The sequence below is a fragment of the Setaria italica genome, chromosome II (assembly GCF_000263155.2).
Source record: "Setaria italica strain Yugu1 chromosome II, Setaria_italica_v2.0, whole genome shotgun sequence".
Taxonomy (NCBI): Eukaryota; Viridiplantae; Streptophyta; class Magnoliopsida; order Poales; family Poaceae; genus Setaria; species Setaria italica.
In genome coordinates, this window is record NC_028451.1 from 37,111,837 (window position 1) to 37,247,548 (window position 135,712).

Below are 135,712 nucleotides of genomic sequence, written 5' to 3' on the forward strand. Positions count from 1 at the left end.
TGACGGCGCCGCCAGGGTCGGACCTAGAACTCAGCCATGACCCGAGCTGAAGTAGTGTATGCTGTGTTGGGACTTTCTTTTGTTGAGTAAAGTTTGGTTGAATTTATGGTCTTTACATGGTTGTGCAGGGGGAACTATAAGGGCTGGACTCAAGTTGTAGCCCACCTAGATCTGAGCATTTTGCGGGTCAGTTGGGCTCGAGCCGGGCTAGCCCAGTTCATTTCGGGCCAAAAATTTGTGCCCACGAATAGCCCATGGACATTGTTGGCCAAGTTTTCGGGCCGGGCTCGAGCCGCCCGTTTTTTATTAAAAAGTAAATAAAATTAATTATTTGGGTGGGCTTGGACCAGCCCGATTTTTTTTCTTAGATTTCGCCGACCACGCCCGACCTGGCAGCTAGCGTGGGCGGGCCAAAACCCATCAGGCTCGGGTCGGGCCGAGCCGGGTTTAAAATGCTCAGGTCTAAGCCCACCCAGTCTCGGGTTCTGAATTGCTCCTAGACGGCGCCCTGGTGACCTGGAGGTCGCCATCAACGGGACTAACATAAAGGGCATGCCCGACAAGTATGCGGTCACCACACCCAAGTGCTACAACGTCGCCGTGCTCGGCAAGAACACGGTCGCCTACGGCAGACCCGGTGGAAGTGGCTGCGACAAGCAATCGTCCATGGAAGTGGCCATGAGTTAGGGATGTAGCTCATCTGATGCCCAACGATCGAGCATGTACTTTGCGAGCGAGCGAGTAGTGTGACCTCACGTTATTCGATGACTACATCTCTGACTTTACGTGAGAGAAATCGTTCCCATACATCACATTATCTACAAGCACAATCGCTTGAAGGGAAAGAAAAATGAAAAAAAAAATCGTTAGCCTGACTAGAGACGGTATCCTGCTCCCTCCGCTTGCAACTCTACTGCGATGGTAACTAGCTGATTGGAGTGGTCCGGTCCACTACTCAAAGTACTTAACTCATAGAGGTATCGAAAAAACGCCTTATTAGGTGGGTTTGGTTGCATGCACCACATGATGCATGCATGGATGATCCTGGATGGGATGATTCAACCAATTTACTTGTACCATATGGTTCACTCTAATTAGTAGAATAATGTATTAAGTGGGATGGCCTCATCCTGGATGAGTTGGTCCAATTCACCTAACCAAACAAAATGATCATTATTATTTTAAATCATTTCATACATGAATCAAATGATACAACCAACCAAACACACCTTTAATTACCGCTGCCTGTAGAAGTGATTTCTCTGCCGTACTGCAAAGGGACCAACCCTTGCTGATGCATGGGTGGAGTTCTACGCTCATTCTGGCTGCTGCCTGTTGCGCCGTAGGAAAGGCAGACAAGCAGATAACAGCAAATGAGGAACGGGCGAACAGCAGCTAGGAGATGGAAGGAACATCGCCGTTGCTCCTTCTCGATCTCATCCACGTTGAGATTGGCCTTGAATTGAAACTCGATCCAGATGGCCAAGCAACAAGAGAACGGCAAGTAACAACAAGGGGGGAAGAAAAGGAAAAAAAGCAACACGTCGGCACGTGGCCGAATTTAGCAGCTGGGACTGGGAGCTTCGACCATGAATGAGAGAACAAAAGCCAAGGCTGCCTTGTAGACGGAGGGGAGTGTCGTTGTCGCATGATCGCGTCACCGTGTAAATCGCTGCTACTAGCTAGTAGCGCTCGTACAAGGACCGCCGGCGCCGAGTCAGCAGCGGCCTGGAAGACGAAAGAGAGCTCACCGCAGGTGACAGGTCAATGGCCCCACCCACGGCAGCATCTGCATGTCTTCTCTTTTTTGGAAAGTGCCGGTGTTATTACAGGGAAACAGAATATTCCTCGCTGATCCGCACGCGCTCCTCGTGGTCTATCGTCTCATGGTCCAACGACACTGACGCTGGGCCCGGACAAGTTACCGGACCGTCAGCGGCTCAGCGCGCTCTCGGAACCGAGCCCTGGTCCAGGACTCCAGGCAGCTCGCTCGCTCGCTCGAGAAGCCTCCGCCCCTCAGCTCACCCGTCACCGCGACACCGCCCCCCATGCGCCGATTAATACTGCGCCCGCACTCCACCTCGCGCTCGCCCCGCATGCCCGCCTCGCCGCGCGCGCGCTGCCACTGCCACCATGCTCGGCGCGGAGCTCCGGCTCCGCCTCCGCGTGCTCCGCCGCCGACTCCGGGGCCAACGCCGGCGCCGCGGGCGGTCCCGTCGGGGGAGAGCGGCGGTGGAAGGCGGGGGCCGGGAGCCCGTGCTGCTGGTGTCCGGGATGGGCGGGTCGGTGCTGCACGCGCGCCGGCGGTCCGACCCCAAGTTCGACCTCAGGGTGTGGGTGCGCATCCTCTTCGCCAACCTCGACTTCAAGAAGTACCTCTGGTCGCTCTACAACGCCCGCACCGGTTGGTTGCCTGCTCGAGCTGTGCTACTACTTCGTTGCTACTACATGGGGTGCCCCTTCAGGTGTTCGATGAAACGCCTGAATTGAGTCGGGGAGTGGTTGTCTCAAGCGTGCTTCTGGTTGCCTGTTCCTGCGCAGGGTACGTGGAGGCGTTGGACAAGGACGTGGAGATTGTCGTGCCGGAGGACGACCACGGGCTGTATGCCATCGACATTCTTGATCCTTCCTGGGTGAGCTCCCGTTTGTTGCTTCAATGGAAGGCGGCAAGGCGCTCAAAACGTGATTAGTTTAGCCGGGATATTTTTTAAAAGCGGTCTTTTCTTGGTGTCTAAGCATGGTATATTCTTTTCCGAAACCAGTGGATTGGGATATTTGGAGTGAGTCGTTTCGCACTCAGTCATTGGTGATTGGTGTGAATAGGAAGTGGACAGGAGGAAATGGCCACATAGAGGAACTAGTGATCATTGTTATCGATGCCAAAACCCTTTTTCATCTTTTCTTCCTCTTGGAAAGACAGGGACAGACAATTGCTAGATGTCCACTGTAGACTGAATTTGGACTGTGGACAGATAAAGATAACAATATTGGATTTCGGGTAGTAATCTCTAAAACTTAGAATTATTTTCTCGTTTGGAATTTGTGGTGCATTCAATCATGCTTTTAGTGCCTACAGTGGTACCAAACTTCCGAGAAACACGCACCCTGGAAATTGGGAATGCCTAACCCATGCAGCAGCATAAGGGTGCTTATGTGGAGTACTGGTAGCAGCAACTTGAGTAGTGAGACAATGCTAGTCATGCCTTGCACCTGAAGTACAAATAAGCGCATTTAAGCAACTGATGAAATTGAGACAGCTGTTATAATTGATCTTTGTTGTGACTACTGACTAAAATGATTGATTGTATCTGTACTTCTCTGTTAGAATTGATGGTCAGAATCACAGAATCTTGGACTTTATTTCTGTATTGATGTACTGTGATCTGCCCCCTGAAGAGCTTAAATGCCTCTGATATGGGTTTTCCTTTTTTTTATGCTTCAGTTTGTAGAACTTGTCCATCTGACTATGGTGTATCACTTCCACGATATGATCGATATGCTCATTAACTGTGGGTACAAGAAAGGGACCACACTATTTGGATATGGTTATGATTTTCGTCAAAGCAACAGGTACTTTCCTACTTGTGGGCTTATCCCTATGGTGCTGGTTGTTGAGTCGGTCAATAAATGAATGGATCAACACTTCATCGCTGTGCAAGCACAAGATGCTGTAACAGTGGTTTTATCTGGCAGGATAGACAAAGTGATGGCTGGTCTGAGAACAAAACTTGAAACTGCTTATAAGACCTCTGGAGGGAAAAAGGTTAATATAATATCACATTCTATGGGTGGATTGCTAGTGTGCTGCTTCATGTCTATAAATCATGATGTGAGTTTTTATGTTTGCCATGTCATTTTGCTTATGGCATAAAAATCCGTTTCTCAATTTGCCCCATTTTGTAGGTATTCACAAAGTATGTAAACAAATGGATTTGCATTGCTTGTCCATTTCAAGGTAATTTATTTGAGCTTTCAGTCAACTGTATTAATTATTGATGTCCTTTTACAGAATATGCTTTTTATATTAGTAATTTTATCTCTGCAGGTGCCCCAGGATGCATCAATGATTCTCTACTTACTGGACTGCAGTTTGTTTATGGTTTTGAGAGCTTCTTTTTTGTTTCTAGATGGGCAATGCACCAACTGGTAATTTCTTGACCATACTGTTTCAAACAATCTTTTCCCCCTTCTAAGTCTGTTCCAATTATATGCAGCTTGTTGAATGCCCATCAATCTATGAAATGTTGCCAAATCTGGACTTCAATTGGAAGAAAAAACCAATTATTCAGGTTTGGCGTAAGAACCCTGAAAAGGATGGAACGGTGGAGCTAGTTCAATATGAAGCAACTGGTTGTGTATCCTTGTTTGAAGAAGCTTTAAGGAACAATGAGGTAGATTTTTAACTTTTTTGGGTAGTGTTGTTTCTGACACAATTGTTAATACATATATAAATCTAAAGTGACTTTGCTACCAAAGCTAAGAATCATGCACTTACAAGATAGGCTTTAAATTCATGTGCATGACCTATGCAGCTCTCCTAGTATGGGTAATTCTTTAATCCACTGGTACTTCATTCCCTTTTTTTTGTACCTGTAGCTCATGTATAATGGGAAGAAAGTAGCTCTACCATTTAATTTGTCGATCTTCAAATGGGCCACTGAGACGCGCCGAATTCTTGACAATGCTGAACTACCAGATACTGTGAGTTTTTACAACATATATGGGACATCTTATGACACTCCATATGATGTATGGTAAGTTTATGATGGCAGCTGATACTATTATCACATTGTTTTTTCTTACTGCTCTAGATTTTTTATTCTGAAATCCATCAATCTTATTTTGGACTACCTATAGGCTTGTAGGTTACAATGTATGAAGTTAAGATAGAGAAACTTTAGCAGCTGACATGAATTGGGATGGTACTCTATAAATATTGAATATAATAAAAAAATGAGGTAGTTTCTTATCAATCTTTTGTGCAAAGAGATATGGGCATTCTAGCTCCAAAGCTGGAGCTGTCAACTTATATCCATATTACCTTTTATTGGTGAGGATACTTCACAATTATTTTAGGAGAAAATACTCTAGTGTCGAGTCTGATAGCTGATACACACAATTTCATTCCTCTGGCACTAAATACATTATTTCTATTTTCGTGCAGCTATGGCTCCAAGAGTTCCCCGATTGGAGATCTGTCAGAAGTGTGTCACACAGTGGTACTGTACCCTCTTACTTGACCCTCATCAGTCTCTAGTTGTATATTTTCGGTGGCTTCTCACAGCAACATGACACCTGGATGTTCTCTTTTCAGCCAGCATACACGTATGTGGATGGAGATGGCACAGTTCCTGCTGAATCAGCAATGGTAAGTTGATAAGCATCCGACACCACGCGTTATGCTAAGCACTGCATCCTTGTTTTGCTAAGGATGCCTAGTACTACATGAACCTATACAAATGCCAGACCAAAATGTCAAAAGTGAAACAGTAGCAGTTTCAGGTTTACACCAAGGTTGCACATGAGCAGTATACACACCCCAGCAGTAGTAGTTTTGTATTCTTTTAAGTGCCTTTTAGTTCATTTGGAAGAGGACATTAGGATAGCATACCTCTTGCAGTCTTCCTCAACTTCATCAGTGATCAATCACAGAAGCAGCTTCTCACGCTTGCCATGTATGGTTGTCGACAGGCAGATGGATTCGCGGCAAAAGAAAGAGTCGGCATCAAGGCCGACCACCGTGGCCTGCTGTCCGATGAGAACGTATTTGAGCTTCTCAAGAAATGGCTCGGCGCGAGCGAGAAGGCACAGCGGCGTCGCGTGTCGAAACCCAAAGTGGTGGACCTGAGCTCCTAGCCAGGTCTCCTTGTCGATACCATCGCCAACCTCTTCAGGGGACTGTTATTTTGGCCATTTCCCTTGAAGAGACGATGGAACACGAATTCTGGGGATTGTATGTATATGTCTATATGTCTGCACAATTTAAATCTCTGCTGGGAACAAGGGGGGTGCCCCCTGTACACGATGTATCGTTGCCGGGCTTGTATCTTTTCAAGTCTGGCACGCGTATTCATTGCGGCCTCCAACGCTGGAGCGTAGTGAAGGTGAAGCAATAATGAAATCGAGCATGGTTTCGAAAGCATTCTGGAGTTGAGGAGTTGGGTTGAGCGTACTGGTTTATACATGACAGTCGGATACATCTTGTTACCACTGTCATCTGTAATTTTACGGCACCAGAACACTGCATTTCGTAACGGCTCGCATATTCAAAGATTATAGCAGCGCCTGATCTTTGGCGTCTGGGTCGTTGATTTGCCATTCCGCCACCGGAGCTGGGCTGCCTTCCGAGGACCATTGACCATGTCCAGGATCGTCCAGCCGAGCACAAAATGTGCCGCATCCCCGCCAAGAACCAAATAAAACGTGACCAAGCCTCAGCTTGCTGTCTCCACATCTTGTGGGAGGAAATTCCTCCTCGTGTCACGCCAAGTGATGTGGGAGAAGAACCTGGAGATGCGCGTCGTGTTCCGTCTGTCGGAGGCATCAGACGTATTGGCCGTTGCCATGGGTTGCTTGGAAGCTCTTGCCGCCCCGATTCGACGCTGCAGGCGTAGCCATCCGGAGGCTGTTTAACTGAAACCATAGGGCAAAGAGGCGACAGCTCCAAGCTTTCCCGTCGACACATTCAGATTAATTAACAGCCGTAATGATCCTATGAAGGATGGCCTTCCCCTTAAGCTGGTGCGCCATGTGTGTCCCGAGCTACTTCTTGCCTCAGAAGCATTCCAACCAATTTGAGCTCCTTGATCGTCCAGATTCCGGACACCATGCACGGTAGCTCCAGATAGAAACAATATTCAGCTCCTTCAGCATTAGCAAATACATTTCCATTTCGTGCTTATAGAAAAATTATAGAATCAACAAGGAAGCCTGCTATGCAATATTGCAATGTACTTGTCCTAGCTATCAACCCTTCCTTTTTTTCCCCCTCACATCGGATAGCAAAAGATATTACATTTCACAACCGTGTCCATGTTCCATTACAAGTAGTTTTGTAGGCAGTTGCCTACTACCTTGAGGCAGTAGCAGCTGATGAAAACTCCTTGTTGGAGGCTGGTCCATCATCTCCAACACCAGGAACTTGTGCTGTCCCATTCCCCGTTGCAGCCTCTTCGTCCCTGGCCCCTGTGACCTGTGCAGTTTCTTCAGCCGTCTGCTTTGAGCTCCTGCTTGCAGCAGTTTTAAGCGGTGAGTAGTCACACCAGTATAGTATCATAGCTATGTCCCTATCCATGGTCAGAGACAACAGAAAACTGAAAAGCAGAAAAGGCACAATACTTGTATGAGTAGATGACAAGGCCCGCAGCTGTGCCGGCAAAAGCAACGAAGTACATCCAGTCAACCTGCAGATGAGAAGAGTTTGCTCCCACCAGATCAATTTATGGATGGCCATTGTGATGAACTAATGGAGAAGGGAACCCATATATTCATACCTTCTCATGATAAGCAAAGATACGGATTAAAACAGCCCACATATCTGAGGTCAGTAGTGAGAGATTTAGCATGGTTGCACCACATATCTGTAAAAATCAAACACCCCAATATGTTCTGTAAATTTCTTCAGGACAATCATGAATTTGTCTGCAAGAGGACAGTGGTTTCTACCTTGAGTATAATTGGTACTGCTGAGTAGAACAAGAACATTGCCAGTGCAAATCCTATGAAGGGAAGAATCTGAAAAGATAAAAGTACAGAGTCAAAAAATGAATCATGGCCAACATCGTGAATTAATGGAACATGCTCGGCCATAAATAATTTCTTGGAGTGCAGGAGGGAAGGAGACTCACCGCACCAGCATTCCAGTGGGTTGATCTGAGCTCGTGTCTTTCAAGTATGCTTCTGTACCATTGTCAAGGAAATGAAATATGGGAGTATATTTCTTGCCTCTGACGTGTAAAGTTGAAATTAAATTAGTTTGGTCTATGATAAAAAGAATTCAGGTTTCCAAGTTCCTTATTTTGATCTACCACAACCGTGAAATCTTCCAAATTATGGGCTGCATTTAAAAGAGACTCTCACCGTTGGTCCAATTGATCATCATATACCACTGGTTGAGCCTTCATTTCATGCTGAACCAGTTATCAGTAAGTGGTTTGTATATCAAAAAAAAAGAACCACTAAAGATCTGGTAGGCAAGGGGTCATGCAATTAAATCTGCCAGTCGCTATCAGAATCTTATGTTTTCTTTTGCTTGTAATAGAAGTGCCACAGAAGAAACTACTGTGAAGAAATTACTGCATGAAGTCAAGGTTTTGTTTTTTTTGAGAAGCCAAAGGATACATCTGTATACCACTTATAATTGCTCCGAAAACACCAAGCATGGCCATCACCTCAACTCTGCTGCTTTTCTTGACAAAATACTCCTGGAATTTTGTAAACAGAAATCTTTGAAGTTTCCAGATATATATATTTCTACTTTATGTCCAAGACAATGAGATGTTTAACGAAAAAAATGCAGCAATAATTATCATAGGTCGATTAATAAACATATTAGTCTCGTAACCATGGAAAAATAATACTACTAGAAATGATCAAATCATGCATATCCTAACAATATCAAGTCCAAACGATTAATATGCTAGAGGAGAATGGTAGTGTTCATCGAGCAGAGGTAAGTGCAGTTGCCTCTTACCTCAGTAACATTACTGACGGCATAAAGCATGGACCCTCCAATGACAAGCAAATCACCTTTCAAGGGGTTGGGTCCTTCTGCAAGACACTCCATATGAATTACACATTACTCTTCTGTGTTGTGATAAATGCAGCAGCTTTTATCCATTTTCCATGTCCTAGAATTCTAGGATCAGGTATGAGCTCTAAGATCACAAAAACAGAGCACTGGAGAACCAAACTTAAATGCAGATATTGAGTAGAAAATCTCTAGCTGAGCTACGGATACATCGAAGTGTAACTTTGAGAGAACGTCTACATTTAGCAATAATAAAGCATGTCCTTACTCGCTCGATCGGAGGCATGCACATCAGAAAACACTACCAGTACAAGGCCAGCCACACAAACTCCAACGCCAACGAACTTCCTCAACCCGTACTTTGTCTTCAAGAAGATCCAAGTGAGCACAATGACACATGGAATTGACCAGCAATCCAGGAGCATCACACTCGTCAAGGATGTGTACTGATAAGCCTTCACAACTGTGGGGGGGAAGGAAAGCAATTCAATTTAGCATATACACAAGAAAAGAAAATGGAACTAAACTTCGAAAATGATTGCCTTCTTTACATTCACTAATGGTAAGTGCATACCGATGTAGTTGGCCTCCACATCTATGATGCCAAACAGCAAGTAGTAGTACCATTTAATCTGCAGAAACAGCACACAAAACATTTCAGGCTTTCCTTTGGTAGAAAATTCACATTACCGCATCACCACATAAACAACGTGGCGACAAACAGTCTCAGCAACTTGTAAAGAACAGAATCAGAAAACGGATAAATATCCTTGCTAACATACAGAGGCTGGTCATTAGTCCAGGTTAGCAGGGCAAGATGCCTTAAACATGCAACGTACATGCATCAATCATACAAGAAGAGAAACAGTAAAACACAAAGTACTGGTCCAAGGGAATAATTTAAAGGTTGGGCACCTCAAACCCCAGAATAGCATCTCAACATTTTATCCAAAAAATATTACTAAAAAGATTATTCTGCCGTCCTGAAACCTAAAAATAGCATCACAACTGGTGATCACAACTTTTGAGACTGTAAAATATTCATTACTTCAGTCTGTTATTTTCCACTGTGCCACATGAATTTCTCTAGAGCATAAGAGCTGAAGAACAATTCGTGAGTAGCCTTGTTAGAAGAACAATTCTTTTATGAGTTGCTATTTCCCTATATGAACACTTTAACCAAATTTGTGAAAAGCGGCATCCAGACATACCATCAAATGTTGCCTTCTGTATATCAGTGTCCCACCATAAACAAGTGCAAGGAGGATGTAATTCAGCAGTGACTGTGACGTAGGTGCATTGACACCTGAAAAAAAAAACCTCGTGATTCAGACATTCAATCTTGTCTTCATAATTTCCAATTGTCCCAATTCAACTTTCACCTGAACATGGTATCTCTCTGTAAGACTGCAACGTTTCATTTTCACAACACACAAAGAAATGAGACAAACTTGCATTGGCAGTTGAAGCTATAGGATCCAAATGCCGGCTTCTTAGCCAAGCAAAGCATGAAGAACTTGTCAAGTAAATCACGGCACAATTGAAGGCACAGTGCCACAGTTAACTAAAAAGATAGTCTTTTCTGTTCAGAGCGATAGCACAATCCAGTATTTTTGGAGTGCTGCGCTCCCGCCAAGAACTCCTACCCTAGGAAGGAGGCAAGTTAGACAGAGGCGTCATCGCCGCCGTACGGGAACAGCACAGACGGCGGCGGCGCGACGTACCTCGGCGGGCGAGCTCGGAGGAGGAAAAACCCGTGGAGGTGATGAGCAGGGAGACGAATTGGCCTAGCGCGAGCCCCACGAACACCTCCCGCCGCAGCCACCTCGGCGGCGGCGCCATTGCTTGCTTCTCTCCTCTCTGGTCTCTGCTGTTGGCCCCCTTGCTAGACGCCAACGTCGCCGTCCGAAGTGTGCGAGATTGCGAACGCGAACAAACCAGCGACGGCGTGTGCAATTATTTACATCTGTTTTATATGTACCAGCTGGTCAGCGTCGCTGCTTGTAGGCCCCGGCGCCGCTTGTGCCGCTATGCCGGCGGATGTGGTGTAGACCGGTATCTTTTTTGGGCGATGTACCTCAAGCGCTTTTTGCAGGGTTCTGACCCGATCTTTGGATTGCTAGGGGAATTAGTTTTTTTTAATGAATCAGTTTTAGAAATGAAATTTAAATTCATTCTGGAATTCAAATTTGTCCTAAAAACAAATCATAATTAGGCCAGTCTCAGTGAAAATTTCATGAGCATTAAATTTCATGCCACATCAGCAATTTTGCTAACTTTGCAAAGATCTTTATGAGAAGAGAGAATGGAGAATTTCATCATATGTGAGAGGAGCTTCATCCCCATAACACTCAACATGTACAATTACTTAGTTTCCAGCCTTGATATTAGTGCCAGTGAAACGGGCCTTAGCCACTTTCATTTTACGGTTGTACTGCATAATGTACATAATTACTCTATTTATTATATGTATACGCATGTGGCATTCAATTAGCATGTGGCATTCAATTAGCATTGTTGTAAATAAGGAAAATTAAGATCATTTTATCTCTTCATTAATCTATCCTTTATATAATAACTCTTTTTTTTTACCGAATGGGCAGCTATGTCCAAAATCTCAAATCGGAGACGTTGAGCCGACATCTTAGGACTCTTCTTCTTTTTTTTCGCACCTATTAAATTTCAAACCCTAATAGAGAGGGGGATGCACCAAGCTTGTGTGCAACAAGGTGGAAGGTGGCGGAGGAAGGTGGGGTGGTATTAGTGGTGGAAGTTATTTTAAAAATATTAGTGGTGTAAGAGATAGAGTAAGTCGGTAGTTCCAATATGATGAGAGAGTTAGGCATGGGATGCACGCGCTAGAGAAAGTAAGGCGAAAGGCGCACGTTAGAGCATCTTCAGTAGTTCACTAATACTTCCTCCATCCTAAATTACTATTCATTTTGAGTTTTCTTATATACGTAGCTTTTACTATGTACCTAGATATATATTATGTCTATATACGTAGCAAAAGATATGTATTTAAAAACTAAAATGAAGAGTAATTTGGGATGGAGGGAGTAAATTTTTCCTTAGTCTTAGGCACCATCGCCACTCGAGCTCGTATCTAAACACTAATACCATATCAGTAATGCATTAGCGAATAGCCGAATACGACCGTATACAGCTGTTTACGTTTGTCATCCATGGAGTCACGTATATATTGCTCTCTTCAGCTGATGCAGCTATATATCTTTGTTTTCATTATATTGTTATTGTTCATTCGAGGCGGTGGTTAGCTAAGGAAGTAAGGATCGGAGAGCGATATATCCTGCAACTGTAGTGTATTTATTTGATGGAATGCTATTTCTTTTGCGCAGGAAGAAATGAACATCTGACCTTCGAATTACATTTGCTCTTGTTTAAATGTTTAATTAATGCAGCATCATTGTACGGGGCTTTTGTTCTTGCTAGTCAACGAAATAGAAAAAAAACAAGTGATGGATGTTTTGTTACAGATTCATGTGTGGTAACGTTTGCACCTCTTGATAGAAATGCGTGACAGGCACCCTCCGCCGACGTCGCACAGTGTAAAAAGTTGACCAACTTTATTCTCGTTTCTCAAAATTTTTTAAGAGCTCTGGCATTGACTGTGAGATGTGGACATATACTCAAGTTAATCCTCATACGGAAACCAAATTGTACTTTTCATCAATTTGAAATTAGAGTATCTTCCATTTGACCAGAGATATGAATTGGCGGGTGGAGTTTTTTTCACATCGCGTCATCGTGTTGAAAACAAAACCGGGACACGGATAACGGATTTATAGGTTTGAGCAGTCCAAACAGGCCTCCTTGGTATGTGAACATCCAATAAGAGGGCCCGTGTTACTAGTGGGGCCAGCCGGCCCAAATGCATCCGGAGGCTAAGCCCAGCCCAAACTCCGTTATTCGCATTCTCATTCTCGCGTGTCGCGTCGTCCCACCTCCTCCCCCGCCCGTGCCGAGCCACCTGCCCACCTCCCACCTCGTCCGCGTGGACGCCGTGGGCGGGTAGGCCACCGTCCCCAACTGTCCCGTCCCTGAAACCCAGCGCCCCAGGCTCCGCGCAGGACAAGCGCGGTACTACAGAAACCAACGCAAGCGCCTTCTCCCTCCGCCTCTCCTAAGCCGCCCGCCTTCCCCAGGAGCAGCCGGAACGGCATCCGCTCGCCCCGGCCGGGGTCGAATCGTCGAGCCGTGATCCCCTTCCACTCAACGGTAAGTCGGTAATGTCCCTATTCCTGTGTGATTCCCTCGCTTTTTTCTCGGGATTCCCTGACGGGTTTGGTGCTAGCGATTCGGTATCGCTGCGGCGGTGTCGAACGTCGAGCTCGCTCGCCACCGGCGGTTGAGGCGGGGGGACGCACCGCTCAAAGCTTACTTGGTTGCGAAACTTGGCAGTATAGTTTCCTAGACGCGTTGCATGGCGTATCGTCGTTGGAATGGACGCTGGGTGGTGAGGCCGTCAGCAGGTACAGAGACCTGGGCCAATCTGCTAGGTGTCGTGCTATTTGAGCACGCATAGTTAGAACATCGAAGTGAACTATGCTGTGTGTGTGGCTTCTCGATGCTTTGGTTCGTTGGATCAGATTGGCTCTTGGTATGATACTATGATTGCCGTGAGTTCAGTACTTATTCTAAAGATTCTGTGAGCAATGTTACTGTTTGTCATTCTTGATGTATTGTGTTTACCTATGTGTGGATGTAGCTGCAATTTTTACAAGCTATCTATTACTGGTATATAATGTTTTTCAGTGTTTAGTTTCCTTGTTTGATCTTAGATTGATTTGCTTTTGTTCCGTAACTCTGTTTTTAAGTCAGGGTCATGTAGTTCTTTCCGTTTTCTACTCTTACTTTAAGGTCCCCATGGTCTTATCAGTATATCTCTATATGCCATCATGAGGGATATGAAATCCTTGTTCTCTTGTCTCTTGACAAAAAGAAAATCGTCCACAAGAATTTCAGTTTATAACGCCTTCAGAACTGCAGACCATGGGTCTGCAGGGGTAAAAGGAGGACCAAGCAGGTTGATACTTGAATTTTGGAACACTAATGGGTAGGATGGTCACGTCCATGGCCTCCTTCATTGTGCTTGGAGAACCCAGCAAGCAGATTTATACTTGAAATTTTTTTGTGATACTTGAACTTTGGAACACCAGTGATTTTTGCAACTGAACACCTTTTCTCATAAGTGCTAATATGAACATAGTATCTTTTATTGAAGCGGGTGACATCAGAAGATGACCTTCAAATGCTAGTTTGTTTCATATGATATAAGTCTAGTGCTTAATTGTAAACTGACATCTCAAATGTTTTGAACTGTTTTATGTGGATATTAGTTTCTGAATTGTGAATAGTGCTGCCTTGTTGATGTTTCTCTGTATCTGTACTTCAGCTTGATCCCAGGAACCTGTTAAACCACCCATAGAATATTGTTAAGAACTGGTAATTTCTAAAGGAACTATTCTCCTAGAATAGCATGCCTGATTTCTCATATCAGTAAACAGAGGGAGAGGTCGGGCCGTATCACTTGCCAAGCATAATTGTTCATCATTAAATGGGTTATTAGAGCCTTTTCTTTTTGTAAGCAATGAACCCTATTAATGCTAAAGACACAACTTAAGATACATAGCTTGATTATGGCCTGCAGAATATTAGGAAAGCACACTCCTCTCCTAAAAAGCATATGTTCTAACCAAGGAAATTAAGCTCTAAATCTGTTCAGTATGTTATGGGAAGTAAAATATTTTTTTTAGGTTTAGAGTATTCCTCATCTAAATTTTGATACTTCAACCTTTGTAGACTTTGTCTTGTGTTGGATTAGATGTTATCATGTTAATGACTTATAAGACAACTATTGTGCTGGTTTCTACCTAGAGAGAGAGAGAGAGCCCTTTCAGATTTTGTGTGCTTTAGTGTCTATTTAACATCTATAGTTGTTTTATTCTAAATAGAAAGTTTCTGTCCTACCTTCTGCCACCAACACCACTCTCCTTTTGGCAGTTGAAGTATAATGCAGCAACTGGTGCTCCGAGATTGTAAATTGCTGAGAAGTCTCTAATGTTGAAATTTTGCCGCCATCCTGGTGCATAAACTGTCTGTCGTGCTTGCTGTTTGAATAGCACAAAAACAATTCGGTGAATCCCAGCAGGTGGCCTTGGGCTTTCATAGGGAACTATTTCATTGCCTGAAAAAGCGTGTATTCCTTATTAGAAAGATTTGTTGTGATTACAATTTTTAAGGTGAAGGCTATGCGAGAACATATCAAGTGCTACTGCAGGTTACGGTGCTTCCAAACATGGTAGCGTCTAAACCGCTGCACAAAAGTTCATCAAAAATATGGATGGATAGAACACGTAAGCATCTATCTTCATGCAAAACTTGAGGCTGAACCAAAACTTGTGCAAGGAGAAACGAAAAAGAGAAATCAGCACTTGAATAGTTGCGGGTTGCTGATCAGCTATGAACAGTTACATCCACAACTATTGAGTTGCTGATTTCTCTTTTTTTCTTTCTCCTAGCACAAGTTTTTGTTTATCTTCAAATTTTGCATGATTATAGATGCTTACATGCTCTATCTATCCATGCTTTTTAATGTAGTTTTCATGAACCGGTTTAGGTGCTACCTGTTTGGTAGCAAGGGTTGGTTGCACTAGATATGTCCTAGTACTGAAATACCACCACCATACCTACACACACAAATAGCTTGTGGTGCTGGAGTTATTGCTACCTATAGCGTAGACCGTTGTATCATCCAAAGTAAATATCAAAGCTGCACATAAATTTATTATCTACAGGTGGTATGCTCCCATTATTAACCATACACAAAAAGAGAGATAAATCATTCTGAGTGCTTAGGTATCATCAAGTGTGGATCATAATTCGCAAAATGCATGAGGTCTATTATGAGTATGATATGCTAATTTTGTAATTCTTTTCAAATTTACTTAAATTCTGTTTACTACCTTAAATTTTCTTGCAGTCTTGAATGATTAGCAAAGATTTTTGTCTATCTGCTGGCCTAAGAAAAACAGAACTTGGTAAGCCTATCAGAGGATTAGGCTGCTAGGTTGTGCATACATTACCAAAGATATGTTTATGACTCCGGAACGCTGCTTGACTTTGAAGAAGTCCCAGATGCAATTCTCAAAAAAGTCATACCACTAGTGTTTTGCAATAACTGATAACCATTAGTATGTTTTTTATCCCCATGCTAATATATAATACTTGTGGGATTAATTGGCAGCTTCTTGAATGGGACCCTAAACCAGGAAGCAATTTGGCAATCTTATAGTCTCGTATTTAATCTAAACACTAAGCTCTTTCCAGAATTTTATTTTTGTCTGGAAATGGAAGTTCTAATATTTAAAGTTCTGTTGGATGTCTAAAAGAGTTAATATATAGCTGTATCCTGTATTTCTGTGGGCCCACACAGAAACCATCGGTCGAGCATTGTATGTTGCCAAGCAGTGAAGCAGGTAACAATATCCATCTAATTGATTTCCTGTAGAAGTCTCTCCACACTGACTAAAGTGATCAAGTGGGGCCCACAGAACTTAACATGATCTCAGATACCCAACTTCAGGCGCTGTTGGGCAGATAACCGTCCAACTGCTTAACCTGCATCAACATAGGTGCAGTCTCATATTAGAGTGGTGCCCCTCCCCCTCCTCTAAGGTTCTTTGCATTTGATTCATATGTATTATCGATTGCTGAATGACGCTAAATTTAAAAGGTAAGAGAGTTATGAAAATGCAATCAAAAGAGCTGAATGGCAGCCATTATGGCAATCAAGGAGATTGAACCAAATCAGGACGTCTGATGAAAAGATAAGTGTTTTATTTAACCTACTATAAATTCACCTAGCATGCATTTGGCACAGATAGTACTTGATCCAGATGTCAGATTCTGGTATGTTACATCACACCACTTGCAATTGGTGAGGGGACGATTTAGACAATTATTGAGTTGTTCTTAGTTCAGTACAAAATTCTTGAATTTACTACAATCCATGCACACATCTTTCTTCAAAATTTGACATTGGTACTACTAAGTACATATCGGTTATTTGGTGAAACCCAAGCATGTTACATTGCAACAATTCTTCTGTAGTTATTCCCTTTTCTATCATCAAATGTTTTGCAATTTGACATAGATTTAACTGACCACATGATTTTGTTACATTGCCAAGAGCAAGGTGCTGGTGAAACGTTTACATTAAGTGGAAGATGATGCGGGTTATGTATATTTGGTTATGATACAAAGTGAATCTTAATTTATTTGGTGTTTGTGTTACTGCAACTATAATGTTCAAGATCTAGTCCTCAAAAAGAAAGTTTGAACATTTGTGTCTTAAATGCTAATTCGGCAAGAAGAGGTTAGATAATGCGTTACCCACCAAAACGTACGTCTCTTGCCTCTGGTATATCTGTCACCAACCTGTAGAAAACAGACAATTATAAAATAAACAAGGGCCCACCTTTAGATCTTTAATCTGCATCAAAATAACTAATGTGCATTGCAGATAATTAATTAATTAACATTTTTACGACAAAATTAAGCACATAACTATGAAAATCATACATGAATGAAAAGATTAATGTTCATGTAAGAGGTAAACTCGAGTGTTTGTATCAATGACAGGTGTGGTGCAAATTCACAGGTCACACTAATAAATGTGATCTATTCTATGATTCTTTAATTTGTTCTGGTGGTTGATTCTTAGTAGCAAATAGCAAAATCGAATTTGATCAATTAACAAAATAACAAATGGCTATCCTTATGTTACATGGGACCATCATATTGAAGTCTATAAGTTGATATCTTCTGCTAGTTTGGTTAACCTCTAGATACTCCTACACACAAATCTCATAGTTCGTAATTTTTCTATATAATCCTAGCCACAATTCTCAAGCTTATAGTCTCCTGTAAATTAAACATTTATAATTGCCAGTTGAGCATGCTAAATATTGTGCTAGCAATATATGTGAGTCTCAGTGTATCACCGTAGTACAAGTGGTAGCAATACCACTTGGCTCTTTTGATGTGTTCTTTGAACTCTAGTTAAGCAAAATAAGTCTTTTCCCCCATAGTTCTGACTATCACTATAACTGTATACCTTTTGCATGCATGCATATGCAATATTCTCATGTCAATGTTGTATAACTAATGCCTTACTTTATAAAATACTATGACAATTTACCTTTCTATGTTTGATAATTGCTTGTAACAATTGAGAATGATGATCTTAAAGTAGTCAGGTTAGAATGTGAGGTCCATGACTGTTCTCTCTTTAATTTATCCATAAAGTAATTAATTGACAGTTTTTTCTGTAGTGCTTTTCTTTTCAGAGTACCTTGTCGATGCATAGTTTGCAAAATACCTTCTTGACGAATTTAGGAAGTATTATAATGATGAAATATAAGCCGTGATATTAATTATTTTATTTCCAAGGTACAGATATCAATTTAGCTGAAAACTACTAATTGTTGATAATAAGCTGACAGTCTGAACAAAGAGACTTAGGTTGAGCGAACTACAGTGATAGGAAAAAAACGCTATTGTACAAACTGTGCTTTCTTACCCAATAGCATACACAACAAGATTTCTTCAGATGTTGATGGATGGAAAAGAAACACCCCCCTCCTTTTTTTGAGAGGGCTGCATCCAATCCTGCAGGTTATCTAGGTAAGGGGTTCTTGAACTACAAACATAAAAAATGTGGCAAGTAGTATCCATTTGTTTTTTTTTTTGCGAAAGGTGGCGTTATCCAGAGCCTAGAAAAGATGCAATTGAACACTGTACATGAATAATAAATATAATAAGCTCACCATTGCAGATATTCCCTGTACTCTGGTTTGCTTGGACTTGGTGCATCAGGATCCACCATAACCTTAGAAGATGTAACTTTGACTTTAGCATTTGTATATTGATTGGTATAGGTACATCACAAATGAGAAAAAAGAGTACTATTGGTGACCTTACTGGATGGTGTGTTTATTTATTTATTTTTACCAAAAGGAGCCATAAGTTGTGATAAAACCTAAGTTCTTAAGCACCTCTAGCTATGTTGACGCTTGTGCATGTGCACAATGTATCGTGCATGTACAATGTGTCTCTGAGCAAGATAGTATGGTAGGGGTGTGGGAGTAATTTATCTTGTGTGTGACTTTTCTTAGTTTCTTTCTTTTTGTTTTACCACTAAGGCTAGGCTTAAATTTGTGGGACATTCCATGGACAGTACAGTTATTTAAATTGCGCTCATGTTTATTCAGTTGTTTAGAGTATGCTCATGTGCAGCAACTTGAGTGTCACACAACAGATGTACTTGTAAGGCCTTATCCTATCCAATATCCTTGTACCAGAGAGGACAAACAAGGTAGGGTGCAGAAGCATATTCTAAAGTAGCATATAGGATACATGAACTTGATCTTCAGCAAAATGATTCTATGTGTTCTTTGTATAACCAACAAAAACCATCCGATGTGATTCTCAACATTCAGTGCAACTTAATCAGTAATTCCTAGATATACATCGTTGAAAGTCATACGTACCTACATAAACCAATATTTCTGCAAGTTGTATAACTTATTTAAGTAGGACAGCATCTGTGTTTTATAGTTTTTTTGAAAGAGAAAAAAACATATAAATAACAAATTAGTGTTTGATGTGTGTGGATCACTCTAAGAACTCCTCTAGTTACATTCGGTATTACCTCTTCTCACATGAGAATAATCTTTTTTAGTTGAACCATTTCTTGGAACTGAAGTCATGTTCACCTTACCTAATGCAGTGCCGAAACACTAAATATCATGATCCTACAATCTATCATGGTCACTTACAAGTGTGTAGAGCTTTGTTTGGTCATGGCCTTCAATCTCAACATGTGGTGCATTGAGCACTGCTGATGCTCGTAGTCCAGTGCCATTTGTGATCTCCTTGTCACCATAATTAATCCTCATTGTTGCTGACTTTACAAAAGGATCCAACACATCACCAATTACCTGGCTCAATGCCAAAGGATCCCTGCCTCGCGACATAGTTTAGTATTATAAATGAGCTGACGGCTATAGAAGAGAGCTTTGTTGATCTACAACTAGGTGGAAACTACGGTGTGGTGGAGGCCGGAGGGGCTATCAAATGATGTTTTTCCTGTGGGAAGAACAGAGCAGTCCTTCGTAAATTTATATTAGTTGTGAAGCATCCGCTTTATGTTCACAACATTCCATTGAGCACTATAAGAAGAGGGAATCTTACTTTTCATATGTATTATTATTTTCACTTATAGTTGCTTCTTTGCTGCATGAACATCCAGATGGCCTAGTTGTAGTTGAAGCTGTACGCTCTTTGTGAATGATATCTATGATCAGTTTTTCATGCATATATTCTCCAAAGATCTGGAGGTATGTTTAAAGCTCCAAGAGTTAGCCTCCCCTGCATGGCGCCTAGCCAGGGCTTGGCCAAAGGCTCACGATGAGTCATTTCATGTTCGACGATACTTCTCCGAGTGGTGAGCACATAGCTGGAGAAAGATTCTTTGGATCAACATCACAATGCAGCAGTACGAAACCCGGGGAGGTAGAGGCAGGTCATTAGCAATCTTCTTTCTTCTTGTTGTTTGCTTTTCCTTTGACGGCTATTGGAGTATCTACTTCACTCTTCACCCTTGATTGAAAACTAATTCCCTGGACGTGCTCTACAGGACCCTAATTCATTTTCTTATCTACAATAGGCCATATACATGTGTGCATCTAAAACTTTCACCACTCACCTATTGAAGTTTCCCCTTAGAATGATCTGGGTATGGCAAATTGCAGTTGCAGATTTTACCACAGCATGCATGTTCAGAAGCTACAGATCATTGGTGGTTTATTTCTACATGGCATTCCTATTCTTTTTCAGTCTTAGGTTTCCATTAACATATTTTAATGTCTCTTTCCATTTTCGTACAATTGTCATATTCACTTGTTGCTGCTTCGCCCCGTGTCCACAGAATACAGCTGTATGCATATATGTACACGTGATTTCGGACCAAAGAGGAACCGGAGGCATCTCCTGGCCTGAGTCGGCGCATCAATGTTTTGATATCATCAAGTCCATAGCTTATTCCAGATTCATCACGGCATTTAAAATCTCCTTTCAAGAAGAAATTACACTTTTGATGGCACGAATGGGCATTTAGAATTTCCAAGAAGTATAGAGTCATGGCATAATATGGAACTTGCATCCAAGTTGTTACAGCCAGAACACCACATTCTGCGTTGGCTCTCCACATACGCTTCAACTTCTGCAACTGCCATAAACAATGCATGCAAATTTGCTGCTTCTTTTTTCAGCAGGGAATAATAGGTGAAGACCAATATTCGCTACATCCTGTACCTTATCCCCCACGTTTTCGTTAGACTCATAATAAGTACTCCGTACTGTCCCAGGCTTCTTTCACCTTTTTCTGAACAGCATATGAGACTATATACTGGACTGTATGCAACAAATGTAATGAATATCAGTTACATGCATTAGGGTACTCATTTCGTTCCAAAAGTCGTAGCTGCATACAGTGCAAATCAGTTGACTTTTGACTAGTAGATAACTACTCCCCGTTCCAAATTCTAAATTATAAGTCATTCAGAGTCAAAGCATATTAAATTTATCCAAATTTATACAATAAAGTACTAATATTTTTTTAACGAACCAGGCAAGAGAGCTGCTGATTATATTAAAAAGAATATGAAGCTCAGATTGGGCGAAACAATAGATGGAAAAGAAAATAACACAAACACTGATAGGTTGGATTGGATCATCAACACATGCCGCACCACGTCAACGCACTCAAATCAACTCAACAACACATCAGCCGGTTGGATTGGGACATCAACGCGGCCGCACCACTCCACTCGACAAATGGTGGCGGAGCCCGAAGCCTTACTGCAGCACCTACCAACATTCTCACGCTTAGGTAATAGCTGAAACCTCCAGGTTTGACCCCGCGTCGATAGGGAACCAAGAGAAACAGATCGCATCGCACCGAGAAGGCCACCACCATGCAGGACACCAACACACTCAAATTAACTCAACAACACATCAGCCAGTTGGATTGGGATATCAACGCGGCCGTACCACTCCACTCGACAAATGGTGGCGGAGCCCGAAGCCTTACTGCAGCACCTACCAACATTCTCACGCTTAGGTAATCGCCGAAACCTCCAGGTATGGTCCCGCGTCGATAGGGAACTGAGAGAAACAGATCGCACCGCACCGAGAAGGCCACCGCCATACAGGACCCAACACCGTGGTGTCGCTGCAACACCACACTCCACCCGACAGAGTGATACCACCAGAATCAGACCTCTCGCAGGCTGCCTCGCAGTCGCCACCACGACAAACACAAACGTGCGGGAGTCTCGCCACTCCCGCCATTGGACTCCACTTGTCGCCTCAAGAATCACCGCGTGCGGGGACCTCGCCACGTCTGCCACAGTACTCCAAGTCGTAGATATGTTTCTTATGTTGCCATCAGAATGATGAGCAATGTTGCCCGCTTCCCAAGGTCTCCATCAAATAGCCAAACCACCACCGCAGATTGACTTCGTCTTGTTGCTTCACCAGTGTATATAGCCTCCGCCACCGTACCAGCATGCCAAGGAAGTCGCTTGCACCGTCTTCCGATGATGTACCGCACCGAAGCATCCTAGCAAGGTTGAGCAACCCACCGCAGTCCGCTGCAAGTCTAGTCATCCCACGATGTCGTTGCTGCAAGTGTCATCCTCCAACGCAGTCCCACACCGCACTGACAGCCGCCAAGCAACGCCAGCTGCCGCGGTCCATTGCAAGCAGCCAAATCGACACCCATGCGACACCCCCTGGCCGCCACCATAACTGTGATCGCCTCCATGTGGGTTTGGCAACCCCTATCAAGCTTGCCATCCTGCACTAAGTTGCCTTGCGGCGCCGCCAGCCCGTCACGGCGGAACCGCCATCACCGGCTGCAGCCTCCCATGATCAACGGCGTCACCAGCAATACCACATGCTGAGGTGGTTCTCTAGAGATGATGCCTCTAAGGAGGTGACAACGCCAATGGCGCCGCCATCGCTCATCCAGAATCTGGACGGGGTTTTTACCCAGAGAACCCCATGCAACAGAGATGGGCTCCACGATGACGCCCCCAACGGGGAGAACGACGGCCTAGGACGTCGTCGCCATCGCCATCAGCAGGATCGCCGGCAGAGGCTTTCACCCGCAGAATCCCATCCCTATCTGCACGCTTACAATGCGGCAAACCGAGGAATGCAGCCACGGAAGGCCATCCAGGGATGGCGTCGCCACCGTGCCTCCTTGTGCCGCCGCTCTACCATCTTGCTCCCTCACACTGCCTCCTCCTAGCCGTACCTCCGCCGCACACCCTCGCGCCCAGCAGCCCGCACGTGCTGTTGCCGTGCTGCCGCCAGCGCGCCTTCACGGTCCGTGCCGGCAGCCTCCACGTGCCTCCTCGCACCGTGCACTAACTCCGCGAAGCGCTGGCCCGCCGCCGCTCTGCCTCATTGACACGCGATGGGCCCCCGCCATGTGGCCTCGTCGCCGGTCGTCGCCTCGTGCCGGCTGTCGCTGCGCCTGGCCGCGCTCGACCTCCTTGCCTTGCCTCGGGCCTCCGCCGCGCGTGGCCACACGCCTCATGCCAGCAGTCACCCTTCGCGTCTGGCCGCCGCCACACGAACGCTGGGAGAAGTCCTAGCTGCCGCCGTAGGCGACGGATCCGCCATCGAGGGCTCTGGATCCAGCAGCGGAGGCCTCGGATCCTCTCTGATCGCCGACGCCGCGCCTCGAACCGTCGTGGCCGCCAGGTCCCTCGCAGCACTAGAGCACCACCACCTTGGCCCGCCGCACTGCGGCCGCCATCACCTCTGCGCCCGCTCGCCCCAGCGGCCATCGGATCCGACCGAGGCAGCGCCGGATCCGTGGCCACCCGCCAACACCGCGGCAAAGACCGTATGCGCCGGCGAGCACCTTAGGTGGTCGGGATGTCCACCTCCGCCACGAATCACCCAAGGCGCGGGAAGAAGGCCGCACCGTCACCATCATGGCGAGCCGCACGGGAAGCGAGTGGGGAGGAGGGGGCGGTGGCTCGGGTTTGGCCACCCAAGCCGCCAGCGCGGGGGCGACGCAAGTGTGAAATTGCTAAATGTTACTAAAGTACTAACATTCAATACCAAATAAGTAATATTAGTTTCTTAATATTTTCATAGTATATCTATTCCGTGCCATAAATTTTTGTGATCTTTTCTATAATTTTGGTCAAACATAAAATGGTTTGACTCTCCAAAAAAGTTGGAATGACTTATAATTTGGAACGGAGGGAGTATTACATTTCACATGTACTTCAGCAAAATTGCTTGAAGATATGCGAGTGTACACACAAAACTGTATATATATAGGCCTTTGGCTATTCAGTACCTGCTTGTTCCGTACCCGAGGCACCCCTACCATCCGACATTCCGCCCGCAGCGCCCTGCGTGAGTCCGGTTTTCCCCCACCCGTGACATCCACCTCCCGCGTCTGGTTTTTCCACGTGCGCTGCGAGCCTCGGTCGTTCCATCTTCCCTATCCTCCAACCGCTACACACACTCAACTTCTAACAATCTTCTTGGAATAAAGGTAGTGTAAAAGGTAGAGGATCAGCTTTGGATTTTGAAAGTTCTAGGGGAAAAAGGCACAAGGGAATTTCCCCGCACTGCAAACAGCCTACACCCAGCTTCTGTGGATGAACTCTGGACATGGCTGTTGTTGGTGCTACCTCTGCTCTAGACTGTTCGTCAGCTAGCTGGAAACAGTAACAGTCTAGAGTCAGATGACTTTTAGGTGAGAGCTGAATTTATTCTAGTGATGGAGCAATCTTATCATTTTGAAAATCTGCATCTAAAAGATGATATGTAGAGCTTATAGCACACTCTTTTGGTTCTTGTTTCAGGTGCTGATAGCAAATGCTGGAGTCCTGGGGTCCTATGCTTGCTGTACCAATTACTTGCAACTATGAGTTTACAAGATTGACTTTCCGCATTGAGTTGGATGATTGGCATCTTCAATTCCTCATATCAATTCTTGCCATACATATGCGAGACCAGTCAAGTGGCTGATGAGCCAGATTGCTTATATGGCCTTCATGTCATGGGTTTGTTTGTATTGGTGGCTCGTGGCCTGGAACTTGTGACACAAACCTCAAATGGGATTCATCGATGACAAGCGAACGTTTTATGACTTCCTTGCAGCGAAGTGAATGAAGACGAGGTGTGTGATGAACGTCTACACTCCACAGCAAGATGAATTTGGACGTCGTGTCCGTGCAAAGACAAGAATAATGAATCCATACGTTGATGCGACGCCGAAGTGGAAAAAGGTGACAGACGCAACCTTGCACGATTTCCTTCCATGCGGAGCTGACCGGGTGGATTCGGCCCAACCCACACACGCACCTCACTCATTTGGTGCCATGAAATCCAGTTACATGTTGGGCCTGTTGGACTGAATTGTCACGACAGCGTTAAAGGCGATCAGGCGAAGTAGGGATTTCTAGGTTTTCTTTTCTTCATGTCCTGGTTGGGCATGGTCTAGTACTCTAGTCAAGTCGCTGGACACATGTTTCCACTACAAAAGAAATACAGTAGATTGTTGTTCTTGTTCGGAAGAACTTGCGAAACTGCACCCCAAATTATACATACAAGTTTCAGCGATAATTTGAAGCTCTTTTCATTTCTTGTTCCTCCACCCGATGGCTGGATCATATGCTAATCTTTGTTTGAGGACTATGTCTTGTTTATGTTTGACACTCCTGTTCGTTTAGAACAAGCTAATTAGTTTGTTCTATATATTTGAGAACAGATGTGAGTACATATTTGCCTAAGGGCCTGTTTGGCAACTAGGTGTTAAAGTTTAACACCCGTCACATCAGATGTTTGGATGCTAATTAGAAATATTAAACATAAGCTAATTACAAAACTAATTGCACAGATGGAGTGTAATTCGCGAGACGAATCTATTAAGAATTAGTCCACGATTTGACAATGTGGTGCTACAGTAACCATTTGCTAATGATGGATTAATTAGGCTTAATAGATTTATCTCGCGAATTAGCACAAGATTCTGCAATTAGTTTTATAATTAGCCCATGTTTAGTTCTCCTAATTAGCATCCGAACATCCGATGTGACACTGTTAAAGTTTAACATCTCGTATCCAAACACCCCCTAAGTCCTCGGCCAGCACCCATTACCATTACCACCCAAATCCTGTGCTTGTCTTCCGTATCTTCTTTCCGTCACGCCAGCTTATTTCTGCTGCCAGCCGAACGACACGCCAGGCAGGGACAGCAAAATGGAAAGGCAAAGGCCGAAGGCTCCGAAAAGAACCTTGTTTACTTCCTAAGTTGGGAGTTGCAAAATTGGCATTTTGCCATAAATGCGACATTGTAGCGTTTCGTTTGTATTTGTGAATTATTGTCCAGATATTGACTAATTAGGCTCAAAAGATTCGTCTCGCAAAGTACAACAAAACTGTGCAATTAGTTTTTGATCTCGTCTACATTTAGTACTCCATGCATGTACCGCAAGTTTGATGTGATGGAGAATCTTCTTTTTGCATAGTGTCAAAGTTGGGAGTTTGGAGGGAAGTAAACCAGGGTGAAGTCGCTGAAGCTGTAGGCCTGTAGCCCCCGCAGCAAGAAACGGCAGCGGGGGCGGGAGCTGAGCCTGCGCTGCGCAAGCCAAGCAGCAGCAGCAGCAGCAGCGAGGCACTCTTAAAAAAAACAGCCGAGGCGAAGGAGTGGCGGAATAAAAAAAGGCCAGAAAAGGCCAAAGGCGTGGTGCGCTCGCCACGCCACAACCTGTGGCGGGTGTGGCGGAGTCGGTAAACGCGGGCGGCTCACGGCACGGCACGGCACGCGTCCACGCTGTCCCGCGCGGCCCCGGCGGGTCGCGTGGCTTGGCGCCTCGGTCTTGGGCTTCTGCGGCTCTGCCTGGCCTCGCACGGAACGGAAGACCGGAGGGAGCCCCACCCACCTCCGTCCTCCGTCTCCTCCCCACGCCACCGAAGCAATCCAGGCCAGGCCAGGGCGCTTAGCGCCACAACCAAACCCCACCACCCCGCACGAGATCATTTCGCCAGCTCATCCGCCACCGCCCCCCACCTCTCCGCTCCGCTCCCGCGTCTCCACCTCCACCTCGTCTTCGTCGTCGCCGGGCCCCGCTTACCGCCGCCCCGCCCGCCGTCGACTCGTCTCAGGTGAGCCCCTCTACCCTCCCTCCCTCTCTCTCTCGCTCGCTTGCTACCATCGTCTCGCGGGGAGGGGTTGTTCCGCGGGGGCGGTGGCTGTGCCGGTGGCGCGACGGTCTACTCCGGCTGGCTGTGGCGCCCGGTAGGTTTCAGTGCGCCTTCGCGCCGTCCCCGTACTGGTCTCCGCGTGGGGTGGTGGCCGGCGGGCGCGGTGGAAGATGTCCGATGCGTTGCCTCGAGGGTCTGGATGGCTCAATTCCGACCTGATTCGGCTTGCGCGCGTTGCTAGGTTCGCGTGGCTTGAGTTAGGGGCGGGCGGCCGCGCGGGGCCGCGCTGTGGGATGGCGCGCGCGGGGGTTCGGTGGTAAAGTTTGGTGCGAGAGCTGTGTTGTGTGTGTGTGGCGATTTGTGTTTCCATGCTGCTTCTGTCATTTGCCAACGATGGAGATTGGGAATTATGATATTAGCATTCTGGCTTACGAATTTCGCCCTACAGTACATGTGGTTGTACCTGGGTATCTCTAGTTGTGCTTACTTGTACATGAATCTGCTTACTGATCGGGATATGGAAATATAATTTTGCAATTCATTATGGTTGTGTTGATCATCATGGATAAGGATACTAATGATTGAACACATCAATAGTCGTTCATTTAAATCAGGAATGTTCAGTTAAATCAGGAGTGTTCGGTAAACTGGATGCCAACTGACAGCTCTTTTGTCCAGTCAGAGGAAGTAAAAGTTGCCTTATAAGCCTTGGCACACTGTTTTTTCTTGTAAATGTTCCCATGTAATTTAAGTGAAGTGGTACTCCTAGTTGAAACAGTGTACTGTGGCTAACTTGTTCTCTGTTGTTTCCACTGAAGGCAAGAGGCAAGGAGAAAGGAGAGGTCGTTATGCGCCGGTGGTTTTGCTGCACGCAGTTTCACGCGTCATATCGCGAACATGAAAATGAACTTCCCATCAGTCCAGATGAGAAAGAAGGTACTGCCTTCTTACTAATGAAGACATTGATAAGAAGCTATATTTATTTTCTTCAATGCTAAAAGATGTTAAAAACAGGGACGTGTTATGTATCTCTTATTGCTTAATTGCTGTTCCTTTTGCCTGTTGTGCTTCGGTTGCTGGGGACTAAATTTATTTGTCATTATATGGCTATCAGGAAATGGTTTTGTTGCCAATAGTGATCCTAACAAAGCACCACCTCCCATTGAAGTCCCTGAATTATCATTTGAAGAACTGAAAGAAAAGACAGACAATTTTGGATCAAAGGCTTTGATCGGGGAGGGATCGTATGGAAGAGTGTATTATGCTATTCTGGACAGCGGAAAACATGTTGCTGTTAAAAAGCTTGATGCTTCAACAGACCCTGAACTTGATAATGAGTTTTTGACACAGGTACGATTCTATAGTTATGCGCATGTCTTACCGGTTATTATATTATGTACTGTTTGTTCTATCCATATTAAGCTTTTATTATTGACCATATACTGTCTCCTCTTCTTTTATGTAGGTATCCATTGCCTCAAAGCTAAAACATGCTAATTTTGTGGAAATGCTTGGATATTGTGTGGAAGGAAATCAGCGTTTAGTGGCCTATGAATTTGCTACAATGGGTTCTCTACATGATATTCTGCATGGTATGAATTTCACTATGTCACAGTAAATGCATATGGGCCCACAATATTACTCTTATAGTTATCTCAAGGTTTTAATTTCGTCTCTTTCTTTCATAGCACATCATGCTCCAAACAATTTATATGCAGCAATGCTCACTGTTTTGTTTTCTCCTTTTCTTTTTGTCATTCAAAAGGAAGAAAGGGTGTTCCAGGTGCACAGCCTGGCCCAGCACTTGACTGGATGCAGCGGGTTAAGATTGCTATAGATGCTGCTAAAGGGCTAGAGTATCTTCATGAAAAGGTTCGGCCTTCGATAGTCCACCGGGACATACGGTCCAGCAATGTTCTTCTGTTTGAGGACTACAAAGCGAAAATTGCAGATTTCAATCTTTCAAATCAGTCTCCAGATATGGCTGCTCGTTTGCATTCTACCCGTGTCCTTGGAACCTTCGGTTACCATGCTCCTGAGTAATTATTCAACTCAAATTCTTGACCATCGTTTGGGCTTCTCAATTAATATTTGTAATCTACTAAATTTATCTTTGTTAACAATGCAGGTATGCCATGACTGGTCAGCTAACTCAGAAAAGTGATGTATATAGCTTTGGAGTTGTTCTTTTAGAGCTTCTAACAGGAAGGAAACCGGTAGATCATACAATGCCTAGAGGTCAGCAGAGTCTGGTTACATGGGTAAGCATTTAGTTCCTAACAAGCCTACTATTCAACTTAAGAATTGGTTGCAAACTACAGCTTAGTGGTACAGGGTACAACTGTTCTTTTGATAAGTGCTCTAAACAAAACAAGGGAAATGTGGGTTAACAAATGAATTAAGAGGTTGGCTCTGATTGGCTAAATGTGTCAAAAGATACTTCAAAATCTCAGATGATACTTGCACATGTCTCTCAGAAACCAGTGTTGTTCTTCCTAACTGGAAACAACCATAACAATGTTTATTTTGATCTGTCTTGCCCTGTACTAAGGTCTATGATTGTAGTAGAACAATAAGCTAGTAGCTGCCTGTCTTATTTCTTGCTACATCAATATAACCACCAAATCTAGTATAGCTAGTTATTTCTTTGTTGATTGAAGTTTCCTTTTTGCTATAATCAAATCATTAACTTGGTAGATTCATAGGAACAGTTTGGTACAGTGCATAGCAATGTCTTTGCATGCTCATAGCATTTTGAAACTTCGAATACATAATTCACATTCTATTTCATTGTCAGCTAAGCATTGTCCAGATTAATGACTACTTTACTGTATATTTTGTCATTTTTTCAGGCAACACCTAGATTGACTGAGGATACAGTGAAACAATGTGTTGATCCGAGATTAAAGGGAGAGTATCCTCCAAAGGGAGTTGCCAAGGTCTGCCTCTTTCCTTTTATACCTTCTGTGTCCATGCTTCCATGTGGTGGTTACTGCAAGTACAAGCAGTAAGCAACATCTTGAACCAATCTTTTACTCTACAACGGTTCTCTTCTGTCTGTTGCAGCTTGCGGCGGTGGCAGCACTCTGTGTGCAATACGAATCTGAGTTTAGACCCAGCATGAGCATCGTAGTCAAGGCACTCTCTCCCCTTCTTCAACATAAGCCGCATCCACCACCGGCCGTAGCTCCTGATGCAACAGCACCTTCAGATGCCTGACTTTCTCAGTCCCGACAAGAATGTAAAGAGATAACCATTTCCCCTTCGGTGCGTGCGCTGTTTTTCAGTACTGTTCTGTGCAGGCGGAGTGATTAGTGTCACACAAGTAACGGCATCGTGGACTGATGCATAGCTTATCCTTTACATAGGCTGCTACAAACAAGAGGCTTTTCCTTGTCATTACCGTGTGCTGAGCCGAGTGATTTGGACTAATGCATAGCTTATCCTTTACATAGGCTGCTACAAACAAGAGGCTTTTCCTTGTCATTACCGTGTGCTGAGCTGAGTGATTTGCTGCCTTCGTTGGCCGGGCGAGGTTGTGCTTGGTTGGCCAGCGGTCGTGATCACCTAATTACCGTGTTCTGAGTCTATACTGTAAATTGGGAAGGTTCTAACTTTTCATGGCTTGATTCCTTTTTGTTTGCGTTTTGTCTGATTTTGAGCTGATCCCCTCCTTTTTACAATCAGTCTTGATTGCTGAGGCTTCTGGCGTGCATGCCTACGCTTGAGATTGAGATTATGCACATTGTTTTCTTTTCTCGAAAAATGCTCACGAGTGACAGGAGAGCTGGATTGTGCATTCTGTTGTCCACTGGAACTATGTTTGCCCGACCTAGTGAGGGAAGCGTTAAAGACGTACTACTCTGAAAGATGTGCTGGTCATAGTTTATCAATCAACGTAGATGTGCTCTTCATAGTTTGAAGACTAGGGTTTCAGTACCTGGTTAGCTATCGACTGGTTGACCGTAGTTTTTGTGTTTAGCTTACTCGATCGAGCCAGGATGGGTGGCTGCAGTTGCGTCATCGTGGCCTCAGTCTGTGACGTGGAGCCGTGCCATGTCGGATTTCACGATGTCGCCACGTCGACCGAAACAGCTGGTTTTGGGGTTCTTCAAGGAGGTAACCGTAATGCAAACTCAGGGCCTAGTTCATTCGATAAATAAACATGACTTTCTTTGAAATGACATAATAATACAAGAAAAATAGCGAAAAAAAAGGGAGTTTATGGTGGGCATACACATCCTGCTACATTAGCTGATAGCCACCACTCATTACACAGATAGACACTCAATAATACACCAGTTCTGTAGTGAACACATGATAATATATATAAATACGTAACAATATTAGTTGTTACCAAATTTCCTCTTCAAGATGGCACATCTAACTACCACAGCCGCATAGATCTTGCCATGCAGCTCGTCCACAAACATAAAATAGGCAATCCTCCAACTCCTCTTGAACAGCATCACACAGAAGACCATCCCAAGGTTAAGGACGAACCCAATAACCATGGCAAGGTAAAGGGATATATCCTCCAAATCACGATGATTTCCATGTGTGTCTTGGCCTGACGAATTTCCAGGACAGCTCCCAGTTATTGGAGGGCCGCATAGACCAATGGTTCCAATGTAGACTGATGTGTCAAAAGTGTTGAACTGGTTTCCTGTTGGAATCTTTCCAGATATATTGTTGTATGAGAGGTTCATGTGGCTTAAGGAGGTAAGAGATGACATACTGGACGGGATTTCACCTGACAGCTCGTTGTGTGAGAGATCAAGAGATTCAAGCTGTTTCAGATGACCAATATCCTTAGGGATTTCCCCACATAATCGGTTCAAGACAAGTTTAAAGATTTTAGAGCGATAAGAGTGCCAATGTCTTGAGGGATCGATCACTCCAGTTAAATTATTGTTAGATACAAATCGAGAATCACTGTATAGATGATGAGTAGATTAGAAAATTCAAGCTGTTGCCCTTGGGTAGAAACCAATGCTTGTTCTCTGGAACCAAATGGATCATATATTGAGTTATACAAATTAAATCCCATCTTTTCTTGACTGAAACCGTACAGAAAATCCATCACGCCACGTCATCTTTGCTTTGAGAGCCGTCAGATTGGAGCCAACGTTGGATCAAATTCCAGGACATTAACTGCCTCACGGCTGGAGCACGGGATCCAGGCTCATCTGGATTCTTCCTTAGCCAAACTCTAACCCAGTCCTGCGCGAGCTCCTCGCCTCTCCTCCGTCCAACATGCGACGCAGCTGCTCTCCCTCCGGCTCCAGTGCCGCAGCTCTCTCCCAGCACCAGCACCGCCGCCGCTACCACTCCTGCCACCGAATGTTACCTCTCCCGGGATGCCATCTGCCCTCGCCAGCTCCATCATCTGGCCCTGATGGACACCCCCCGCCGAGCTTCTTCGCCTGCATCCCCTTCGTGGGGCTCGTCGTGATTGCACCTACCTGGACGACGCAGTGAAGAACGCCGCACCATCGCCGAGTTTACATGGCCGAGTTGCCAATCGAGGAACGCTAGCTGCGGCAAGGAGTAATGCACTCACAGTCACTCACCGCCTCCCAGGGAACCAGGCCCAGCAGTTGTATAATGCCTCCTATTGCGTGCTGGTACCTCCTCCAATCCGCCCTCGCCATGATGGTGTTCGACAAAATGCCGACCCGTGATGTCATATCCTGGAACATCAGTTAGTGTAGCTTGATTGTTTCAATATTACCTCAGTTATTTTAATGATTTATCTCTAATGTGCCGGTCATATGAATCAAGCCATCTGCTCTGCTCGCGTAGTGATCAGTGTGATAGACTGATAGTGCCGTTCCTTGCTTCTTAAATGTCAAGCAGAATTTTGGCCTCGAAGCAATCAATTTTTTTCTTAGCAACTCATCTATTCTAATAAATAAGCAGTGTCTCCCTGATGCTGTAAACTCACACATAGTTGATCTGTGATGGACATGCTGCAAATTCACACATAGCCTCCCCTAATCTCAATACTGCAAATGAGGAGGCAGATTACCGCACAGTAATGTTCTCCTTCCAACCATGAGCAATCCATACATAGTTGATCCGTGTGGACATGCTAATGCTTAAAAGGTTCAGGGAAATTAAAACTAATGTTTGAAATGGATGATACATAGATATTCTCACAGTAACAAGTTAACATCACGTGTGCTGCTCATCAAGCTAAGACAAGACTTAATTTCATCATGTCAAATTTGTCTACGTTACTTCCTATATAAAAGAAATATATATAATTTTTCCACGTTCAATCAAGCAAGATACTAAATGATACATAGATTCCTTCCGTCCAAAATTAAATGTATCCGTCTTCTTTAGTAATTTGATTACAATCGTATTCACTTGATATAGTTTCACAAATAAGATGCCTTAACTATCCCCTGTTATTTTCCCATAAGAAAAGCTCAAACGGTTAAATCTAGAAGCATATCGCCCCCTCAAACAGTGCTATGATCTCATACCTGGCAATTGCCAAATCACATTCTGTCGTCATTCTATAGGAATATTGGAATCATTTCTACTGCAGATAGCTCGTGGTAAACCTTACATTTGTGAACTGAACGTATGGGCATCCAGTGACGAACTGTAGGGATAGAGCATAGAATGATTTACAATGAGATGAAATTTAGGCATCTAGCAGTAGTTTATTTGTAATTTGATGCTTGCCACCGTCTTGAATATATGGTACAAGAAGTTGTCTCGGGTTGATCGCTTGTGGAATGAGCATAACTAGACTTTTGAGAACTGCAAACTTGGGCTATGAATGTTCAATGTCCAAATCTATCATCGATATGCTTCACTCATCCGGTGCTTCTGTAAAGCTAAATTTATCTAGCCAGGGGCATATTTTGCGCGGCAACGCCGCGCACTGTTCTAGTACCACTTAAGCTGTTTCTCCAAAGTAGTTCACTGTATCCAGAAGTACGGGCCATTGCGCTCAAGTTTACTAATGAGTCAGGTATGCTTCCAGATAAGTTGTTGCAGGCAAGGTCTAAAGATTGTAACTCTTTACTCGTTGCAATCTCACTGGGAATGGGGCCGTTAAACATATTTGACCGCAGGCTCAACAATGCTAAGAATGCCATCTTCTCCCCTATCCAAACTGGTAAGTTCCCAGAGAATTGGTTGTGGGAAAGATCAACAAATATTAAGTACGGGCAACTTTTGAAAACTGAAGGGAACTCTCCTGACAGATTGTTGCTACTTAAGTCTACCTTAATAAAAATTTATGTCCTCTTGGCAGTTAGGGACTTCTCCAGTCAGCATGTTTATAGATAGGTCCAATACCTGCAAATATTTTAATGAGCAAAGTGAAGGTGGAATGCTGCCGAACATTGAATTGTTATAGAGAATAAGGTCCGTTAACCATGGTGCTCCAAAATCTGATGGTAGTTTTCCTGACAACGAGTTTTTTGAAATTTCCATGTAGGTTATATTCCTTGGAAATTTTGGAACCATACCGTTAAGTCTTATTATTCGACAATACCATGTTGTTTGCTGCCATAAATTCTAAAGTTGCTGGTAGAGTACCAGATATCTGATTATCTGCCAAATCCAAGAATTTTGCTCTTGAAAATACAACCCAAAACCAATCTGGGATTTCAGTTATGCTTGCATTTGACATATGGAGGAACTTAATGCCTTTTTGTGATTTGAGCCATGATGGGAGTGCTGGGCCAAGCGGCAAAGACTGTAAGAGAAGTGCCACCAGTTTGAATGGAGGAATCCAGTTCGGCCTGATTTTCATTTGAAGAAGTGTATAAGCAAACCCCAAGTACTTCAAATCTGTAAGGCTATTTAAGTGATCATCTTTGACTGTACCATTTATTTTGTTTTGACTAAGATCCAAAACAATCAATTTTCTGAGTTCCCATATCCACGATGGTATTTTCCCTGTGAGGTTATTGGCTGACAAAATGAAGTGGGTCAGGTTGGTCAGTGGTCCTGGCCGATTTGGAAGCTCCCCACTAATATTATTAATTAAAAGATAAATCTAACTGTTGCAGCTTGTTCCAGCTATATACAGTTTGGTAACCTTTCCATTAGTTCTCTGATATCCGCTGCAGTTTTGCTATTCTCTAGAACCAGTACCTTCAGGTTGCACAAGTTTTTAAAACTTGATGGTATCATGGTTGACATGAGATTATTTTGTTGGAAAGAAACTTGTTCAAGTGATGTCGTTTTCCCTATCTCGTCCGGAATTGCGCCATAGAACTGACAAAATGTGATATCAAGATAAATGAGGCTAGATGCGTTCCAAAACCAATTGGAGGCAATTGGACTGTTAAAAATGTTTCGTGAGATGTCGAGCACATTAAGTGTCGTGAGATGAAACTGACGAAGAGTAGGAACTGTATTTGTGAGTCCACTGTATCTTATGTGCAGTTCCTTTAAATTTGGAAGCCTATTAATTTCATGAACCCAATCCACTGCAGTTTTAAGGTTTACAAAGCTCATGTCGAGGTGCTTCAATGAGGATAGTTGTGACAGCCATGCAAGATCAACTGAGAAGGGATAGTTGTATCTAGGGTTGTAAAAGTACTAGCATTTGAGATCAAGGTTGTTGAGTTTGGTGAGATTCCCGACTTGTGGGGGTATCCTTCCATGAAGCCAGGTGTATGAAAGGTTGAGATACCTGAGACTCGACATGGAACCAAGAAACTCGATGCTGTCTCCTTCCAACGGAGATCCTTTCCAACGGAGGCACATGGACGCCGGCCGTCTTCCTCGGCGAGCGTCGGGGGGATTCGGTGCTATCTCCTTTCTTAATGTACGCACATTCACACGTGTAGTAAATGCTACTAGTTGATATGTTTGTGCAACGGAGATCTTAGCTACTGTCAATGCTCTCAACTTTGCTAATCCTAGTAGTTGATATGTTTGTGCAAATTTTTTATCATCAGTTGATATGTGTTTGCCTGTGCTCTAGAAAATTTCTTGGTCCGCCGCTAGCTGGTCGATCGATTGGCAGAGGGTGGCACTGAGCGTCACTCTCACCTGGGTTTGGACCATGATGCCCACCTACTTTTAAAGTGAATGCGAGGAATTCTGATTTTCAAGCAAAAACAGCAAGAAATCTTTTGACTCTAAAAATCGGCTGATAACTCTGGCGTCGGACACATGATCCGGAAGAATCTGTTTAGCTCCTGTTCGGGTTATCGTCCTGGTGCGGTTCGCGCGACGTGCCAGCCAATCTGACCTATTGATTGACAAGGAAAGAAAAGCGTTAAATTTTAGGATTTCGATCGGCTAAGGTTTCGATCTGTTTTGAAAAATGTATCAGCGAATCGGCCGAATTATTGTGGAGATGATCGGCTATAGAACAGTCGATGATCACGTAGCAATTGTGAAGAAACTACTAAAGAAAGCTAAACAATGCTACGAAAGCAACACTTGGAATAGATCTAATCGGCTATATGATAATAAACAAAGAATTTTGATAGAAAGCCGACAGTTTGTATCTCAAGCTGGATAACTGGTGAATAAATCCAAATGAAACAACAGAGATGCGCCCGAAGTTAAAGCTTAGATATTACTCGATAAGCGGAACTTACAATTTGGCCGGAGGTCGTGTTGATGCAGTCCTGTCAACTCGTACGAACTCGTGAAAAGAAAAGGATTTGGCAAAATCGCCGACTTGAAAGTAAGGTGTGAAGAAAAAGTAGATTTGTATTGTTGATTGATGTGTTGTTTTACAAGCCTTACGAGGTACCTATTTATACCCTATTACAACTGATTTCCTAACCGACTAGGATTTATCTCTAATTTAAAGATAACAAATATTTACACATGAACACAACCCGCATCGGAGTTGGTTATTATCATCCCACGGGCCAATCTTCATCTTTGCCTAACCACCACCCTGGCCCATTTTAGGCCCACATCGGCTAAGCCGTTCCAGTTCCCAATCGACCAGTCCTCATTGACTCCTTCAGCCAATCGGCCGAAATACTGTAGCTCTATCGGCCGATTTACCAACTGTAGCTTCTTGCCTGCCGCATCAACCGCTTTCCTCTTCTTTGATGCCGATGTTAACACGTGTCAAAATCCGACGTCAACAAAATCCTAACCCTTGAATTGTCTTCCCACCATCCTATTCTATTTTGCCATCACACATTATGTTAACCTATGATAGCTATTTCATGCATTATTGTTATCTAATATTTTTTTAAATTGTATGTTGTTTTGACTTTTTCTAGATACATCTAAATATATATTTATCTAGGTACATATTGAAATCTATATTCTAGAAAAACTAAAATGATCTACATTTTGGAATGGAGGAAGTATTATTAATTTAGTTGTGTCCAATGTGTATTTTGACTGTATAAAATATTGGAAATGCCACTTTAATTTATGTTAGCTTTTATTGGTTTCTATATACGGAGAAATTCAACAATGCTCTAGACTAGTAGACTTCACTAGAGTCGGTGCAGTAGAAGCTATTGTGGCTGATGCAGAGCCGCAGAGGCAATTCAAGCAGAAGCTCAGGACTGGGGAAAAGTTGATGTCGGAAAATTTTGAATAGCTGACAGTTTACTGTTTTTGTCTGGCTTTACGATGTTTCCTTGAAGTGCCTTATTGTAGCTTTTTAGCTCGTACAGGATTCAGAACTTTGTATAGATCCTTTTTCCCCTTTTTTGAGCAACAGAGCTTTGTACATCTGACACAGTACGCGACGAGAAGCAGCCCGAGTCTCAAAAACTGCACGATTTTGGGCCAGGCCCAACTCTATCTTCTACGACCCATGTCACACGCACGGGCCGAACCGAGCCAACCCTCCTTTCCTCCTCTCCGTCCCCGGTCCCAGCTCTCTCCGCCGGCGGCGACTGAAGCGGCGGGAGGGCGCCGGCGCTCGCCTGTGGCGAGATGAGCGGCGGGAACGCGAGGGACGTGTTCTACGCGGACAAGTACCACCCGATCCAGGCCGGCAGCATCGACGGCACGGACGTCGCGCCCCACGACAACGCCGTCCTCCGCGCCCTCATCTGCTCACAGGCCGGCCTCTGTGCGTGCGCGTCTCCCCTATCCTCCCCTCCGCCCGCCCCCACTTGCGTTTCCTCTCTCTTACCTGGGTTTCCCCACCCGTTTCGTTCCAGACGACCCGTTCGGCGACCCCAAGGCCACCGGCGACCCCTACTGCACGGTCTTCGTCGGCCGCCTCTCACGCCAGACCGACGACGACACGCTTCGGGAGGTGCGTTCCCCTCTGCCTCCCTCGCGTGTTGCAAATGGAATGGTCCTGTCTCTTGTGCTTGTGTGCTGGGTTGTCGTTATCTGATGTGATTCATATGGTTGGGGCGGTGGATTCTCCCCCTTGCTGTTTGTGCAGGCGATGAGCAGGTATGGGAAGGTGAAGAGCATGCGGCTGGTGCGTGACATTGGTGAGTGAAAGCTTGCTTCCTTGTTTTCTACAGCATGGTACTAGTGTTGTAGTGCGCATAGCTTGGTTGCTATTGTCCAATTGCGGCCGCGAATTGTGGCTCTAAGAGCATAATGAAGCATTCTACAACTTCTTCATAAGCTTCAGTGCAGGTATTAGTGGTTGCAAATAGCATAATTGGGGGCAACACATTACTCTCTGATTTTGGTACCTCACTTTGAGCAGACTACTTTGTTTGCAGTTACTGGTGCTTCTCGTGGTTATGCATTTGTTGAGTATGAAACTGACAGAGAGATGCGTCGTGCCTATCAGGTATCTGCTATTTATGCTTAGAGTTCTGTATTTTTGTGAGTATTCGTTATGTCTAAAAGAAAAGTATTCATCACTGCCTTTGTCCTTAAGGATGCACACCATTCCATTATTGACGGCAGTGAAGTGATTGTAGATTACTACAGGCAACAGCTCATGCCTGGGTGGATACCAAGGAGACTAGGTATGTATCCTGTTCAAGTACTAGGGGTGCAAATTGGTGGGTTTCCACTGATCCTCCTTAGTTCAATTATTAGCGCTATCACATTTTGAAAACCTAATAATAATTAAATTAAATAGGGTCGGCGGATACCCTAAGGCGCACCTATTTACACCCATATCAAATTCTGTTTAGATGTTGGTTGCTCAATTGTTTGCATTATCTTTATGTTACTTCAAATGTCATTTTTGCAGGAGGGGGGCTTGGAGGAAGGAAAGAATCTGGACAGCTTCGGTTTGGAGGCCGAGAGAGGCCATTTCGTGCTCCCTTGTATGATCACAAGATGCCCATGTCTTATATCCAGTATTTTTGCCTACACAGACACAGTTCATTATAGTTTATGACAATGTGCTGCAGAGTTAGAACTTTTTGACATATCGTTTTGTCTAAAATAGGCAACCTATTCCTTATGAGTCTTATGACAAACTGAAGAAGCTTGGGATCCCACCACCACCTGAAGGGCGGTATATGACACGTTATCAGGTAGCTCACCCTGTTCTTATTTCATCAGTTTTACACCGTAGTGTTGAAGGGAAAAGGACTCACTATTGCTATGAAGGACTATACTAAAACTTTCTCATATTTCACTACAACACCTGTCCTTGCTTTAAAGTGAAAACCAATTGTCAAATCGACACAAGTATTATTATAAATTTCAAACCATTTGCCATTGAGAATAGCGGACAGTTAGAAACTTAAAATATTTGGTCAGGAGGAACAAATTAACTATTGCCTGGAAAGATAGATCATGCAGGAAAAAGACTTATTTTTATTTCTATGTATTGGTCTGCAACTCTGCATTATGCGCTCACTGTTTCCATTACTGAACCACATAAGCAATGGCAGATTGGAGAAGTAGCGCCTAGCCATGGCACTTGTGTTGATCTGCTGTCCCATCATGCTTGTGGGGGAAGGGATTGGCTATTTCATCTTGCTTACTGGGATAAATGAAATAACGTTGCTCACCCCCTACAACCACAGGTTCCACCACCACCCAGGTGGAAGAGCAGCAATACTGACATGGAAGATTCACCTCCTAGGAGAAGATCCAAGGACAGGGCCAGTGATAGTGCCTACAGAAGGCAAAGAAGCTCTACCGACGATGATGAAACCCCTCGCAGGAGGAAAAGCGGCCACAACGTGCGAGAAGAATCACAAAGCCGAAGGAGTGCAAGGTCATCTGTTGCTAGGGAGGACAGCAGCTACAGCAGTCAGAGGAAGCCCACCGGACATGACGATGGTCATCGTAAGCGGAGACGAAGCCGAGAACCGGGTGAAGTATCTCCATCAGATGAGGATGGTAGCTGCAAAAGAGAGAGAACTTCAACCGAATCGGGTCGCAGCCCAGATCGGTATATGCATCACCACCGGCATCACACGGAGGATGCATACGAGAGCAGACACTCTGAGCACAGAGACCGCAGGCGCCATGGTGACCGGCATCACTCCAAGAGAAGCGACAGCCGAGATGGCAGCCACTAAATCTCCAGTTGCATTAGACTATATCAATGTTTCATGATGTAAAATTTGATCTCATAGTTGTCTATGTACTCCTTGATCTTGTAAGGTTGCTGTCTTTGCCTTAGAGAAGCGAGAAGATATGAGCACGAGTAGACGGGCCGAACGAGCAATGGCCCACGGCCCAGTGCAAGATTGGGTCATACGGCTATGTGTGCCCGGAGCAAACGCCTCGTAGGAGCGTCTGCTTGTAAACTGCGAGAGGCCGTTGACTCGTCAGTCACTACCTCCTCCGTCCACCCTACAGACGAGAAATTTGCAGATTCGCCGTCCACCAGCCCGCCTCCGCTTCCAATGGATGCCGCCATCGCGTTCACTTCCGCTCGGAACCCTAGCCCCACGCGCTTCTCCTCCTCCGCTTCGCCTTCCTCGCGCCACCCCCAGCGCCTCTGCGTCTTCGGCCCATGGCGCGGTCGCGAGCGCCGGCTCCGCGCGCTCCGGCCCAAATCCCAGGTCCAGCCCCCCGGTGCTACGGCCGCCGACGCCTCCCACCACGACGTAGTGGTCGTGGGCGCCGGGATTGTGGGGCTCGCGATCGCGCGCCACCTGCTCCTCCACACCCCGTTCTCCGTCGCTGTCGCCGACGCCGCCGTCCCCTGCTCAGGCGCCACTGGCGCAGGTACGCTTCCCTTCGCGCGCAAGTTGGCAAGTCAGTATTCGTGGACTTTGATGTGATACTCTTGGGTTTGGGGCTTTGGGTGTGGTTCGTCTTCGTCGTGCGCAGGGCAGGGATACATATGGATGTCGCACCGGAAGCCCGGCAGTGACATGTGGGAGCTGGCGATGCGGAGCAAGCAGCTGTGGGAGGAGCTCGCGGCCGAGGTTGACGGCCAGGGCGGCGGCGGTGCGCGGGAGAGGCTGGGTTGGATGAGGACAGGTAGAATCATGCTGCTGCTGTTTTGCTGTTTTCGTCTTCCTATGATGGTGATTGATTGGTCTCTGCATAAATTGCCAATGTATCTAAACACTAGCAAACAGATCTAAGGAGTAGAATCTCTATGATATCAGTATATTACTATGCTTTGTTATGAATGGTACTGCTAGTGAAAGATTATTACCATCTCTTACTGTCTAGTGGATTTGATACCACTCCTGCTACTCTGTACCATTCTAAACTTGATTTGCTGACGGTCTGGTTTCTAAGATCATCCATACAGTACTTGAATTGACTGATATCCTTTGATTAGATGTCCTATCGTGGATTCGTGGATGTTACATTCCCTGTGCTGTATTATTTTGTTCCATTTCTCAGTCTCAGTCACAATTTCGAACATAAAGTAAAATGCTTCTATCAATTTTGTTAAGGAAGCTTGCTAGTTGGCAGAACTTCGGAAGAGCTGGCCACATTGCAGGAAAGGACCAATGCTCTGTCTCAGGCTGGCATACATGCGGAATTCTTGTCTGCATCTACACTACATTCGTTAGAACCGGCACTTAGTGTTGGGAAAGATGGTGGTGCTCTGTTCTTGCCTCAAGACTGTCAGATTGATGCGTTCCAGGCTGTCTCTTTGATTGAAAAGGTTTTTTCTTCAGAATTCTGATTTTGTTCTGAAACATGTGCTATCAACAGTGTCTCACTGATATTTCTTGGTTAATTTTTACTTATGTAAGACCAATAACTCATATTCCTCAGAAGGAAGGTATATGGAGCTCTATAATGATCCTGCCATGTCATTAATAAGGTATTCGGGCTTCTTTTCAGACAACCTTCATTCATTAATAGAAGAATACTTCCAGCTATTAGACTAGCTATCTATCTGTTAGGAACTCAGATGCTTTTCTGTTTTCTATGCCAAAGTTCTGCATCACTGATAAATGACAACTGATTTTTATTCTATGCAGATCGGAGGTTACTGGAGCAGTTGAAGCTGTCCAAACTTCCAGCAACATATTGTATGGCAGAAAAGCTATTGTAATTGCTTCTGGTGCCTGGACTCGATCTTTATTGCATAGTTTCCTAGAACCAGCTTTGACATTGGATATTCCTGTGAAGCCACGAAAGGTATATCTGAACCTTTTTGGATTGATATTTGATCTGAAATTTTTCCAGCCATGTACTATCGGTCATCATAATATGGAAAGTAGTATGGAGGACTTGGACTTTATGTTTTCTCGTCAGACTTGTTTTAATGTTTACCTGAGATGCAGCACAGCCAGTAATACTGCATTGGATTTGGGTTCTTGATTATTTGTTTTGACCTCGAAATACTGCTAATTTCATTCAATTTGACTTTGAAACAATCATACCTGCGTTGTAAACAATAGTTACTTAACTTTTTTGCTTGAACTAAGGCAAGCGATTGACAGTCAAAAGGAGCCTGTGAAAATGCCATGCCCATGCTAGCTAACAATTGAACTATTTCAGATTCATCTGCTGGCCACAGTTTGACATTTGTGGTCTAATATATTTCTCAATTCGCATATGTTAGCCCTTGCTATGTGTAGCATTTCTGCAATTTTTGTGTTCACATGTTTCCATTTCAGGGTCATCTGCTTGTGGTGGAGAAATTCGACAAGGTTAAGCTAAATCATGCCCTAATGGAGGTAGGATATGTTGACCATCAGGTTGCTAAGTCAAGTAGCACACATATGGCTTCAGAATCCAGTGAAGATGAGCACGGTGCTTTATCTATATCAATGACTGCAACCTTAGATACAAAGGGCAATTTGGTTCTAGGTAATTTACGAAGCACATTCTCCCTTTGCTCCAACTTCCAGTTTGTTCTTAGGAGCAAACACTTCTATTTTTTTAATTCTCTTTTGTGTTCCAGAAACAAGAATTCCATTTTAAGGGACATACAGAAAATGGTTGAACATATTGCAGCTGTATGTTACAGGAAGCAGCCGGGAGTTCAAAGGTTTTTCGCGGGAGGTTGATAAGTCCGTTGTTAAGTGTATATGGGAACGTGCAGGAGAGTTCTTTCCTGCAATGAAGAATGTTCCTCTAGATATTGATCAGAATACGCAAATCAGAATCGGGCATCGCCCATACAGTAAGATTTGTTAATAAGAATAAGAAAACCTGTCTGAATTCTTCATTGCAATTGGTATTAGCTGCGTGCCCTTTATCTGCTACTAACAGAAACAAACGCCTTATCTATTTCAGTGCCTGATGGAAAGCCAGTTATTGGCTTTATCCCTGATCTGCCAAATGTTTTGATTGCGACAGGACATGAAGGAAACGGGCTTACTCTGGTGATTCACTGATCACTATATCAATTTTTTGCGGGAAAAAAGTTTTTGTTTTTGTGTTAGAATAGTTTTTCTATTTAGTTGAGTGGTTCAAATATGAAAGGTACCGTGCAGTGGTTCTATCATTTAGATAGCGATTGATCTTTCCTTCATATCGAAGAAAGATACGAACCCCCCATATACCAGCATGTCCATATCATTGTACAGAATAGTTTTATGTCGTGTTAGACCAATCGTGTACTGTTACCTTTTAGAGCTGATCCATGGTGGTTGAATACATGAGGGATGGCATATTCCTAATTTCCATCTGAGATAGATGAATCTGTTGCATGTCAACAGGGGTGTTGGCGTTCTGCTTTCTACCTTTTTATTGTTGTTTCCCTTGTAAGAAGATAGAAGAGTTAATTTCCTTCTGCTAATTTTCCTTTAGGCACTAGGCACTGCTGAAATGGTCAGTGATATGATTCTTGGGAATCCTGGAAAAGTGGACTACTCACCTTTCGCCATCAAGCACAGATTTTCAGGTAAATTTTGGTAAATATTTTGGGCGAATTATATTTTTATAAAATATAATCATGTTTTTGCGATGCACACTTCTGTTGTCTCCAATATGGTTCAAAACTAGGACTTTTTTTTATGCCTTGACAGCTAATTTTCGAGACGACTTTCTTTATCTTATGTAGTTGTTTAGTCACACAATGTATGTTTTTTCAATACAGAACTATTGAATTGCACATAAGAAAATTTATACTTAGCTTTCAAGTCGTGCCATTTACTCTAATTTGTTTCAGATTAATTCATCACAGTTCATGGTGCTGTGTTACTGTGTACTCCAATTTTTTTTGTACAAATATTGATTAAGCAAAACTACCGTTCTTCCTCTTGGCAACTTGAAGCTCTTTGATCTGTTTAAGTTGGGGTTTCTGTTTTTGATTCTAGACATTCAATTGGACAGTTTTTTTTTTAATTTTGATATGGTAGTAAAATGTCAAAATTTGGTTAGTGGATTGCATGGATGCTGGGGATTCCTTGCATCTGTCTATATCTAGGTCATGGATATGTATCTAGGAATTGTACAATCTGCTTCCAGAACAAAGGACAAATGCCAGAGGGTTTGCTGCTTGATGAAGTTTGTCAAGCATGCAACTGGGATATTGGGGTCTCCTTTAACCCAGTATTCCTGCTTTTGCATTGTCTTCTGATACTTGCTCTTTAGTTGAGGGCGTGGTACTGTCAGTCAATAAGTGCTGTTTGGAACCTACTGTCTTGTCATAAAATATCTTTGCACAGCTTATGACTGAGGCTATCAAAATTTGCTCTTGAATACCGCCTAGAGCCATTCCTCCAGTCTGATCCACCTTTCATCATCGATTCGAACTCTGGATAGCTGATACGACCATCCTGTTGAATATATTTATAAAATGTCAACTATCATAAATAAGCATGTGATGTGCAATATAGGATGAGAAATATGTAGATGGAAGTCAGTGACCATCCTGTTGAATATAGCTACTGAAATAAATAATTCCAGTACTCAAATAGCTACTGAAAGCTATTTTGTAACTGGTGAGCCACTTCTTTTCCCTATTTTTTGCAATTATGGTGCGGTCAATATTGAAGTGATTAAGCCCACAAAACAAATATTGAAGTAACTAAAGTTTTGATTAATTATTTTACTGACCTTATCTTTGTCAACTTCACGAATAATATCGTTAACCACTTGCCCATTAGGCTTTAGTTCACCATCACCTAGAGCCTCCATCAACTCCTCCATTTCAATGAAACCATTCCCATCTTTGTCGAAGAACTTGAAAGCTTTAGGTAGATACTCATCATTATTCATCTTTTTAATGTGAAGTAAAACTGTTACAAATTCTTCACATTCTAATGTTCCATTCCCATGTATATCACCCTGCAAAAGGAAGAAAGTTGTGTTAGATCATTGGAGCCCTAGTTGATTTGTGCGCCTTTATAGTACAAGTATTAATTTCATATGCAAATCACACTTTTAGGTTTGTGGCCAGGGGGGAATGATTGGTCGCAATAATGATACATGATAGAATTTATACCGTTTCCACTTGATTCATTATGATTCAGTTGCTAGTACTCCAGTCATCCTAATCCTACATTGTATAAGAATACAAATGGTGATGCTAGCACTCACCGCTTCTAACAGCATTTTTATCTCTTCCTCTGGAACAGGATGACCGTTTATCCGGAAGCCCTCCTTCAGCTCCTCAAGTGACAAATTACCATCATTGTCCTTGTCCATCGTATTGAACATCTGAGTGTATTTGTCAATCTCTTCCACCGGTAAATTCATGGCGACGACCTTCATTAATCATTGGCAAATGCTTCGCGTTGAAGTGTGCCGTACTTCTAGGAAATAAGGGTACGAACAGCAAGTTATATGCAACTTACTCCAAGTGCCTTCTTCTTGAACTTATTCATGGACGAGAACTGCTTCAGCTTGGCTCGAACAACCTCCCCGAGTGACACATTTGAAGCCTTATCGGCATTTTTTAGCCAAGGGTGCTCTGTTTTTTAGGAGGGAAACGTGATCATAGTTCAGTATGCAGCATTGTTAGGCCGCCTTTTGAATAATGCCAATAATGAACCAGAAGTTACCAAACTCTTAGTATGTCTTTCCATGAATGGAATGCCGTCTGCCCTTTCCATTCAAGTTTTAAACTTAAAACTGAGCTGAAGGTCACTTACCAAGGACTTGCTTTGCCGTCAACCGCGTGCGAGGATCCGGGTCAAGCATCTTCTTGACAAGGTCCTTTGCATTCTGGGAGACCTTGGGCCATGGATCCCTCTGTAAGTTAATTCCTCCCCTGAGTATTGACTGCGCAATTTTCTCGTCGGAATCTTCATTGTGAAAGAAACATCACATCAGCCATGATGAGTTGGTGACAGAGGAAGAACCGCAATGCGGCAATGTCCACGGATGCAGGCTGCAGCAATGCTGAATGAAGTGTGAAGATGGTGAAGCTGCAGTCACCTCCCCAGAACGGAGGGAATCCGCAGAGAAGGATGTGCAGGATGACGCCAGCGCTCCACACATCTATCTCTGGCCCATAGTTTCTCTTGAGAACCTCTGGAGCCATGTAACACCCGCTGCCAACCACTTCGGTGAACCGATCCCCTGCACGGTCATTGATCTCAGCTGAACATGATGCATGGCGTCATGAGCGAGCTTGCGATGTGGCAGGCGTTAGTACCAGGCTTGAAGTACACGGAGAGGCCGAAGTCGATGGCCTTGAGAGGCGAGTCCTCCGACTTGTTCACGAACAGGAAGTTCTCCGGCTTCAGGTCCCTGTGCATCACGCCGTTCTCGTGGCACAGCTATATCGTGATTGATGAGGCAGGAATGGCGTTAGGTGATGCTGGTTGCCGGGCATCTGCGGCGGATCATCGACGGGAGATTTACCGTACCTGCACGACCTCGACGATGGTGCGGGCGAGCTTTGCGGCGGCGCGCTCGGAGTAGTGCTCCCGCTCGAAGATGCGGTCGAAGAGCTCACCGCCCTCGCAGAGCTCCATGACGAGGTGCACGCCGTCGTCGTCCTCGCACGCCTCGCGGAGGCGCGCCACCCGCCCCGCGCCCAGCTCCGACATGCGGCGCGTGATCTCCACCTCGCGCCGCACGTCGTCCGCGTCGGGCCCGGCGCGGCGCAGCAGCAGGCGCTTCCGCCGGAGCGTCTTGCACGCCAGGGCCTCCCCCGTGGCGACGTCCTCGCACCGCCGCGTGACGCCGAACTCGCCGCGCCCCAGCTCCGCGCCCAGCCGGTACCGCCGCGCGAAGTCCGGGTCCACGGCGCCGGCGTCGCCCAGGATGGAGGCGCGCTTCTTGCCCTTCCTGCCCTTCTTCTTCCTCTTCTTGGCGGTGACGACGTTGCCGTCGTGGTCCGGGGAGCAGCACGGGCCGATGTCGCGGCTGGTGACAGGGATGACGGCGGCGGCGCCACGGCCTCCGCAGCGGAGCATCTTCAGCTTGGTGGCCGCGATGGCGGAGTAGCAACCACCCATGGCGCTCCGGACGCCGGGTGCTCGCTATCTCCGCTCGCGCCCTGGTGCCTCCAGACCTTCACTTACCCTCTCCTCCCCGGCCTAATTCCGGCGCGGCGCTTGCCCGCGCGCTCGGGGGATGCGCTCGCGGGTTGTCTGGCTGCCCGTCGGCCTCGGCGTCGCCACCCCACGTCCGCTCACGGCTGCAGTGGGCCGAGATGAGCCGGGCCGGATACCCGCGGCCTGTTGTCGCCCTCTAACCCGGCCGCCAAGCTCATCTCATTTTCAGGCCTTGTTCAAACAAGCGGTGGCACTCTAGTAGTTTTCTCTCAAATCGATGGCCCTTCTTTCAGCTCGCCCCAGTCCGGTGTCAAATCGGCATGGCATAGTTGCATTTGCATTCCGGTTCCGCACTCGGCAGCAGCTCACACTTCTCACTCTCGTCGTCGTTCGTCCCCAACGCTCCAACTTTTTTCTTGCCCCATCCTTCTTTTGATTAGTTGCTCGTCGCCTCTCTTCCTCTTCCCACTTGGTAATCTCAAAGAACAAGGCTTCAGGCTTCCGTGTTCAATTTTGTGATCCCTCGCTGTCTTCCTGCGGTCTCTGGAGGTCAGATCTTGCTCCAACAGTTCCAAGTGAGTAAAGGCTTCCTCGTCGGTCTATTTTTTGGTTTCTTCTGCGTTGAGAACTTTGCTGTCTTTTAGATTTCTTTTTTGTCACTCGATGATATGGATTTTGAATATTCTCTCTTGGTGCTGCGGGAAAAATAATACATTTCTAATTTCACCCCTCTATTGGGGACTGCTGTGCTGATGTTGGATGCAGCTGCTAAGATTTGTAGATTATTATCTTAATCTTAGATGGTGATGGGAAAACATGATACTATCATTTATAAATCCTGAGTGCAAATGTAGAATGGCACAGAAATGGGAAACTATTTCAACTTGATGCTGTTGCAATTTGTTCCACCCTGATTTCTGACCGCCTGTTTCAATCAGATCAGAAACAACACAATGCGGTCACCATCGCTGCTCTCGCAGTGCCTGGCTGGCTTACTATCTCACGACAGGACTGCAGCCCACTGCGTCAACATTGTGCCAGAGAGGGAGCCGCACCTACCTTCCCTAGCAGTTGAGATCGTCCCATCAAAGGTGCAACCTTTTCGCCTCTTGTTTGCTCATGGCAAACTACACTGCCTTTTGCTTTTCCTTCCTGCACGTTGAGAGCTATCCCAACAGAAATAAGGATCATTTGTTATCTATCGTGCGCTGACTAATCTGACTTTCATTACATTGGTCTGTAGAATGTGCATCCATACAAGTATGCAGGCGAAAATATTGAATTGCACGGCATGAATATATTCAAGGTGCTTGCTTTTCCCTGGTTGCTTGCATATTCCTACTAGTTTCTTAAATAAATTCCAGTTTATAGTTTATCGGGGGAAGGAGTGTGATTGAAGTTATCTATGTTCATTGCCTGTATGGGAGCTGCTCACAGGCTAATTACTGAAACGATATATTTTTTTCCACTCTGTATGCTAAAACTGCTCCATGTCTTATTCTTCCCTGCTTCACTAGTTTGGGTTGATCTTGTGTTTAACTGGTTTCAGGGAAAGATCAGTGTAGTTGATATTATTGGACTATCTAAATCTGATATTGTAACATCAAAAGGTGAAGGTAATGTAGTACCCTCACTAGTTCTATGACTTTACTTGCTACATGATACAGCTAACAGCTGCAAATAATTATTCTCTACTGTAGGACCTTTAAAATGCTGGGAGAGTTCAATTGATCTAGTAAATGTACTTAAAGATGAGATCCGTGATGGCCTATTGACATTCAGAAGCAAACAAGTTTTAGAGGTACAACTATGTAGCTGCTTCATATATTCATTCTTCACATCAGATTCTGTAGGCCTTAAAATAAATCTATGGTTTTCTTCAATAGCATTTCATGTTTATTTGTTTTTTTTATACAAAATTTTCCTTGCTTAAATAGATGTTCACATGCAACAACAGTTCATATTTGGTGAAGTTACCTATAAAAAAACTCATGCATTTGTTAAAATATCATACTTCTGGCTAAAATTGATTTATTTATGCAGCAGTTCAAATGCTGCAATCCAGTAAAGTAAAACAAAAAAATGGAGCTGATGTGAATTTGTCCAACAAAGGATGAATGGTGTCATCAGCATTTATTAGTATCCATTTGACTGATGGTTTTTTCCTTCTTTTATCTTCCATAGACACCATCATTGCTATCTAATCTCATGGGCATAGGACTATAGTTGTACATGTAAAATAAGCTTCTCGCTGACATGAAACGCGGTTTAGAATGAGTTGTGCCTCAGCAATGCACACATGTTTCTTCCAAGGATGTGGTATTGCCTTAAACATCTTCCAAGAGTTCTTTTTCCTTATGCAGCTTGGTTGTGGATACGGGCTTCCTGGCATATTTGCTTGCCTGAAGGTACACATTTATCCGTAGTTCTTTTTCTTACTTTCTATTAACATGATGTCAGTTTCTATTTCAGAGCTATCATTCCATCAACAATTGCCTGTAGTGTTCCACTTCCATCATTCCGTGTGAATGTACTATTAATATCTATTTATTTAGCAATCTATCATGGTATAGTAACTAATATCTTCCTTTTAAACATTCTTAGGGAGCTACAACAGTTCATTTTCAGGATCCTAGTGCAGAAGTAGTAAGGTGCAAAACAATACCGAATGTGCTTGCTAACCTTGAACAGGCTCAAGACAAGCAGAATCACCATCAAGGAAGCCCCCTTACTCCATCACGGCAACAACTACCTCAAGATATTCATTTCTATGCTGGGGAGTGGGAGGAGCTGCACACAGTTCTGTCAATAATTCAGGAAGATGATGTGGATGCATCCTCAGGTATAGGGCTAGGGTTCTGTGAAGATGACCTTTTGGATGGGTACAACAGTCAGGATGGAAACAATATTTGCCATGAAACTTCATCAAGAAGATCAAGAAAACTATCGAGCAGTCGTGCCTGGGAGAGGGGAAATGAGACCAGCACAGGAGATGGTGGATATGACATAGTGTTAGTCAATGAGATCCCTTACTCTGCAAGTTCTCTTCAAAACCTCTATTTGCTCATAAAAAAGGTTAGCTCAGGAATTCCTACTATTGTTGTCCATGCAATTTTTTTTGGGAAATTCTTACCATGTGACATCATATCAGCCAGGCAGGAAGTGGAATATAATATTGCCTGAAAAAAAGTGTGCGTCTAGTGACTTGGCCTTGATTTTTAGTATAGACTGTGGTTGCATGTTGCAATAAGAATTTTTATCAATTAGCATAAAAAATTCACAAATGATAGGCTTCAAGATCAGTAGCACATACAAATGAGATGTTCCTCTTGCTGCTCAGGTTTCTCTGTGTTTTCGTTCTAAACACTAGGAGGCTATGTTGTTAAGGTGTTATCATGCTAGATTTTAGACTTGAGTCAGCTGTGCTGGGATACCTTGCATCTTGTACTTCTCATGGATACTGGATGCATTATGCAGATTTGCCATCTGCCCTGAAAATATCACCTTTACTTACATGCCGCATCCTACTGTTGGTGTTCTTGCAGTGCCTGCGGCCACCATATGGAGTGCTTTATCTTGCTGCCAGGAAGAACTACATCGGTTCAAGCAGTGCGGTGCGGCAGCTGCGAGCATTGGTGGATGAAGAAGGCATATTCGGCGTGCACCTTGTCTCTGAGCCCCCTGAGAGGGAGATCTGGAAATTCTTCTTCAAATAGCTCAAATGGTCAATGCGGCTTGTCTCAGAAGAGAGAAAAGTTCAATGTGCCTGCTCAAATCGCAGAGGATCATGAAACTCCAGTTTTGTAAATATTAGCTGTTCCAGATCAGTTTCTGGCGATTTTTCTGGATCTCGTTCCCCTTCCTTTCCATTTTCCTTCTAGAGCGTGCTGTTAATTCTGCTGAGTGTACGGCGCTTGAACAGTCAGATGCGTGATAGCTGACTCAAATGGTATGGATGATATTCCATTGCGGTTTACTTAAAAAAAAAGATATTCCATTGCGATTTAAACTGTCAGATCTGATATATGGAGTACAGCAGAAGTATATGGAGTACAGCAGAAAAAGACTGTTTTCTTCACTCCCCGTTTGCTGTTAATTTCTCTAATAAGAAATTACTTGTTTTGAACAGTAACATAGTCTTCAATGTACTTTTTTTTAAAGAATTACAATTCTTCAGTATAATTGTGGTTACTGTTTTTATTGGAATATAAATTTATAAAATTCAACGAATATGATATTACCCAAAGCATTTTGAAGAAAGATCTGTGCACGATTTCTATGTTTCCCAATAAAACAAAATATTTTAAAGGTCGCAGGTGATCAAAGACTCGAAAGTCGAAAGTTTGAGGAGGACGTCGTGTTCTGTTTCACTGACCTATGGGTCCCGCTCCCACCTGAACCCAGCGCTTCCAGGAGCAGAGCATAGCGGGCGCCCCCTTCCATCCCGGCCGCCTCTCCTCTGAACTGAAGCTGGCCTGCTCGCCTTCCCCTGCATCGGGTAGCCTAGAGGCTGGTGGCAACCAGTCGGCTTCATCAGCGACCAACGGCGGCGGCGGCGTCCTCCTCGACCCCGCTACCGACCAGTCTCGGATTGGCGTGAAGCGGAGATCCATCCGGGAAATTGCCGAATTGGGATCGATCTCTTCTGTTGGTACGTAGCCCTAACCTTTTCCGATTCCTGGATTGATTCGCGTCCTTCGTGGTGCGTTTCTAATCCATCCTCCCTTGCTCGAGCAGGTTCGTCTTCTTCCCCAGTGCCGATGGAGCACGCTAAGTCCGGCCCCAGCAGTTGGCCGGAGCTGGCCGACGTGGTGCCAGTGCCGCAGGACGATGGGCCCAGCCCCGTGGTCCCCATCGCCTATCGCGACGACTTCCGCGAGGTCATGGACTACTTCCGCGCCCTGTACTTCGCTGGCGAGCGCAGTCCCCGCGCCCTCCGCCTCACTGCCGAGGCCATCGAGCTCAACCCCGGCAACTATACTGTGAGAATTGCGCTCTTCTCTCTTTTTCTCTACTTTATTTTCATGAGGTTATTGAAAATTAAAGTTTCTATGGTTAGGTGAGAATTTTTTAAGGGAAAGAATAATTTTCTAGTATAGAGGTTGAGCCATTTAGTTATAGTTTTGACTTGAAACCATGTAGTACTGTGGTCATGAGCTTCACTGGCTACAATGGATAAAATTTCTGAACCATTACTATTATGGTCCAGTTATGAGCATGCAACAATGCTACAGAAGGTAGAAACAAGCAGTGTGGTAGAGCCAGTTTTAGAGAGTTGGAATTTCCATGTAAACTGGACAAATAGGTACCTGTTTGCAGCTTTAGATAGTCTGTACTCTGATATTGACACCATCTATCATTCATGCAGCATGCTTTTTCATCGTCTATGGTATCTGTAGAAGGCCATAGCATGCTTCCTGGCCATACTTTTCTCCCTGTGTTATGTTTCTTAATGCAGTATGCCATGTTATTCTTGAACAGCAATGGTGTTGTTTACTATCACAGAATTGTTGTTTGTTCTATTGCTAGTACAAACCCTGCTTTTTAAGTATTGTCATGTATTCCATTTTGATATCAATCAACCCTTTTGGTAGTTACCTTTTTGACTTACAGACTTAATTGTTTACTTGATAGGTCTGGCATTTCAGGCGCCTTATTCTGGAAGCATTGGATTCTGATTTACTGGAAGAGATGAATTTTGTCGAAAAAATTGCCTTATGTAATCCAAAAAACTACCAAATCTGGTGAGTTCCATTATTAAAAAAAATCTTATAGCACATTTAGTATTTCATGGAAACTAATATCCTGTTTTGTGGGTGTGGATGTTGTGTAAACAATTGCCAATTTCTCGACTTCCGTAATTATAAATTTTATTCATCTTTCATTGCTATGGAAATCATGATTAACCCTGCAGGGTCCAATTATAATTTTCAGGCATCATAAGAGATGGCTTGCTGAGAAATTAGGGCCTGGTGTTGCAAATAAAGAGCATGAATTCACAATGAAAATACTTGCTATTGATGCCAAAAATTACCATGCTTGGTCTCATAGGCAGGTATGCACAATGCACATCCCATTTTACTATATAATAAGTATTCCACACTTGGGTACTGCACTAAGCTAAGCTATGAGTACCGGTACAAGATTACTAAAAAAAGAGTACCAGTACAAGCTTTGTTCTACTAACAATATTGCTTTATTACAACTGTTGCAGTGGGTTCTTCAAGCATTGGGTGGATGGGAGAGTGAACTGCAGTACTGCAACCAGCTACTTGAGGAAGATGTCTTCAATAATTCAGCTTGGAATCAGGTCATGCTCTGTGCTATTTGTCTCTTAAACTTTTGTCTAGTTTCGGGTGCAATTTCACCCTTAGGTTATCTTATCATTTGAGCTTCATAGATCATTTCATGTCGATTTCATCCTATGAGTCTGCAGAACTGTACACTTTTTTCTGATTTACTTCCTCTGTTTATAAATGTATGGCATTGTAAAATTTTGCATGCTGACCTATGTAAACCTTTTCATTGTAAAAAAACTATTATAAAACTAGAGTGTTGGGTACCATGTTCATATGGCCAGCAGAGGTAGCTTCATGTAATTAGTGGTCAAAGCTGGACAAAGTGGATAACAGCATACTGCTGTCGCATACAAATTTATTGTGTGACTATTCTTGACTTTCTATTGCCTGTTACATTGTGTCATGTCTGCTTGTCCTGCCTCCCAGTGCCTTTTTTTTCTTCTGATTAATTGGGATCACCTATTTAGCTTGCACTGAAGTATGTTGATTTTGTTTTGCAACAGAGATATCTTGTAATAACAAGATCACCACTTCTTGGTGGCCTTAAAGCGATGCGTGATTCAGAAGTAGATTACACAATTGAAGCTATTGTAGCAAACCCTCAGAATGAAAGCCCTTGGAGATACCTCAAGGGTCTATACAAGGGCGAGAATAACTTGCTAGTATGTGACGAGCGCATCTCTGATGTTTGTCTCAAGGTCTTGAAGAACGATTGGAGTTGTGTATTTGCTTTGAGCTTGCTGCTTGATCTTCTTCGCTCGGGTTTGCAGCCTTCAGATGAACTTAAAGCCACTCTTGAACCAATAAGGAACTCTGATCCTGAAGTGGCAGATGCTGATCTTGCAACCACTGTTTGCTGTATCCTGCAGAAATGTGATCCCCTCCGGGTAAATTATTGGTCTTGGTACAAGACCACCCTTTCTTCTCAGATCTCCTGACATTACATGGGCTCACCCCTTGATATCCTCATTGGGCCGGACTCTGTGAGGTAGACAGCTAGACATAATTTAGGTGCCTTGGGTTAAAATGGTTCACCGGATCTGCATGATGCAAAGCCAACCAAAGAGGACAGAGTGTGTGGCTACCTTCACTGTGGTCGGACAGCAACACTTGTAAACTGGATTTTGCTTGGCAGAATTTGTTAATGTTATTGTTCCAAATAACACTTTTTGCAACAAATTTTATTTCGTATATGTAAGCTTGAATACATTGGTTGGCATGAGAGCCTACGTGAGCATGTTTTACCTTTCGAGTCTTTTGCTTCGTTTTTGTTTGACTAGGAAGGAAATTGCTCTGGTAATATCGTCTGTTAACAGCTAATTTTCCACTGCTTTGATCCTGGCGGTCGGATGCTGTTTGGACTTACTGGATTTAATGTAGAAGTCAACGGGCATAGTGGCCAAAGGCACACAATCAGACCATCACCGTATATGTAACATCCAATTACTAAATTGTAGGAAAATACATAGACTGAAAGCAACACCTGATGAAGATCCACTAGAAACGCAACCAGCTGATTAAAGGAATTGAACGAGCAATTGGAGAAACAAAAATGAGTTTGCAAGATCCGCTAGAAATGCAACCAGCTTAGCAAAAGAATTGAACCAGCCATGAGATAGAAAAATGAGTGTCTGTTATTTGTCACAAGTTTTCTTATAAAGAATTGTGTATGTCCTAATCCATTGTAACATAAGCTAGAAGATACATATTGTCATATTAGGCTCTTGGGTAGCGTTTGGTTGGAGGACGAAGTAGGATGGAATTAATTCATTTTTAATTTTATGGATGAGATGGTTCCAGCTCTGTATTTGGTCGGGGAGATAGAACAGTTTTATTGGTTTATTTGGTTGGAGAGACAAGGATGCATGAGAGAACATCTCCGTTAGCTACTGTTACCATGGACCCGCTTGCCATTCATGGGATCCAACAGCATCTGACTAAGGAGGTGTTTGGCAGTACTCCACTCCACCAACTTTGCCAAACACGTCCGGCTTCACCAACTCTAACTAAAAAAAATATAGAGTTAGCATTAGATCTAATCCCATCCATCTCTCGTTTCCGCTCCAAATCCAACCAACAACAACAGGTTCTCCCTCTCCAATCTAGGCATCCAGCAAGTCACCGTAGAGTAGTCCCTAGGCATCAATCTCCTCCACGAGCAGCTCTTCCTCCTTTCTTCTCCAATTGGCGGCAGCAGCCAGCTACCTTTCTTCCTGTTTCTTTCTTCTCCAATTGGCCAATCCTAATATTATAATTTCTTATTTACTTGCATGTGGAATCATTTACTATTTAGTTTGAGGGGGTATATTTTAAAAATAATAATATATATTGTACTAGTTTGAAGAGATTTGGAGGAAAAAAACTCGAATAGTCTAAAAGAGCCGCAAATCAGATGAAACATAATTTATATAATTTATATTATGTCACTAGTGGTTGCAACTAGTTTTGCAAGAAAAGAAAAAATAAAGGAGAAAGGGAAGCAAGTCGCGGCCACCATCGGTGTCGCCGCCAATGACGATGGAGGCCACCATCATTTGAACCAGAGGGGTTCGAGGGTTTAGATTCCTCTCTCTAAGGTTGCTCTCTCCCTCGGACATTGAATTCCTGATATAAGAGAAGCCTGGTAGTGGTCGGATGTTGACGGGCGAGCGGTGAGGTGGCAAAGCACTGTTCAACATCGATGGTGGCCTCGAGCGAACGGGCTAGGTCTGGGCAGGGCTGTCATTGTGATTAGCGGAGGGTAGGGGTGTCGTCGCAACGAGTTGATGACTTAGACAGCACGGTGAGGCGGCATTAGCGTTATCGGCTGCTGGTGGAGAGGGGATAGCCGGCAAAGGCATGTCATCTGCATGAGTACAGTCATGCAGTGGAGACATAGATAGCGCGGTCGAGTGGGAGGAGGAAAAAGCACTGCGTAGAAATCATGTACCCTTCTTAGGCCTCGAAATAGTCATTTTGTAGAAATCCTAGGATGTCAATTTGGCACCCCCATCCCGATCATTCCCACGTTGTCCTCCACCACCCCGGTCGGTGGTGCCTACTCACCAACCGCCTCCACCGTTGGTCTATCCTTCTTCAATGGCCTTCCCACTAAACCTAGCAATGGAGAGAAGCAAACTAGAACCCAAACCCCACCCTCCAATTCAAATCTCCTAACTGAAATAGCTTGCAGGATGAGCCTATCATCGGAGAAGATGGTTGTTTCTCATCGAAACCCCTAAACAACTCAGATTTAGATAAAAGGAAGGAACCGATCATAGGGAGGTGAAGAAACACTTGAATTCAATATAACTTCTCCTTAGTGTTACGGGCACGGAGGGACAAAGGGATTGGATCATCAGGTTGGGAAGGATAATGCTAGTGTTACTGACACAAACGACAAAGGAATTGGGTCATCGGGAGGGTGAGGGATAGTGATTGTGTTAAGTCTATAAAAAGTAAATTTTGTCAATGGCCACCAACTAATTGATGGAGGAATTGGCATAGGAACACAATTGCCAAGTTAAGCCACCCATGTCTAAATAAACATCTTGTGGCAAAACTTCACATTCCTAAGAAAGAGAAAAACATTGCAAAAAAAATTCACACAAAATTGTAGATCGTTGCATAGATTGCTTCATAGATTGCTTCGCATCCCATCTATGTGACACCCTTGCCCTGCCCTCATGCTTCGTCCCTAGCGGCTCCCCGTCACCGAGTCTGCCTCTTCCTCCCACCACCATACTAAACCTAGTTTTAGTCGGGATGCCGATTTGATGCCCCGTCCCAACCCTTCCTACCAGTTGTCCTCCACCACCCCCACCCAGCAGTGCGCGCTCACCAACCACCTCCACCATCAATCCGGCCTTCTTCCTCACACCTCCCTCTAGCCCGACAATGGTGAGAAGCTAGCCAGTTCCTAACCCCAAACCTCCAACCCCGATCTCCTAACTGGAATAGCTCACCGGAGGAGCCTATCATTAGAGAAGGTGGTTCTTTCTCGTCGGAGCCCTCAAGCATCTTAGATTTAGAGAAAGAGGAGGGAAAGTGGGAAAACAGGAGTAGACAGGAGAAGAAACACTTAAATTCAATATAACTTCCTGTAGTGTTGTGGACACGAAGGACAATGTTATTGGATCATCGGGAGGGGAAGTATGTCAGTGTTACGGACACGAAGGACAAAAGGATCGGGCCGGTCATCGGGAGCAAAAGGATGATATTAGTGTTGTTACGGACACGAAGGACAAAAGGATCGGGCCGGTCATCGGGAGCAAAAGGATGATATTAGTGTTATTGACGTAGAGGACAAAAGGATCAAGTCATCGGGAGGGGGAAGGATGATGTTAGTGTTACTAACACGAGGACTAAGGAATTGGCATCACGTGAGGAGGGTGATGTTAGTGCTATGGATACGGAGGACAAAGGGATCGGATTATCGGAAGAAGGATGGATGATGTTAGTGCTAGGGGATGGAGGACAAGATGATTGGTCGGTTGTGGGGGAAGGACAATAAGAATAAAGGGATCGGATCATCGGGATGGGGAATGATGATATTAGCACAGAGAACAAATGGATCGGATTATCGGGAAGGAAAAATATGTTAGTGTCAAGTTTATAATACATAAATTTCATCCATGATCACCAACTAATTAACTACTAGCACTATCGTATCAGGATAACTCACCCATGTGGCCACGCCTAATTAGCATCTTGGTCGCGAGACCTCGAGGTCCAAAGTAAAAAAAAACGCACAAAAAAATCACGCGAAATTGGTGAAAAGACTGCTTGATCCCGTGCCGTTCCAACCTGTGAGAAGTCTGCTCCAGTCAAATCCAGTCAGCACCGCGACGCGAGTAGTAACCGATGCAAGCTCATGCTCATCAAAGCCCCCCCAAAAAAAAAACAGCCAGCCTTTCCCCGCGGCCAGCTCCTCGTGATGCCAGGTCGTACGGCCCCGATCCACCAGGCTCCGCATCGGACGGCGGATCTCGCCCCCGCCCGGCTCTCCGCCCACGGCCCACCCACCCTCTCTGCATTTCCTCCCCCGGCACCTGGGCGATCGCGCCTCGCCTTCCATTTTCCTGCCATTCCAGTCCCGTCTCGTCGGAACGGCGGCCACCCCCTCCCAACGAAATCCCAACCCGCGGCGCAAAACCCTAGAAGCGGCGGCGCGGCGCACGTCTCGGGTTCCGCGATGGAGGTAGAAGGCGGCGGTGCCGGCGGCGGGGAGGAGGTGGTGGAGCTGGAGGACGCGGTGAAGCTGCTGGTGGAGCACCTCGTGCTGCCAGCTCTGCTCCGGCGGGAGGAGGCCCTGAAGCCGGAGAATCAGGAGACCGTGGCGCGTCAGGTGAGGAGAATTTTGTTTGTAGCGGTTTGTGCCATTGTTGCCGTTTGTGGGTAGTGACGCGGTTGGCAGTGGGGTTTTGCGGGAGGGGAGGGGTTGGGGAACAGAGCATGGATTGCGGTTTCTCCCCGTGAGATTCGTTTCCGTTTCGGGGTGGGTTTGGGGTGCCGCGTGCTTGGGGCACTCGGAACTCGCGGGTAACACACTGATCCGTTGTTCCGCTTCGTTGTTGATCACATTCCTTTAATTTCAACTTACCTCACTAGGCAGCCATGGAGCTTGCGGCTCCTCTCCGTGCGATTCATTTTGGGTGGATGTGGCTGGCGCGGGTGCTGCGTGCTTGGGACTTTCGGAATTCACAGCTTCTACGTGCTGACCTGTTGTACCGCTTTGTGTTGATCACCCACTTTTTATTTTCGAAGCAACATCCACACACTTTTTTTTTTTGGCAGTCGCTTAGCTACAACTTACCTCACGACGATGTGTTTTTTTGTGGTTGCGCAGATGCACGCGACGGTTCTCTTGTACAACTATTACCACCGGAAGCAGTTCCCGCAGCTCGAATTCGCCGACCCCGAGCGGTTCTGCATGACCGCCTCCCTCACCGCCGGGGACGCTCTGCTCGTGTACCTGAACCAGGTCCACGACCAGCGCGGCAACGGCGCGGGGGCCGGGCTCTCGGTCACCGACAAGGCAGTCGTCGACGCCTGCGACATTGCCGAGGCACTCGACGCCACGAAGGACTCCCCCGAGATGACTATGTGGCCAATCTCCAAGGTCGCTGTTCTGCTTCTCGATCGGGCAAAGAAGATGTGCTTGCTCGAGCATGGATCTGAAACCAAGGGCGTCTTTTCGCTCTTGGAGAAAGATATCAAGTCTGCATTAGGTGGCTCGCGTAGCAGTGACTTGTCTGTGCAGGAGTCAACTAATAAATCCGTAGCACTTCCTTCAGAGCCATACGTGCTCCAGCAGATTGCATATTCAGAGGTGGAGCTCAAAACAGGTCTGTTACTATTCCCCTTTACAGTTTATTATACAAGAGTTACTTTCTTGAACTTACAATGTGTTGCATGTATGCTTGGATGCACCTTTAGTTCGTTATTTTCTCGTAGAGCAATTAGATGCAGCCTTGTGGCTACAGGTCCATGCCTTAATCCGTAGAATTGTGGTTCACCAACAAGCACAGCTTTACAAATATGGTCACTTTGCAGAATTATACTAGCTGGTGTGGCTTGGTCCTCTCATTTGGTTTGGTTTTATAGAAGCTGTTTGCTATTGAAACATTATTTAATATGATCATGCTTGTCTGGCACATTGGAGTAAGATAGATTGTGAGCTGATGGCAAGTTGGCAACGAACGTTCGTGTTGAAATTGTTCCTATCTGTGTGCTTGATACACATGTTCCTATTTGTGTGCTTGATACATACACAAGTGGCGTAGGAAGTGGAATCATGTGCTTGATTTTATGGACTCAGCAAATTTTATGTTTGTGCACCTATCACTCATGTCTTTAATAGGTATGTCTTACGCAATTATGTCTTAATAGGTATGTCTTACGCACTAATGTCTTAACAGGTATCAAGCGCACAAGCTTGCGTTTTCTCGAAGAACATCGTGTGTACTCACTGAGTAAAAAGGGGACAGCTACGATGTTGTTCGTTCTGCAGTATGAGCAAAATGTCAATAGCAAGCTTAAGGAAAGGCCTTTAGAAGTTCTGGTCGACAGGTTAATATATATCATATCTCGAGTTAGATTTGGTGCCCTCCATAACTCACGTTTTTTGTTCATTAACATTGTTAATATGCTATTTTTCAATGATAATAACTTCTTAATGTTTTTGTGTTGCTCTCTCTTCTTTCCTTCGACAGGATGAGTGGTCCTATATTTAGACGTGATCCGTATCTTGCAACGACATATGTTGTTGAGTGTTATCATTTACTGCCATATAAGGAGGTTCTGTTAAACGTCCGGAACAGGTATACATATTTCAGCTAATTATGTGTGGAAGCGGTAATATTATATTGTGTCGTGCTACAGCTGTTTCGATTAATGGCTAAAGATTACTCTTGACATGTTGCAGGGAATGGCCTTTGGATTGTTCACTGAGTGTGCCAAAGGAACGATTATTTCAAAATAGAAACCCTTCATCCCACTCTGAAATAGATGAAAGTTTGAAGGAACAAGAAGCCAATAGCAGGTCTAAAATGAAGAAAATAGCCACAAACATTTCAACTCCAAAGAAAAATAAACAGGTAGTAAAAGCAGTTGGTGATAGTGGCAACAGCAAAAATAAAAAAAACAGCAACACGAACAGCAAAAGAAAACCTGAAACCTTCAGGTCTACACTTGCTACCTACACGGAGCATGGGGATGGTGAGAGCCCCACAAAAGAAACTGATTCACTTGCTGCTCCAGATGTGGAAAATTTAAAATTCGTGAGTGCAAAACCCACAAAATCAACAAATGGAGGGTCTGTAGACTTACAAGCGAGTAAGTCTTTCAGTCTTACAGTACTTTGATTTTTACTGATCCGTTGTTGTTTCTCCTCATAGTGATAAAATCACTCAATTTCAGGAGTCCAGATGGACAAGGACAGAACAGAGAAGCACTCTAAGAGTAGAAACATGCCCCAAGATATCTTTCCGGTAAAGATGAGCTAAATTGCAGTTTGACTAAATGAGCTTAAGACTAATTATCATTTTCAGGCGCTAGATGTTGATCCTGTAACTAAGAATCATGCTTTGGAGAGCCAAAAGGAGAAAGTCTCAGAAAAGTCTGGTAAGGACAATCCTATCCGACGGAAACTAGTTTTTCCTATTATTGATTACTTCCATATTGGTGCTCCCAAATCTTAATCTGTATACTTCAAACTGCAACCAAGGTGGCATCACAGGTAGCATGAATGTTCAAAAGTATGCGACACTGCAGTTACTTCGGAAGATGCGGGATGATACTGTATGTTACATATTGTATTTCATTTCAGAAGTTACAACGGTGCTTGTTGATTATAATTCTTCTTTTCCTTGATAAGCTGATGTGTATTCGTCTTAATCTATCTATGTTTCAGCTCCGTGAGCTTTGCATGCTTGGAGATCGAAGTGCTCAGTATGAAATGGAAATTCAAACAATCTTGACAGGTATTCTACCTCTTCACAACTAAATCTGGCTAAAATGGACAGTAACAGTGTAAAATCACATGGTCCGTAAACAACTTGTCCTTCCACAAGGCAACTAAAATGTACCACTACTTTTAGGCTCTGATTGGTGGTATTTCAAACCTGTCTATGTGGGGCCTTTGGCCCAATGGATGGAGCTGGGCATCACCATCCCATCAAAACAAGGCTGCAGCATAGAAATGCATCAACACTGTTTAGCCTCCCAAGGACAACTAGCAGCTTAATTTACATTCATCTGGAATAATTGTAGACCTATGTATCTATCAATGTATGTTTCTAGGGTGTGATTATTGCTTATCAACTTCAATCTTTTTACCTCCAAATTCTATCAAGCACATACTTGTCATTTTCAAACCATGTGCAGAAGGGGAGATGACACCTAAAGTGGCATCAATCCTAAAGAAATATGAGAATAGCTGGAACATGATGGAAGCTGCCAATCCAACTTGCTCTGGAGAAGGATGCCAAACCATGAACATAAAGAGGAAGAAACTGAAAGAAGCCATCCTTCTACGCAGCAAATGCCAGGCAAGAAACTTCCATCTGATGGAATAAATTGTTATATGACCACTTCTCCGATCCTGTCTGAAAGGAGGCCTTGCAGGAACTGGATGATATATGCCGTGACAGCAACTGGATTCTTCCAAGATACAAAGTACTTCCTTCAGTTACAGGTGGTAAGTGAATGATAATCACTGTCTTTTTCAAGTTCCTTCATGGCTTAGTATGAAGTCCTTGGACCATATAGGCGTCAGAACTCAGAATGTAACAATCAGATTTAGGCTGTGGAGTCTGCTCTTATTGCATAGTAAAGCTGGCACACATACTGCATTATCATGTACGAACCGAGATTAGTTCTGTTTGTTACCTTTAGTTTAGAGTCAGTCTTTGATCAGTGCTTACCCAAGTTGTCTTTATGACTTTATACCATCCTAAATGCATGAGCTTAGAACCTAGACATCCTAATCATAGTTTGAATTAGTCGGATGTCCTCTTGTAACTATAACCGGAAATTATTTTGCTCCAACTGGGGCAATCTTTCTCACAGCTCTTAGTTCCTACATGCTGTTGGAGCATTGTTAACAGTTTATATTCCTATCTTCACAGATATGTACCAGGCCAGTGTCTACCTTACGGGCCCAGATTTCAATTTGAGTGCCGATGGTGACAACAAGGTCACCCCCCATGAGGCACGGGACTCTGCGGCGTCCAACATGCTGTACCAGCTTCAGCAGAAGGCAATGGAAAGCTAGAAGTCAGAAGACCAGCAGGTCTTCACAGGTCACAGCACCCCCTGATGCTGCAGCATTACCGGGTTTCAGGCTGGAAAGAACAGCCACCACAGCTCAGAACTGAAACATCCAATGAGAAATGTCGTCTTGTTATGTAGTTTTGCTGTTGTAACATCCAGAGGTTACTGGTGTCTGGCACTGTGTTTTAAATTTCTAGCTGCAGGATGGATTATTCGATTTAAGTAAATGAAAAATGTTTGTGAACTTAACTTTGTTCTGGTTGGTAGATGGTGTTTGCTCACAAACTAGTAGGCGTGGTTCGGTCTGCAATCATGTCAGCTGTGTTGTTTTGCTGGACGCTCCTGGTTTCACTTGTTACCTTGGCAGTTGGCCCGGTCATGGTTCTTTTTGGCTGCCTCCTGTTCATCCTCTGATGCGAATGGTAGCCTTGATAGGCATCAGTGCCAGGAAAGGTCCCTTGGTCTATAAGCTGTGTGTGGGCTGTGGTTGACTGGTTGTCACCAGCTATTCCCGGGAGTCTCAAATTGTGAGAGGAATGTCGTATTCGGGTGAACTGAGAACGTTAGAAATAGCCTCGAGCATCGAATGACTCGATGACCGTTGCAATTGTTTTAGGTGGTACACGTTCAATCAAATCTGCTACTCCATCCAAAATGATTTTAGACTGCCAACCCCTGTCCATGTGCGCAAAGAGATACCTCTCCATTTACCTAAGTGGCCACAGGTTAAAGAGATAGCCTGAACTGACTCAAAAAGCATGAAATTAACACAGCATAGAATGGCGCTGGTGCGTTGCTCTTTAGGAAACCATACACTCGTAACCTGTGATTTTATTTGCCATCTCCAACCTCCAGGTACTCAATGACCTTGTTTCGGATGGATACCGAGCTCTACGAAAAGCGATAGCTGGTTCTCCGACACCTGACTGATTCCAATTAAAATAGCAAGAAAAATACACTCAGCACTAACCGTTTCAAGTTCTGTAGTCCGAACAACATCAGGACATCACAAATTCCAGCCTCTGAAGCTTATCGTTTCTCGAAACTGAACGAGCATAGCTACCAGATTGATTTCAATTAAAATAGCAAGCAAAATACAGTCAGCATAAACCATTTCAAGTTTTGCAGTCCGAACAATATCAGGGCACCACAAATTCCAGCCTCTGAAGCTTATCGTTTTTTCGACACTGAAGGAACATGGCTACCTGACTGATTTCAATTAAAATAGCAAGCAAAATACACTCAGCGCCACCCATTTCAGGTTCTGCAGTCTGAGCAGCATCAGGGCACCACAAATTACAGCATCTGAAGCTCTGAACTCTAAGTACAAACGGAGGATTGATGTTTTAGTTATGCCTGCGACAATCACAAGAAGGCAGGCTGTCGAAACAAACAAAGGCAAAAAAAGATGTAAAAGTATGATCCTGTAAATCTGACCTCCCTAACAGAATATGCATGATAACATGCCATTGGAGTGAAGTAGATGAGACTAAAGTGTAATCCTGAATATAGCAGTAAACAACAGCCCAACCTTGAACATCTAAAAAACCATGGTCAATTGCCAGAAGCAAGTTCTTTCACCAACTGTTCACAGCTATCAAAAAGAGTTTTGGATCTATTATTTGCAATTCTTAATCGCTCACAAGCAAACAAACATTATAGTTTTTAGTTTGTGGTCTATTAATTTAAGCACATCCAATTAGCAAATTACACAATATGTTAAACATAATGCCTGTGCAATCCTGTTAAATCTGACCAATCTGCTGGGTACTGTAGATTAATCATTTTGAAATTTCAATTAACTTATGGTTATTGCATCACATTTCAGTTTCGGTTGACAAAAATTTCCAATGCATTTAATCAACTACCAATAGAGTTCAGATCACAGATGAACTAGCACCAAAGACATGACACCAAAAGATTTTACAGCTTTGGAACTATGAACTTGCTCTAGTTCATACAGTATTTTGCAGGTATATCAATAGCTCTGAGAGAATAATTCTGGAATTCTACTATTGTTCAACATTTCCTTGTGAAGATTGGCTATCTCCTCACCTTAAAATCAAGTGTAGTTGCACTGGTATAAACAGTGATTATCAAATGGAAATGCAAAGGCCAAGATGCAACATCAACCATATACATCACAATGTGCAAAACTTCAAACCATGAAACATTAAACTGAGGTAATTGCAAGGGGATCCCACATTACATCATCCTTATATTCCACATTCAAAGGAACAAAAGTTAACCAACAGCACCAAGTTTTGCTCATCAAATCATTATTCTTCATCAAATCCGTAACATAAAAGGGATGGCACAGCTGCACAGAGCCTGGGGAATGAAGGAAGGCTCACAGCGTCAAAAGCCGCACCTTTCTGCCTTGCCTATCGTCAAGGCACGTCATTACGGGATGTCCCACGGCTTGGGCTCGGGGACGGCGACGACCATCCCCTGCAGCTCGGGCGCGAGGACGACCTGGCAGCCCAGGCGCGCGTGCTTGTTGAGCTCTCGGTTCCTGGACGCGCGGGTGAGCACGTACCGCTCCTCGTAGGACGGCGGCGGCAGCTTCTCGAGCCACTCCTGCGCGATGTGGACCTCGCACTCGGCGGAGCACGCGTCGATATCCTCGAGGCGGTGGGAGGCCGGCTCGATGAGCCCCGAGTTTGCGAGCGCGCGGAGGAGGGTCTGCCCGGAGAGGCCGACGACCTCGCGGCGCGCGCCGTCGGGGTCGATGGCGAGGACGCGCACGATGCGGTCGGCGACCTTGGCGGATGCGGCGGCGGGGGCCGGGGTGGCCGATGCGGCGGCCGGGGAGACGGCACAGAAGGAGCGAGAGAGCGAAGGGGAGAGGTGGAGAGGGAGGCGGCGCAGGGCGCGCGCCGCGATCGCCATGGCCGCTGCTTGGGTAGGGTTCGGATGGGAGATCTGGGAAGAGGAAGGAGGTCGATGGGGACCTGGGACTCGGAAGAGGGGTGGAGGCAGAGCCGGAGGGGGACTGAGGCCTGAGGTCCGAGGGAGGGGTGCTGGGTCACTGACCAGTGGGCCGTAAGAGCTTTGAGGATAAAATTTATTTGGGCCCAGCTGTCGGCGTCCGTCGTCCTTCATTATTTGAATATTTGATAGTTGTGCGGCTTCTTTTTTCCGAAGCACAGTTAGGCACTGTTTGATTTCAGCTGCTTTTCGAAAGCTGGCTTCTAGCTTTCCATCCCGGAACGCTGGCTTTCTGAAAGCTGGGATCCGTTTGGCAACCCAACTTCTTCGACGATGATAGTGGCTAGAAGAGATGTACAATATCTCTATTACCCCTATGTGTACGTACTAATTCTATTTGTTTCATGCACAATTATTCATAGACTTTGTTGGCAATATAATTATAATAAATTTAATGGGTCATTATCCATGTATTTATAAGTCACAAACATGTTCAAGCGACATTACACTATTCTCTCATGGCCATCAAAGTATCGGCAATACTATTACGAAAAGCATTCATATCGCTCTTTTCATGTCCATGTGCTTGCGGTTGAGATGATGTTGCTTGACCAACACTTGGAATAAAGTCTTCATTTTGATCACACATGTCAAAAAGTTCATCAGTCAAAGCACTTTCTCTAATAAAGTTGCGTAGGGCCATACATGCAATTATAATCCTTGTTTGCTTTTTCATTGGATAGCTCGATATTTTTTTAATATGCTCCACTTTATTTTGAGAATACCAATCACATTCCGTAGCGATGAATGTAAGCGATTGAACACTTGCGATGAATGTAAGTGATCGAACAAGTCTTTTTTACCTCTTGGCTCTGGACCTTGTCGAAACTCTGGTAAATGATAATTCTCTCCTTTGTATGGTGAAAGAAAACCCTTCCGGTTAGGATAACCCGAGTCAACAAGGTAGTACTTTCCTACATATATTTCCAAGATGTTAGTAATAATATATGGTCCATTTAATAAAAAAAATTATAGGTGCCATATTTTTGTACCTTCTGGCGGAAAAGGAAATTTATCAGCATATTTCTGCAATGCTTCATTAAAAACCCTTGTATCAGCATATTTCGTTGCTCTTTCCCTTACCCTTTCCTTTGTTCTCCATCTAGACAGAGAGTTTTTGTTCATGATTGCATACAAAGATATCATTTAACGGATTGGCGATTCCAAATCCTAATCCATGATTCAAATCTCCTAAACCATGATTCTAGGCTACCATGATTCTAGGGGATGTGGTGCTCACCTTGCTGCAGATCGGGCGACGTCCACGAGCAGGAGCCGGGTGACGTCCATGAGCAGGAGCTGGGCGAGCAGGGTCCGGGCGTGAGGGGCGAACAGGGACCGACCGATGAGGGGCGGAGGAATGACGGCGCGAGCAGGGGCGAAGGGCGGCGCGAGCACGGGCGGAGGATGGGCGGCGCGTGCAGGGGCGGAGGAAGCGGGCGGCGCGTGCAGGGGCGAGGGCCAGAGGGAGGGTGGCGCGACAGACGCGTGGGGATGGGGATGGGGAGCGCGGTGTGATGGGATGGGGAGGGTGGCGCGGGATGCGGACAGCGCCGCGGGATGGGGAGGACAGCGCGGTCCGAGGATAGGGTTTGGGGAGGAGGAGGCGGACGGGGAAAGAAAAAAAGAAGCGTACCGTTTCGGGCCCTTTACCGATGGCAGGCGAGTAATTACGGCTGAAAGCTCGTGAGAAGCTCATTTTTTGCTCCTTTCCAGCTTTCCGTTGTAACGTGGCTTTCCACAGCTTCTGGCCCACAAAAAGCTAGGCTCGAAAGCTGGCTGTTTGTTTGGACTTTCAGCTTCTAGTGGCTGAAAGTCCAAACAAACAGGGCCTTAGCCTCATGGTCTCACCTATACGAAGTATGAACGTAGGTACACAGTCTAAATCCACTTTTAAAGTGATTAAACCGTAAGAATTTGAGATTAACAAAGTTTTCGCTATGGTTTGCGACGGTGGTCCGTCGAGATCCAGTCTAGAGGTTAGTTCGTACACAGGGTTTTGAGAGGTAGTGAGGGGAGTTAGTAGATGGTCATGATAAATTTTTAGACATGTTCAGGCCGCTCATAAGTGTAATACCCTACATCTGTGTGTTATCTTGCTTGTCTTTAATAGTTCAAGGCTCAACCTTTTATAGGCTAGGCCCATGGCTGGATTGATCGAGGAAAACCTTGCGCCCCAATCTTTCCCTCCACCTTTTGTGTGTGAATGCAGCGGCCCAATGACCGTCCTCCTTGCTACAGTGCTCCTAACACACCGACCGCTTGCCCTGACGCCCCTCGCCGTAATGCGCATGGCTTTACGACGCTTGACTCTGCATGTCAATCTCCTCCTTTTACCATTTTATCATTATCGGGAAACGACCATTTGTACTGGTACTTAACCCCCTTTAGTACCGGTTCAACCGGTACTAATGTGTTTTTTGCATAAAAAAGTAAAGAAAAAAAAATCTGACGAATAGCCGGGAGGTGCCCGCACACGCGCATCGCGCTCCGTGGATTTTCACGCATAATATGTGCGTGCGCGGTCCATGGGATTCAAACTCACGACCTCAAGCTTCGCGTGAGGCTTCCTTACCATCTCACCTAAACATCACATGTGATGGAGGTAGATATGCTTTCCTTTTGAAGTTGAAGTAACCCATGAAGAGACTTTTAGTACCGAGTCATAACACCACCCGGTACTAAGGGGTCACTTTTAGTACCAGGTAATGTTATGACCCGGTACTATACCAGGTCAAAATGCAACCGATACTAAGGTTGAGGATGAATGCTCATATTTCTAGTAGTGTAACCTGGCAGCGCTTGTCCTTCTCGGCCAGGAGCCAGGCGAGCGCTCCTGACACGAGGGCAGCGGCCGTTGCCTGTCGGACGGGACGGGTGAGGTCGCCAATCTCCAAGGTGCTCAAGCGTGTCTCATCAACTGTGACGATGGTGTTATACGGGGATGGGGCGACCGGTGGCCTACTTACCTCAACTATTGTGCCCATCCACGCCTGGACACGCCACCGTTCGCTTTACCTCAAAGCGAACTGTAATAGCTGTCATTTTAGTCATCCAAGTGACTTTGAAGAATTAAAAGCAATTTGAGAAGAAAAGAAAAAGAAATTGGCCGAAAATCAAATTCGGGTCAAATTTGGCCAAAATTTGAATTTTGAATTTGAAATTCAGAAAAATTCGGCAAAAATATGGAATACAAGTGTAAGAGTGACTAGAACTTAAGGATCAAGAAATTGGAGCAGAACTGGTCCAAAATATCTCAAAGGAATTGAAGAAAGAAAATGAAAATGCACTTACTGTTCACCGTTCGAAAATAGAAGTTCAGAAAAACAGCAGCAGAGTCTGTTTTTAAAAATGATTTCTGATGAATTTTTCAAATAAGTGAATCAGAACAACTACACCATATCAAAGTATGGACTTTGGACTCCTAGAATTGGGTGTTGTTGGCCAGGAACATGGAAGGGAACAATTTCGAAATTGAGCTCAAAGTCAGCACATTGTCACAGATGACTGTCACACTGAAAATGGCTAAGTCTGAAAATAGCAGCATCTGGTCGACTTTGGAGTTGATTTCAGAGCAATGTAGATCCAAAGGAGTAGTCGTTCTTGAGCAAAATGGAAACTTGGGATGTTGTAGAACACAAATGGAGAGAAGTTGGACTGGAAGAAAAGGAATTGGATCACTAAATTGATTCACCAAGTGAGATCGATGTCACTGTCAGTTAACTGACGAACTGAATATCGGATTCAGTAAAATTCAGACAAACACGAGAAACAATTCAAAATTCAGCTAGGTTTGATGCTTATCTCGGGTCAGAACCAAAATAAAAAGTGAAGGGTTCAAGTTTATCTCCAACTTCGGTTAAAACACTTGGGGACCGTTGGATTGGAAATCAACCGCAATTTGGATCTGAAGTCACGGGCGTCGGAGAGAAGAAAGGGGAGTTGTGACAGAGCGAACTCGACGTGTCGCCGCCGCCGCTCTCGGTCGCTCGCCAGCGCGACGGCTAGGCCACCTCCTCACCACGCAAGCCTACGAGTAGGCCACGGTGTCGCCCATGCGCTCGGTAAGTCGTTTGTATATTCACCGCTCCCGCGCCGCCGTTTCACCGCCGTCTTTTTCTTACCGCCGCTGCCTTCTCTGTCAAACACCGCCGCCGAGTAAAATTCCACCGCCACACCGCACCTCCCGTCGATTCCCTCCGTCCACACCTCCGCCCACATCCCACCAGCAACCCTAGCAGCTTGTTGCCTAGCTTCTTCGCCGGCACGCCTTGAACCGCCGCCGCTTCTGTCCGCCGTAGCCGCGCCTCCCGCTCACGGTGAGCACCACCTTGCGCCGGTTCTCTTCTTTCTTAAGTAGTCGTAGGCAAGTCCCTCGGATGCCAAGATGGTGTAAGAGTAGTTGTTCGAGTAGTTTGTGCCGTCGTCGTGAGTAGTCGCGACCGGCTGAAGGTGTCGCCGCCCGCCGCCGTGGAGGGAATGGCTCCGGCCATCTCCCGAGGAGCTATTGCCGCGCACGGGTGCGTGAAGGTGTAGAGGTGCTGTCCTGACCTAGCTTCGCCGCCGGTGGGGCACCGGCCGGCGAGTCGCGCCACCCCCTGTCGCGCGCACGTTTTGGCGGGAGGAAGAAGAAGGCGCTGGAGCCTTGGGCCCGCGCGTCAGTGAGGAAGAGAGGGAGAAAGGGGTCGGTCGGCGGGGCGCGGAGGCCAGTGGGCCGCGGCCTTGAAGCCAGGAACGCGCGCGCGGTTAATCGAAGAAAGGAAAAGGGCCGGAGGCCCAGTGGGGAGCAGGCCGCGCTCGCGAAAGAAAAGAGAAAAAGAAAGAGGGCCGTGGACCGGTGTCGGACCGGAGAAGGGAAAGGAAAAAGAAAGCGGCCCAAAGGGCCCGTTAGGAAGAGAAAGAGGCCGGCGGGTACGTGGAACAGGGAAGAGTGGGTCCGCGCCGTGGGGCCCAGCGCGCGCGAGAGAGGGTAGGTTGGAGCCGCGTAAGAAAAGTTTTTCCGGGTGTTTTTCGGGAAAAATTAGATTTCCTTTATAGAATAATTAGTTTAAATCCGTTTTTCACCATTTAAATCACAGAAATTTCTAGGAATGTCCAAAATTAGTGAAACCAATTGTGTTAGGTTTGTTTTATTTTCCTTTATGCATTAAAATTTTTAAACCCTAGAAAAATAATAAAAATTTGGGTATTTATTTAATGCCTTCCTTTTTAAGGTAATTAAATAAATACTTAATATTTATAAAATGTATAAAATATGGAATAACATTTTCTTAATCACAAATTATTCTTAACTCATAGGAAATTAGGTTTTCAAGTTAGAAATTAATTATAACTTTTTTCTAAAAATAAAAGAAAAAGCCTTAAGTAGGGTTAAGTATGAAAATAAAACTGAGGGCTAATCTTTTTGGGTTTTTGTGTGTTGACTTGCAATTTTATCATGATAAATTGTATAGTCCTTGTTGGCTTGCAACTTTATCATGAAAGAAAGTTGTATAGTCTTTTATTCAAATTTCTTTTTGCATTCCTAACCCCTGCATGTGTTGTGCTATAGATCCCGAAGCACGAGAAGCAGATTATTTGGAATTTTCAGAAGGATACTCGGAACTCGAAGAAGTCTTTGAATTGGTCCCCTACGAGGCCAACCCGTCGGACAATAATAACTTTTTAAGCGAACAAGGCAAGCCCCGGTGCATTTATACCTATCTATTTTGGAGTCATTATCGCATGTGTCCAATTATTGGTTATTTGCTATTTGTATGCACTAAGTTTAGGAGTTGCTTGAAACCTATTCTTGTGTATGATCATGCCTTGCTTTAAGGACATCTTTGCCACTTGTTCAACCATTTAGTAGATAACCCAAGTCTAGAATTGCTTACCCGCTTACATGCTTGGTTTACCAACCTTAAGGAAAACTATTGAGTCATACATGCTTTTTATGAGGAGATAACTTGGAAATTGGGAAGCGGACAGAAGCTAGAATTGTAGTTCTGTCTGCTAGATTAATTTGGTTAAGGCCCGATTCGTTATCTTAACCTTTGATCAAGTGATAAGCTTCTGATCACTTACTGGATATGGGACCAGTAAAGCCCAGTAGGTTAGCGAACTCTCTGATCAGGAATACTTCGTACCCGCGCTTGACGTGCTGGAGATTGGCAGGGGCGTAGCCTGAAACTCACATGGTGATCGGGCCAGACGTGGGGTCCCATGTGGGGGTGCGTCCCTGGGTCCGGGTAGTCGTATTCCCAATCATTGATTTTGCTAATCGAGAGGTTGTTATGTACGACCTGGACAGTCGTATGAAGCTGATGATCAGGGTACTCTCCAGCAGGATGTAAATGGATCCGAATCGCCGCAATTCTCGGTTATGAATGCACTTGATCACTGTTGAGCATCGTAGTATAAATTCATGAATAATATACCTTTCTGATAATGTTTGATGTATGACTTAATATCTATTGTTGCTTTTACTTTCTGCTCATCATTTAGAATGGTTAGGTAATAACTTAACCCAAATAAAAGATAAAACTAAGGTATCACTTGTAGTAAGCTTTTCAGCAAAAGTTGTATCAGCCAAGTACACCAAAAGCTATCATATACACCCAAAGAAAGCTATTATATTGGTTAGTCGGGTAAGACTTGCTGAGTACCCCGTACTCAGGGTTATCCCTTGTGGTTATCTTTCAGAAGCTCCGCAGGAGTCTACTGAGGAGGAAGCCCCGAAGCCCTAGGGTATTGTTATGAGTCTCACAATACCATTAAGAAGAAGTTTTAAATGCTCATCTCTTCCTGAACCGTTTTAAGTCTTAGAACTCCATCTAACACTGCACTGTTAAGTTTGTTTCAATCTAAGTTCTGTAATAATTCGCAACTTTTTATGTATGTACAAAAAATGTAATATTTGTTGATGTTATCCCATCGCGGATACTATCCTGATGTATGGCTATGAAATATAACGTGGATCTTTCGAGGAGTCCTAGGGACACTCGACGGACGACCGGACTTATACTGTTTTAAGTGCGTTTCGGATAATTGTTGCGTCGGCAGCAATTAGGCGCATTTAAACCAGTCTAAGTTGGGCGGTTCCGCCACACGAACTCTCACAGGGGCCTCCCCGGGAGGTCTTCCCGGGGGATATTTTCCTTGTTTTTTTACCCTTAAGTTTCTAGGCCCGTCTTCTTGTCTGGGCCTTATATGGAGGGAGCCCCTTACTGTGGGCGGGCCCCGCTTGTAAGGATCTTCTTGGATCCCCGTTCCCTTAGTGCTGAGATTGGTACTAATTTACCAAAAAATAGTGATGTGTACTCTTAGATACAATGGTAATCTCTCTGAAATCATTAATTTTGTTAGAAATCAATGACAATTCAGAAAACACGCTTTTCAAGACAATTCTAATCAAATTATAGTCTGTTTTAAGGACAATAAAGTTAAAACTTTTGCTTTGTCATCAAGAGAACCCAAGTTTCCTATGTAAAGAGATTCATAGTAGTCATTAAACTTCAACACCAAAAGTGACAAAATGTTCCACCATCCCACGATATAAAAGGTATCATCTCTAGTCTCTTCAAGCATAACATATCCATGACAGTACGACTCTTTCATTAATTAAATATACCCGCATGTTATTTTTTTTTACCACTTGTACAATGCTTATCATAGATTCTACCTGGCATATGTTCAAGATAACTATATCTATATGGATGATGTGGTGTATCAAGCAGTTACAAAAGCCATCAAATATCATGTCAAGATTCTTCAAACAACATTTTCTTTCTCCCCAGGACGGCGTGTACCAAAAGTTTCACGCTCCAGGGGGCATACTGGCATGATTAAAAAGTTCCGCGCTCCTCTTTTTTAATCAATTGCACACATCATTAATCCTAAAAAGATTACGCATATCATTACAATACAAAAATCATGTCGCGCAAGAAATGCTAAAAAAGTATCGGCCCACTAGCTAGCAATCACTAATAGGTGTCCCTCCTAAATTGTTGTAGCCAAAGTGGTAAAAGTATTATTTTACCGAACCAAGGTAATGTTGATTTATCGGGAACATCCATAGTCAACGTTACCACCTATTTATATAGTCCATCCAAATTCCAAAGCCAGGGGAGAAATCACTATTGGAATTCAAACTCAAACGTGTGAAGGCTTCCTGACACCGACACAATCGAAGGTGATGAGATCAGTTTCAGTGCAGAGTGTCATTGCCTGTTGGGTGTCATAGGGATGAAATTTCTCTTTTATGTGATGAAACGTTTCCATTTCTCTTTTATCATAATGATATTTTCCAAGTCAGTAAAATTGCCAGACTGGCCTGAGTCGATGGCGTGATCGGGCTTGCTCGTTCGAGTCCAAAGCCCAAGTGTGGCCCACCCAAACGGCCCGCAGACTCACGGGCCCAGGCCCACCCGCGCGCCCGCGCCCACCACGGAGAGGAAACCCAACGCTCCTGCTCCCTCCTCCAGGCAGCAGGCAGGCGGCCTGGGTCCTGTTTGGAGTCGCTTATTTCCCGCTTATTGGTGGAAATAAGCGATAAACCCACCCAAACGCCTTGCTTATTCCCCGCTTATCAGGTAAGCCGCTTAGTGGAAAATCTGAAATACAACTAGCACCTAGCTTATCTCATACGCGGGTCAGACCACGCTTCTGGGGCAAGCGGAGCAATTTTTCCCCGGATACCCTCGGGCAACGGCCTCCAGGCGACGGCCGCCGCTCCTCCCGCAACCGCCGGCGCTCCAGATCCCGCCGCCGCCCCCTGCAGATCCCGCCGCCGCCCCTGGGGTCGGCTGGCCCGCTTCCCTACCTCCGGCGGCCGCCCAGGCTCCCGCCGCGGGCCGCCTGGGCGCCGCCCCCGCCGCCCCCGGCGCCGGACGCCCCCGTTCCCAGTACATAGCATCCACAATCTCTCCAGGGTGGGGACAACTCGTCAGCAAACGGGGAGCCCAGCATCCGTCGCATGGCGTAATGGCGTTCCGAGATGCCGCCGCCGCCGCGCGTTCTCCCTGCCGCCTGGATTGCGAAGAGAGGCGAATGGAGAGGAACAAAAGAGGATTCTTTCCCTTCTTCGAGTCTTTGTCGGAGTTGGTCGATGGCGGTCGTGGTGCTCCGCCGGCTCAGAAGAAGAAACAGAGGAGGGTCTCCTGCCGACCTGCCCGGTTCGGTTAAAAAAAACAGAGGAGGGTCAGCGGGCGAAGAACGCCAGCTGCATGTGGCTGCGCGACCCAGAGTGCGTGTCTGTACACGGCGACCATGTTGCCCGTGCCCCTCCTGGGCGAAGGATCTGCTTGCGAGGATGCCGTGCCGGCGGATGAGGGCTCAGGTTGGCACGACAGGCGTTCGTTCTGATTCATGGCTGGCTTCTTCAGGGAGCAGTGATGCCAAACTGGGCGTCCAGAAGAGCAGACAGATTGGGTGATAGACGAGCGCGAGGTGTTTGTGGGAATGCGCTTTAAGGTGCTGCACTGTGTCGCATTGCTAAGATTGGGGCACAACCTCTGCCTCTCTGGGATTAATATTGCTAGCTCCATCTGAATGAGGAACATCTGCTGCTTCTGTCAGACCGATTCTGACAGGTCGAGCTCCCCAACCAGTTGGTGCCTGAAGCAACAAGAATCCAAATTGTGGATTCGTTGTTGTACCCATGATGGATGTTTCCATACTACACCGATCTATCGTATGAATTTTATATTATTGTGATGTAATTTCTATTTAACAAACTCCAAAAGCATTAGAATTATTGTCTTCTACTCAGATTCACAATAAAAATGAGCTATTATCAGCCTTAGGGGCATTCAGGTCAATTTACCAACCAGGACAGACAATCGACACAAAATAATCAGGATTGCCAAACACCCTGCTTATTCAGACAGCAGATTCTCCAGGCAGTGGCTTATCAGATAAGCTTGCTTGCCAGATAAGCGAGTTCCAGAAAAGCGACTCCAAACAGGGCCCAGGTCGGGTGGCAGCCGCGTGGGAACGCTGTCTGTCCCTGTCCCGATCCCCACAGCCGCCTGACCCTGGCCGCCTCCATTCTCCAATCCACCGACCGAATTCCAAACCCTTCCCAGGACCTCCCTCCTCCCGCGCCGCCCGCCGCTCGCCGGCCGCCTCCGCCGTGAGTATCCCCGTACCCGCCCCTCCTCTCGTCGCTTTCTCGCGTTTTCTCTCGTATGGATTTGCCGCCGCCGCCGCGATGAGCCCGCCGCTCGCTGTCTCCGCTGGGCTCTCCCGGCGTCGGCTCCCCTTCGCAGCTCTCGTCAGCGGGCGGGAGGGCAGGACGGCGCCGCGGTAAGCGGGCCCGCGCTCGCGCTGCTTCCACTTGTGCGTGGTGCCGTTGGCTGCCTGGTTGGTTCCGCCGGCTCTGGACTTCTGGTGGATACTTGCGTGGCCTCTAGGGGTTTCTCCTCTGGCTTAGATCTGGTTTTCTGCTGCTTTTTTCTGATCCGTTTTGGAATTTGTAAACCTTGGCCGATTTCATGATGTTAGCATGAGTCAAGCTTGCTTGTTTGCCATTGAACCATGCGGCATGTGGGATCACTTATAATTAGGACGATTAGCCCTGGTCGTGGAATTTGATGCGGTAGTGTTTCGTATGTTATGCCCAGTTGTCTTCTATTCTATCAGTGTGGGTAGTGTGATGAGCAAATCAGGATGTTGCTTGTAATGTTGTGGTGTGCTGTGTTTTGTAGTTGATTAAGTCTTGGTTTCTATCCTTAGGGGTCGGTACTACAATGAGCACATCAGGAAGCTGCTTGTTTTTTTTTTTGGGTGCCATCTGCTGGTGTACTGTGTTTTGTATGAGTAGAATGCTGAACTTTAGTTTGTCTTGTCTGTGATTGTTGTGTTTCAGTAGGACAGAGACCCTAGCATTTGTTTCTGGTTACACAACTGTTGGTCTTTGCCTGATGCCTGGTTCCTCACAAATACTAACAAACCCTGTAGCCCCTCCACCTTCCTGTTGTAATAAATAAGTTCGTGATTTGTATGGATGAAAAATGAAGTGGGCTCATGATGTAGTGTCTTTTTCGTGTCAATAGCCAATCCAATGGGGTATGAGGAGAGCAAAAATCATCTTCTGAGTCTCAGTTACCAGGAGCTCCAATGTTTGTGCAAAAGGTATAACCTTCCTGCTAAGAAGACCCACACTCAGTTAGCAAGCTTGCTTGCATCGCTGCTTGAGGTAAGCGTATATGTTAATATGTTATGTTTGAAATTTATTAGTTTTACATCAGAGTTTGCCACAATGTATGAGCTCAATTGTTCATTTAAATTCAAAGTTTGAAAGGAAGTAATTGTTTTCTTCTATACAGGCATCTCCTCCTGCTGCTTTGACTATCCCATTAGCAACTGTGAAAGAAACAGCCACGTGTATGTACAGAAACTTCTTTATGTTAAACTTAGATGGCGGATTGCTTACGTTTGCACAATGTTTTATTGTGCCAGTTTTTTCTCTCTGAAAGATGATGCTGTATGAATAATTGACAGCTTAATAAACTGCAGGCGACCATGTTAGCAACAAAAGAGGCCCATACAATGGCAGAGATGATGGTAGACCACCTGCGCAGGTGAAGCATCAAAAAGGATCTCAAACACCAGTCGATGAAACAACTAAAGGGGTAAGAAGCTGTTATAACTGTAATAATTGTTTTCCACATACCTGAACCATAAAAATTCTGAATATCGGATGACTTTTCTCTTTATTTTCCCCTTTTGGTGGTGGCTCGTGTTGGGTTTCAGCTCTTGCCTACTCCAAAAGGCTTTGTTGCTGTTGTATAATGAATGGGTTCATCCATGTTCCATATCTTTTGCTTGACCCCTGCAGCTATTCTTTTGCATTATCAATTTCTTCTTTTTCACACAAGTTGTCCAATAATCAGATTATTATGCCACTTTGACTTAGGATTTTTTTTCGATAACTTTAAGAGTTTAGAGAAGCATAAAAGTATAACTAACACAAACCCCTCCTCCAAACCCAAAAAAAAGAAGGAAAGGAAAATGCAAATTGCCCAGAACTATTTAGGATTGGTTTACGCTCTTCCTGTTAAACCTGCACTTTTAATAACTGACCATCCTAAATACAAAAGTGGCACTTCTTCTATAGTGCTTTTTATGTTTGTGAAGAGATGTAACATTGATATTGGGAGAAAGAGATCTGTTCCTGGATTGGAATTTATGTTCAGATTCTCTATTTGGACTCTATTTTGTGCTGCTTTATTGTTGGTATAGGATTGCATTTGAGTTTTGAACTAGCAATTTTATTGGTAATTTCACTTGAAATGTAAGTCTGTTCACCATGTATCTATGATATACTTTGCACATTTGCATGTGTATTGTGTAAATGGATTTTGTTCTAATTCTTTTTCTCTATACTGTAGCAGGGGATTGACACTGGTACAAGTATTTCTCCAGTTTCTATCAACCATGGAAGGCCAGATTGTCATGGTCATTCATCTTCTGAACGGGGTACTGATCATAATTTGCAATCTCAAAGGGATGTGGGTATTGCATCTAAGTCAGCAAATCCAGGACTTGTTAGCAAACATCATCGTTCACCTGATAACATCATCGATCAAATTTGTCCCCCTATTGTCGAAAAATATCCTGAGGCTTCCACTCCTTTCAGCCATACAGAAGATACCGCAGTTAAAGGTTGTGGGCCATCTGATAAGATGTCAGCAAATGCTCCTGCTGTTCAATTTTCTGTAATGTCAGACGAGGGCATTGATCTTGTTGTTGATCTGAACTCCACTCCAGCAAGTTGGGCCAAGACCTTCATGGCAGAAATGTGCATTGCACCTCCTGAACATGGGAATTTCTCCAGCTTTATTAGCAGCTTGGCAACTAAGGATGATCATAGCACTGTCTCACCGTCAGGGAATATCATTGTTGACATCCAGAGCAAGGGAGCTGTGAATATCATTCCTTCCACTAATTCGTCACGTGCTTCAGATGTTGGTGAGAACTCTCGTTCAGTTCCCTATCCAGCTGACACAATTACTGTGAACTCAGTGTCATCCACATCTACATTAGCTGGTGCTCCAGTTGAACTTTCTGGGTATCAGGAAGGTGCTCCAGTGGTTTCTTCTTCATGTTTAACAGCTGATGTTCGGAACAATGTGACATCTGAGCCCAGTGCTTTGGATAATGAGGTGCTTCCTCCAGAATCTGCTAATGTCTTTATGCAGCCTGAAAGAATCACTGTACCCTTGGATGATGCTTCCATGCAACCAACTGGCAATAAAGTCACGATGATACCTGGTAAAACCAAAGTTTTTGGCAAAATTTGTTGCAATCAAAATGTTTCAGTTGCTGATACCGACAATTTATCTACCTTTTCATCAGGGGGTGTGGTTAGAAGTGTCTCCAATGAAGACTCCTGTCCAAAATCGTCGGGAAAACAAACTGCAGATGTTCCTGCAAGGGTTCAGCTTTCTCACAATGATGACGTCCATGAAACCCTAATGGAAAATGGACCAGTGGAGGCAGTGGCAGTGGAAGAAGATATAGGTTGTGGTGACAGTTTGTCCATTTCCTGTCAACTAGCCGGTCAGACAGTAGCAAAACTGCCAGTTACAGATGCCCAGTCACATGCTAGCTCTGCAGATCATTGTGTTGCTGGAAGTTTTGACCAAGCACATCCAACATCATCATCTGCTGCCTCGGTAATTTTGTTGTACTTGATATTAGCTAAATAATTTGATATGCGTTGATACTTCCTAAGGTATTTCATATTGAAAATGCTAAAAATGCTATGCTGTGTGTTTCTTAACTAGCCACTTTTTTGCCTTTTCCCATGGTTTTTTGGAGCATGATCGTATGTCTTCAGCTTTATGACATGATGTTACAATCAGTCTTCTGCCCTAGATAAGATCAATATTTGAAAAACTTTTTTATTTGTAGCAGCAAATGATGCCTCGGAACCTGCTATGTATGTTGCATATATTTATGGCTTCTAGGTCCTCTATTCTGCTTATCAGTTCTTTATGCACGTATCATGTGCGCTTGCTTTCTGTGTTTTCGATCTTCACATGGTCTTGGATGTATACCATGCTTGCCTTTTCAGTTCATCCTATACTCTCTATTCCTTCAGTCCTTTCCACTGGTGCTCAGCAAGTGGTCAAGTTGGCAATTTTTTATATTGCTTTTTACTAGTTAAGGTTCAGCCGTCATATTTTCACAGTATATATGGTTGGTGCAAACTTCATGGTTCTACCTAGTGATTTCAGTTCAAGCTCCTGTTTGTATTGTTGAAAGCTGTTTTGGACAAATAGCCCTATGCCATTGCTTATTATGCTTGAATCAAATGCCATCCTTCGTGCTGGATCCTCTCAGACATGACCGAACTATGCGATTGTGTGGTGAAGGATTACATCAGACTGAAGATTATAGGTGTCAGGGGAGTGGTTTATTGGTGGAGGATTGCGGTAGTTGTGGTTGAAGTTGGTGAGAGGGCATCACTTAGCAAACCTGTAGATGGAACCTTATAGTTATAGAAAGGATCTTTCCAGAGCAAACTAGAGCTCTTTCTAATTTCCAAATCGACCTGTGGACACGGCGTGAAAGGATAAAGGAAGTGCTGCCGCTGCTCCTACAGTGCGCGCAACCTCCTGACTGTGTGGCCAGGCAGTACTGGGTTGGTTGGGCAGATGCAACCCAAGTCCACAGCATCTGGATGGTCTAATTAATAAAACAATAGTGTAACATTACAGGAGGCACGATCTTGATAAGCTCAAAGTTCCAATTTCCCAAAAAAAGTGAGTTATAAAGTACTAAATAACATGGACTCCTTAATTAGTGACATTTTTTATGTCAGTCTTGCATGGTCCCTTCTCTGTCATCTTGGATTCTCTGTCTCTGTTTCTTATGCCATCTTTTCATTTTTCTGGTACAGAGACAGGCTTATATGGCCAGGCAAGCGTTTATTTTTTTCTGTGCATCGTAGTTGAGCTTTTATCATTATACCCGTAAGCTTTGCATTTTGCACGCACTATTTTCTCTGGGCCAGAAGAGCTCAAGCAGTTCCAAACTCATTCCTGAGTTCCCTGTGCTTATCTGATAGTTGTGATCTATGACTTGAAATTGAGCCACTATTTATGATGAGATGCTGATAGACTTAATCACATCATGGAAGTTAACTGTGACAACAATGTTGCCAGCTTCTTCATTAGATGAGTGGGATGCAAAAGCACCACCTCATAGGCACATTATAGGAGTCATGACCTGCTAAAACATATTTCAACCAGTCCGCAATTTTGTAACATCCTGAAGGTGTGAATAAATAAGATGGAGTTTGCAGACTTGCTCTTGAACCAGCGAATGTTGATGTCACCCAAGCGCCATGATCCCCCATGATGATTTGGTTCCTTAATACCTTTATGCATTAAGACTACCTCCAAGTTCTGCACAAGAACCAGTCTTCTTAGTATCTTAGCTTCTAAAAGTGTATTTCCCTAAAAAAGGTGTAGTGTGTAGATAGGTCCTGTGCTTCCTGACCATGGACTTTGGACATCCACTCTCTTCCAACGCCTCGCATGTCTGCTTAATCAGAAAGTAGGATATGCTACTATATTCATGATGAAAAATACTTTCATAATATGTAACTCTTTCTATTTGAAACAATATATTTTTATGCATATTATTACTCAAAGTGAGTGGACTTATTTTGGAATTATAGGTTTGGATGCAAAATTTCTAAATAAAATATGAACTCGAAAATCAAATGGATGGACTTGAATTATGTGAAAGAGTGGAGCTCCATGATTAAATTTCCTTATATGACATTGACCTTCAGTGAGCCTTCTTTTAAGCAGTAATCTTTGTTATTTGGCTTTGGTTTCACTTGTTAGAAGGCCTATAGTCATTCAAGCACTCCTTGAAGTGGTCAGTTTCTCTGGTTTATCTAAGTCACCTTTTCCCTATACCTTTTAGAAACAAATAAGTTACTTTATGCTTGCTTTCCTATATTCAACTAATTCTTAAGACGCTTTTGCCTACTATCTGTAGACATTGACGCGAGGGTCTCACGAAAATAGTAAATGCATGACTGACTAATTTTACTGGTTTGCACTTTGTAGTAAAAGGGGAAGAGAAGGAAAGCTGATAAATATGTATTTTTGGTCCATGGCAAAGTCTACATGTTCCACTTTTAGCTCTGCAACTGCAAAGCTTCTTATTTGGTAATTGATATTCCGCTGACCTCCTTAGCTGGCATTTTTGGTATTAATTACCAATGCCTTCGTGTACTCTGACTGGAAAAACTTACTGCACATTATACATTCCGAAAACCAGGAACAAATTAAGAAAGTAAATTTTGTGAACTCCAGTGCCGCATTTTTTTTATTACATTGTCTTGTGCTGACTATGTTTTTTTAAAAAAAAAACTCCGTATGTTATGAAATAGCATTCCATCTATGTGACTCCCTGTTCTTTATATGATGTTATGATGCTCTCTGTGCGTAATGCAAGGTGCTTAATTATCAGAATGCTTCGTTGTGCTTTATGGTGTTTTGGTTGATTGTGCATATATTGACATATAGAACTTGTGTCCCTGGAGCAATTTGTTATTAACCAACTTCCATCCTCCTGCAGGATAATGCTATTAATTCCCTGACTTCAAAGTATGGTGCAGAGTATGTTCTCTATAAGCAATTTTAGTACTTCTGTTTTCAGCAACTAGTTACATACTAAAAGACCTCCTTTCTTCTGTAGGTCAGCACAAAGTCATGGTTCTACTGACAAAAATAGAGTGTGTGGTGCTGAGGTGCTTGAGGAGTTAGAGAGTATGACACCGGCAGTCTATAGTGAACCTCCCAGAAATATACAACTTAGCTTACGAAGTGCTTCTGCTAAAAAGAAGCCTTCTACACTACCAAGACGGTCAGCAAGGCTTATTCCTAAGGTTTGTGTACATTTTCATTGACTATAATCACTGTAAAGTATGAACCCGAACAATTCATATTCTTTGAAAGGAAGGTCGATTGATTAGGCATGTAAAAATGTGTTCTGAACCATGCAATTATATTTTGGCCTATGTTTGCTGCATGGTCTTATCTCTTTGTAAATAAATTAACATTTTCAGGAGTTTACACTAACATTTTGTTTTCTTGACATGCAGTAACCGCTCTAAATGATACAGATGAGACCCATTGTGAGAGTAGCTTCACTACCAGTTTAGTCAGATTCCGTGAGGCTGGAGGGATAGAATACAGTTGTTAACATGTTAGATTCTAAACTTGTCTATTCTGGTTAATTCTTTCGTCCTAGCAACTGAGTAGATTGGTTTTGGGAGGTTAGCACTGCTGCCAGACATTTGATTTCCCTTCTGTTTTTCAGCATATGTTACAGTTGGTGTACTGTCGAGCTTTCATATATCAGTGTACAAACAATGCATACTTTTACAGAAATTCTGGACCTGCCACATTGCGACTCACTGCTGTTTCGTCTGCAGCTAGTTGGATGATGTCGTGTGTAACTAAGGCTTCATTTGGCAGCACAGGGTTAATTAATCCTGGGAAGAAATGATCCCACGGGGATATTATTGGATTTTGGAATCCTCTCCACCGCAGGGCAGTGCTTCCCCCTCTACCCCGCTGCTCTTTGGGGTCCTGACGCGAGGGGGCAGCCTAGCAGGAGGGTTTTTGCCCTGTCCAGCTGTGTGTGCGCCTCCGGCTGCCTGTGTCTTCTTGCACGCTTCTTTTTTTTAAAAAAAAAGTGCTAATCCAGAATACATGGCATGCAGTAGTAGTCCTAAGGTACTAAGGTAACAACATCTCTTTTCTCTTGTAGTAACATATTTCAGCTCATTGTACTAAGGTAACATCTCTTTTCTCTTGTAGTAACATGTTTCAGCTCATTGTGATGCATCTCTTTTCGCTTGTAGTAACATGTTTCAGCTCATTGTGACAAAAGAAAGGTGCCTGATGTTTTCCAGAAATTTAGACCAGCACATATGGTAGAACGTATCATATCCTAGAAAATAAGACAGGTTTAATTTATAACAGTACTTTGCACTCCCAAACTAGTGCAAACTACAAGTTAACATGTCAGCTCTCAAATCCAGACTCCCAAACTACAAGTTAACATGTCAGCTTCCAAATCCAGACTCTTGCTCACAAGTACTCTGCACAGCTCCCAAATTAGGACTCCTGCTCACTTGGAGCTACAAGTTCGCATACCACATCCCAAATTAGAACTCCTGCTCAATCTGCAATGGAAGCATCATTAGGCTTAGGATACAATTTTTTACTTGGTAATAGAAAGAACCACCAGCAGCAAACTGCAGTGAAATACAATATATCTAATATATCTATTACTTCCGAAAGGCAATAGTGACATTGACAATTATTTTGAGACTAGATACATATAATACAGCACCGGAAAATGGAGATAAAGATTCAACCCAATTAGAGTTTCTCAAGTGGTGCGAATTAATGCAACATTGGTGGTCAATGAAAAGATTGGATAATATTCATATATCTTCACATCCTACTGAAATACTGAAATGATAATTGAAACAAAAATGCTTCAAACATAACATACCTTATATCAGCATTGGAGGTGGACACAAGGGGCTTCTTAGTTTTCATTTGTAGCAGCACTAGAGGAAGAAAGCTGCAGTATAAAAACATGTAACATCAGTGACACCATGGACATAATTTTCCGTTTTATATATAGAAATAGAGGATTCAACCGACAAACACAGATAACACATTGCAGAAATTAAGATCAATTATGACAACTGAGTAAGGGTACAAAATTGAGAAAGTGAACATACCCGAGCAATCTTGCTCTTCAACCAAATCAGCCGGACTCTTGGGTTTTTGGTGCTCACTAGTATTTTTCTGTTCGTTTCACTTTAGAAAAGCTCGATTGCATCGCCTTTCTGTTCATTCGATAGCTCATCGCCTTTCTGTTCATTCGATAGCTCTTCCACGGCGTCCACCATATCATTGCATTTCTCCATCGAGTACTCTTCTTCACGTATCTTCTTATCTTCTAACTTTTCTAGAGTTTTTTCCATCTGGTCTTTTCTAAAGTCAATGAAGTCTCCAAGTTTTGCTGCAATCTGACTTTGCTTGCATTTCTTCCCACCAGTAACATCTTGGTCCTCTAAATTACGACTGGTTGGAGCAGACTGAACTTTAGTGCTTTCTACACCATCAAGACCAGAGCTGAATAGATTTCTACCAAGAGAAGGCACCTGCTCTTCTCTGAGTTATGATTGGGTGCTCTGCTATGTGTGCTTTGCTCTAAGGTGGTCCTTTGTGGTGTACATTCCATTCTTGTCTCAGTTCTTTGGGGTATGGGTCAACTCGTAGATCAGTTCTTTGATGTGGAGGCTCAATTGATGTAAGTTGTTGCCATTAATGTAAACAGGAAGAACTAGCTTTTCAAATAGAAGTTGTGACCATTAATGTAAATAGGAGCAAGATGAAAGAATTACCTTCGTACAATAATTCCAAGCTGTTATATAAAGGAAATTTAAATCAAAGTCACATGCACACATCACGTGACAAGGTTCCTTTTCTATTGTTGTAGGGAGCGGCTCTTTCTTGTGCAATGGTGATCGGGACATGAGTGCCATCAATGGCCACAATGCAGTTTTGGAAGAAAGGCATAAATCGAGGGTCTGATGCAATCTTCACATGTGTATAGCTCATATTTGGGAGCTTCAAGAATCTATGAGTCAGTGCTCGAACTATATCGAAGAACTCTATTATTTTCCTATGAATTGTCTCACCACTATGTTGGAATTCCTTTTTTAGCCTATTGGTGCTTGCATTATAAGAGAGCATTAACATAAACATTCCCAGCTGCTCCTCAACTCTAACATCACGTGTGTCACGTAACAAGTACTCCACTCTAAAATAATTTTCTTTAACTCTAAATATCCCAAGCTCCATCCTGAAATCCACTTTGCACCAATTCTCGTGGCCTTCCAAGATCTGTCTGACCTTTTCAGCAAGCATAGTTGAGGTGTGCTCTGGCCTTTTCTCCTCATATAGACACTGCTGAAGCGTAGGGACCATAACTAGGAATAGCTCGTCATCCTGTTCTTATATATATGTGTGTGTGTGTGTGTGTGTGTGTGTGTGTGTGTGTGTGTGTGTGTGTGTGTGTGTGTAGTTGACCAAGTAAACTATATCACTCAAATGCATATTGTGTAGAAAAAAAGAAAAGTCAGAATAGGACAATGGCTGGAAGAATAGAGTATAATTGCCATACCTGAAGTAGAGTCACATGCACAACTGAGGTATAATTTACATATATCATACTTGTAGAAAAGAAGTAACTAGAATAGGACAATTACTTGAAGAATAGCTCCCATCGACACTATAAATGTTGCTGAATGAAATCCAGAAGTCAAGCGTCCAGCAACCAATGAACACTGCAATGCCAAGAATGTTCCAGAAATCAGGGTACTGGTATCATTCATATATTTTTTTTAGCTTACTTTCTACACTATAATCAAAGGTTCATCAGTTATCACCAAGCAACTCATAGACTACAAGAGAACAGATTGCAGCATTGCTTCGGTTACGATGCAAATACAAAAGATTTGAATAAAGCATGCATGCATTATTCATCGCTGTAGAAATGAGCCTACAAAGTACGAATTGATCTAAACTTGCACCAATAATTAATACCACATGTTATCTGACTGGCTGGCTGACTCAAATGCATATTGTAACAAGTGATCTTGAACACCCAGAGTGGCCATAGAACTATCCAAAACAAGAAAAGTGCATTCGATGTTGATACAACCGGTCTATCTGACAATTGGAATTTCAAACAATCACCACAATTCTATCACATCATACTATGACAGTCCATAAAGCTCCAAAAAGGTTTCATGGAAAATTTCAGTACAGAACATGATTGCATCCAACAACCTTGAGGCATTGAATGAACCATGACAACGAAGATGAACAGAATTAGGAAAAAGGATGCAATATTGTACAGACCACAGAGAAAGTAAGTTACAACATACAATTCCTTTCACTCCAAAGATCTTGAACTGCACTCGAAGAAACATGCACAAAATTATCTCTCAACCAGTTGAAACAAGAAGGGAACAAAATAAGCTGGTATCAATCAAAGCATGCACAAAATTATCTCTCTCATCTCTGAATCCCGGCATCAAAGCATAGAACTGAGCGGGAACCAATTCGAATTAAAGATGGTAGATGAATGTATACTAGCAGTATCAATCAAAACAAGAGTCAACCATGGGATAATAATATGTGCATGGCTAGTACAGAGTACAAACACTGAATCTAAGGGGGTGTTTGTTTCTTTAGTAGCTCCTAAAATTCCTATCACATCGAATATTTAGATACTAATTAGGAGTATTAAATATAGACTAATTACAAAACTAATTGCACAGATGGAGACTAATTTGCGAGACGAATCTATTAAGCTTAATTAGTCCATGATTTGACAATGTGATGCTACAGTAAACATGTGCTAATGATGGATTAATTAGGCTTAATAGATTCGTCTCGTGAATTAGCCTCCATTTGTGTAATTAGTTTTATAACTAGCTCATGTTTAGTCCTCCTAATTAGCCTTCAAATATTCGATGTGACATAAATTTTAGTCGGGACTAAAGATCCAAACACCCCTTAAATCTAGAGCAGTCGGTGATGTATAAAGAAATCGACATCAAGAATCCATAATAGCTGTAGCTATACTATAGTAACAAGAATCAGCCAGTAGCAATGAATGAATCAGCATGCAACCCCAAGGCATGATGAGTACAAACCCTAGGCAATCTGATAGAGAAGGAAGGAGGGAGAACTCACATCGAGGCACCGTGGTAGACGTGAAGGAGCCAGCAGAGGTAGAGGTCCAAGCGGAGAGGCATCGTTTGTCTAGATGGGGAGGAGCAGCGATGGCGGTGCTTGTTGCTTGGATGGGGAGGAGCAGCGACGGTGGCCATCACCTGGATAGGGGAGGCATAGGGACGGCAGAGAGGTGCAGGGATGACGGCGCTGCCTGGATGGGGGAGGCGCAGGGGCGACGCCGTGACGGCGCTTGCGAGCGGCACGGGGGAGATGCGTCAGGTGTCTCGAGGTGGGGAGGTCTCACCCGGTGGAAAAGGCAGGGATAGGGTAGAGCTCCTCCGTCGGACGGGCTCCCAAAAGCTAGGAATTTTGGCCCGAGGCCGAATTGCGGCGCGGGGATCCAGCCCAGGGAAAAGTCTGGAATCCACCCGGGATTGGGCCTCCGAAACTAGCCCTAAGTGTGTTGTATGTCAGTGCAATGTAACTATTGGTGCGGACCAGGAGTAAGCTTGTTTTGCCTGATATTTTCACCGGTGTTGAGTGGAACGTAACAATCTAGCTGCAGCCTGGCTTATCTTCCAGTGTTGAGCGATGGCTGTTTATTTGCTGTAGTTTGCTTGATGAACTAGAAAAAACGCTCTAAGAGGGCTGGGTCTTAAAAAAAAAGCTCCCACGTAGAATGAATGTTGAGCGCTGTTTTATTTGCGGAGAAAATGAAGAAGTGTAACTTCAAAAATGAAGTAAAGAAATTATCTAAGACTAAGAGGGCTGTAACTAAAGAAAAATGAAGTTTGTACTGGGAAGAATGAAGTAAAATGCTATAAGAGGAGTTTGGATGATTAATAAAAAACACCATAAAAATCTGCCCCCACGCAGGATCGAACTACGGACCTTCAGTTTACAAGACTGACGCTCTACCACTGAGCTATAGGGGCTTTGCTTAATAGCTCTCCGTATCAAGTTTTAATCACATGTCCAGTCTCAGAATGGTAGAGTAGTTATGAGACGCGAGATGAGAATGTTAGTTGAGGGCTAAAATGAGGTAAGAATGTTAGTTAGCAAATATCGATCTGAATCTGATCATGTGTTCTAAACCGACAGGTATGTTTGGATAAATTAGTAGTTTAGTAATAATAGTTAGCTAGACACAGCCTCCATTCCAAAATGTAAATCGATTTGGCTTTTTAGATATTTAGATTTTGCTATGTGCTAAAAAAAAGTTGTTTGTGTTGATAGTTATTTTTTACTAATTATTAGAAAGATAATTTGTTAATAGTTACCAGGTCTATTAGAATCTCACGTGCTTATTTAAACGGCTAATTTTTTTACTGCTGGTTAGCTTAATATGCTAACCTCCCGAATAAGGGAAAAAAAGACAAAACTTATGCTTACGGTCTCTTTTCTAAAAATTCAAGGCATGGACGTAACACTATGAAATATAATAATTTGCTCAAATTCAGATCTGTCTCCGTCCCAACACTTTTTTCAAGAAATTACGTAAACCTCTTGGTAATCTAGTTCTAAGAGCAACTCAACAGTAGCTTCTACTTCAGAGTCCTACTTAAGCAGAATCTGTTCCAACTTTCAGGGCTTCAAACACAGCTCCAACAACATTTCCTACTACTCAGTTGCTATTTTTTTTTCTTTATCATTTCCCCTCTCCTTCTACCTCTCCTACCAAGTCCCTTAGTGCCGCCTGCCCTCCTCTCTCTCTCCCCGCTCCCTCAACTTCGGTTACCTGAGCTTGCTTGATGGGGCTGATAGCAGCGAATCTACTCGGCTCGAACTCGTGGAGCTCGAGACAGCTGCGGAAGAGCCCGAGCTCAAGGAGAGACGATGGTGGCTGTGCTCAAACTTGATAACCCTGAATTTGGCATCGCCACAACCAAAGCGGTGCACGGCTGTGGATGTAAGGCGACTCTAGTTAGCGCACCCCAGGAGCCCCCCTCGATTTTCTGACAACCCTGTTCCTTACTTATAATTTATTACATGATAATTTTTTAAGATAACTTTGATGGCATGAACAATTATGTACATAACTTCAGTGTACAATTTCTAAATAATAACTCTAAATTTTCAAAATTTAAAAATTATAATCTAAATAACGTATAAGCATAACTTTTTTCTAGAACTTTTTACACGATAAAATTGGTAGTGCAACTTTTAAGACATAACTTGTACATATAAATTTTGTAATAAATTTCATGAAAATATTGTTAGAAAACTATGCATATAACGTAACGATATTTACAGGAATAAAATGGTATGAAAAAATTGGATGGAAACAAAAAGAAAGAAAAGGAAAAAAGAAGAAGAAAAAGAGACGGAGTGGGTACACGCGTGCACAGTACCACGATCTTTGAGTCGGCGCGACACCCGCACGTGGTGGGCCCCATCGACCGTCTGATTGATTGCTCGGCAAGAGGCGATGGTCAAATCAGCTTCGCTCGTACTCCCTCCGTCGTCGTGCCCTCCGACGCTTTTTATCGGTCGTGCCCTCCGTCCCTTTTTTATCTAGCACTCACGACATATAGAAAAAAGGACTGAGGAAGTACGATATTGCTATTTCTTTGGCAGAGTGACCTGATTTGGTGACGACGATCTCACATATCTAACGAGGGTCTGTTCGCTTCAGCTTATAAGCCGGCTGAAAAGCTGAAACGGCTGATTTGTTGTGAGAGGAAAAACTGTTTGGTGGCTGATAAGCCGACTGAATAAGCTGAAGCGAACAGGTTGCGAGATGGCGGGGTGATGGGGTGACCGATGAAATGACGACACCTGCATAGGATATGCGCATCTAGCCGAGCGTGCGAGGTGAGGATGGGTGAAAACTGCTATACCAGAAAAGTAGAAGCCTCCCTACACACTCGTGTGAGAGAGTCTCTAGGTTAGAAAATAGAGACCTTCTTATCCAAGTAGCAATTTTGCTAAAGTGAGTAAATTTTCCAACTATCCTTAAATTTTTAGTAGAGAGTTGAGTAAAAATTTTGCAATGAGTAAAATGCATGGGCGATACATCATCTTGTCTGGGTGTGTTATCTAGGTCGACGAACTTCTAAAACGCAAATATAAGTTCCCAAACTTGCTAATTGTACCATATGGGTCCAAATCTTCATAATTTAGGTTAAACTACGTACGCGTCAGGCTAACTAGGCGGTGACATGTACCTATCACGTGGGGACCGTGTATCAACCAATTTTTCTCTCCCTCCCCTCCCTCTCCTATGCGGGGGCCCAGCCGTGCTGCCATTCCCATGCCGAGCTACCGGAGGGGCGGTCTCCCTCCACGGGCGTCATCTCCGTGGGCTATGGCGTTTGGGATCCACGACCAGCGCATCCAGCTCACCCTCTAGCTCCGCCCTTGCCGCGCTTTGTCGTATCCTCGCTAGGGGAACGAAGTTGGGAGGAGGCAGAATGTTGAATCCATTGATGGAACAATTGAGCTTCTCAATTTGTCCTTGAGATGCTCGATTTGGATGGAGGTGCGCCATTTGGTCATTTGGATCTTGTGTGAAACGATTAATAAGTTTGAGGACTTAGATGTGCAATTTGAAAGTTTGAGGACTTAGATGACATCCCGAGACATAGTTTAGGCCCTGTTTGGATCAGTAGTTCATAGGCTAAACTTTAGCCCCTAAACTTTAGTCCTGCTGGGCTGTTTGGATCCATGGGCTAAACTTTAGACTTTCATCAAACAATGACTGATTTGCCCCTCATTTAATGACTCCATGCACATGCACAGGAAAGAACTTGCTGAACTAGCTGGACGTGCTCTCTGCTGGGCGTTGGCGTGATGAGCTATGCGTGCGCCGGCTAGGAACTCTCTGTTGTTCCTGCTGGTCGCCATGCATGCAGTAGCCAAATATTTTACTTATTACACAATCGTTCAAGTACACAACTCAATGGTCCTAGGCTATACAAGAAATCAATCACACTCGCTACGATCTATTGAACAAACCTGAGGCTATTTGATCACGCAATGCATTCATGTTTCGATCTTCATCGCTTGCTCGAGTAGTCCGTGTTGGTGGTTGAGAGATTGATGCTTCAGGAGGAACATAGTTCTCATCACGGTCGCAATGATCAAAATCCTTGTCCTCTATATGACTCTCTCTAATAAAATTATGAAGTACCATGCATGCAATAATTATTTGGCTTTGCTTTGGCATTGGATAACTTAGCACTCTCAACAAAATCCTCCACTTCATCTTCAAAACTCCAAATGACCTCTCGACGCAATTTCTAAGAGATGAATGAGCGAAATTAAAGATCTCTTTCGTACCTTTCGGCATTGGCCCGTTTCGAAACTCCAGAAGATGGTACTTTGTTCCCTTGTAAGGTGCAAGATAAACCGGATGATTCGTGTATCCAGAGTCCACTAGATAAAACTTCCCTACAAATATGAACATTATTGTTACAAACAAAACCTACAACATGAGTAGACATAGATGTTGGATGTGGAAACATAAACAGTAATATACCAGGAGGTGGATGTAGGAACTTGTCTTGGTACTTGTCCTTGGCATCATTGAACACTCTCATGTCATGTACTGAATCAGGTCAGCCCGCAAGAACAAATGTGAACCTCATGTCAAAGTCACAAACAACAAGCACATTCTGTGTAGTGAAGCCCTTCCGACATAGATGTTGAACCACCTTATCATTTGGCATGACAACTGGTATATGAGTACCATCTAATGCTCCTATACAATTGTTGAAGTGTAGAAAGAACCTAGGATTCTGCAACCTACGGTGCATTGTTCTAAATTCAGGGTCCACTGGCCTAATTATGTCAGCTGCTAGCTTTACAACACATTTCAAAACTTTGTCAAAGTTGCGGTGAACTGTATCTAGTGACCTCTCTAATCGTTTCTCGGCTTGCTTGACTGACTGAGGTGCACCAACCATCCAAAGGAACATTCCTAAGACCTCTACTGAAGTACTCTTTGATGTGGACTTCAGGCCATATAATTCCACCAACAGATCATGCAGTCGATCAAACAATGGTCTACTCATTCTAAACATGTTATAGCATTTGCCAGCATCTGCTAGATTTCTCATAACCCAATCATGACCGGTTTCAATGGTCTTTCTCTTCTTAGTTTTGTGGAAGTAAGTGTCATTGTACATACCAAACATTAGTAGATCCTCCGTGAACTGTCTTTCATGCTCATCCTCCTCAAGTACCTCAAGTATGAGCTTCAAAAGTTCATCATCACTTGATTCAGTCTCCCCATCCACATCATGAGACACAATTGAGTGAAAACTCATAAGAAAACAGTTCATCATCACTTAGTTCATCACAAAATAGTTCACCACCCAACAACATACATAGTAGAGATAGTTCAAATCACAAGTAGAGATAGTTCAAATCACAAATATACATAGTTCAAATCAAATCTATTCTAGGTTGTGTTGCCTACAGTATCTCCTCAAGAAGGCTAGCCCTCCTTCTGTTGTAGTCATGTTAATGAAGAACTCTCTGATGCAGTCATCTTTGCAAATTTGGGAAACAACATAGTACTCAGGACTTGTTTCATCCAGCCCACACTCTAAAACCAATTGCTGAACATGCTTAATTGAAGTACTCAACTGAGCCTTCCTGTCTTCTTCTCAGTGCAAGCATGCTTGAAGTACTGATTCCTTTCAGCTTGTTGCTTAGAAGAGAAACTAAGGTACTCCTTCATCATTTTAACCATTGGGCTTTTGGTCTTCTTGCTAGGACTTGACCCTGTGGTGCTAGTACTGCTTGCTCTCTTACGGCTATTTGAACTCATAGGACTCTGTTCATTCTCTTCAAATCCGTCCTCCTCGGCCTCCTGATCCACAGGGGCTCTTTGATCATCTAAATTGCTTTGTCCAGCAACATATGAAGAGGAACCATCCACAGCTACACCCTCGAATATCTGCTCAAGCATTGGTAGGTACTTTGGAGGTCTCGACCTTAGTTTCTTCCAATCTGGATGCCCCTGCACGTTATGTTAACAACTGCAGTTAGAAAGTGTACATAGAATTCCAATTATGAACATTCCTAAGAGCAGAAAGAAGTACCTCTGTTGCATCTTCCCACCATTTTAGATATTCAGTAGGCCAGCCATTTTCATCACGGCCTAAGTCACTGTTGATGTGGAGATCTTTTATGAATCGGTACATTTGCTTGAGTTGCCTGATTCTGTTAGTGATCTGCTTCCTATCATGCCTCAAGTTGGTTGCGTAGTGGTACTTTTCTATGACGAGCTTGTACCCTCTTACTGTCATAGTTCCTTTGTTGTAGTTACCCAGTTCAATTTGATCAAGGAGCAATTTACACAACAGTCTGCCATTGTATTCTAACCAACTTGCCTTGTCAGTTTTATTCTAACACATGCATCACAAGAATACGCAGGTATTTTATTCTAGCATTTGCATCACAAGAAACTTGCACATATTTGTCTGAGTTTATAGACCTAGGAACATACCTGAGGGATTTGAAAAATCTCTTCGACACCGTTGTCGTCAGCATCGTCGTCGTCGTCACTGCGCCGTCCACCACAGCGAGCTGCGCCATGGCTTACGTATCCACGCATCCCACAGCCGGTGGCGGGAACTGGTGGCAAGCGAGCGCAGCGGAAATGACCGGAGGCCGAAGATTCGCCGCGCCCTCCAATGCCTCCATCGCTGCTGCGAGCCGCGCGTAAACCGAGTGTTCGATTGCCGCCTCCTCTGCCACTGCGGGGTGGAGGGGGAGGGGGGGCCATGTTGCCGGCGTTGCCTCCATTTCCCCCGCCCGATTGCAGGCAGCCATCTGCCTGCGAGTTGAGGTCGAGTGCTTCAATGCCCATCCGGGGAACATGGATGGAGCCTGAGCCCGGACAAGGACTCACCTCGCCGGAGAAGATGTCGAAGCCGCCGGCGGGGGAGTACGGATCCACCTGATCGAAGAAGTCTCTGGTGCCGTCGTCGCCGTAGCTATCTATCTGCATCGCGCGGATCTGGATCAGGCGGCTGGGAGGAGACGGAGGAGCTTGGGCGAGAGGGGCGGCGGCGGCGGTATGGGTGCGCGAGAAGGATAAGGTGCGGGTGCGCTCGAGCGGAATGGATAGGGTGCGGGTGCGCTCGAGCGCTGAGGTGGATGGGGTACAGGGCGTCTAGCGCCCGCCCCGAGGGAGTTTAGCCCAGTTTAAGGCCTCTTTGGGAGCAAAAAATTTTAGCCTAGATTTTAGCTATTTGCTCACTTTAGCCTACCTATTTAGATCCCAGAGTTAAAAAAATGAGCTAAAAGTGCAGGATTAAAGTTTTGCCATGGGATCAAACAAGACCTTAGGGATTTTACTCTTTTGCAATTGTTGCTGTGACCCCACTCTGCCTGTTTGGGTCCGGAACCGGAAACCCGAAAAGGCAAAACTCTCCTCTGCAATCTCCATCTGAAAATTCTCTCGCCTGGCAGCAGCCCAAGCTCAAGCTCGAGCCCAAACCCTAACCCTCGCCCCACCTCGCCGTCGGCATGTCCGCCAGGTTGCTCCGGCGAGTCCTCCAGGAGCGGGAGGCCGCCACGCAGGACCCTGATGTCGCCGAAGACGAGCAGCCGGAGGAGGAGGAGGAAGCCTCTCCTCCGCGCGCCGCGGCGCGGAATCTCTTCGATCTCCTCGACGGCGGCGACGACGAAGAAGAAGACAAGGTGCGTGCCTCCCGATCCCTGATGATCACCTCGCTTGGGTTCTATCGTTCTTAGGTTGTATTAGGACTTTAGGAGCACTTCTTCTAATCGCCCTATCGTGCTGAGCTACCTTGTAGCGTCCGATGTTGTCGCACGTCAATGGTAAAATTGTTAGGGGAAAACAGAGGGGATAACTCCTTGGGGATTTTACGATGTTGATTGTTAGTGTTGTTGGAGGAGGCAAGAAAAACAAGTTCCAATGATGTGTGCGGTTGATTTGAGGGTGGATATAGCTCCTGAAAAAGGATCACGAAAGGCTTAATACTGTGCTGTGCTAATATTTAGAATCCTTAGCAGTTGATTGTTGTTGCACTGTGGTAATGGCCTTTATTTCACTGGAGCTGCTAGGTTTTTGGATGGAATTGGGTTTTTTTGGCTTTGCTTTAGAGTTGGTTATGTTCTGTTCTGTGCTGCAAGCTGGTATTCCTGGCCCTTCCTGTGAACTGTCAATGCTTTCCAAAGAAGCAGAAGATAAACTTTGTCTCTAAGAAATTACAAATAGAAAGAGAAGTTTTTCATTAAAGGATATGGATTCATACCTAGAAGTATTAGGTCTTGGCTTGCTAGCATTCATCAAGGTGTTTGGGCATTTATTCTTATTTACGCATTGCAGGCCATGGTGCATATTTGCATATAACCACGACTTTATAGGTGTAAGAAACAGAAATTGCAATGCTCATGAAATCTTTGCAGACCCAACCTTGCCTTGTTGTACCATATAGTATAGCTCTGTTTTTAATTTTCATGGTAGTGTCTTCACCATGGATGAATATATCCTTCTATTCCTTGATGGCTTGATGTTAATCTTATTTACTTGTTCTGCTGCAGGAAGATGAAGCAGAAAGAAGTCAACCTTTGAGTTATACGGAACAGAAACACTCTGTGCAAAAGAAGCCTACGAATGTGGTTCCTGAAACAAACAAAAAATCAAAGAAAAAGAAGAAAAAGAGCAAGGCGGAACCATCGTCAATGAAGTCAAAGGATGAACAGTCACTGGATTCAATCCTGGAAGATCTATCTATTGAAAAGAAGCCAATGCAACAAAGAGTTCATCAAAGTGACAGAGCGACTGGAAAGGAAATTGAGACAGATGAAGCTGGGGCGACCTCAATTCTCACAATTGACCCCAAACATCTGAAGGGTGAAAATGAGATGAGACGCATTTTTGGATCAAAGGTAGTGGACTCATTTGAAAGTCAACGGAATATGCCTAGCAGTTCAAGGCAAGTACGTGGTGTCAGGCGTGTTGCCCACAATCCAAGAAAAACTCTTCTTGTATCTCCACCTAGCTACTGGCCACCATGGGATAAGTCGATATCAATGGATCTTCTTGAGACGAAGAGTGGTTTGAATTACTTCAGGTGAGGACATAGTTTATGTATTCCTGTGTATAATATTTGTATGCCACCATACTTCCATATGGCATATCATGGTACAAGATACTCTTTGTAGTGAGATGGTTGGAGAAGAAACTATACTTTGATTGATGCATGGTCGGTTCAGGTGTTTTTTGAAGGTGTGGGAGGGTTTGCACTAACCCTCTATGAACTAATTCTTGGTAACATGAAGATTTCTTTATACACATCATAAGTTATCTTGTATGAGCCATACTTGAGCTGGATTGATGCCTTAAATTTGATATAATATGTTTTTGGGATTGTCTGGTTAACATCTCATTTCTGCACATCGCCAATTTGATTGATTGTTGGCATCTTGATTTGTATTATTATCAGGTTTACTGACCTATTCCCCATTGTTCCGATTACTCCTTTTTTTATGTAAAAAAGAAGATTTTAAGGCGGAATGAGATTCCAAAGTTCTGTGTGAATCTGGAAGAGAAAGATTTTCTAGTGCCTTACAAATTAACCTTTTCAATAACCAAGCTCTTAATTGTTTGCAGGTACACATTTGATCCTTCTGTCAGCCATGTGCAGGAATTATTTGAAGCTGCCAAAGCGGCGAACGATCTCAATGCTATTGCAGCTATATTAGGAAAATATCCATATCATCCAGAATCACTGTTGACATTTGCTGAACTTTTCAAATATTCTGGAGAGCATCAATCATCAGCAGATGCAGTGGAGAAGTGCCTATTTGCATTGGAGTGTGCTTGGCACCCTTTGTTTAGCCCACTGCAGGGTAACTACCAGTTGAAATACAGCCATGACATAAATAAGCCATTTTTTACAGCACTCTTTAGTCACATGAAAAATTTGGATAGACGTGGCTGCCATCGGTCAGCTTTAGAGGTCTGCAAGTTTCTGTTGTCACTGGATTCTGATGATCCAAAGGGTGCTCTGTTTTGCATTGATTACTTTGCTCTAAGATCACAGCAGTACAAATGGCTGGAGCAATTTGCTGAAGAGTACCAGTGTGATAACTCCCTTTGGTTATTCCCAAATTTCTCATTTTCTCTTGCTATTGCACGGTTTTACCTTGAGCGTGATGCAACATCTGAGGGTTCTGATCATGCTGACAAGTCAACATCTGTTGATCTCATGAAGCAAGCTCTGATGCTTCATCCTTTGGTGCTTTGCAAGATAGTTGACAAGGCTCCTCTGAAAGACTCATCATGGACCCAAATACTCAGAAATGTGTTCTTTGGATCAGCGAAACCAGGAAGCCCTTCACTTGAGCATATGATCAACATATATGTGGAACGCCATTATATCATGTGGAGATTCCCAGAACTGCAGAACTTACTGAAAGAGGCTGCCCTTTTGGTCATTGAATCACTAAAGCAGGATAACAGAGAAGCCCAGGACTGGGCATGTGTTAGAAAAGAGGCATTCTCTTCCGAGAAGAATGAGTAAGTTCCTCCGGAATCTGTGCAACGTCAGAGTTACTTGATTAAGCCTTTGTTTTCATAACTTGTCATTGCTATATGATTCTTTTCTAGCACTATGAATTGTTGATTTTGCCTACAGGCTAAAAGGTTATATATGGAAAGCATAGGAGTTAGTGTCTAGCATAGCTACACTATCACAACTTAACAGTAGTGTTGCATCTGTGGTATTTAGCAAATTACAGTACCTATAACCTTTCTACATACATGAAAATATAGTTTCAGGGATACTCTGTCTTAACTCTTAATGAGGCTATATATATTTTTCAGAAGTTATCCCAGACTACTATATTTTGAGTTGTATGATGTCCTGAGAGGTTGCCCTCTATCTCGCAGGTACTCTCATTTGCTTGTTTCAGACTTCTCTGACACAACACCGTCGCTCCCACCAGAAGAACTACGGCCATTCATGGTTGGTCCAGGAATGGTGCATGAGATGCCACCTGTAGAACAAGAAGCTGCTGGGGCAGAGAGACTCCGTGCCCCTCGTGATGTTGTTGGGCGTAATCCTGCGCTGGTCTTCCTTGAATCACTGCTCCCATGGGTTGACTATGGTGACAATCATCACGATGCAAATGACGACAACAATGGTGATTAATTAAGGGAAGCCGCATGGGCTCACAATTGCACCTGTACGCTCGCATGTGACTCAGGATTAAGGAAAGCTGCTGTTGATCATTGTGTCACCTGCACACCCTCGAATAACCACAAAAAGAAAAGCCAAGTGCTCTGCGGTTTTTATGGGATTGCTAAAGGTTACAACATGTATAGGTACCTGATCCGCTATATGACAAATCTTTACTTGTCAATTTTTTGGGATCAAGTACCATCCTTGTCTTAGTTTATGCCAGTTCTCCAACTGATCTATCATTTATCCCGTCTTTCACTGACTTTCTAGTTAATAGTTATCCAGCTTTGTAAAAGGGTTTGATAATACTCCTATATGATACTGGTAGAAATTTACCCAAATGTTGCATCTTTCTCCTGTTCCTCCCATGGTGTGATTGCCCCATGGTACAGGCCTACAATAGCGCTCGCGGCCACATGCGCTTTGTACTCGGTTCTGTGCCCTGCCTGCATGGCGTTGATGATGAGCGTTCTCCGATTCGGATCTGTCGAGTCACGCTCACAGGCCAGCAAGGAGCCAAGGAAGCTTCCAAAGGCGAAAAGGGTCTGGGCACTATTGCTGTCTTTTGAGGGGAGCAAGTACAACAACAAACCTGTGGGCGTTTGGTGGTTGTCTGAGCTCAGCGAATATGTCGTACTGTCTGCTTGTGACTTGACCACGACAAATGCTACGTACGATTTCTTGTCACGGCCTCTCTACGGCCGGCTTTAGAACCATTTGTTTTGCATGCTACCCATCGATGCAAAAATCTCTCGTCTCTACCTTGTTGCCTTTTTAATCTATAGGCAAAATTTTTTCCTTTCCTCTATTAATGTGAGAGGTAGATTTCCTATGCTTGAGGATATATCCTAAAACTTATTAATGCTACTAGAAAAATGTCAGAAAGCAAGGCAAACATTATCCGCTTCATATATGATTGTTCGTTCCTGAGTTATTATGCTAGATTCATCAGCAGGCTGCAGGTATATATACTTTACCTAACAATGACTTTAACATGCATTACAAATCTACAAAGGAAGAACGGAACGAAGAAATTATCATCACAATTTATAGCACACGATCAAGAGACCGATGGATATACAATATTTCAACTTCTTGCTCGGTAAAAAAAAATAGCGGCCACTTAAAGTTTTTTTTATCATTAGTTATTTTTATGGCAAAACATCATAGTGAGTCTCATTGCATTTGAGGTCATCAAGCCATATAGTCCATTAAAATACTATTGCCAAATATTTTTTAATAAATATTAGAGAGTAGAGACCTACCAAGATCCATACAAACTACATGATTGTCTAGAGATGTCATGGTCAGTCAACATGGGTAGCGAGAAAGACCTTAACCTCCTTTTGGGCTAGAACCTATGCACTTCTCACGCCTTCAACACATTTAAAAAACATACATCCAAATTGTGGATTATTTTTTTGTTTTCCTTAGACTTAAGTCTCACAACTACTTTTTTAGTAGTCTTGATTGATGAATAGATTTTTTTTTGAAAATAAATGATGAATAGATTTTAAAAGTGTCATTTCAATTGTGGGCTTGTGGCTTTAGACAATCCTAGGGCAGAGGGAGACAAAGGACAAATGTAGGCACCCCACTCCCTTACTTTAAAATGGGTTCTCTCCAACGATACACGAGTTCGTTAGCATATACCTCCCAGAAACCTGGAAAAAACCCTCTCCACCGTCCGTTCTCCATCCAACGTCCTAGAAAATCCTACAAACTGATTCCCACACATTCCAATCCCAAATCAGATTTCCTCTCCTCCCACTGCCACCGGGCCCGAAAGACTGCCACGCCCACCTGTCAGAAACTGCACCCGCTCTAGCCCCATGTGAACGCCGCGACCTGGGCAGCCTCCCACTCACGTGCCTCGCGCGTGCGGCGGAGAGGAAAGAAACCCGGAAACCCTCGCGTCGCGTCGTCTCGGCACCCTCCTCCGCTTCGAAACCCCCGACGCGACGGAAGCGAGGAAACCCTCGCGAGTCTCTCACCCCCGCCCCCCACAGCCGCCCGCCGCCGCCTCGAATCCGCCCGGATTCGCGCGGCGCCGGACCCCTGCGGATCGGATCCCGGAGGTTAGCTCCCCGCGGCGCCTGACTTGGGAATTTTCCCCCGGATTTTTGGCGCTGTTTCTGGGCTCATTTTGGGGGTTTTTGCTCGGGGTTCTGGCGTGGAGCGGGGTTTTGTTGGGTCGTATGAATTTTGGATGATTCATGGCTGGCTGATTAGAGTTTTGTGGGACGGATTCTTATTATTGTTCACGGGTTTGATTTTTTGGGTGTTTTTGGGGGCAGTTTCCAGCGTGAGAAATAAACATCTGGTTCCATTTCGTAATGCACTGGCGGTAAATCTGCCATTATTTGATATTTTATTTGTGTATGCAGGTTGGTGGATTCGGGGCTAGGGTTTGGGGATTGGCGGAAATCGTGGGATTGTTCGGCCTAATTTGAGGAGCAATGCGCTTCATGGTTTGGCAGTGCACCTGAGGAGGACAGAGGGATGGTGGCGATGGAGGGAAAGGGGGATGCGTCAGTGACGCCGGTGAGGACCAGTGACCGGCTCCGGCAGCGGCCGAAGTACTATGCTCGTGGCTATATGTATTACAAGCCAGCAATGCGGAAGAAGGTCAAGTCTAAGAAGCGAACAGCTGCATCACAGATTGCTAAGAAACTGCTTCGCAAACCAGCTGCCCGTCCACCACCGGCCGATGTAAGCTAATTCTTCAGCTTTTGCTTAATGAGCCTCTGATTTCATTGTTCTTTTCTGGTGATCTGTTTGTATAGGTAAATGTATGTATGAGATTGTCAATGCGTGCATGCTTTGGACACATGCTAATTATGCATTATTTTGGGCTTGTAAAGCTTGTGCACATAGCTGTGAATATGGTAGCCTTGATGAGCGTACTTCATGGGGTTGTTTTTGAGGGCTTATTTGGATAAAACCTATTCCCTTCCAGTTCATGTGGATAGGAGTGGAAAATGAACTAATTTCCACCTCAATCACTCCCAATACATATGGGTTGGAGGGGATTATTATGTGCCCAAACGAGGCCTGAGTGGGATGGATTGATTAATACTGGATTCACTTGGTCTTACTGTTAGTTGTAGGTGTAAATTAAATAGCTTCCCAATTAACAGCCAGCTAAGGTACATCAAAGCTATTGTTTATAGGCATATGTGTCTGATAAGGTCACTGTTGTGTTGGCCAATTGGATACTCAGTGACTTGGAGCTCATTTTGAACCTTTGGTGAATGCCTGGCATCTCTGTTTCATTTCCGTGCATATAAAGTGTGTGCTGTGTCTGGTAAAAGCATGCATCATAATAAATCATGTAGCTGGTGTGTATTATTTCTTCTGCAATGGGGTCTCAACCTTGATCGAAGTCTCTGTTTTGCCATCTTCTGGAAACCAATTTTAAGGAACTTTGGTGGTGGGTTGTTTTTAGGGGAAAAATATTTCACTGCGCCATGAATTGGTGATGGCATCACTATTTCTACAAGGTTGAAACAGAGCTTTAATGTTTTTGTGTTCGTTCTCTTTCTGGATTTGTTGCTCGCTAAAAATACTACTAATAAAGTCCTTGCTAATCAAGTCCAACAGTTGCAGCTGCCATGAATATTATATTGTAATATAGCCTACCATGCCTTTTTTTAACATGATTTATCGTGTTTTAGATTATAATTACAATTGGAAGTTCCTATCGCCGGTGTAGCAGTTTTTGTTATGAGAATGCCTTGCTTTTACAAAGGCTGCACTGTCACACTAAGTTGTGTTCATGGTTAAGTTGGCTGTGGACCAAAAAACAGTAGGCTTTTATTGCTAGGGTATCATTTTTAAGATTAACCAATTGTTCATCTGCACATTTTTTTAAAATCTAATTCCTGTCTAACTGCATATTATGAAGGATGGCCTTCTGTTTGTAAGGACTTCATAGTTTATGCTCAGTTGGCTTGCATATGATAATTTCCTTTATAGTCTATCGCAGCAAATTTGCGCCGTTCAACGCGAAAGCGAAGGATTCCTGTAAATCTTGAGGGCTATGATACAGATAGTTCCAGTATGGAAGATGATGATCTTATGGTGAGTTACTGTAGTTCCTGAAAAGTTGCATATTCACACTAGTAATGCATTGTACGGCTCTCCACCCTCCGCCTCGCCTTTTCCTCCCTCATGAAATCCAATCTGCCCCACTGTCAACTAAATTTACTGATTATTATTGAATTATCTCACCTTTTCCCTTAAATGTTTCAGAGACCTAGATATCGTACTTCAAAGAATAAAGGGGGAAACGATGCTGCACATGATGAAGTGTCAGCTCGGCCAAAGCGCCAGAAGTTGTCTAACTCCATACCCCGCCGTGAAGGTTTACGGCCTAGAAGATCTTTGCGGGGACGAAGGCTGCATCCATACCAGGAATCTGAAGATGAACAGGAAAGCTCTGAAGAACAGGGTGCAGAAGATCGAAGAGAAAATGGCAATGACATTGAAGAGGATGGTGATGATGATGAGGTTGATGGAGGCGATGAAGCTGAAGCAGATGGAGATGATGAAGATGGTGAGGAAGAGCAAGAAGGAAGGAGGAGATATGATTTAAGGGATCGTTCAGAGGTTCGTAGACCATCCCCTCGTAAGGAAGGGAAGCACAGACCACAATCTCCTCGAAGAGTACTAGTCCATGGAATTGGTCCAAAGAACAACAAGTATTTAAAAAAAGGTGGGTCGCGCATGCATAAGCGCCCTCGTTTCTCTTTGCCAGATGATTCAGATGATTCCCTTCTTGTGGATGAGCCGGATGAAGGTCCATCCATGCCATGGATGCGTAGTGGGAGGGGAGGTATGCCGTGGTTGATGGGTGGATTGGACATGCACAGTCCAGCAGCATGGGGTCTGAATGTTGGAGCGTCTGGATGGGGTCACCAGGGTGACAGTTCTACTTCACTCATGCCCGGGGTCCAAACTGCCGGACCTAGTTCCAAGGGAGGAGCTGATATTCAGCCTCTGCAGGTTGATGAGAGTGTGAGTTTTAAAGATATTGGTGGACTATCAGAGTACATTGATGCTTTAAAGGAAATGGTTTTCTTTCCTTTGCTGTATCCAGATTTTTTTGCAAACTATCACATTACTCCTCCTAGAGGAGTTCTGCTTTGTGGCCCGCCAGGTACAGGAAAAACATTGATTGCCCGTGCCTTAGCTTGTGCTGCCTCTAAAGCCGGCCAGAAGGTCAGTTTTTATATGCGCAAAGGGGCTGATGTTCTTAGTAAATGGGTGGGAGAGGCTGAAAGGCAGCTCAAGTTACTTTTTGAGGAAGCTCAAAAGAATCAGCCGTCCATTATATTTTTTGATGAAATTGATGGCCTGGCACCTGTGAGGTCTAGCAAGCAGGAGCAGATTCACAATTCAATTGTTTCGACATTGCTTGCTTTGATGGATGGTCTTGATTCACGTGGGCAAGTTGTCTTGATTGGAGCAACTAACAGAATTGATGCCATTGATGGAGCATTGCGTCGACCTGGCCGATTTGATCGTGAGTTCTATTTTCCTTTACCTGGCTACGAGGCTCGAGCCGAAATACTGGATATTCATACAAGGAAATGGAAGGATCCTCCACCAAAGGAACTAAAGATGGAGCTTGCTGCTAGCTGTGTGGGCTATTGTGGAGCTGATTTGAAAGCATTGTGTACTGAAGCAGCTATTAGAGCATTTAGAGAGAAGTATCCTCAGGTCTACACTAGTGACGACAAGTTTGTCATTGATGTTGATTCGGTCAGTGTTGAGAAGTACCACTTTTTGGAAGCTATGTCTACAATAACTCCAGCTGCGCATAGGGGATCCATTGTGCATTCAAGGCCACTTTCATCAGTTATCGCTCCCTGCCTGAAGAGGCATCTTGATAAAATAATGGAACGGATTTCTGATATTTTCCCTTTTCTTTCATCCGTAGATGTTAGCAAGTTCTCTGCCCTTTCTTATGGATCTTCCATCCCTCTTGTTTATAGACCTCGCCTTTTGATATGTGGTGGTGAGAGTGTTGGACTGGTAAGGCTGTTTCTTTCTATAAATAGATTATACCATATTGTGTGCCTTTCCTTTTCTCTTGCTAATGTGGTTTTTGCTTAGCAGGATCATGTGGGACCAGCTGTTTTGCATGAGCTTGAGAAGTTTTCCGTTCACTCATTGGGACTGCCTTCTCTTCTCTCTGATCCAAGTGCAAAGACACCTGAAGAAGCTCTTGTGCATATTTTTGGGGAAGCCAAGAGAACAACCCCATCCATTCTCTACCTACCTCAGTTCCATCTTTGGTGGGATACGGTTAGTACACTCTGTTTTATTTATTCAAAATTCTGTTGCTTTGACATGATTCTGACAAGTTTTGAATAATGATTATTTACCTAAGTACTTAATTTTTTATGTTACAGGCACATGAACAGCTCAGGGCTGTGTTATTGACTCTATTGAATGAGTTGCCATCCAACCTTCCAGTTTTGTTGCTAGGAACATCATCAGTGGCTTTCACCGACCTCGAAGAAGAGTGTGCTTCCATATTCACTTCTCGCAATGTGTAGGTTCCTTGCCAAATGTCTTTCTACCTTTTCTCGGATGTGTTGGCTACTTGGCTTGTTCTTGCTGATGTCAGCTAGATATAAAGTGATAATTGCCTACCTGTTGCTTATATTGTGTTAGTTACTTTACTATATCTTTGTTGCTCAGCTTTTATTTTTGTACTCTTGGCTCTTGATCTCTGTCTGTGTATGCTATGTATATTCCATCCTTGCCTGTTCGCGAAAAAGAAAAAGAAAAACATGGAAGCAATCTGCTTGGCCTTGGGCATTAGATATGCTGTAGTAGTAGCACATAGTTGAGGATACATTTCGTTTCCTTTTTATCGACTTGTAGACTTCAGTTTTTTGCATAAAATTTCATTTGTGATTCAGTATCCCCTGCGTCACGTGAACTCCATTGCATTTCTTCATTTGTATTGTTTTTCACCAAGAAATTAATATTTGTTTGATAGGTACCAAGTGGATCAACCAAGTTATGATGATAGATTGAGATACTTCAATATATTGTTTGAGTCATTACTCTCTTTCCAAACTGAGGAATCAAGAAACAAGTCGAAGAAACAGAAATCCGCTATTGATCTTCCCAAAGCTCCAAAGGAAGTGGAGGGCCCAAAGATTTCAGAGCTAAAGGCTAAGGCAGAAGCTGAGCAGCATGCTGTTCGTCGAATGAGGATGTGCCTCCGAGATATCTGTAACCGGTCTGCAGTGTACTCCTTTATGCAGCTTAGTTATTTATTGTCACCAATTAATAACTATAGAGGCAGTTAAAAGTTTGTTATGATATTTCCAAATCATTAAACCTGCTTTCTAAAGTTTGATAAAAAGGGGATTCTGTTATTTGAGAGGGCTTTTAAAAATATTTTCCTTTCTCTTTTCCTTGAATATTCAATGTTTTTTTGCAGATAGCTCGTTTTTTATCTTCTATTGCATAAGCATTGTTGCACTAGTAGCTTGTCACAGTATTGTTGATTTTGTTTCTAAAACCTGATAGAACTAATGGTGTGGCTGCTTGTCTTTTCAGCATTTTATACAACAAAAGGTTCAATGTGTTTCACTTCCCAGTATCAGAAGAGGAGGTACCTGACTATCGATCAGTAATACACAAGCCCATGGATATGGCTACTGTCTTGCAGCGGGTGGACTCTGGACAATACCTTACCAGAGCAGCCTTTATGAAGGATATTGATCTTATTGTCTTGAATGCAAAGGTACATTTTTTTTTTAATTTGGGAATTTAGTTTTTCAGTTCATGTTACATATGTTCTGGCCCTACATTGCATAAGTACATTTACGTCTCAATGGTGAGCATTTTGATGTGGCAGCTTAAATAAGTGCCAAACTTCCGCTACTATTGCTAAGCAATGTATGTTCTATACAGACTTATAATGGGGACGACTACAATGGATCTAGGATTGTCAGTAGAGCATGTGAACTCCGAGATGTGGTATTGTGTTTGTTCTCACTTTCGTGTACATTTGATTGTTGACTATGCCACTATATCAATTATCTTTGTAATGTCTAATGAACTCCTTTTTGGTCAGGTGCAAGGTATGTTGTCGCAGATGGACCCATCTTTGGTGTCCTTCTGTGATAAAATTGCTTCACAGGGGGGACCACTGCAGGTTGTGGATGATGAAGATAGCTCTATTCTTCAAGCAGCACCTGTTGCTCAGCTCGTTTCTGGTACTAGAATAAGTGCAAGGCTTCGCAATGTACAGCCAGAAGTAAACCTGTCACAAAGTTATGAAGTGCTAAAGCGGCAAAAGAAAAGCTCAGAAAATGATCAGGGTCAGTTCTCATGATCTTGACTATAACCCTTGTATTTGTTTGTCAAGATGTAATAGCAATAGTTATGGAAGATATTGAACCATTGTTTGTTTCAGGCATGACTAAAGATGCGGCTGCAAGAGATGAAAGGTCTCCAGAAGATGTAGATTTATCAAAACCAATTTCCCCAGAAGAAGCTCCAAAAGAACCAGATTCAAATGGCACTCTGAAAGAAACCGACAATTCACCAGCTGAAGCACCAGAAGTACCTGCTCCTCCTGAACCCATGGAGACTGACAGCAGTGAAGTTGCCACCACCTTGACTACTGGTGATGACTTACTCGGGCAGCTAGAAGCCCTAAAGCAACGCTTCATGGAGCTCACGGCAGGCTATGGCGTGCCACAGCTCGAGAGGCTGTATTCCCGGATAATGAAAGGCGCGATAGAGTTGACAAGTAAAGAAAGCAATGAAGATCATAGGGGGTTAGTTGTTAGATATTTGTTGACATTTGTTGAGAACAGCGACAATTTTTAACTCCGCGTAATAAGATTCTTGTTTTCCATGTGTACATTCTCTTTGGAACGAAAAATAGTGGATCATCTTGGGAGATATCCCCGTTCCATGCCCTGTAACAAAAATGTGCCAAATGCTCAAGTGTCAGTGACACAATTTTGCAATGAATGATGTAGCAAGTGCACATTTTGTAGATTTATCATGTTTTTGAAAAATCGTATATCTACCATGTTCTTATCGTGTACATTTCTTTGTATTTGTAGATGCCCAGCTTAACGGTTATATTTGATATATGTGAAGGCTCTCGATGCATTACTTTCAATTATGTTTCCCCGCACCTTGTGTACAGCAGATGCGTACGTTTTTTTTTACCTAGATCGCGAGATACAGGATGTCTGGGAAGGTGCTTGCTGTTTACTAACGTTTTCGTTACGGAAGGTGGCGAACCCGTGACCGCGGCAGCTAGTACTGTTCCAAAATCGCGCAGCGCAGCACTGGCACAATCCTATGCAGGAAATGTCCAGATGAAAGTAATAATGTTTATCACTTGCCAAGACAAGTGCTCAACTGCTCTTGTAGCATAGATCTCCCAGGTTCCAGCAAGGGAACCATAAACCGCAACCATATAAATCAACACACATTGGCACCGAAACCGCAAATGTAAATTAACATCTTATGTTCACAACAAGCGACGAAAAAGTAGGAATTAAACTCGCTGAATCATAACCGGCATGTCATACAAAGCAAATGCGGAGTTCCAGTGATGTTCAGAACAAACGTTCACAAGGGCTGAAAGCATTGTTGAAGGCACTGATTGCTACCCCCCAAGTTCATGGCCTGATGTGCAGCGTGCACGGTGCATCTACCAAGATCCCACAGCACCCTGTGCTGGGTTTTCGAAGTGTGAGAAGCCCCAGTAGGTCTTCAAGGAGTATGGCGGGTAGATGGTTGATCCTTCAGTTGTGATCTTTGCAATCTGTCATTCAAGTACAAGTTAGACCAATCTGTAATCCTGCTCTGAATTTCTGGGAATTTTTACAGGTTCAGCAAACTAAGCACATTAACAAAGATTAATGAGTTCATACCTGGAATTTGTTGATAGACGACCTATCACGGTACAGCAAGACCAACAAACACTTCTCAATCAGCTTAACAGCTTCTTCAAAAGTCAAATCCTCGCGCCATTCGTCACGAAGTATTGGGATCGCCAGATGATTTCCAAATCCAGTAGCAACATGGTTTTCCTCAAAGTGGGTGCCAATCATGTTAACCTGCACAGGTCAAGAATTAGGCGTAAGATGTTGACAAATCAAGACCAGTGAATAAGATGATACTATTCGTTTGAAAACAGATCATACCATCCCAAGATACTTCTCGTCACCCTTGGGACCCTTTTTAACTCCACCAAGCACAAGTGAGTTCCAAAGAGGATCAAACTTGTTGCGTCTGTTGTACATTACTCTTGTCAAATAGCTGTGGATCTCTTTGGGGCCCAAAGAGTTCCCATCATCCCACATATGATCAGACAATCTGAAAAGAAAGGGTGAATGAAGAGATTCAGATTTCCATAGCATTACATACAAACAAAAACATGAGTTCACCAAATAATCATTATGAAGTTCCATATCCACCCATTACTGATGGAACTTACGTCAGTTCATCCAGATAGCGCAAAATCTCCTGGAAATCACTGAACTCTCCGCTTGCTCCAATGAGGCTATGCTTGCCAACTGCCTTAATGCGCTCCACACTCTTGTATCTCAAAGTTGACCCATAGGAGGCTGCAATTGGAAGATAAGACTAAGTTCCCCCATTGTAAAAATGGTATTTGTCTGTGCAGAAAAAAGGACTAACCTCCAGTATCAGATGCCATGATCACACCATCTTTGTATTTCAAGGCAATGACTGAATTGCCAGTCACATACGGATACCTGTTGATGTGAAACAATGGCAAGATTAAATCACATCAATTGATAAACTTATCAAAAGCAAACACCATAATAGAACCATAGAAGAGTTGACTAGAAATGCCACACTGCACTACAAGGAAACTTGGAAAGTTGAGGCATTTTGAAAATAACTAGCACACAATTAATGCCAGTCATATTGCCACCAAGATGCCATCAGAAATATAGGCATGCTAATCAGGAACTGAGACTGATGAAAACTACTATGCTCAATAGCGTAAGAACCCTGTTTTACACCTATTCCACCGAAAGCATACAGACCAAGTAAACTAAATTCAATTCTACTCCCATATAGGAATAAGTTTTAAAATGATACTGTTGTTTCATAAACAAGAGCCATAATTTGCCAATTCATATGTTGGATCAATAATTGAACATTACAAAAAGAGAAGGAAGAAAAAAACCAATGCATGCAAATCCCTCAGTTTTCAAATCCTCTTGTATTCCGATATATCTTGTAAGAACTGTTAAATACTATACTCAACCATATGCAAAAAATAACAAGTAATCCGCACAAGCTAATCAACATCTATGACAGTACGGGCCTGTTTGCTTGCTGTTAGCAGAGAAACTGGTAAACATCCTCACTGACAACTGTGAACATCTCAATGCCGAGTTACGAACAGCACCACGAATCCCTAACCCTAATCGGCAACAACCCACACAGCCCCAATCGACGAAACCCTAAATTTCTTCCCAACAAGATTTCTTTCGGGAAAACACCAAAAAGTTCTACCCGAGCGATGGCTTAGGATGAAAATTCCCCTTCTCTGCCCAAATCACCCTCACCCACTAACAGTCCACCGCAAAAACTGCTCCCCATCTTCACACGAAAAGGGGCTAATTAACGCAAGTCGCGATCTGAACCGAGCACCGAAACATAAATCGACAAACTTACTGCGTTCGCTGCGTCTCGCCTCCTCCGGCGGCTGCCGCCGGCGGCGCCTGGCTCCCGCCCGCTGCGTGGGATCCCATCGCCTGCTGCCACTGCGGATACCCCACAACCGAACAACGATGCGTCAAAGACTAGTAACCTAAAACGAATCGCAGCGTGGAGTTGAAGGATAGGCTTACCGCCATGTCGGTCCTCCTCTTCCTTCGATCCGCGACAGTGATCTGAGTTTTGGTGTCCTCACCGGTCGCCGCCGCTATAAGGGACAGTGCCTTCAGCTTTTATTTTCTTTCTTGAAGCCGAAGAGAAGAAGAAGAAGAGAGCCGCGAGACGGGCCCGAGTCGGGTTCATTTCCGGCCCGAGTCAGGTTCATATCCGACCCGACTCCGAGATCTTTCGGGCTGGGCCTAAAGTTGCTCATTCGGGCCGAAGCTCCACGGTGGGTTTTCTTTTGGTTAGGGCCGCCAATTTGGTTTGGTGGGGAATGGGCTGAGAACGCTAGTGGTCACGTTTCATACTACGATGGTGTTTCATATACAACTACTGAATATGCTCTAGTGTCATGCGGCATTTGTGTCAGGTAGGTTTGGTCATAATTTTTTTGGAATTACTGAAGCATCAGCTGTCGCAAAAAAACAAAAATGGTTGATCTCTAGTTTAATAGGATATGTGGTGTAGTATAGTAGCATTAGATTTAGGAAAATGACAGAAATTACATGCTCTTTCTCTAAATCTGCAATATATTTTGGTAATATCTAGCTGCATATTTGGACCAGACGATGTATTAATACGGACAATTGTCCTCTTGTAGCCACCAATGCCAGTTTGGGTTACATCTTTAAAAAAAAACGCCAGTTTGGGTTCAGGTTAAATGGGAACTCTTTTCCATTTAAAAAGGATAGTTGGGTTTGGAGATTCAAAGGTTCAATGGGGCAGTATACAACACGTCAACACCAACGATTAAAAAGTACTCCACGTTCCTGGCACTTGTACTCCATGCAGATTGAAATTTCAAAACAAAAACTCGAGTACAGTATAACCTCATGGATGTTTATTTAGATAATGGGGGATGAACTCCGGCTTCTACATCCATCACTTGCATGTATGCTTCATTTCTTGCTGTGTGTACCCAGGAGCTGAAGCAAGTCAACTGGTCAAGGCCCACAAATCTGCACGGGCCTTTGGGCTCATGTTTCAGGGTGGCAACGCTTCTGATATGTCGCAGGTCCTTGTAGAAGAGTTTATCAAGCTGTAAAAGTGCATCCTATATTCCTGACCAACTATAACACAATGACCTGCGATTGGCTCTGAAAAACCTCAACCTCTAACCTCATGGATGCCCAGACTTGGTTGCATCGGCTGAGCTTCTCACTCATGCGAGCTATAAATGATTTGGCCCATGGCTCTTCTTCACGCCTCATGCTCAGGCCGCAGGGAACTGAAAAACTGGCAACCATGTAACAGTTAGTTTATAAGTGACCGTGTAAGATTCCACTCCGAAGGACCAAAAAAGTGCTGCTGGGCACAGCTGCACTAAAGGATACCACAAGAATTAGAAAAGAGACAATACAATCACATGTATAATGATAGCGCATATGTATGAGAAATGCAGGTTACAGAATTTCTTTTTTGTTTTCCCTCATGCAATAAGAAAGGTGTAAACACAAGCATGTAACAGTAGCAAAAGTTTACAATGCACTTTACCTCATCAGTTCCTCTTCTGATTGTTTGCCACCTGACTGACAACTTCCGCACACATATACTCGGTAGATATGCAGAGAGTGCATGGAGAGATTCTGTATAGCCGCCTCAGCACTTCCATTGCGGAACAAATATGTTACCGGATAACCTAAAAGCCACCTGCCAACATTGAAACATAAAACATGTCATTCATCACGAGCAAATCAAATGTCAAATTTCATCAATATAAGAATGGCAGACACATATTTAGATGTTTATAGAACTAGTAAAATGAATGAAGCTGCCATATTTTTATAGAGATGCCGTGCAGTTTTTTTTCCCTCCAAATGTTCAAATAATGGTTTAATTGGACTATGAATTCCTTGGTTACAGTTTTGATGACATAGAGAACCAGAAATTACCCATTCAGAGAGGGCAAGGCAATTTGGGTGGTCTCGAGGAAGGCACTCAGATCAACCAGCAGTAAGGTTCTGTTGTCATTGTGATTGTCAGTGCACTCCCCATCAATAGTTCTCTCTGGAAGTCCTGACATTTGCTTTGTTATTCCAGGTCGAATGACAGGCGCATCTACAGCTTTGTCAACAGGGTATTTAGCTGAAAATCGATCTTGGATAGATAACATCTCCAGAACAGTGTCATTCGCTTCTATGTTTGTAAGCAGCTGAACACAAACAACTTTTTAGTAATAAGAAACATGATAGATTCACCATAGTAGGCAACAAATAGAAAAGTATGATCCAAGAAGGTAAATACTTTGCAACAGCTTTTCTCTAGGTCCATGAAAGCTAGCTGGTGCTGTGACCTTTCTTTTGGCGATGCATGTTCAGCAAGTCCTTTAATATGGATCAAGTAAAGCATATCATTAATAACCATTACTCGAAGTGGACTCAATATGCTTGTTTCCTGCAAGTCAAGCATAATATTAACATGACTGAAATGTTTCAAAAAGCACTAGGCGCTAGGCAGGCAATCATGCTCCACCTAGTGCCTAGGTGGTTGAGTTTTTTTGCTCAGTTGGAGCAGTGACTTGTTAAACAAAAGGAACATGCCATATTATAACAAAGAATTCGGATGCACCCAATGAGTTCTGTGACCATAGTTCATCTTCCTCCATGTCTAATTTATTTCAGTTCATACTTGGGGTCAAGGTCTAAATCACTCTAGGCACAAAAGGAATATGCCATATTACAACAAAGGAATTCACCTAGCACCACTTTTTTAAACAGAGACTGAACTTATCCAGATGAATATATAGGATGTAATCCAAAATTCCAAATAAGCTCTAGTATAGATAGTAGATTGGTCCTGGAAGCAGTTGAAAACTGAACCAGATCACAGGTCAAAAGTACACCATAACATTTATTAAAAGATAGAGGGTGTTTAATCAAAAGCAATTAAAGACCAACATTCAAGACAATGGTCCTAAATGTACTGTTGGATGGCTGAGCAATATAAGAACTTCTAGTCACTATTGAGATCCATAGAACGTATATCTATTGGCCCAAGGACACAGCCTTCCAAGGAACAAGGGCTTGCCTGGTGGCTCAAGGTAAAAGCTTAATCAAATGCGCATATGCATGGAACTTCACCAAACAGTGAGTGGAAACAGAATGTTGTAATGTGACTTGTAATGAAATGACACTGCAAATCGCATTATTATCTCCAGCAATTGTTTATCATCAGTGAGATGATGACAATCACCAGAACAAAATGTTTTATATGCAATACCTGATTCTGTGTGTTAAACTAGTACAGTTAAATACTTAATCCATCAAAGTCGTGAAATTACCTGCCGGGCATGATGCAGCAGGCTGCAAAGATTCTCTTGTAGCTGAGGCATCGTGCCACCATAGTCCATGAGTACCACAGGCCGCAACCCGGTGCACAGAAAGAGGATATCTGGCAGGCGTTTAGTTTGTTCATCAATATACTAGTAATATAATCGATATGATACCGCTCACTCTCCTCACATGTAAATTTGCAACCAGCATATTTTCATCAAACCTCTAACCTCTTGCAAGATGCAACTACTGACCAAGTTTCCTACAACTACAGTAGTCGAAACAGAAGGTTAGCTTAAAGCCTTAAACCAAGGTGGATCATGTAATGGTCTAGTGGATGAATTGGCTCCTGCAATTGGGCGAGGTTAAAATTTCATCAATAAAAAAAAAGAATACAATTTTAGCAGCAGACTAGAAAGGCAGCATGGAACTGACGAATTAAGAAATGGGACTCTTGCCAACAGCAAAGCCTAAATACAGAGATTTGAAAACTGAGCACGTGAGTGAGCACTGACCGTTGAGGAGGCGGCGCTTGGAGCCGGGGCGGAGGCGCCACCTGATGCGCATCGCGCACGCCTCCACCACCCGCAGCATCTCCTCGTATGCCCCCGCCCCCGCCTCCGCCTCCGCCGCCGCCGCCGCTTCCATCGCCGCCGCGGAAGAAGTGAAGCCGCTCACGAGGCCATTTCCTCCGCCCTGTATGGAACCAACGGCTAGGATGATACAAGAGCGAGAGACATCTCCTCTCTTGACTCTATATCAACCGTCCGATCCCCGATCCACGGGCTGCCTCAGAGCTGGGAAGGGGAACTTCCGGAGGGGCAATGGAGTTATCCACTCCCATCGGGAGCTCACTTGCTACGCCGGCGGCCATGGCCCTCGTCAGGCCCAACCCGAAGGTGAGTGACACCCTCAATCGGATACTGCCTCTTGAGGCCGGATCTTCCTCTGCGTGTTTGCAAGGATAATCTCGGTTGTATTTGGCACTTTCTGGTAATTCTGCTAGAATGGTTCAGATTAGGATAAGATATTTCATTCGTATCTTGGCCCGGTCCGCGGGCAAGCTGTAGTTTTGGTTTAGTTACTTCGTTTCCTGTTTCTGCTTGGACTTTGGAAGAAAATTAGGGTTCAGTCTTCAGTGATTATTTTGCATGGGGAAGCGTGTGCACAAAACTCAAGCAGTTTAGCTGAGTCCTGAATTGCTTGAGTCATTCCCCAAAATTTGGTATGAAGAAGCACGGAAAGCAGTACTGATTTCGTTTTATTCGCCAACTACGAAAGGCTTACAAGCCTAAAACACGTTCAGACTTCAGAGAGGCAAACATTGTTGCAAATTAATTTATGTATGTATGGCAATTTGCTTGAGAAGATTACTGAAGGGATAATTCAGTCTTGCATCACTTAGATTTTTATCTCTTAGTATTACTTTTCCTACTTCAGCTCATATCTTGAGAATTACAATCTGGATATGCGGGTTGTCCTGCAGATAACAAATCATACATGTGTCAGGGGGATGCGACTTCAATGTCAATTTTCTCATAGACTACGATCTGTAGCCTCTTTGATGGTGTTAAACACGCAACCTTCACAAGGGTAGGTTGTTTGTGGTGCCTTACTAACTTTTCTTTTGACATATACAGTTGCTTTCCTTTTTGCCTTAAAACTGCAGTTAGGGATGACCTAGCAATGATCAAATCAGTGACAATCGGTTGAATCTATTTCTCTTATGCTACATTAAATTACAGAGGTGATATTTTGTCCGTAATGCTAATGAGTACTCTGGAATTTCTTATGTAAATTCTCTTGCAGAATCAACCGGAAAGATTGTGGTTTGCTACAGGCAGCATCTTCAGTACAGCGTACGTCTATGCCTCTTACTGATTCCTTGAAACTGTATATGTTCTGAAAATCCTAGAGTGTTGACTTATCAGTCATTCGTTTGAATTATCAGGTACAGAAAACCTGACACAGTCATCAGTATCTTTCAAAGACTTCTGTGTTTCAGTGTGTACTGAAGAGGGTGGTCTGATAAAGGTTAGCTAGTATTTTACTGTCAGTAATGTGTGGAAGGTGTCAATGAATCCTTAATTATTTTGACCAATCTCTTCTTGATTTTATATTTCTTAAAAAAAATGCAGATAAAAGTAAATGTATCCGGTACAATGACAGATTCTATCTTTGAGAAAGTTTTGACAAAGAAGGTTGCTGCTGCACAACCCCTTCCTGGCTTTCGACAAATGAAAGGAGGTATACTCTTATAGCTTTTACAGGCCCTGATTTCTGTCCATCGTTTGGCAATCATATAGTTTTGCCTGCAACTGTGCTCGTGTCATATCGGTTAAGCTAAATAAAACATTTTAATGTCTTGTTGTTTGTATATTATACTTTGTGTTGTTTAATAGGCCATAGGAACCTAACACTGCCTACCTTTGTTGGCATTGTCTTCCACATGGTGCTACCTTAATCATTCAGGGAAAACTCCAGATGTAAGTCCCCATTCAAAAGTTATGCTTTCAGTTTATATCTGCCTGAACCCTTTGCACATAGGTAAAAGTTGGTCTAACTTACTAATTACTCTTGCGTGCTGAAGGTACCGAAAGAAGTAGCTCTACACTTGATTGGTCCATCAAAAGTGAAGAAAGAAACCATCAAGAAAATTATAAATTGCACCGTTGCTGAGTATGTTCAAAAGGTATCTATTATTCCAAAACTCTCTGAATGTAAATGTGAAATCGTTGGTCATGCTTCCTTGAGGATATTTTATATGAGGTTCAGTTTTATGTGGTGTAACTCAAGGGTAGTTTCTGTTGTCTATTTGTTGGGGGGTAAGAAGCAACTCAATCTGCATCTTATTATCTATATTACTTTTTGTCATTTCTGATCTTCATGCAGCCATTCTTTATTACTGTTTTATTGTTTTTTCAATGATGGCAATTTTTATGACAACTTGTTAGAGCCAGCAATCTTACATTGGATAAATCCTTGGGGAAAATTTTTATTACAGATAGATCTTTTATTAAACACCAAGCATCAGTGTTTAGACATATTTTCGATCAGATTTCCAGTCATCTCAATTTTGCCCAAACATGTTTGCATGTTTCTCACTGCTTTACTACAGGAGGGCCTGACTGCATCGAAGAATCTGAAAGTTGAGCAAAGCTATGAAGAGCTTGAAGCAGCATTTGAACCGGGAAAAGAATTTTGCTTTGACGCCATGGTTCAAATTACAATAAGCTGATGCATCAAGGGTAGTGCTACCTAGGGATGACCTCTGCCACTGCAAGGCGACACCTGAACCTCCGCTGATCACCAGCCGCTTTCACCATTACAACCTTATAGATAGTTGTTAAGAAATGCTTTCAGGTGAAGCAAAAGTAGGCAAGATATCATTTTTTGTCTGGTAGATATCTTGTCATTTATATGCATGGCAGGAGGACATGTTCTCATATTTCTTATGTAATAATGTTCTCATTTATACCATGAATCAATACAACTAATTGAGAAGAAAAAGATTTATAACAAAATAATCAATTTTCGTTTTGCATGACCATCAATCAACTGTTTAATTGGACATTATAAGAAAAAAATAACTGTTTAATTGAAGAGCATTGCTCTTGTACCCACGTGCCACTCGTAACTTTGCATCAGCTTTTGCTAGGATATTGGAGATGCGTCTTTTCATCACTAGTCACACACGGCTTTACTCCCTCGCTCTGCAAATTAACGCTTGGTTTGGTCTACATATACCCTGCTCTATCTTGGCTTTTCTTCTTCCTTGTGATTTGTGATTCCATACGCATATCCATCATTTGTATGAGGTGCAATTACATGCTTTATATAGTCTTGAAACAAGAGAGACAAAGTGAAAAATAAGGATGATGAAGAGGTTAACCAGAGGTGGGAGTGCCGACGAACAGGAGGTTGCTTTTCTTGTTCCTTGTAATTTATAGAGTTGCGGTAATGCTTGGGTTAGTGCATAGTGAGAGCTAGCCATATGGGGAAAGATTGATTGATCGGAATGGAAGACGCCAGGAGGACTCGCGTAAGCCTTGAAGAGAAGTGTTGCACTTTTAGGCTTAGTTTGGAAACTAATCAAGGGGATTTGAGTGGCAGTTGCTTTTCCCGCCGGCTGCTATTTGGGAAGAAAATTGGGTGGAGACCGGATGCAAAACGCATCCAGTGCGTACCCAGTCCCGTCGGCCGCCGCGTGGGCAGCGCTTCAATCTTACGGACTGCGTCGCGATACTGGATCGGCTCCAGGAGAGACTCACGTACGCGGCTCGGCTTCAGGAGAGACTCGGCTGGCAAGTGCGTTGGGCGAGGGATATCAACACGTGAGCCGCCGCCTCCTCCATCTGCCCCTGCCGCCACTGTGATCTCCTGGCACCTCCCCGACATCTTCGGCTTCGTCTGGCGCCTCACCGACATCTTCGGCTCTTCCTCCCCGACGTCCTGGCCGCCTGCCATCACGCCGCCGTCAGCGCCGGCGTGCACTTGCTGCTGCCATTGCAGGTGCTCGTGCAGACCACCAGCGCCGTGTTTAACTTGTGGACACATGCTGGGTCTTCAAACCTCAACTGAATGCACAAGGCATGTTCGACGGTTTGCCTCACACGAACTCCAGCTCGCCGGGCCCATGGAGCTCTGGATCCAGGATGGCAACGATGTCAGGCTCGCATTATCGGTAAGCGCAGAAGTTCGTTTTGCCCCTACGAGTGTGTAAATTGTAATGCTCTTGTTCTGGTCGGTATTGAATTGTGTATCTGTGATCCTTGGTCTCTATGTGAGAGTCTAGATTGAAATGGTGTGATTTGCTGATTGCTAAGGGTAAGGCCTGCTCATCCGAAGACATCAAAATTGAAATCGGGATATAGCATGAACTGGTGATAGAATAAGATAAGAACATTAAGATCAGGGAGTTAAAGCTAAATGTTTTGGTTTACTACGCATGATGCAGCTAGCAGTATTAGCTTTTGAATTCCTTGCCTTAAGAAATAACTTGGATAATTCTGATATCCTAACTTAGAAATTTAAAGTACGTATTCTCTGATGTACATATTCTCTGATGCATCTGAGGCTGGCAACTGCTACCTGGGACTCATGCAAGACCATCTATGTATTTAGCCAAGTAAATTATTCAGACCTATTATTGATATGAATTATGCAGACCTATTAGCTTAAACCTTTACCATAATAAATACTAAATTTTAATGTTTGATTTTCTCTGCAGCATGATGTGGATGCGGGAACCTTGAAGAAAGTTGTTCTGTCTGATGGTGCAGTGGTAACAGTGAACTCCAGCATCTTTGGTAATACGTAGGTGACAGTACCTTTTTTCTACACGCAGGTGACAGTGGAGATGAAAGGAGACTCACACCTGAAAAACCTAGTTGAGAAGCTGAAAGCTGCTGGTGTCCAACACAAGCTGTGCAAGTGAGAACGTCCGTCCATTCTTCTTAGTCGCTGGATAGCACTAGAAAACGAAAGCAAGTCTGATCCATGCAGGATGAAATTGTGTTTTTTTTATTGTAAAATTGTCCAAACATTATACACTAATCAAATTGTGGATGGATGACAGATCAATTTGTGATGTAAATTACTGGTTTGTGACATGATTGACACTTTGAGATCATCTATAAACTGAAGCAAAATGATGTATTATATCATCAGTGATGTGGGGCTTCTTCCATGGATGTTCTGTCATTTGGATATTCTGAAATACAAGCACGAGTGATTCCGATGCAAGACTGATATTCTGAAAAAATGAAAGCAAGACTGATTCCGATGCAACATAAGACATCAAGTAAAATTCATTATTACACCATAATAAAATCTAGGGCAAATAATAAAATCCCACATCACAAATGATTCAATAGATTCATTAAATATCAATGCAACCCCAAATATTGTGATGGTTTGTTCTAAGGATCGGAGCAAAAGGCATCTCAAACTTATTAGTCTAAAATGTAGTGTCAAATGACACAACATCACCAAAGCATTTGTAGTCCATAATAGATTGACCATCTGCCCAGAAAAAATTTGCTATCTGACCATCTTTGTCATCTACCTGAACGGCATAAAAAAATGTAGGATCCTGTGACTGTTTGTTTCTCAGGTATTCTACCAGTGTCTGTACATCATTGGCTTCTAAGTACTTTCTACGCTCACGTCCAATCTCGTTATTGCAATCCATTTTTGCAAAAGGCACTTTGTCGGCTCCTCCGTAAAACTGCTTCATGAACTTATACACCTGGGCTGGCTTCATCCCGGCATCTCGTATCTGGCCAATTAGCATCATGTCTGCTTCAGTGACACGTCGTTGGGATCTCAGCTTGTGCGACTTATCTGGACTAGCAAGGTAATGATTATGTTCAGTTACAATCTTTTGCACTGTCCAAATCCCCTCTCTGCTGACACTAAACTGAACACGAGCATCACAACCTGTCCTTGTAGTGTCTTTTGATGACTCGGTTTGCCGATGTCCTTAGCTACTGCAAACTATATATTTCTGAGATATACTACCATCCACTCTACGCTTTGTATTGCTCTTTCTAACACTGAACCCAACCTTACCAACATATGTGTTATACATCTCAAAGGCTTGTTCCTCTGATTCAAAATTCATTCCAACTTCAGGAGTGATCCCAACTTTATCTGCCACCTATTGTAAAATGAGATGATGATTAATTATTCAGTCATGTTATGCATGATCGTACCAAAATAGATGAGTAATAACATGTGATGTATTTGTATTATCGTATAAATAAACATACGATGACCCTACCTGTGATGGCTGCTCTCTATCGACTCCATGACCACCGTCAGCGATTGCATCATCCTCATGCGCATCTGAGGTTGTCTGCTGTGAGCCTGTATCATGCGCTTTGTTAATTTATTTCTTCTTTGCATTGATAGTTTGGAAGGAGCAGGAGAATAGGGAGTTCTTCAAGACGTACAAGAAGGATCGTCCGGGAGAAGAGTCGACGCAAAAGAATCCATCTGACAAGAAGCCTTCCGCTCCCAAGAGCTCAGAGCTTCAAACGAGGATAGGCAGATGGAGTTCTGCCGGTGATGCGTCACGAAACTGTCTCCGGTGGTGCGATCAGTCCTTTGGGTACTCTGCAGGCGATTTAGTAGCTCGTGTAAATCAGAAATTCAGAATGAATTGCACAACGCTGATGGTTGCAAAGATAAATATTTTTTAACCATAACAGAGACTTACTTTCGTTGAGCTCTTGAGGCAGGAGGCTGTTCTTGGGTGCGTCGCCGGTCCACCGGCCAGATGAAGGAGGTGGCGCGTCGGGCCAGATGGAGGTGGCGGCATCGCCGGTCCGCTAGCCAGATGGATGAGGTGGCGGCAACCCAGATGCAGGCGGTGGTGGCGGCGGCGCGTTGCGAGGCGTCAAAGGGCAAAAACAGAGACTTGCGAAAGGGATCTGTAGTTCTGTACGTGTACTGCCCCTTCGTGATCTTTGGGCCAATCACACCACGTAGGCGGCCCAGATGCATGGGCCAATCACACCACGTAGGCAAGGCACATGCATGTCCTCCACGCGCCGCGCCTATTCCAATTCCCAGCCGAGCCATGCAGTCGCGCGAGGAGTCAGGCAGCCAAGCCGCGAGGAGCCTTCCCAGACGCGCGACCGTCCGATTTTCTTCCGCCTCCACGCGTCGACCGAGCGGACGGGTGCGCACCGGATGCGCTTGCATCCGGGCTGCACTGAATTTTCTTCCGCTATTTGGGAACCAAGGGCGTAAATTCCGGAAAACAAAAATGGTTCAGAAAAATTTCAGTAAATATGATAAAACTATCACAGAGCCATTCTTATTACCATCTTAGCATCTTATTATCCCTATTATTTTTGTCGTCGTTTCTCATCTTGGTTGAAATGTTCAACTGTTGCTACCGTACCAGCACCAGACATGTGCGCTTCAAGGGCATGGACGCCGTACGTGCGTGCGGTGCTAATCTGTGCCGTAGCTCCACGAGTGGCTGTAGTGGTGCCAGGCGAAGGATGGAGGATGCTTTGCAGCTAATAATCCTGGGAGCAGTGTGAAGGGAAGGCAATGGAGGAAGATCACATTTCACCATGTGCGGTGGCGGTGGGAAGCCATGGCTTTTCTCTTCTATGACTAGGTAGCCACTACTCATTCTTGATGTAGGCGCGCTTGCAATTACGCTCGAGTTTCACAATGGAGTATCAGATTAAATATAAAGCAGATGTGGGGTTTTTCCTCTCTTAACTCTTAAGCTTGATTTTCAAGGGAAAACAAAGGGAAGTAGGGAACAAGGGATGGCAAAATTTACAGAGCCTAATCCAGAAAAAAAATTAATATTTGTTTTGCGTGACAATCGACCAACTGTTTAATTCTTGAAAAGCTTTTTGTTTTGCCCTTTTGCTAGGATATGGGATGCGTCTCTTCATCACTAGTCACACACGGCTCACGCCCTCTGGACTGGACCACCGCATAGCTGGTTATGTAGAATTATTCTGCTTAATTACTCCTTACAACTCTTTGATCGTCCTATATATTATTTTCTCACACCAAATAAAATGCCTAGTTAGCTCGTGCTACTCTTTGATCGTCCTGCTCTTTCACGATCAATGCAATAGAAAGACGAAGACCAGAGGTGCGAGTGCCATGGAAGCATGGATTTATAGTAGAGTTTCATGATGATATGTCTGTGATCGGAATGGAAGGCATTGGGAGGACTAATCTTCCTGGATCAGATTCGACATCACTCTTTTTGTTCTTACTCAGCATCCAAATTTTTGCTTATTTTCATCAAACCCACCACACGAGACGTCACGAATTTGAAGAACCTGCTGCAAAATTTTGGGGAAGCGACTGGCCTCAAGTCAAACATCCAAAAAACAAGCGTCACACCGATAAGCTGCGCCAACATTCACATTCACGAAGTGCTACGCAACTTCCCGGTCGTACGGAGGAATTTCCCGATAAAATACCTGGGCCTACCTCTAACGGTCACACGCCTACGACGAATAGATTTCCAACCAATGATTGATAAAGTTGGGAGCAAACTATCAAACTGGAAGGGAAGGAACCTCATATAGGCTGGCCGCCTATGCCTCACCAAATCAGTCCTATCCTCACAACCCGTTTACATGCTAACGGCGCTCAAAACGTCCAAAGAAGTTCTGGAAGAGATCGACAAAATAAGAAAGTGTTTCCTATGGGCGGGAGACAAGGAACTTACGGGAGGAAAATGCAAGGTTTATTGGACAAGGATAACTTTACCGAAAGAGCAAGGTGGCGTGGGAATCCTGGACCTCGACAAATTTGCAAGGGCACTCCGTATCAGATGGCTGTGGCATGAATGGGTTTCACCAGACAAAACGTGGGTCGGAACAGAAACACCATATGACAACCGAGATAGACTACTTTTCGCCGCATGCACGACAATCCACCTCGGCAACGGAGAGAAAACACGTTTCTGGCAGGATGCGTGGATACAAGGCCACCGACCAAAAAACATCGCCCCACAACTATACGCAAAAACAAAGAAGAAAAAGAGGACGGTGCACAAAGTGCTCCAAAATAACGAGTGGATCAGAGACCTTCATCATACAACAGGCTTCACAAGATCTCACTTGAGTGAGTTCATAACACTATGGACCCTGATACAACAATATGAGCTACTATCGAACCAGGAAGACAGAATTACTTGAAAATTCATGCAGAGTGGCCAATACACCACTGCTTCAGCATACAAGGCGCAACTTCTAGGCTGCATGAGGACGACTAACCTCGCAACAATATGGCAAGCTTGGGCCCCACCAAAATGCAAAGTTTTTGCTTGCTAATTCTACAAAACAGGGTCTAGACTTGTTTCTTTAGTCCCCTTAGTAGTCCCTGACAGATTAGCAAAACGCGGATGGGACCACACCCCAACTTGCACCTTATGCCGATGCACGATGGAGACTGCGCACCACCTTCTAGCTGAGTGCAGATTCACAAAATGAATTTGGAAGCACATGGCTCTGTGGCTAACACATGAAAGGCTGCACCCGGATCAATGGAAACACAGCATAACGGCTTTGGAGTGGTGGACCAATATCACATCGACAACAGGAATTTCGCGTAAAGCGGCCAGAAGCCTTACTCTTCTTAGTATGTGGGAAATATGGAATGAGAGAAACTCCAGAATTTTCCGTAACCAAGGTTCTTCGGCGCCATCGATAATGGCCAAAATCAAATCCTCAGCCAACCTTTGGATCGCAGCGGGAGCGAAAAGTCTAGCAGGCCTTCTTGTGCGAGTATAACGCCTCTGTTTTTTCCCCACTTCTCTTTTCCTTTCGTTTTTCCTTCCGGTTAGCCGAATGTAACCCCCATCTTTATTAATGAAATAGGCACACTCTCGTGCCCCTTTCGTTCAAAAAAAAAGTTTTGCTTATAGTCCAACCCACCCATGGGGCAAGCACGTTGATGCACTGATCAAGTGATTAGCGTCTGAAAGCATGAGCTAGCAAGTGTTGAGCTTAGGAACTTCTAACTATTTGCAAAACAACAAAACCAATGACTCGGTGACAAATAGCACAAGATGCATATGGATATTGTGGATTCTAGCTAGTTTATGGCAGATTCAAGTAAGAAGTCTGATTTTACTCGCCGAATAAAATCTTGGTTCGATTCAGTCCAATGCACATGTTGTGTTTATATCTATATATACAGACACGCACCACTCTCTGCACCTCTACCAGACTACCACATCATTCTACACATGCTTTGAGAGTGAGCTCATGCCTCTCACGGTTTTCACTGTTAGACTATTGTAATTATAGTATGTATAATTATAGTAGTCAGCCCTTGATTTTAGGCATATACGCCTGTGCGGTTGGCTTAGAGCCACCCCGGCCTCCATATGTATACACGCACATTGCTATGGAATAGATTGATTTTATTCCCACAATTACTCTTTCATGGTATCAGACGCGGTTCGCTCCTGCGGCCGCGCTTCCGCAAACCCTCGCCGCCGCTGATTCGTCGCCGGCTATCGTAAATCCCAAGACCGACGCTGTCCTTCGGACGCCGGTCCTTCCTCACCGTCGCTGTCCAGCGGACGCCGGCTCTTCTTTTTTTTTCTCCTGCCGCTGATCTCTCGCCAGGACTTCACGTTCTGACGTGACCCAATTTGCTTCCAATCCAGCGTGTGCTTCCGATCGCTGGCCTCATCGTGACTTCGTCCGCTAGTCTGGTCGCGACTCGCGAACGCCCAACCGTCGCGTCTCCCTCCCGATGGATGACAACGACGACGCTGCAGCCGCCGCCAAGGCCGCGGAGGACCAGCGCCTCGCGGCTGAGGCCGAAGCCCGCCGTGCCGAGGAAGCCCGCCTCCGTGCTGCTGCTCTGGACGAGTATGAGCGCGCCCATGAGGCCCTCTGGGCGCAAGCCACTGCCATCGTCAACGTGAAGGCGCTCATCCCTGTCATCCTCGATCAGGCGACGAACACCTACACCAAGTGGCGCGGCATGTTCCTCACCGTCCTCGGCAAATATGCCCTGACTCGTCACGTCATTGAGGACGAAGCTTTCCCGTCGCGCCCAGCATGGGTTCAAGCTGATTGCTGCGTCCTGACTTGGATCTACAACACCGTCTCCAGCGACCTGCAGCAATCTCTAATGATGCGGCCGGGCCCCGCTCGCGGGGCGTGGTGCTATCTCGAGGACGAGTTCCTCGGCCAAAAGGAGTCCCGGGCGCTTCTGCTCGAGACGAAATTCCGCAACTTCCGCCAAGAGTCCCTGAGCATCACCGACTACTGCCGCCAGCTCGAGTCGATGGCGGCTTCCCTTGCCGAGTTCGGCGATCCCATCGGCGATCGGCAGATGGTGCTCACGCTCCTTCGCGGCCTCGGTGGCAAGTTCCGCCACATGGTGTCCATCCTCAAGATGCACAGGCCGTTCCCCACGTTCGCGGAGGCACGAACGCACCTACTGTTGGAGGAGTTGGAAATCGACGCACGTCCTCCGTCCCCGCCATCCGCACTCGTCGCTGCAACGCCGCGGCCTGCAGCTCCCGGGGTTCCAGCACCTCCACGTTCGGGGGCGCCTCCTCCAGCACGCCCCCCGGCGCCAAACGGCCAACGCACCGGCCGTCGTCGCGGCCGCGGTGGACGCAACGGCCAGCAGCAAGGCCAATCGGCGCTCCCTGGTGGCGTCCCTCCAGCTGGACAGGGAGGTGCACCCCCCGGCATGCATCCGTCCTTCACGCACCCATGGGCTGGCACTGTACGGCTGTGGCCATATGACCAGTCCGGGTGCCCACCACCGCCGCCAGCGTTCAGCGCCGTTCCACAGTACAACGATTTTGGCGCCAGCAGCTTTGGCGGCGCACCCAGCGCCTATGGCGGCTTCTACGGCACTCCATCCCCTCCGTACGGCACGTACTACGGGGGAGCTGCACCCCTAGGCTTCCAGGCGCCCGCACCGGCGTACCAAGCGGCGCCCTGGAACCCCACTCACGGTGGTGCATGGCATCAGGACGCCCTTGCACACTCCTTCAACACCATGACGCTCAACCCGCCGAACGCTACTTCCGAGTGGTACGCCGACTCCGGTGCAGGTTCGCACATGACCTCGGACGCTGGTAAACTCTCCACCACTTCCTCGCCCACTTCATTCACTCCTTCATCTATCATTGTGGGAAACGGTGCCTTGCTCCCTGTCACAGCCACTGGATCACATACTTTTTTTTTACCGCATCGCAATTTAGTTCTCAATAATGTGCTGGTGTCTCCCAACATTATTAAGAATTTAATTTCTATTCGTCGCTTTACCACCGACAATAATTGCTCCATTGAGTTTGATCCCTTTGGCCTTTCTGTGAAGGATTTGCAAACCAGGAACGTGATCGCCAGGTGCAATAGCTCCGGTGACCTCTACCCATTCTATGCACCCTCCACCACCACCTCTGCGTTCCTCGCTGCACCCACCTCCCTTTGGCATCGTCGTCTCGGTCATCTTGGGCGTGAAGCTTTGTCCAAACTTATTACCTCCAGTGTCATTTCCTGTAATAAAGATGATGTCAACCACATATGTCATGCGTGCCAACTTGGTCGTCATGCACGTTTGCCGTTCAGTTCATCTACCTCGCGAGCTTCTCATAATTTTGATTTAATACACTGTGATTTATGGACCTCCCCAATTGTTAGTGTGTCGGGCTATAAATATTATTTAGTAATTCTTGATGATTGCTCCCACTACATTTGGACGTTTCCGCTCCGCCTAAAATCCGAGACTTTTTCCACCCTTGCCAGTTTCTTCACTTTTATTCGCACACAATTTGACACCACCATCAAGAGTGTCCAGTGCGATAACGGCCGTGAATTTGATAATTCTCAGGCACGCACGTTCTTTCTCTCCCACGGTGTTGCACTCCGCATGTCGTGTCCATATACTTCTCAACAAAATGGTAGAGCAGAACGTTCCCTTCGCACCATAAATAATATTTTACGTTCTCTCTTGTTCCAGGCGAGTCTCCCTCCGGTCTACTGGGTCGAAGCCCTTCACACTGCGACATACCTTGTGAACCGGCTCCCCACTAAAACCCTCGCCTTCTCGACACCATACACCTCCCTCTACTCTACCCAGCCCTCCTATGATCATCTTCGAGTTTTTGGGTGCGCTTGCTATCCCAATATGTCCTCCACAGCACCCCATAAACTCGCTCCCCGCTCATCCCTATGCGTCTTCCTCGGCTATTCCTCGGAACACAAAGGCTATCGGTGTCTCGAGCTCCAGTCAAATCGCATCATTATTTCTAGACATGTCATTTTTGATGAGTCCTCTTTCCCCTTCTCCGACATGTCTACCACACCAATGGCCCCTTCCACCTTGGATTTTTTAATTGATGAGCATGATCTTACCACTTCGGTTCCAGGAACCCGTTTCATTCATGCAGGTACTACTCCATCGGCTCCTCATGCTGTGCATGGTACTGTACCCGTGCATGGCACTGTAGCATCACCTGAGCTCTCCCAGGGGTCACCGGACCTTGGCGTTGCTGCACAGATTGCTCCTAGCAGCGCCTCCTCCACGCCCGTACATCCTGGTGCTGCTGCCCCTGTACACCGCGTGCAGGTTGTTGCCAGTAGCACCACTCCCATGGCGCCATCGAGTACAGCCGGTACCACTACGTCCGCCTCGTCGACCGCCCCAGCCGGTGCTGCTGCCCCCGTGTCTTCCGTGCGGGCAACTGCCAGCAACACCACGGCCACCGGTCGTACGGCGGCCACGAGGCCGGTCTCCATCACCCCCGTCGACAATGCGCATCCCATGCGCACGCGCGGCAAGGCCGGTATCGCACAGCCCGTGGATCGCCTCAACCTCCACGCAGTGCCCATGTCGCCACTGCCCAGCTCTGTCCGTGGTGCTCTGTCCGATCCAAATTGGCGCTCCGCTATGCAAGCTGAGTACGACGCCTTGATTGCCAATGACACCTGGAGTCTTGTGCCACGGCCTCCTGGTGTTAACATGGTCACCGGCAAGTGGGTTTTTCGTCACAAACTACTTGCAGATGGTTCTTTGGATCACTACAAGGCCCGCTGGGTCCTCCGGGGTTTCACACAGCGGCCTGGTATTGATTATGATGAGACGTTCAGCCCGGTGGTCAAGCCCGCGACAGTCCGAGTGGTTCTTTCTCTGGCTCTCTCTCAGGACTGGCCCATTCACCAGTTGGATGTAAAAAATGCGTTCCTGCATGGTACTCTCACAGAGACGGTGTACTGCATTCAGCCCACAGGTTTTGTGGATTCTTCTCGTCCTGATTTCGTTTGTCGGCTCAACAAGTCTCTATATGGTCTGAAGCAAGCTCCGCGTGCTTGGCATCATCGGTTTGCCTCTCATCTTCTTTCACTTGGATTTGTTGAAGCAAAGTCAGACACTTCACTCTTTATATATCGACGAGGGATAGACACAGCTTTGTTGTTGCTTTATGTGGATGACATTGTTCTCACTGCTTCCTCTACCAGTCTTCTGAAGCAGATTATTGGGGCTCTCCAGTGTGAGTTTGCTATGACTGATATGGGTCCGCTTCACCATTTTCTGGGCATTTCAGTGACACGCTCTGCCAGTGGTTTATTTCTTTCTCAGCGACAATACTCTCAGGACATTTTGGAGCGAGCCGGGATGAGTGAGTGCAAGCCTTGCAGCACCCCTGTCGATGTACACTCCAAATTATCCGCAGATGGACCTCCTGTCGCTGACTCCACACAGTACCGTAGTCTCGCTGGTGCCCTGCAGTATCTGACATTTACCCGTCCGGATATTGCTTTTGCTGTTCAGCAAGTGTGCCTCTACATGCATGACCCCAGGGAGCCCCACCTCGCGGCTCTCAAACGGATTCTACGGTACCTACGAGGCACTCTTTCACTTGGTTTGACTATGCGCCGCTCGTCACCTACAGAGCTCATCGTGTACACGGATGCAGACTGGGCTGGATGCCCGGATACCCGTCGCTCCACCTCTGGCTACGCAGTGTTCCTAGGTGACAATCTGGTGTCCTGGTCCTCCAAGCGTCAGCACACGGTCTCACGATCCAGCGCTGAGGCCGAGTACCGTGCTGTGGCGAATGGCGTAGCTGAAGCCACCTGGCTGCGACAGCTACTGTTCGAGCTTCACCGCCCTCCTCGCCGAGCCACTTTGATCTATTGTGATAACGTCAGTGCAGTATATCTCTCCAGCAATCCAGTGCAGCATCAGCGAACAAAACATGTAGAGATTGATCTCCATTTCCATTTTGTTCGAGAGAAGGTCGCCCTCGGTCACTTTCGGGTTCTTCATGTTCCTACGACATCACAGTACGCCGACGTCTTCACCAAGGGCCTACCCACCTCGTTGTTCCAGGAGTTTCGATCCAGCCTGACCGTTAGCGATGCTCCCGATTAGACTGCGGGGGAGTGTTAGACTATTGTAATTATAGTATGTATAATTATAGTAGTCAGCCCTTGATTTTAGGCATATACGCCTGTGCGGTTGGCTTAGAGCCACCCCGGCCTCCATATGTATACACGCACATTGCTATGGAATAGATTGATTTTATTCCCACAATTACTCTTTCATTCACGATGTCTGTTGGCATGTATAGGTGGGTTAGTTGAACAAGAGAAGAGAGACTAGTGGGAGCTAGCCTTCAGGGGAAAGAAAAATGCTTTTGGTCGGAATGGAAGGCGCCGGGAGGTCTAGCCTGCCAAGATGGGGAGTGACGCGCGCTATATATAGTAGCCCTCGTCGCGTGCGCTGGTTAGACGCAAACAACATCCTGCAAATTAAACTTCGGGCATGCTTGGTTTCTTTGCTAGCCACTGTGTAGCCTTGTCAGGCTAGGATAGTTTTTTTGAGGTAAAAAAAAAAGAACCCGAGGGAACAGTGTGTGAAAATGTTGCGGAAACTAATTCAAAGAAAAGGTAATTAATAATCACCTTTTTCTTCACATGGCCGTCGAATGTTTAATTAACAAATTATTACCAGCGCGAACCGTACCCTTAAGTCCATTCGTCATACTATCTCTTCATAAGCTTTTACAAGAACCACGCTGTCTCCTTTACTCCTTATTACCAACTCTAACATCAGACACCTGTGTTGCTTTATATACAAACACTAGGCCTGCTACATCCTTCCTTCTGTCCAGTAATTCTACACTGGAGTCTCTATAGTGTACAAGGTGAAAGCAATGAAGTTGCCTAGCCAATAGTGCAATATAATGTGCAACGGCGCCAGCAAGCTCAAGCTGGCATGGCATCGATTTATAATGGAATTGCACTGGAGCTCTGTGATCGAAATGGAAGGCATCAGGAGGACTCATCCTAAGATTTGGGATTCATCTCGCACTTGCAATCCAATCTGAAGGACCGAAAGGGCGACCAGAGGGGGGGTGAATGGGAGCCTATAAAAATTCTCTACGAGAACAAGACCTATGTCCCAAATGCAACCCCAAAGCACACTGTGCGCTCGATCGCCAAGATGACGCAAGTCAATTCGTGACAAGCTCACCCTAGGAACGATAAGAGACGCACAAATCACAGCGGAAACATATCATGAATTTACTCCATCAAGTTTACACAAAAGAGATTAAGCAAGATCACTGCTGACTGATTACTCAATTAAGCAAGCATGCAAGAACGACTAGCGATTAAATATGGTTAGCAATAGATATTACTAAAGAGTCACAGAACATATGCAAGTGCTGCTACTGTATATTGACTGAACATGCAAACAAAGGTTAACTGTAAACAACTTAATTAATTCCCTGTACCAAGCAATCACCACCGATGATAAATTACACTAAGGACAAGCAAGTAATGATTGCATGAGAATTAGTCACGTAAGAAGACAACGATGGTTCACAATCTGATGATCGAAACCTGTAGCTTCTGTTGCTTGCTAGCTTACTGTTACCTGCTACTGAATGTTGTCGCTGCTTGGACAGGTCTCCTGGTGCTGGCACGTTGGGCTTCGCGTACTGAAACTGCTACCTGGGCCACTCGGCCTGCTGATGCGCGTGGGCTGTTGGTCTGGCTCGTGCACTGGTGGGCCGCTCCTGCAGCTTCCCCGCCTGGACCGCTGACGACCTGCACCGCCTGCTGCGCGAGCTTGTGGCCCGCTCGCCGATGGGCCGGTTTGCCTGCTAGGCCGCTGCAGCTGGCCCGCTCGCTCTGTCTTGCGAATGTGTGCTTCAGCTTCCGTGAATCGACGACGCCCTGCAAGAGAGAAAAACAGAGACGAACTGCAAGAACAAGCAAGAACACGACTCAAACTTCAAACTAAAAATACTCCCTCAAAACTTCATGAATCGAGATAAAACTTGAGCCATAGATGCGCAACCCCAAGGGCTAATAGATCCACGAAAAAGATCTCAAAACGCTCAAGTATTCATCGCGGATTTAGAGAAAAACCGAAACCCTAACTCAAGAACACGATTTAGGAAAAACTCAAAATCAAGCCGGATTCGTGAGGGATTTGAAGGGGGATCATATCAAAGATGCTCTCCAAGGTCCTAGCAACATTTCCCTTCAACCAATCTCACGAGATTCGGGCTCAAACATGATGAACGAAAATTCCCCAAAAATAGCTCCGAAAATAGGGAAAAAGAAAAACGCTCGGGAATTAAAGATTTAGCACGATTTGAGACAACAAACAGAGCTAAATCACGAGAACATCTTCTATACAAGATGAGGACTAGCCTCCTCCCTTCATCCACCCACTAAAGATGAAGAAATTAAGAGAAAAGAGTAATCACTCTCTAATCTCCCTCTCTCCTCTCACTTTTATCACATGACTAGCCTCTAAGCAAATAGATAATAAGTTGCTAAGCTAAGAGGTACTGAAATAACCAGCCCACCATCCCTATTTATAGTCCAGGACGAAAGACTATACTACCCCTACAGCTACAACTAAGATAACTACCCACGCAGGGGCATTTTGGTCCAAGTTTTTATCCGCGCATCGGACGGACACGCCGCCTTCACGACTTTGCTTCGCCTCGACGCAAGCTTCGCGATGACGCCACGTGCCCTCCTTCTCGAAGCTCCGGCCGCACCGGGCTCGCCCCCAGTTTTGAGGCCCAAACCGGGAAACCTGCCTGCGCGGTGGTTTTGAGGCCCAAACCACCCAAACCGTCCATTGACGCGTGTCCGGCCTCCGCCAAGCCTCCCGCTTGACTCGACCGACGCCGTCTCCAACCTGTCATGCCCTCTCGCCATTCCGTGCACCATGTGGATCGCCGTGACTTCGCCCAGACTCCTCGGGTCCATCGGTCCAAGCCTACTCGCGTTCATCCTTCACCGCCCTTGGTCCATCGGCATGAACCTTTCGCTTGACCTTCACCGCACGCCGTCGACCGCCACGTCGCATCCTACACCTGCACATCACAAGCCAAGAGCAACATCAAACCAACACAACGTTGTCAATCACTCATCATCCAAGGGTGACCACCATTGGTCCTCACAATCCTTCCCCTCCGTCGCTTTGAGAAGGACGCGACATCGTCTTCACGCTCCTCAGCCAGTGGTTCCAGATGGCGCTTTCCGACGAATGCTTCCTCTGTGAACTTCACCGGTGGCAAATAGGGTTTGGTTTCTGCTGCTTGAAGATTACAGTTTAGCGCGTGAGGATGCGCTTGGTCCCTGGATGAGAGCCTGAATGGCCGTTTGGCTTGGCTGTTTAGTTCTTGTGCAGAAATGCCAGTCGTATCTTTGCATTAGCTTTTGCTGGGAGACGCGTCTCTTCACCACAAGTCACACACGGCTTACTCTCTCTGGACTGGATAATAGATACCCTGCTCTATCCTGACTTTTCTTGTTCCTTCTATTTTGTGATTCCATATATGTATCCGTCATCTCTCTCACCGCAATTACATGCTCTACATATATAGTCTTGCAACAAGAGGATGAATGCTGTAAAATTAGGCTACGTGCGGTCGCAGAGGTCGGAAACATTTTCTTTTTTTTTTAAAAAATATAGTCTTGCAACACAACAAGAGAAAGACAGTGAAAAATAAGGATGAAGAGGTTGACGAGAGGTGGGAGTGCCAAGGAACGGGAGGTTGCTTTATTTTCTTGTTCCTTGTAATTTATAGAATTATGGTAATGCTCGGGTTCGTGCATAGTGAGAGCTACCTTTAGGGGGGGAAATGATTGATCGGAATGGAAGGCACCGGGAGGACTTGCGTCCTCATCACGGTGCCAGCCCTGTGTAACGATGGTCTTGATGTCCGTAGTAGCACAGCATCTTCCTGTCAGCCTCGCTTCGCGGGCTTATCTTATGGACGCAGCACAAGTGCAGGCTTTGGGGTTAACATGCATGATGCTAACTTGTACCCGGCTGTTTGCAAAGGTATCAGAACAGGCGCGGACAACAGCTGGCCTGGTGAACATCAATAAAACCGCAATAAGCATCCTGCTAGTGAACATCGATAGCTTGATGTAGAGTCCATAGCTAGCCTTTTGTATTTGCTGGTTCATTTTAAGACGTTTTATTCCTCAATAAGCTGATGCAAAGTCATTACGAATTAAATTGATTATTACCACTGCATTTGTACCGAGTCAGACCCACATGCCCATGTTGGTTGCTCTCTCATTTACTCCTCACCCAATCTTACATCACATCTGTGGCTTTATCTATGAGCACCCTGCTATATATACTTCCTGCCTTGTTCTTCTGGTCAGCAAGGGTGAAAATGTTGCATAGCTCTAGGTAGCTGTGATGGAAATGGAAGGCATCGGGAGGACTCATCCTCGGCTGGAAGAGCGATATCGCGCTTGGTTATCCAAATGTGTTTCGGTTCACTTTGCATGGGGTTGGAGAGGAAGGAAAGCTGCATTCCTAGCTCCATCTAAGGATCAGCGGCTCCAAGCAGCCAGAGAATGCTGATCGATCATATACCAAGTCACCTGACATGTGTGCGAAGAAAAGGTCGCAGAGAAAACGAGCTAATAATCGGCTGCTCCCATGAGTCCTATCCAAAATGCGCACTATACCTTTCTCCTGCTTCCTTTCCAAAAATGAAAATAAAAGCTCTTCTGACAGGTGATTTGATACGTACATATGGTCCTTCACTAGCTACGTGCTCCTTACCAACTTCTATCCTAAATGTGTAGCGTCCTACTACTCTAGTACCTCATTAACACTTGGCTGACTCGATATATACATATGTAACCTGACTCTTTGGTTCTTCCTTCTTGTAGACTGAGCTTGGAAACATATCTGTAGTC

At 44.5% G+C, this 135,712-nt stretch overlaps 18 protein-coding genes, 1 long non-coding RNA gene and 1 other non-coding gene across 32 annotated transcripts; 12 read left to right on the top strand and 8 right to left on the bottom strand.

Moving 5' to 3' along the window:
- Positions 1-1,993: 1,993 nt before the first annotated feature.
- LOC101786521 (phospholipase A(1) LCAT3) lies at positions 1,994-6,149 on the top strand. The gene is made up of 11 exons (XM_022824217.1): positions 1,994-2,404; positions 2,542-2,633; positions 3,443-3,570; positions 3,694-3,829; positions 3,904-3,955; positions 4,046-4,146; positions 4,215-4,391; positions 4,597-4,754; positions 5,165-5,219; positions 5,315-5,368; positions 5,692-6,149. The coding sequence occupies exons 1-11, from the start codon at positions 2,134-2,136 to the stop codon at positions 5,854-5,856; spliced, it is 1,389 nt and encodes a 462-aa protein (XP_022679952.1). The 5' UTR covers positions 1,994-2,133; the 3' UTR covers positions 5,857-6,149.
- A 716-nt stretch (positions 6,150-6,865) lies between these two features.
- On the bottom strand, positions 6,866-10,683 carry LOC101786913 (solute carrier family 35 member F1). Its single transcript, XM_004957271.3, has 11 exons — positions 10,474-10,683; positions 9,961-10,055; positions 9,324-9,381; positions 9,018-9,212; positions 8,693-8,769; positions 8,341-8,423; positions 7,848-7,899; positions 7,666-7,734; positions 7,494-7,580; positions 7,339-7,403; positions 6,866-7,226 (listed from the first exon to the last, which is right to left on the bottom strand). The coding sequence occupies exons 1-11, from the start codon at positions 10,589-10,591 to the stop codon at positions 7,070-7,072; spliced, it is 1,056 nt and encodes a 351-aa protein (XP_004957328.1). The 5' UTR covers positions 10,592-10,683; the 3' UTR covers positions 6,866-7,069.
- A 2,058-nt stretch (positions 10,684-12,741) lies between these two features.
- Positions 12,742-13,465, top strand: LOC111256344. The gene is made up of 2 exons (XR_002676458.1): positions 12,742-12,988; positions 13,065-13,465. It is a non-coding gene; the product is annotated as an uncharacterized LOC111256344 (long non-coding RNA).
- A 493-nt stretch (positions 13,466-13,958) lies between these two features.
- LOC101752769 (protein FLOWERING LOCUS T-like) lies at positions 13,959-19,843 on the bottom strand. 3 transcript variants are annotated; one of them, XM_004957272.4, is made up of 5 exons: positions 19,612-19,843; positions 18,601-18,662; positions 17,169-17,209; positions 14,741-14,957; positions 13,959-14,180 (listed from the first exon to the last, which is right to left on the bottom strand). In XM_004957272.4, exons 1-5 carry the CDS (start codon positions 19,807-19,809, stop codon positions 14,162-14,164), a joined length of 537 nt encoding a protein of 178 aa, XP_004957329.1. In that variant the 5' UTR covers positions 19,810-19,843; the 3' UTR covers positions 13,959-14,161. The 3 variants fall into 3 exon arrangements, with proteins under 3 accessions (XP_004957329.1, XP_014660267.1, XP_014660266.1); XM_014804781.2 differs by lacking the exon at positions 14,741-14,957; XM_014804780.2 differs by lacking the exon at positions 13,959-14,180 and having other exon boundaries at positions 14,737-14,957.
- A 7,007-nt stretch (positions 19,844-26,850) lies between these two features.
- On the top strand, positions 26,851-30,731 carry LOC101753178 (PTI1-like tyrosine-protein kinase 3). Its single transcript, XM_004957273.4, has 8 exons — positions 26,851-27,037; positions 27,895-28,012; positions 28,191-28,426; positions 28,542-28,668; positions 28,842-29,115; positions 29,205-29,337; positions 29,929-30,015; positions 30,143-30,731. The coding sequence occupies exons 2-8, from the start codon at positions 27,925-27,927 to the stop codon at positions 30,293-30,295; spliced, it is 1,098 nt and encodes a 365-aa protein (XP_004957330.1). The 5' UTR covers positions 26,851-27,037; positions 27,895-27,924; the 3' UTR covers positions 30,296-30,731.
- A 7,121-nt stretch (positions 30,732-37,852) lies between these two features.
- On the top strand, positions 37,853-40,606 carry LOC101753586 (U11/U12 small nuclear ribonucleoprotein 35 kDa protein). The gene is made up of 8 exons (XM_004957274.2): positions 37,853-38,117; positions 38,209-38,306; positions 38,442-38,493; positions 38,734-38,804; positions 38,895-38,985; positions 39,216-39,291; positions 39,417-39,504; positions 40,003-40,606. The coding sequence occupies exons 1-8, from the start codon at positions 37,979-37,981 to the stop codon at positions 40,501-40,503; spliced, it is 1,116 nt and encodes a 371-aa protein (XP_004957331.1). The 5' UTR covers positions 37,853-37,978; the 3' UTR covers positions 40,504-40,606.
- A 37-nt stretch (positions 40,607-40,643) lies between these two features.
- Positions 40,644-46,433, top strand: LOC101754402 (glycine oxidase). 2 transcript variants are annotated; one of them, XR_001163392.2, is made up of 10 exons: positions 40,644-41,158; positions 41,264-41,416; positions 41,845-42,059; positions 42,151-42,221; positions 42,382-42,541; positions 43,024-43,216; positions 43,364-43,532; positions 43,646-43,734; positions 44,162-44,255; positions 45,934-46,422. XR_001163392.2 is itself a non-coding variant. In XM_004957276.3 (10 exons), the coding sequence occupies exons 1-10, from the start codon at positions 40,690-40,692 to the stop codon at positions 45,936-45,938; spliced, it is 1,605 nt and encodes a 534-aa protein (XP_004957333.2). In that variant the 5' UTR covers positions 40,675-40,689; the 3' UTR covers positions 45,939-46,433. The 2 variants fall into 2 exon arrangements, 1 of the variants encoding a protein (XP_004957333.2); XM_004957276.3 differs by having other exon boundaries at positions 40,675-41,158; positions 43,377-43,532; positions 45,934-46,433.
- On the bottom strand, positions 44,264-47,939 carry LOC101754008 (calcium-dependent protein kinase 22). Its single transcript, XM_004957275.3, has 8 exons — positions 47,170-47,939; positions 46,956-47,079; positions 46,736-46,879; positions 46,450-46,602; positions 46,153-46,268; positions 45,896-46,063; positions 45,413-45,643; positions 44,264-45,132 (listed from the first exon to the last, which is right to left on the bottom strand). Exons 1-8 carry the CDS (start codon positions 47,761-47,763, stop codon positions 45,001-45,003), a joined length of 1,662 nt encoding a protein of 553 aa, XP_004957332.1. The 5' UTR covers positions 47,764-47,939; the 3' UTR covers positions 44,264-45,000.
- Positions 47,940-48,141: 202 nt separating this feature from the next.
- On the top strand, positions 48,142-51,880 carry LOC101754804 (histidine protein methyltransferase 1 homolog). 2 transcript variants are annotated; one of them, XM_004957277.4, is made up of 8 exons: positions 48,142-48,377; positions 48,741-48,893; positions 49,046-49,108; positions 49,352-49,418; positions 49,503-49,603; positions 50,166-50,210; positions 50,407-50,877; positions 51,348-51,880. In XM_004957277.4, exons 2-8 carry the CDS (start codon positions 48,756-48,758, stop codon positions 51,516-51,518), a joined length of 1,056 nt encoding a protein of 351 aa, XP_004957334.1. In that variant the 5' UTR covers positions 48,142-48,377; positions 48,741-48,755; the 3' UTR covers positions 51,519-51,880. The 2 variants fall into 2 exon arrangements, with proteins under 2 accessions (XP_004957334.1, XP_004957335.1); XM_004957278.4 differs by having other exon boundaries at positions 48,746-48,893.
- A 303-nt stretch (positions 51,881-52,183) lies between these two features.
- On the top strand, positions 52,184-55,356 carry LOC101755480 (protein farnesyltransferase/geranylgeranyltransferase type-1 subunit alpha). Its single transcript, XM_004957279.4, has 6 exons — positions 52,184-52,453; positions 52,540-52,784; positions 53,437-53,546; positions 53,737-53,857; positions 54,017-54,112; positions 54,605-55,356. Exons 2-6 carry the CDS (start codon positions 52,563-52,565, stop codon positions 55,037-55,039), a joined length of 984 nt encoding a protein of 327 aa, XP_004957336.1. The 5' UTR covers positions 52,184-52,453; positions 52,540-52,562; the 3' UTR covers positions 55,040-55,356.
- A 3,806-nt stretch (positions 55,357-59,162) lies between these two features.
- LOC101755893 lies at positions 59,163-64,107 on the top strand. Of its 2 annotated transcripts, none has more exons than XM_004957280.2 (12): positions 59,163-59,427; positions 59,929-60,427; positions 61,001-61,151; positions 61,295-61,402; positions 61,507-61,916; positions 62,001-62,071; positions 62,132-62,204; positions 62,308-62,381; positions 62,494-62,563; positions 62,967-63,130; positions 63,207-63,279; positions 63,710-64,107. In XM_004957280.2, exons 1-12 carry the CDS (start codon positions 59,275-59,277, stop codon positions 63,853-63,855), a joined length of 1,992 nt encoding a protein of 663 aa, XP_004957337.1. In that variant the 5' UTR covers positions 59,163-59,274; the 3' UTR covers positions 63,856-64,107. The 2 variants fall into 2 exon arrangements, with proteins under 2 accessions (XP_004957337.1, XP_012698920.1); XM_012843466.3 differs by having other exon boundaries at positions 59,301-59,427; positions 59,691-60,427.
- Positions 64,108-66,001: 1,894 nt separating this feature from the next.
- Positions 66,002-66,857, bottom strand: LOC101756299 (putidaredoxin). Its single transcript, XM_004957281.4, has one exon. The coding sequence runs from the start codon at positions 66,744-66,746 to the stop codon at positions 66,258-66,260; it is 489 nt and encodes a 162-aa protein (XP_004957338.1). The 5' UTR covers positions 66,747-66,857; the 3' UTR covers positions 66,002-66,257.
- A 9,960-nt stretch (positions 66,858-76,817) lies between these two features.
- On the top strand, positions 76,818-86,607 carry LOC101756699. Of its 7 annotated transcripts, none has more exons than XR_002676443.1 (10): positions 76,818-76,959; positions 77,882-78,024; positions 78,155-78,212; positions 78,345-78,460; positions 79,220-80,506; positions 83,433-83,473; positions 83,553-83,742; positions 83,959-84,062; positions 84,292-86,192; positions 86,382-86,607. XR_002676443.1 is itself a non-coding variant. In XM_004957282.3 (9 exons), exons 2-9 carry the CDS (start codon positions 77,890-77,892, stop codon positions 83,959-83,961), a joined length of 1,746 nt encoding a protein of 581 aa, XP_004957339.1. In that variant the 5' UTR covers positions 76,818-76,959; positions 77,882-77,889; the 3' UTR covers positions 83,962-84,273. The 7 variants fall into 7 exon arrangements, 4 of the variants coding, with proteins under 4 accessions (XP_004957339.1, XP_004957340.1, XP_022679945.1 ...); XR_002676444.1 differs by having other exon boundaries at positions 84,292-86,097; XR_002676445.1 differs by lacking the exons at positions 84,292-86,192; positions 86,382-86,607 and adding an exon at positions 82,919-83,020 and having other exon boundaries at positions 83,959-84,273.
- Positions 86,608-89,493: 2,886 nt separating this feature from the next.
- On the bottom strand, positions 89,494-89,565 carry TRNAT-UGU. The gene has a single exon. It is a non-coding gene; the product is annotated as a tRNA-Thr (tRNA).
- A 3,624-nt stretch (positions 89,566-93,189) lies between these two features.
- LOC101759960 lies at positions 93,190-93,915 on the bottom strand. Its single transcript, XM_004959545.1, has one exon. It carries the CDS (start codon positions 93,913-93,915, stop codon positions 93,190-93,192), a length of 726 nt encoding a protein of 241 aa, XP_004959602.1.
- A 2,095-nt stretch (positions 93,916-96,010) lies between these two features.
- Positions 96,011-100,152, top strand: LOC101757773 (transcription factor 25). The gene is made up of 4 exons (XM_004957285.3): positions 96,011-96,286; positions 97,154-97,686; positions 98,226-99,134; positions 99,507-100,152. The coding sequence occupies exons 1-4, from the start codon at positions 96,113-96,115 to the stop codon at positions 99,766-99,768; spliced, it is 1,878 nt and encodes a 625-aa protein (XP_004957342.1). The 5' UTR covers positions 96,011-96,112; the 3' UTR covers positions 99,769-100,152.
- A 1,563-nt stretch (positions 100,153-101,715) lies between these two features.
- LOC101758186 (ATPase family AAA domain-containing protein At1g05910) lies at positions 101,716-108,886 on the top strand. The gene is made up of 11 exons (XM_004957286.3): positions 101,716-101,876; positions 102,186-102,510; positions 103,777-103,881; positions 104,053-105,837; positions 105,922-106,110; positions 106,218-106,360; positions 106,814-107,059; positions 107,383-107,569; positions 107,740-107,805; positions 107,903-108,149; positions 108,245-108,886. The coding sequence occupies exons 2-11, from the start codon at positions 102,301-102,303 to the stop codon at positions 108,661-108,663; spliced, it is 3,597 nt and encodes a 1,198-aa protein (XP_004957343.1). The 5' UTR covers positions 101,716-101,876; positions 102,186-102,300; the 3' UTR covers positions 108,664-108,886.
- Positions 108,887-109,282: 396 nt separating this feature from the next.
- LOC101758593 (proteasome subunit beta type-4) lies at positions 109,283-111,843 on the bottom strand. Its single transcript, XM_004957287.4, has 7 exons — positions 111,684-111,843; positions 111,508-111,596; positions 110,497-110,573; positions 110,294-110,423; positions 110,001-110,172; positions 109,728-109,913; positions 109,283-109,618 (listed from the first exon to the last, which is right to left on the bottom strand). The coding sequence occupies exons 1-7, from the start codon at positions 111,687-111,689 to the stop codon at positions 109,505-109,507; spliced, it is 774 nt and encodes a 257-aa protein (XP_004957344.1). The 5' UTR covers positions 111,690-111,843; the 3' UTR covers positions 109,283-109,504.
- Positions 111,844-112,356: 513 nt separating this feature from the next.
- Positions 112,357-115,695, bottom strand: LOC101759002. Of its 2 annotated transcripts, XM_004957289.4 has the most exons (7): positions 115,499-115,695; positions 114,992-115,101; positions 113,956-114,105; positions 113,604-113,863; positions 113,206-113,361; positions 112,831-112,947; positions 112,357-112,729 (listed from the first exon to the last, which is right to left on the bottom strand). In XM_004957289.4, the coding sequence occupies exons 1-7, from the start codon at positions 115,629-115,631 to the stop codon at positions 112,696-112,698; spliced, it is 960 nt and encodes a 319-aa protein (XP_004957346.1). In that variant the 5' UTR covers positions 115,632-115,695; the 3' UTR covers positions 112,357-112,695. The 2 variants fall into 2 exon arrangements, with proteins under 2 accessions (XP_004957346.1, XP_004957345.1); XM_004957288.4 differs by having other exon boundaries at positions 112,361-112,947.
- Positions 115,696-115,736: 41 nt separating this feature from the next.
- On the top strand, positions 115,737-118,533 carry LOC101759665. Its single transcript, XM_004957290.2, has 8 exons — positions 115,737-115,882; positions 116,470-116,576; positions 116,793-116,842; positions 116,935-117,017; positions 117,122-117,230; positions 117,456-117,469; positions 117,574-117,675; positions 118,102-118,533. Exons 1-8 carry the CDS (start codon positions 115,808-115,810, stop codon positions 118,219-118,221), a joined length of 660 nt encoding a protein of 219 aa, XP_004957347.1. The 5' UTR covers positions 115,737-115,807; the 3' UTR covers positions 118,222-118,533.
- Positions 118,534-135,712: the final 17,179 nt, after the last annotated feature.

Bases quoted from the DNA above. Each gene is read 5' to 3' on its own strand.
- LOC101753586 (XM_004957274.2), top strand. From the start codon at position 37,979: ATGAGCGGCGGGAACGCGAGGGACGTGTTCTACGCGGACAAGTACCAC. The intron at 38,118-38,208 runs GTGCGTGCGCGT...GTTTCGTTCCAG, and splicing joins CTGCTCACAGGCCGGCCTCT to ACGACCCGTTCGGCGACCCC. The intron at 38,805-38,894 runs GTATCTGCTATT...TTTGTCCTTAAG, and splicing joins AGATGCGTCGTGCCTATCAG to GATGCACACCATTCCATTAT.
- LOC101752769 (XM_004957272.4), bottom strand. From the start codon at position 19,809: ATGTCGCGAGGCAGGGATCCTTTGGCATTGAGCCAGGTAATTGGTGAT. The intron at 18,663-19,611 runs GTAAGTGACCAT...ACATCTTCTAAG, and splicing joins AAACAAAGCTCTACACACTT to GTTATGGTGGATCCTGATGC. The intron at 14,958-17,168 runs GTGGGTAACGCA...ACGCTTTTTCAG, and splicing joins GGCAAGAGACGTACGTTTTG to GCAATGAAATAGTTCCCTAT.
- LOC101755893 (XM_004957280.2), top strand. From the start codon at position 59,275: ATGGAGGTAGAAGGCGGCGGTGCCGGCGGCGGGGAGGAGGTGGTGGAG. The intron at 61,152-61,294 runs GTTAATATATAT...TTCCTTCGACAG, and splicing joins TTAGAAGTTCTGGTCGACAG to GATGAGTGGTCCTATATTTA. The intron at 62,205-62,307 runs GTAAGGACAATC...ACTGCAACCAAG, and splicing joins GAAAGTCTCAGAAAAGTCTG to GTGGCATCACAGGTAGCATG.
- LOC101759960 (XM_004959545.1), bottom strand. From the start codon at position 93,915: ATGAACTGTTTTCTTATGAGTTTTCACTCAATTGTGTCTCATGATGTG.
- LOC101754008 (XM_004957275.3), bottom strand. From the start codon at position 47,763: ATGGGTGGTTGCTACTCCGCCATCGCGGCCACCAAGCTGAAGATGCTC. The intron at 46,269-46,449 runs GTAAGTGACCTT...CCTAAAAAACAG, and splicing joins GACGGCAAAGCAAGTCCTTG to AGCACCCTTGGCTAAAAAAT. The intron at 45,133-45,412 runs GTCAGTAAAATA...TATATTCAACAG, and splicing joins GTGAAGTTGACAAAGATAAG to GATGGTCGTATCAGCTATCC.
- LOC101753178 (XM_004957273.4), top strand. From the start codon at position 27,925: ATGCGCCGGTGGTTTTGCTGCACGCAGTTTCACGCGTCATATCGCGAA. The intron at 28,669-28,841 runs GTATGAATTTCA...GTCATTCAAAAG, and splicing joins TCTACATGATATTCTGCATG to GAAGAAAGGGTGTTCCAGGT. The intron at 29,338-29,928 runs GTAAGCATTTAG...TCATTTTTTCAG, and splicing joins AGCAGAGTCTGGTTACATGG to GCAACACCTAGATTGACTGA.
- LOC101759665 (XM_004957290.2), top strand. From the start codon at position 115,808: ATGGAGTTATCCACTCCCATCGGGAGCTCACTTGCTACGCCGGCGGCC. The intron at 115,883-116,469 runs GTGAGTGACACC...GTTGTCCTGCAG, and splicing joins TCGTCAGGCCCAACCCGAAG to ATAACAAATCATACATGTGT. The intron at 117,676-118,101 runs GTATCTATTATT...GCTTTACTACAG, and splicing joins TTGCTGAGTATGTTCAAAAG to GAGGGCCTGACTGCATCGAA.
- LOC101754804 (XM_004957277.4), top strand. From the start codon at position 48,756: ATGCGGTCACCATCGCTGCTCTCGCAGTGCCTGGCTGGCTTACTATCT. The intron at 49,419-49,502 runs GTAATGTAGTAC...TCTCTACTGTAG, and splicing joins TGTAACATCAAAAGGTGAAG to GACCTTTAAAATGCTGGGAG. The intron at 50,211-50,406 runs GTACACATTTAT...AAACATTCTTAG, and splicing joins GCATATTTGCTTGCCTGAAG to GGAGCTACAACAGTTCATTT.
- LOC101754402 (XM_004957276.3), top strand. From the start codon at position 40,690: ATGTGTGCCCGGAGCAAACGCCTCGTAGGAGCGTCTGCTTGTAAACTG. The intron at 41,159-41,263 runs GTACGCTTCCCT...CGTCGTGCGCAG, and splicing joins CTCAGGCGCCACTGGCGCAG to GGCAGGGATACATATGGATG. The intron at 43,735-44,161 runs GTGATTCACTGA...ATTTTCCTTTAG, and splicing joins AAGGAAACGGGCTTACTCTG to GCACTAGGCACTGCTGAAAT.
- LOC101758593 (XM_004957287.4), bottom strand. The intron at 110,574-111,507 runs GTAAGTTTGTCG...TCACATCAACAG, and splicing joins GGCGAGACGCAGCGAACGCA to GTATCCGTATGTGACTGGCA. The intron at 109,914-110,000 runs GTATGATCTGTT...TGACCTGTGCAG, and splicing joins ACGAGAAGTATCTTGGGATG to GTTAACATGATTGGCACCCA.
- LOC101758186 (XM_004957286.3), top strand. From the start codon at position 102,301: ATGGTGGCGATGGAGGGAAAGGGGGATGCGTCAGTGACGCCGGTGAGG. The intron at 105,838-105,921 runs GTAAGGCTGTTT...TTTGCTTAGCAG, and splicing joins GTGGTGAGAGTGTTGGACTG to GATCATGTGGGACCAGCTGT. The intron at 106,111-106,217 runs GTTAGTACACTC...TTTATGTTACAG, and splicing joins TCCATCTTTGGTGGGATACG to GCACATGAACAGCTCAGGGC.
- LOC101759002 (XM_004957288.4), bottom strand. From the start codon at position 115,631: ATGGAAGCGGCGGCGGCGGCGGAGGCGGAGGCGGGGGCGGGGGCATAC. The intron at 114,106-114,991 runs GTAATTTCACGA...CTTGACTTGCAG, and splicing joins TGCTGCATCATGCCCGGCAG to GAAACAAGCATATTGAGTCC. The intron at 113,362-113,603 runs GTAATTTCTGGT...CAATGTTGGCAG, and splicing joins GCCTTGCCCTCTCTGAATGG to GTGGCTTTTAGGTTATCCGG.
- LOC101756699 (XM_022824210.1), top strand. From the start codon at position 77,890: ATGGGGTATGAGGAGAGCAAAAATCATCTTCTGAGTCTCAGTTACCAG. The intron at 78,025-78,154 runs GTAAGCGTATAT...TCTTCTATACAG, and splicing joins TGCTTGCATCGCTGCTTGAG to GCATCTCCTCCTGCTGCTTT. The intron at 83,474-83,552 runs GTATGTTCTCTA...TTTCTTCTGTAG, and splicing joins ACTTCAAAGTATGGTGCAGA to GTCAGCACAAAGTCATGGTT.
- LOC101755480 (XM_004957279.4), top strand. From the start codon at position 52,563: ATGGAGCACGCTAAGTCCGGCCCCAGCAGTTGGCCGGAGCTGGCCGAC. The intron at 53,547-53,736 runs GTGAGTTCCATT...TATAATTTTCAG, and splicing joins CCAAAAAACTACCAAATCTG to GCATCATAAGAGATGGCTTG. The intron at 54,113-54,604 runs GTCATGCTCTGT...GTTTTGCAACAG, and splicing joins ATAATTCAGCTTGGAATCAG to AGATATCTTGTAATAACAAG.
- LOC101786913 (XM_004957271.3), bottom strand. From the start codon at position 10,591: ATGGCGCCGCCGCCGAGGTGGCTGCGGCGGGAGGTGTTCGTGGGGCTC. The intron at 9,382-9,960 runs GTATGTCTGGAT...CTGTTTCTGCAG, and splicing joins ACAGAAGGCAACATTTGATG to ATTAAATGGTACTACTACTT. The intron at 7,900-8,340 runs GTATCCTTTGGC...ACAATGGTACAG, and splicing joins ATTATAAGTGGTATACAGAT to AAGCATACTTGAAAGACACG.
- LOC101757773 (XM_004957285.3), top strand. From the start codon at position 96,113: ATGTCCGCCAGGTTGCTCCGGCGAGTCCTCCAGGAGCGGGAGGCCGCC. The intron at 96,287-97,153 runs GTGCGTGCCTCC...GTTCTGCTGCAG, and splicing joins ACGACGAAGAAGAAGACAAG to GAAGATGAAGCAGAAAGAAG. The intron at 99,135-99,506 runs GTAAGTTCCTCC...TCTATCTCGCAG, and splicing joins TTCTCTTCCGAGAAGAATGA to GTACTCTCATTTGCTTGTTT.
- LOC101786521 (XM_022824217.1), top strand. From the start codon at position 2,134: ATGCTCGGCGCGGAGCTCCGGCTCCGCCTCCGCGTGCTCCGCCGCCGA. The intron at 2,634-3,442 runs GTGAGCTCCCGT...TTTATGCTTCAG, and splicing joins ACATTCTTGATCCTTCCTGG to TTTGTAGAACTTGTCCATCT. The intron at 3,956-4,045 runs GTAATTTATTTG...TTATCTCTGCAG, and splicing joins CATTGCTTGTCCATTTCAAG to GTGCCCCAGGATGCATCAAT.
- LOC101756299 (XM_004957281.4), bottom strand. From the start codon at position 66,746: ATGGCGATCGCGGCGCGCGCCCTGCGCCGCCTCCCTCTCCACCTCTCC.